The sequence below is a fragment of the Zosterops lateralis genome, assembly GCF_965231275.1.
Source record: "Zosterops lateralis genome assembly, chromosome: 4".
Taxonomy (NCBI): domain Eukaryota; kingdom Metazoa; phylum Chordata; class Aves; order Passeriformes; family Zosteropidae; genus Zosterops; species Zosterops lateralis.
In genome coordinates, this window is record NC_139765.1 from 66,564,209 (window position 1) to 66,676,057 (window position 111,849).

The 111,849-nt window shown below is 42.6% G+C and overlaps 1 protein-coding gene across 1 annotated transcript; it reads right to left on the reverse strand.

Moving 5' to 3' along the window:
* Nucleotides 1-2,168: 2,168 nt before the first annotated feature.
* ELAPOR2 (endosome-lysosome associated apoptosis and autophagy regulator family member 2) lies at nucleotides 2,169-98,028 on the reverse strand. The gene is made up of 22 exons (XM_083860592.1): nucleotides 97,934-98,028; nucleotides 49,861-49,981; nucleotides 35,534-35,729; nucleotides 34,716-34,863; nucleotides 32,056-32,142; nucleotides 29,586-29,691; nucleotides 28,803-28,955; nucleotides 27,451-27,539; nucleotides 24,044-24,224; nucleotides 23,162-23,290; nucleotides 22,129-22,219; nucleotides 21,098-21,200; nucleotides 20,181-20,318; nucleotides 18,401-18,664; nucleotides 17,267-17,440; nucleotides 15,635-15,824; nucleotides 12,208-12,304; nucleotides 10,967-11,068; nucleotides 8,582-8,708; nucleotides 7,655-7,833; nucleotides 6,826-6,991; nucleotides 2,169-4,252 (listed from the first exon to the last, which is right to left on the reverse strand). Exons 3-22 carry the CDS (start codon nucleotides 35,695-35,697, stop codon nucleotides 4,193-4,195), a joined length of 2,748 nt encoding a protein of 915 aa, XP_083716718.1. The 5' UTR covers nucleotides 35,698-35,729; nucleotides 49,861-49,981; nucleotides 97,934-98,028; the 3' UTR covers nucleotides 2,169-4,192.
* Nucleotides 98,029-111,849: the final 13,821 nt, after the last annotated feature.

Sequence of the window (111,849 nt, forward strand, 5' to 3'; positions counted from 1 at the left end):
CTGGGCTGGTTTTGCAAGAGGAAGAGGATGGGGTAGCAAATACACATCACAAAACCCTGCTGTGGCTTTCAGGTGTTATTACAGCAGCCTCACAGTACATGGACCATAGAGAATTCTTCCTGATGAGCTCCTACTCTACAGATCCAGAGGAACAGCCAAAACACAATGGCAGCCTATGATCAACTCTATTCTTGTGTGTCCCTCCTTCCTGCTGCATGACTTCAGTGTGGGCACACCCAGCCAGGGGACTGGGGGTGTCACTGCCCACTGTGACACACACTGCACATTCCAGGATGAGCCTGACTTCCTTTTATTTCTATTCCTCTCCCCTTACACCATACCAAAGCAGCACAGTTCAGAAGCCTTCAACAAGAAATAAAACCAAGGGATTCAGTGAATGTAGCACACAAGGGGAAAGACTAAGAGAGAACACCACCAAAGACAAGCAGAACTTCCCAAGATTTCTCTTGAGGTTATCACTGAGAAAAGAATGCTCTGGAGACACTTCATTCCAGTCTTCCAGGACCTAAGGGAAGTTTCTAAAAAAGTTACTTTTTATATGGGCAGATAGTTATAGAACAAGAGGGAATGGTTTTAAACCAAAACAGGGGATATTTAGCATGCTAGGAGAAAATACTGTGAGGGTGGTGAGGGACTGGAATATGCTTCCCAGAGAAGTTGTGGAATATTACCTAGAATAGCTATTTAAGTCTTCCATGCTTCATGATTGGACCAACCAGCAGCACTCCTTGCTGAGGAGGAAATGGCATCCTCATTGGTGTGTCAGCATGAACTGTAGCTGCTTCTACACTTACATTGAAGCATCTGTGTTGGCCACTGCTGGAGAAGAGTCAACAACCACTGGCTCCTAAATGGTGACACCTGCTGCTATCTAATTATAATAAATACCTTGATTTTACGGGTACTACTGGCTCTGGAAGAACAAAACCTGCAAACTTTCCTCTCTACTATCAAAGAATCCCAAAACCTATTTTTCAAAAGCAAATAATCAAATCCTTCCTTTGAACAAAGATTACAAATCATTGAAGCTACTCAGGAATTTCCCACTGTGGCTCTAAGACACAGTTTTCCCCAAACATTAATCAATTTTATTCTGTATTACAAACACCAACTAACACAATCAGAGCTAAGCCAAAACACATTCTTTGTTCATTTCCCCCCTAGCAAGCAGTGTCAAACCTGAGACAATGATGTTCTGCTAATTTGCCAATAATTTATACAGACACCACTAAAATGTGCTTAATCCTCAAAGAGATTCAGTTGCTTGACTCCAGATTTCAAAGCAAAGCATGCAAATGCAGCAATAAAATGTATTCCGTTTAATCAAGTGAACACATAACAGACTGATTCACATTGTTTTATGGCATCAAATAACAGTTTTCTAATGTGATTCCATGTGGAAGAAAAGGGGGAGATTGCTCTAAGTATATTTTGGCAGAGCACTAGAAGAGGTCACAGACAGATGATTTTTTAGTGAACTGTTAAAGGCTTCCAAAAATTGTCTCTTATGGGAAAATGGAAACTTCCCCTCTCTGCTACATCTTTAATAGAAAAAAAAGAACAGCAGAAGTCAGCTCAAATATTTCAGATTACACTTGCTTAATTGCTGGAAAATGCAGTTTGCTTATTTTAAGGTGAATAATGTCTATGGTATTGGTTTGCATCCCACTATGTCAGCACTGCACCATTAGAATGCCTGGGAGAATGTTCAACAATATAATGATTTGGAAGCAGAGCTCAGAAGAGTCATACAGGAAAGTCTGCCACAGCTGTCAAAAAATTCCATTCCATTTTATTTGGAAAATATAATGGAAAGAGAAGGGAACCAAATGAAACCTGTGTGGTATTAAGTCAAATTAAATATAGTTCATAAAAATTAAGGCATTTCTGCATTACAGGGATATGGGTCCAGGGATGAAAAAAGAAACGGTGTTCTGGAAAATGAATTGGAATTATGGCTGAGAAAACATATGGAGAGAGAACGGAAAAAATTAAAGGAGATGTAGACAAATGCAATTCGATGGCAGTGAAAAGCTCTACTCTTGACTGAAGACCTGCAATGTTCAGAAAAGGCTGCAGTGCCACCAAACATCTCAAGCCCAAAATTTCAAATATATTTTTACTTTATTTTATGAATGTCCATCAGATATATATCTTTGATGCTACAACACACTAGTTGAATAAAAATCAACAACATAAAAACCCTCATCATAAAAGATCCAAGAAGTGAAATCCCAAAACCATAACCATTTACTCTGTGAGCATATCATCTTTGACAACCATATATAAATGACATCATGACAACAAATACAATGTACAATAATAAGTGTGCAATGGTACAAAATATACAAAAAGGAATGTGTATTTAATATACATTCAACATTACCCCATAAAAATCTTTGTTGGGAAAGTGAAGTGCCTTTTCAAGACCAACAGAAAATGTACACCACTTCAAGTTAAGATGCCTGAAGGATCTCCCATCAAAAGAGTAAAGTGTGTGTTCTTTGACTGGAACTATAAAATAAAGGACCTGAATTTTCCCTAATGAAAAAAAAAATCTAACCTTCATAAAAATTTTGTCCACATCTAGAGTATAATAAAATACACTCTAGAAAATTCAGTTTCTGCAGAAAATTCAGTTTAATTTAAATTTTACTTAAAAGTGGGCCCTCTTTTATTGATATACCTAGCTCAGTCATATAAAATCAAAAATCTATATTCCTTGTAGTAAAAAGACTATTTCTGCCCATGTCTCTTTTCTGGTTTTGATGCATTCCACAATTCACATAAATTTGCTGTAATGGAAATACGAGTCTGACCAGAGGTCAATACAAGAATCGTTGCTCATTTTCTCTGGCTCTATACAAGTCTTGCATAATTTCACTCAAATATTTTTTGCCTAAGTTTCAGATTCCTTTGAGTTCGACCTCAGAGGGAATTTCAGGAAATTATTACTGTGGATATTATGAAGATCACATGCTTATAATGTGGCTGATTTTATGGAAAAGTCCACCTAGCCTCCAGTTCCCAAGGCACCACTTTGTGCCTTTCCTCCAGTGCTGGTACTTGCACTGACACAGGATGCATTTAGATGCTGCGCAAGTACATAACGCATGCTCAGCTCTGCTGGACATCCATCCATCCATCCATCCATCCATCCATCCATCCATCCATCCATCCCCCTTCCTCACATGGGCACAGGAATGAAGGAGGCTGAGTGTTTTCAACAAGCCTCCCAACTGACAAAGCTGATCCCTGATTCCCAAAAGAAGAGATTTTTGCTGTACCTCCAGAGTTCAGGCTTTGCTGGTTCCCAGCCCTGGGAAAAGTGACCTTTACACAGCCCAGGGGAGGACACTGAATCTGCCAAAGACCTCTCTTGAAAGAACAAACTTCCACAGAGAGGGACAAGAGCAATTGGCACTGTAGGTACCACTTTACATCTCTTTAAAGAGTTTGAACCTATAGACTGATGGGCCCAGATCTACAATTTACACAACAGCTGTTACCAAGTTTAAATTTAACAGCACTAGGCTTTACTCCAACCCTGATGGCCATGAGTGAGGCACCAGAATGGGCTTAATTTGTGGGTGCAACACAATTCCTCTTGTATTAGAGGTTAATGCAGACCACCCAGACCTTCAAAGCATTAAAATCAAAAGTATTTTCCAAAGTTCAAAACTCACCTGAGGCTCATTCCGAGTACCATTCACAATTTTGATTTCAAGAGAGACTCACAGTTATGCCAGTAAACATGACCACACAACCTCTGCAGGAGGTTGCAGGACTCTCTGAAAATCATTTCTTAGGAATATGAGCAGAAGGAGTGAGAAGGAAACGAAAGGTACCTATAAATCATATGGCATGCCTGAGTGTTGCCCAGGTGAATGCAAAAAATTTATGTTATTTGCAGTATGTATATCTCTTCCTGAGTTGAATTTCATTCCCAGTATGGAATCCAAGCATCTTCTTTCTTTTTTTTTTTTGGCAAGATACTCAATCACATGGTAAGGCAATCCAATTTTCTGGTTTGCTTCCTGTCTTCTTTCCTCCTAAATGGCCAAGCATTTCTCACCAAGATCACCACTACAATGTGTGCCAGAGTATGTTTAAAACATGGTCCTGTAAAAATAGAAATTAGGTTTGTTTCTTTGAAGGCAGCATTAATTCTTCATATATTCTGGGATCTTGAAGATTTCAGCTGAACAGATTCAAAACTATCTTCTTTCTCCTGCAATGAAAAAGACAGGTTCCCATCAACTGGATTTCCTCAAAATCTCTGCAGCAGTCAGCACAATCACCTCTTCTCTCATTATCCTTTGCCAAAAACTTCACTTTATTTTTAATACAGTAATTAAGTGCACAGTTTGACCCTTTAATATTTAATAACACTACTAACTCTGTAAAAATTTGCAAAACCAATAAAATCATGCTAGAGCTATCGTTCATGGTACTTATTTTAGAGGGTACAAGGAAAGTTTGCATTTCATACTCATAGAATAAGGACAGGTAGTCTGAGCTGGGGAATTATGAATAATCATTTCTAGGGTTATTATCACTTTTTAATGTGTTCCCTGCAATATATAAAATGCTTGAAGCATAGCATGTGAGCATGAACACCACTGACTTTCTCCTGGATTCCAATCTCAACACCTCCTCTGAAAGATCTACAGGACAAAACAAGTCTACAAATTATTTGCCATCTTAAAAATCAGGGCTAGAGGGTTGAGTTTTCTCTCTGTTTTCATTTTCTGGATGACAGCCTCAGCCATCTGGCCAGCAGGAATCAGGGTGAAAGAGAAATGGGGACATACACACCCAAATAGTTTGCAAACTGTTGGAAACTACCTTCATAATCTGAAGGTAGTTTCATAATTTTAAAGCCATCTCACACAGATCAGGACAACCTGGTGCAAGGGATTGTCCTACGCTAGTCTAGTGAAAAATATGTGTTCTGAAGAGCTGAGTATTGTGGTGCTGGAGACAACAACCCCCAGTCTGAAACAGGTTTGTAATTGTTTGGCTTCTATCTTCTCATTAAAAATAAGTCATCCCTTTCTGTATTACAGGTCTAACCCTCAATCCCTTGGGTACTCAAATCCACTGATATCTTTGTGACATGCTGGCAGAAATGCCATAGCCTGAAGCTTGAACATAGTTAGGATACTGCAGATCCTCTTTCTCTCTCATTTTAGATTTCTTTCCTTTTTCTCCCCTCCATATATTTTTTTCTGTATTTTACATGCATATGTAGCAGGACATGGATTTCTTCATCTTTTGCATAAATGAAAAGCAATGCCTATAACATTTGTTTTCCATAAATATATATTAAATTTGAGTTATCTGCAGGGATACAGGACACAGAGCTGAGTAAGCTAATGAGGTACTGGAAGTCGAGTTTGCCAGCTATTGTTATCTAGCAGTAAAATAAGGAACAAGCTTAGAAATATCTGGCAAGCTTGTTGAAAAAGGAGAGAACACTCAGGAGGCCTGCCATAGTGGATATAGAAACATCAAAAAACTCCAAGTAGATATTCAAGTTGTCTGAATACTGAAGTACTAAAGCTTACTTCTATTTTTGCAACATCACCAGAAAATTTTATGTGATTTGATTTTTATTTACATTTTCAATATTCTCATTATTGAATTAAGAATTAATATTGAATTTCTGCCCCTTTCCACAAGGAACAAAATTGATTTTGCAGGACAAATAGTCGGGCTGGAGTAAAGGGAAAGTTCTGCACATTATCTGTGCAATGGTAACTTCTCCTATGAGGGATATCTGAGGAGCAGGTAGTGTGGCAAGAGGACACCAGTCAAATAAAAAAAGTAAAAAAATGAAAATAATAGAATATTAAGGGAAAAGACAGGCAGCACACAAGTTTTAATTACATTGCACTCAATCACAGAAAGGAAAAAAAGATACAAGGAAAAAACTCTCAAAATTCAACATTTAGAGGTATTATTTGGACAATAAACTAGAGTACATTGTATTAAAATTGATTTTTATTATTATCTTGTAAGCAACTTTCTAAGAAACTCACTTCAGCAAAACTGCTTGAAAGGGAAAATGTCATTTGCCTTTATCCCAGTCATAACAGATGTCCCACACTGGAATCCCCTAAAGACAACACTACCCTTTCCATAGCCCAGATTTCAAGGCATTTGGAACAAAGACCAAAGAGCTTTTGGGATCTGCAATGACAGCCCTCTGTGGCTCCTCTCAGGAATGTTCAAAGGACACCAAAGACTTTGGTGCTGTCAATTCAGACAAGCAACAATCCACATCACATCTACTGCAGAAAAAAAAAATGCTTTTTTGGTGTTGAAATGGAGGAGGCTGCTGTATTGGGCAACAGGCTGAAGCTGATGCCTCCTCTTCAACTGAATCCTACTCAAAATTATGGTTCTCCAGTCAGCCATGAAGCCAGCCCAGGTGAGCTGCAAGCAGCTGGCTGGTGGCTGTGCTGCCAATGTTCATTTTTTGCATCTCTAATAGCTGTGTTTGCCTCAGCAATGGGAGGATTCTGGGCAAAAAGGTTCTCTCTGCCATGGACTGTCTTTTTCTGGTGTCACCCATGCAATAAAAAAATGCTACTGAGATCTCTCTATGGAGGAAGGAGCATTTACCCAAAACCCTACAACATTTCTTAATTTTATCCAAACTGTAGATTTCAACAGATCACTATGGACTGGATGAGGTGTGTGTGGGAGGCTTGAAATTAGCATCAAAGACTCATCACATCCAGTAATAAATAAAGGTAATAATTACTTTAAACATTAATATTGGTAATTACTACTCACCTTTGTTGCCAAGGATTTGAGCTTCCCCAGCAGTGACTGCTTATTTGAATATACTATTTCTTCTTCATTATCTTCTCCTTCCATTATAGCACAGCTGTCAGCAGCTGGCAGTTCACACTCTTTTGAGTTTGTTGTCATCACTAATTTGGAATATTTATACTCCAGCCTGAAGATATAAAGCCACACATGAATAATTTTTTTTCTCAAACTCAGGGTTTTTGTAATTTAGGTGGTTTGCAGTCCTCCCACATAGTTACTTCTGAGTTAGTGGAAATTAGATACTTTTCAATCATTTAAAATATGTAACCAAAATAGTATTAACAATACAATGAGCTCCTGCTCTCCAACTAGTCCTCTATCCTTATTAAAGAATCATGATTGAGAAAAAGACCACAGGGAGGTCAAGAGGGCTTCCTGCATGAAGAAGTGCTGGTTGGGGCAACAACCAAAACAGCACTAGGAAATATGGCCAAGAACCTAATGCTTTACCAAGCTGAAAAGGACTAATTACACTAAAGATACCCTTCTGGTCTTCAGAGCTTGAGAAAGACATGTTGCTTCAGAACCTAAAATCAACTTCAAACTCTCAAGGGTTAAAGGGACAGTTCCTACTGGGAAATCATGCCATTGCAAATGACTCTGGATGTTCTATACTTTCCTCACCAGAATTTTTTATAGCCACCATTGACAGAAGAAACATTAACTTGGTGTATGAATGGATTGATCCTACAAGGTACTTCTCATCAATGTCATAAAGTCAAATGCAGGAAAAGTCACTCCATCAAGCTTTTAGATAACTTTTATATAGAACACAATTTGCAGTACTCACTTCTGGTTCTTCTTCCAAAAATAGCAAGTCAAGGCTATGAGCAGAACGGCCGTGAAAGCACCAACACCAGCTCCAACTTTAAGCCAAAAATCCACTGTTTCACAAGTGCTGGTCCTTTTTTCTGGCAAGGGAACTCCTTTAATGCAATGCTTTGGCTCATTCCATACGTATAAGGTTTCCTTTCAAACAGAAAACACCAAAAGGTGAGCTGACTGTAGGAAAAGAGAGAACTGTTTAGACTTACAGAAAACAAACTGTTCTGAGGTAGAAAGGTCAGATAATTTTTCAGTGAAAGCAAACCAAAATACATCCTTCAGGTTTTCAGACTTCAGGTTTTTAGTTGTATTGTCTAATCAGTCATCCCCTTGCTTGTGCCTGCAGGTTCAGGCATGGCAAAAGGATTTCCTCCTCTGTATAGCTCTCCATGTGACACAATATGGGCTGTACAGCTTATTGGGAATAAGTTGTGCCTGCCCAGGAGCTGTTGATCAACAGGACAATCTGAACCTGTGGAAGGACTTCCTAAATTTGACTAGAGAAGGCAGCAGCAAAAACATTGCAAGCAAGTAGGATGAATTTATGAACTAACATTTGGAAACCTTCCCTGGCCTGCCCCTGATGTTTATGGCTATGAAAGAACTGAAGTCCTTTGGGCATTCCATCCTTTAGAAATAACTGTCCTGCCTGTATGAATTCATGGAGAGCTCACATCCTTACTCACACAGCTGGTCAGCACACCCCAGCTCTCTCACGGGAATCACACTGCCACTGACACAAACATTCCTGAGTCTCAACACAGCTCCTCCCCCAGCTTGCATCCAAGAGCCTGGGCTGAGATCTTACAGAGCAATTTGCACACCAAATTTCCACAGGAGTCCAAGTTACACCCAAATGAGCCTATTTGACTTTGAGACACGGGTCCTGTACCTGAAATCCTTTTTTGCAGGCTCCCTCAATCTCGTGGTAGTCCTGCTCTGTGCAGAGAGGACAAGCTTCTGCACTTTCCCACAGGAAGTAGAAGGTGCATCCATCGCAGGTGCCCGCGGGGCAGGAGCTATGGGGAGAGCAGAGCTCAGTTACCAGTGAGGGAAGGAACACTCTGGGGTTTGTATCCTCATCCACCTTCTGCTGCTGAAGAGTGGGAATGGGAACTATGAGAAATGGGTAAACATCCATTAAGTCAGGAGATGGAAGAATCTGGGGGAAGAACTCTTCCTGGTTTGTAAAATGCTTTCTCAAGTGAAAACAGGTGTTGACCTGTCAAAGATCTAAAAAGAGGAGAGGAGAGGAGAGGAGAGGAGAGGAGAGGAGAGGAGAGGAGAGGAGAGGAGAGGAGAGGAGAGGAGAGGAGAGGAGAGGAGAGGAGAGGAGAGGAGAGGAGAGGAGAGGAGAGGAGAGGAGAGGAGAGGAGAGGAGAGGAGAGGAGAGGAGAGGAGAGGAGAGCTCCATCACTGTTCTCCTGCACAGGGTGGCTGTTCCATGTGAATGCTGCTATCTGGCTCCTGCCATTGTTCTAATGACATCTGGGTGATTTAGTCCATATGGAATGGACTTGTCCTGTCATGGTTAATTACTAGAAGGATGTTCACCAGTTAATGAAGAGATAACAGCTTCTCTTACTCCAAGAACAACTAATGGCCTGTTTTGTATTCAGCCTGCAGAAGAAAGTTGTACTGGCAGTGGCAGGACAGTCACGTAGATTTTGTTACTGACAATCACATCAGATCTAACAGCAGCAACAGCCAAAAGCCAAGCAAGAAGTTTGGTCATGTAAATATGAAATATATTCAAGCAGAAAAAAATGGATTTAGAGTTGTGCTGTTCTATATCATCTGGAAACCTGATATCCTGATCTGAAGCACTGAAAAATCCCCATCCCTAAAAGCCCTTTCTGGCTTATCCAGATTTGAATACCTGACAACAGGTACATTCCTCTGTGAATGGAATGGAAATGGAGCATTTTTCCAACCAGCATGGCAAGAGCACTGACAGACCCTTCTCCTCAACTGCTTTCATCTTATACTGTAGCTTCATGTGGCACTAAACACCATGCCTGGAGGATCAAGGAGTTACATTATTTGACATGTATGTGATACCTCACTGTGTGCAAACAGCTGACTGCTGAGCTAATCAAAGGGGATAGCAAAGGAGAAGCCAACATGAGCTGAGATAAGGTACATGTGTCAGCTGTGTGCCATTTCTGCCCATGCTCACACTTTCAAAAGCAAGGTACATTGTTCCTCCCTCACTACTGGTGCTGTGTCACAGTTCACATTGTGTTTGGCACTGGAAGAACATCTGAAGAATTTTCACACAGAAGCTGAAAGCGGCTTATTGCCCAGCATAATTTGTAGTGGGACAGGCCCTCAGAAACTGGGCTAAGCATCTCCAAAGGGGTTCAAATATCAGTCACCCACCCATCACCTGTGAAGAAGACTCTACTTTTCTTTCATTCAGGCAAGCACAGTTCATGTGTCCCAAGAGGGACAGGGATCAAAGGATCCCACGCTTCTCACACTGTTAACTTTTGGGAAGAGGACTTAGCTTTTGGGAAGGAGGATGAGCGAGAGAACTACCAGCAGATTTTTAGTAACACCCAGACAGACTAAAATGGGCCTTAATAACCAAAGAAGAGAGTTATTAGAGTTGAAGGAAGCTTCTGAAAAATCACAGTGTGTTGCTAAAGACTAATATAATTGCTTCTTTTACTGTTTTTTCTCTGCAATTTTTCAATCATGCTTATGCCTTAAGTTATGTTTATACAGGCATAAACAGGATTTTGGAAAAAAGAAGCTTTTTAAATTCCCTCAAATCAGACTGAAGGGAAAAAAAAGTCAGGCAAATTAAACACAACTGGCACAAGGCAGCCAGGATACAGTGATGAAACACATAAATAAACACATCCCAAACAAAAAATAGACAGTCAGGGCTCACGTAAGCATTGAAATAGCAGATTTCAAAGTTCCTAGAACAGGTTGGTTTTTTCCACTAGACAATAATTTTGCTGTAAATCAAGGAAGAAAAACTATGTCTCAAAGCCTCAACTGGGCAGTTCTAATCAGGAGGCCAAAGATTAAAACAAGGAACTGAAATAAAGGAGAAGTGAAAACAAGAAAACATCACTGCATTTTCTTTTGCATTTAAGCTCAGAACAACCTGCCACACAGCCTAAACACAGATTGGTCTGCTGGAAGCTGATGGATGCCTAGGAGAAACAAGTTTATTATCATATAAAGTTACTAATGAGTTCTGTAAAGGTTACCTGAGGAGCAAAGGCTTTTTGGCACTAGTAGAACACAAAGACTGAAATACCTGGGCACAGAAAGGTCTCCTTGGTCTGGTTTGTTGGGGTTGCATCTCATTGTCACAACAGTTGCACGGCCATTTTCACACGAGGTTGTCACAGTTGAAGACCTAATGGCAAAAAAGAGGAGAAAAGTAGCATATTTCCACTACTTTAAATGGATATTGCTCTTTCATAGGTCTATAAACACTCATGCAGCTGGAACAATGACAAAATACCCTTAACACACAAAGTGCTTTTGACTTTGCCAGCTGAAAATAAAAATATAAAAAAAAAAAAAAAGAGCAACAGAATCAGGGTAGTCCTCACCAATTCATTTAAATCTCAAAGTGCCCTGAGATGCTGCTCAGGGAACTGCTCTGATTTTCTAGCAAGTTTGGAATCTGCTGCATTAAGGAGTGAACTTTCCCACAAAAGAGAATAGAAGGATTGGAAAGGAGAATCACAGGTGCTGTGTTTGGTTTGTGACACTGCTGGAGAGGTTCTGATGGCTCACTCCCAGCCTAGAAACTTGAGAACCAAACTGTCCTGAAATAGCACAGAGCAAATGGGATTAAAAAAAAAATCTTATTCCAGCATGATAGATATTGTAAACCAAGTTCATAACGTGCTCAAAGGAGGGTCACTGGTGTGGGGTTCAGTTTACAGAATCGGACACATAATTCAAGTATTCACATAAGCATGAAGTGCTGATATCCAAAGTCCTATATTCAATTAAATCCCAGCTTAGAAACACAGCTGATATAAAAACCAGCTTGTAGACATCTGAACTGAGCTTATCTTTGAGCCACTTCCTACCTAAACTGAGGCATCCTTTTTACGGAGAAGAGTAAAGAATGGAAAAAGCATACTAGTAACTCTGCATGTTGAAACATTTACTTTAAATCTTGATTAGTCCTTTCTTGTAGCATCAAAGTAAACACAAGTGGAAGTGAAAGCAAATATGCAACCAGAAGTGGACACTCCAAAGTCATATATGAGAAAATATGGAAAGTAACAGGACACTCAAAATGGCATCTGGATGAATCAAAGCTCTGGTATCAGTTCCTATGGATCAAGTCTAATTTAGATTTGAGTAAAGAGAGTTTGCTGATTTTATAAGATGATCTTCAACATGTCAATCAAAATTAGGCAGATACTGATAAAAGTGGAAAAGATTAAAGGCGGGTTATAGATCCCCCCTCACAGTTTTACTTTCTTTTAAACACATGAAGACACCTGACAGCAGTAAGCAGCATTCTTTACCTACTTGTAAAAGAAATGCACATCTGGTATTTTTCTTGGAGAGGGAGGAAACATATCTGACTTGATGCTGATATTCTCCAGCGTTGTTTCTACAGTAGCTCCTAAAATGTAAGAATAATAATAATAATAATAATAAAAGCAAATTATGAAAGGATTTTTGAGGGATCTACATGCAATATTTTCTCAGTCTAAAAGGTGTGGATCTCACTTAATAGCATTAAATGGCATTACTGTACATTAAAAACACTTTTTTCTAACTAAACTTTGCATATATATATATATTCCTCATACAGTCTGATTTCCTCATGTAGGCATAGCAAAATAAAAAAAATAATAAAACACTGGTGTAAATATTAATTATTCTTTTATATTAATTTAAAGCAATCATTGGATATTAAAGAAACATAAAATAATTTAGGCTGGCGAAGAACTGCTGAAGATACCTGATGCAACCACTCAGAGCATATGCCTTGAGTGTATAACCCTCAAATATCAAAACCATGTAATGACCTGAGTAATTTGCAGTTCTGTGGGAGATGAAACAACAAGACTCAGAAGGATTATGGAATCATAGGGAAGCCTTGATGGCACATTTTGGAACAAATGACAGGCTGGTGTGTGAACTACATGGATTTTGGGCAAAAGCTGAAAAGGGGGAAAACCAAGTAACCAAAGTTCTTAGAGCTCCTTCCAACCCCATGAACCAAAGAAGACAGGAAATATTGGTGCTCCACTGCAACATTTCAGAAGAGGGAGTTGTACAAAGGGGGCTGCATCCCTCTAGGGAGTTAAAAATTGGTAGAACAAGAAGTGGTGGTGGTCAGAAAATTATGAGAAGACCTAAGAAAAGAAGTTTTCCACTTGTTCTTGAAACATTGAACCACAGACTCATAGAGTGGTTTGGGTTGGAAGTGACCTAAAAGATCATCTTGTTCCAAATCCCCTGCCACAGGCAGGGACACCATTCCCTAGACAAGGTTGCTCAAAACCCTCTCCAAGCTGTTCTTGAACCAATCCAGGGATGGAGCAGCCCCAGCTCCTCTGTGCAACTTGTGCCACTGTCTCACCACCCTCACAGGGAAGAATTTCTTCCTACTATCCAATCTAAACCTATTCTCTTTAGGTTTGAAGCCATTCTCCCTTGTCTGTCACTACATGACCCTGTAAAAAAATCCCTCTCCAGCTCTCTTGCAGCCCCTTTAGGTAATGGAAGATGGTCTAAAATCTCCTTGAAGCCTTCTCCTGTCCAGGCTGAACAATCCCAGTTCTCCCAGCATGTCTCCCAGGAGGGGTGATCAGTCCTCTGACCATGTTTTGGCCTGCTCTGGACTCACTTCAGCAGGTCCACATCCTTGTTGTTATGTTAGCAAAGGCAAACTTCAACCATTTTAAAATTTAGCAACTGAGATAAAAAAAGGCACCAGAAGAGCTTGGCTTCTTTTCTTTGTATTAGGGAAAAAATCAGCACTATCTCCTTGTTTTTCAAGACAATGACTGCCCTCATTCCTCCAGTGGCAGCAGACAATATTGGCATTTACTGGCATGAATGTTTGTGAGCTAGAAACCCATATCTAAGAGTGACCTTTAACAGAGCTTTTGATGACAGTGAATTGTCAAAAGACTCATGGAGAGTGGATATGGTGACCTGAATTACAATGTGGCTCTCATGATGAGACAACATAATGGTGATGGAAAATGGGTTTCAGTTCATGGACAGACACACAATGAGAGAAAGTCAACAAGAATTTATGGAGAACCTCTCTTGTTGAACAAATCTGATCTCATTCCTTGAGTACTGATGAACTTGGTTGATAAAGAAAGTGATGTAAATTTATCAAGTATTTCACTAATTACCACATGAGATTCTAATTAAAAAGTTAGCAGTGTACTATCAATTAAGTGCATGCTCCGCATTAAAAACTATTTAGCTAAGTCATTATAAAATTATCTGGCCATGGGAAATTGTCATCAAACGTGGGATGTCTCCAGGCTTCTCTAGGCGTCGATACTGAAGTGTGAAAATGCAAGATTAACATCAGGGATCTGCAAGTAACTGCATAATCCATGCTGGTAAAGTGTGAAGATGAGACAAAGATTAAGAGGATTAAAAATAAAATGCAGAGCAACGTGGTTGCTTGGTTCACTTGGCAAGACAGTCCCAAACAAACTCAATATAAGCAAGAATTGAAGGCCGGTCTTAGGAAAGATTTTCCCTCGGAAACTATAACTTTGAAAAAGTATCCAGGGTGGACATCAGATCCAAGAAGCCATCACGAAATTTCTTAAGTTTGGAGAAAGGAGGACTCAGGGATTCCAAATACAAAAGTGATTTTTATTGCCATCATGGCAAATTAAATACTGGAATACTATTCCATTCTATGCTTTAAGAAAACATAAAAAGTTACAGAAGGTTTAGAAAGAGCCTCAAAAGTTATTCAGGTGCTCAAAATAAATATATGATACCAAGACAATCAGAAGAACTTGGTCTACTTAATTTATCTGAAAGGCGTGATGATTCCAATACACAAAATATTTCTTCAAGAAGAAAAATGTTGGTGTCATCCGGAGAAAGACTAACAAAAAGCAAGAGCTGAAAACTGAAGTCAGGCAAATTTAAATAGGATACAAGCCTGCTTTAAAAACAAACACAGAGATGGTGTTTGACCAGCGGAAAAAAATACCAGTGACTGTGGCAAATTGTTATTTCTGGCAGTCTTAAAAGTCCAGGTTGAATGATCTTCCAAAGATATGCCTTTGTCAAACATAAGTTTCCAGGCTCAGTGCCAGGGAGAAAGTACAAACACTCAGTGTAATGGATAGGTGAGCAGACCAAATGACTTCATTGTCTCATCTCGCCTCAGATTCTGGGAACTTGTGAGCTGGACCAATGTAAAACTTAATGATGTGCACAGCCATGTGCTGCCCTAAGCCTCCTGATTCCTTGTCTAATTATATCCCCACATCAGTTTCTTCTTCTAAAACTGCCCAAGTGGGATCTTGGCACGGGCAGAAACACTTGGACTTAATGTGACTATCACAGTCATTGGTCTTGCCCTGAGTGAAGTAGGTGCAAAACATAAAAGAAAACCAGTGCTTTTTAATTACACTCTCCAGAGTTTTGTGCTGAAATGCTACACACCGTGAGACCCACCAGACCAAGCACAAGGAAGAGTGAATAACACAGAAATGGAAAACTAAAAATGTGCACAGCCCTTACTCTTCTCCTCCAGCCATCAGCTGAACTGAAACATCAGCAAAACACAAAGGCATCTGTGCAGAGCTGCTTCACAGCTCAGGAACCATCTCAGGCTGATCTTGGGCTGCCCCTTCACTCTTCCCTCAAAGTAAGGCAGCTGCTGAGCCAAGAATGATTTATTCTGCAGCCCTAAATACATGAGAATACATTCACAACAACAAGACAAACCATGTACCTAAGAACCTGTCAGCAAGGCTGTTGGACTGCAGAGCCAGGGCTGTTCGGAAGCCCTTGCTGTCTGATGGGATGATGGTGGACTGACAGACAAAAGCTCCCACAAAATTGGAAAAATCTTCTGATTCTGCAACCATGTCCTTCAGTGTAACATCTGTGATATTGTCAATGCAAATTGCCATCTTCTTCCCCTGTGGACAATCAGGAAAAAAGGGAGAAGCTGTTGGTTGTTGGTAAGATGTGAAAAAGTTTGGGAAGAGAGAGATTGCAAACTTCCTGATTGCCAACTGGATGAGATTCATTACCTTATAACAAGTTGATGTCTCTATGTGTCTGTTGTAAGAGGGACAAACTACAACAAACTGTGCCATTGTCAAAGCTCTGATTAAAGCCTTGTACAGAGTCAGAAATACAATGTCACCTCTGGAAGGTGTCTTATCAGAAATCTGTAGTGTGGAGCACTCTTCTTTATCTTGACAGCACAGTGCTTACTTGCAGAGCACAGTAAAATGACTTGCAAAGGAAAACCTTATTTCCCTTGCCTTTAAATGATATACTGTAGAATACCTCTTTATTTGGGATTTAATCCAGATAAAATATTTTCAAAGCACAAATACATAAAATCCCTAAACAGATATATAGCCTTCAAGACTGCTTTAATCTCATATGCCAAGATCAGTGCTAGAATCAGAGCAACAGCAATGAAAGACAAATTACCAGACTCAGTTTTCCTAACAAAATGTATGGCACTCACCACCTAATCATATGGCTGGTTGTACTGTAGTACCATTGATAGCAGTTTGGGAAAGTGAAGACCAAATTCACAGAGGAGAGAGCATATCTGTGTTTGTGGATCTAGCTGTCAGCAGCTCTAATCCAGGTGGTAGTTAAACACACACTGAAGCCTAGAAGTATGCAAAATGCTGTAAAGAAATGTGACTACTCATTTGTCTTAACTCATGCAAATCATTTGGTACATGGCAAAAAGACTTCAGAACTTTACAGGGCTGAGTATTATTGCTAATTACACATGTTGGCTTTCATGGGACAATGCACAACACTGGTACTGCTCTAAAAATCAATTTATGTGTGTGACAACATGCTCAGGTTCAGTCCAAGCCCCAGACAGAGCCTGTTTAACTCACAGACTAAACACATTTTTCTACCACTGTGCAAGGCTGTAAAGTCAGCACTGGGCATCTTGGGCAGTGACAGACAGCAGGGTGACCAGAGGCTCTGCAAACAGTATCTCCAGTGAAGCAATGAGGGACACGGGGAAAGCAGCTGCCAGCTGAAAGACTCAAACTCTTCATTTGAGCTCCTTGGTGGCAGCACACAAAGATCAGGGTTGTGATGCAAGTGACTTAAAGGTACAAGAAACAAAAAGCAGGGATGTGACAGGAATTTTCTTCTGGCCTTTATTTATGGCCTATAACACAGTATCTCTGCTCTGGAAAATCACTTGGCTGCTTGTCTTGCACTGCAAAGCAAGGTCCAAAGGGAAGTGTTTGAACAGTGTTGGTGACAACTCAGCTGAAAGGGAGTCTTTGTCCTGTTTCAGTGTTACCCCAGAGCATCAACACAAGCAACAAATTGGTTCATCCTCCCAACCCTCAAGCCCAGCTGAACTCACCTCATTCCCACACAGGCTGATGTTAAAGAAGTGGAAGAACTTGGTCCCTCTGGAAGTGAAGCTAGGTCCACTCATCAACGAGCCTACCTGGCTGAGGTTGCTAAAATTGTAATTTAGGCTCTGGTTATCCTTGACATAGTTCACCAGGCAATCACTGAAGCAGGCAGAGTGGTCCTGCAAGGCAGAGACATCCATTAAATAGCAGTTATGGAACAGCAGCAAACCATTCACCTCAGAGTTAAAGCATGGGTTCAGACAGGACTTCTTCCCTTGTTACGGATGAAGGGGAACTCCATCCTATTCCTGTAACTGATCTTTCCCTTGGGATAATTCCCATTCCCATTTCAGTCTCTTGCAATCACAGATCAGGACTAAGATGTCCCCTAAGCCTGGTTTTTCTGTTGTCTGCTGCGTTAGCCAAGAGAAAGCAATTTCTTGCTTTGTTTTGTTCTGAGTGCTTTTAGGATCCCAATGTTCCAGCTTAAAGCCCGATGTAAACAGACCAAAATACAGCCTTGGTTACACTTGCATTTTATAAAGGAAACACAAGAAACAGCTCAAGAAACAAGGGCAGGATATGAACAAAGCTGAAGACAGGCAGAATACAAACTGGAGCCATTTTTCCAGTACCTGTGCAGCTCCTTGAACATGATGAATGTTTACTTATGCTTACAGTTTCATGTAAGAGGAACATGTTACAGGTTTCTAAAGGTCTAGAGACATCATCCAGCTGAGGAAGTCCCTGAGTTTAAAAGAGCAGGCAACTGGGATAATTCTGGTGGAAGTAACGTAGATACTTGCCCTGTCTGTACACTGTCCACAGTACATCTTGAAATGAACCTTTTTTTGAGGTGATGTTGTCACTTTTATCTGATTACTTACAAACAGAAATTAGACCAGAAACACCTTCAGTGGCCTATTGCTTGTAACAAAGCAAAGACCACAGAATTAATTAAATAATTAATTGATTGATTTTGGTGACTCAGTGTCCGCTTACCATGTTTCTCTGTAATCTCCAGCATATACAAACAGGCTATAGCTATACTCCACTGCTCACAAGGCACATGGCTGTAGGAAAGCACTAGAAGCAGCCCTCTGAGAGCCCCCAGACCAATAAACACTGAGGTTGGGTACCTTGGTGCTCCTGCTGCCAGGACCACAGGGGATGCAGGCCTCCATGCCGTACACCTGATGGATGGACAGGAATGTGTTGGCTGGACACTCCTTGCACAGGCTGGTCTCTTTCTCGATGTAGTGTCCTGGTGGGCAGGGGACGCAGGACGAGCCCGACTGCTCCGAGCCCAGGGCACACGCCCGGCAGGACGAGGCGACTCCGTCCACGGCGTTGGTCACCGTGATGGAGTAGATCTTGGCCACGTCATTGAGGAACTGTCTGGTCTGGAACGAGAGCCAAGGAAATCACTCCGGGGTCATCACGCTGTGGCACTGGGATGCTGTGCTGGTGTGTTTTCTTTAGGCGTGTTTTTGCAAACCCTTTTGAATGGTTTGTTCCTGTTTCCCCCCGATATGTTTGGTTTTACCCCAAGTTTTCTCCTCCCTTGCGCAGCTGTCATTCACACCCTAGACCCACTTGTTATCTTATTCACATAATGTCAATCTTACCTAAATCCCTGCCCTTAGTTCTAGAGAACTGTCAATCCTTGCTGTCCCTACCCCCCTGCCTAAATCCCTCCATATTTCTCGAAGCCCCATTGGCTGATGTGACCCTTTCCACTCTCATTGCCTTTCCTATAGGTTGTCATATTTTGAGTCCTTCCTCAACCCCTCCCAGTTATATCCCTGATTGGTTGAAGAATTGCATCCTCTCCTTGTTCTTCCCCTGTTTAAAAGACTGTGCAAGCCACAGGCTTTTGGTTTTTCTTGTCACTGCCCCCCTAAGAATTTATTGGGGGAATAAATCCTTTGAGAAGCACACGAGAGACCTCTCCCTGCTACAGTTCTGCCTGCTTTACCTTGGCCAAGGTCAGGATGAAAGATACAGGAAACATAGAGTCACGTTTGGTCTTGGTTGTTTATTATATCTTATTTATTTACAGTATTTACAGCTTGAGATCCAACTGGCCAGTTAAAGAAACGAGACAAAGTGGAGATCTTCTAACCAATGCCAAAGTGACACCTATATTATTGATGCTTTTGGTCCAATAGTGACCATTCAAGGTTCGCAATGCACACATTTTTCACCCAATTAGAGAAAACCACCCAAATCCATGAAGAAGATGGAAGAAGAAGGTGAAGAAGAACTCAGACAACTCCCTGAATCCTCCATCTTGGCCTACACACATTACTATATACCAAAACCCCAAAACTAAGTTTTCACCCTGGGAGATCACACACCACCATTCTAACTACACACCCACAAGCCCTGTGCTATCACACAATCTCAGAAGCCTGTTCCAAGGCATCAAGTCAAATGTGGTGCCTGTCTGTGGGTCAGCACCCCTCAGGCTAGAAAAGCTGAAATTTTCAGCCTCCGGGGTTCCAACACCTCCCTGTTCTTTACTGCAAACCTTGGCACATCAGAGCCCAGAGCTGTTGAGAGCAGCTGTGCTGCTGCAGTATTCAGCAGCTCAGCTCCACCGCTACCCGAGCCAGATTCAGCGCGGGAGTGGCCGCTCTCAGCACAGTCCAGGGAGTGTGAGCCAGCTGGGCTTCCCCAGCATCACGTCAGGACACACCCACACCTCTGTGCACCAATTCAGGGATCAGCTTAGCCATGGCTCTGTCCTTCCCTCATGGATCATTTATGCACAGCTGCCTCCCAGGGGCTGCTTTGTGGTGAGAGCCACTCGCCCCTTATGAGAAACCCGTGAGCTTCAACAGAGGGCAAGAGTTCTGGCAGCGAGTTCCCGAGGAATGCTGTGTTGTAAAGCCCCACACATAAAGAGCTACTTACATCTTGGCCCTCATTTATTCTCTGAAAGGCCCAGGTGAATGTAAAGGAAGCGTTTTTGGAGATGATGTGAGTGTAGGATTGTCTTTCTTTGCTTCTTTCCCATGATTCCACCACATTGGTATTTTTTCGATTAATATCCTACAAAATGGGCATAATTAAAAAAAAAAAGAAAAGGAACAACAAAAAGTGTGGTTATACTACACTAAGCACCAATGTTTTATAATGTAGAGATTAGCATATAAAAAGGACTCCACAATTGCATTTAACATTTAATAAAGCAAACATACTTATTTTGTTGTGCACAACTGAAAATTTTTCAGACTCTTCTAAATTGCCACATAATTTCCACTCAATTCTCTTTAAATTGAGAACAGGTTCCTTTAAAGAGCCACTAAATACAAAAAAGAACTGGCTTCCCCTTTCAATGAAAGGGGCAAGGGAGCTGCTGCAGATCCATTTGCCTTTCTCAGCTTATGGACTTTTGAACAAACATCTGTCTGCTGCCCTACTGATCCTCCAGGTTATTGACAGGATCAGGTCTAAATTTCCAAACTGTCCTCTTCCCACCCCTCTGTCCCAAATCTTGACTTGTCACTCTGTTACCAGATGCTAACTCAACAGCTCAGGAGACATTGATAATTTCATCAGTCAGTTTAACAGGGGGGAAAATTGGCTCCTTAGTGTCCAATGATTACTTTTAGAATAAGCAGATAGCCAGGAATGGTTCACAACTCATGTGATGGAGGAATTTCACTGTTCATAAAATCCTTCCTGCCAGGGCACTGCAGATACTAAACTAAGGTCATGCTTAATCATAACAAACCAAGTGCAACTAATCACACCTAAGCAAAGGTATTGAAGTGACATGTGGAATACCAGGCTCAGTCCTCAGCCATGGAGAAAGAGGTCTCACTTACTGCCATAAAGTACAGCACACAATCTGCTGAACAGATGGTCTCAAAAACAAAAGTAATCCGTCCGAGTTCTGACCCAGTTGCTCCCGTCACTGATGTTGGAGGTCTGTTTAACAGAGAAGGAACAAAATATTTACACAGTGCTCTCCAGACAGGAAGCAGTCAATCCTTCAAATTCCTCTTCGTACAGTGAAGCCATCAAAGTCCTGTCACAGAAAACTTGGCCTTGCAAAGTGTCGGGAGCCTCTGCACTGAGTATCAGGTGCAGCAGGGTCAGTTTCTAAGTGTCTAAGTTCTTTAGTACAGTTTCCTCTTTATAACGAACACCCAAGTTTGACCATATTGGTAGGGAACCTTATTATTAAAACACATTACATACTTCAAGGGATTTTCACCAATGTAATTGCATCCACCTCAGCTGAAAAACAGCAAAGGGAGGGTGAGGTTCATCTTCCACACCTCACTGGTCTCAGCATTTGGCGCCTGGTCTGAGCCACAAGTCTAAGCTCACTCTTTTGACAGAGACACAAAGCACCTCAAGCAGGTATTTCAGCCAGTCTGAGGGTTCAGGAGTGGAGGGATTCCCATTCTCCTGCAGTGCCTGCACCTCCCTGTTGGCTCCAAGGGAAGCATAGACTGTGCAGGCTGCCTCGAGCCACAGAGCAAAGTAATTTGGATTTCACTAAAATACTTTTAGAGCAGGCTCCAGAATCCAGTATCCACCCTATGACAGGTTTAGCTGGTTAATGTGGAATAATCTAGAAACAGAGGGATAGTAACATCTTTTCTCAGTTTCCAGACAGCCAGCTGGCTGTATCTTGGACTGAAGCAAATACTGCTAAAACCCAAGGTCTTGCCCTCTTGCCTGCTTCAATGGATAAACTGGGGACATGGGAATAAAATTCAAGATTCCTCTTGTCTCTTATTCATGACATTATTCCACTTCAGAAAGGAAGACTCAGATCATCCCTGAGATAGTGTAAAAGAGGTATAAGAGATAAAAATAAAAAGATAAAAAATATCCTATTCCTTACTTAAATCCCGAGATGTACAGACTCAAGATAAGATAGTCATTGTCAGAGCCTCCTGCCCCACTCTGGATGTGATCACCAGCCACCTCCCAACCTTCACAGGACAGAAAAAGAAAAAAAATTCAATAAATGGGCAGCAAAAGAAATCTATGTTACCATTATTTTCAAACAATACAGTATTTCAGTGTATTTTAAAGATGCCTGATATAAACTACAGAACAATATCAGAACAATGCTTTTGAATGAAGAATTTTAGCAATTGTATGAACTGCTGATTTTAGAGGCAATTGTCACCTTTCAAATCAGCAAAGCAATTGATATTCCCTGACCTGTGCTGTGCAGCTCAAGGGGGGTGATCCATCTGAGATCTTTCAGCCTTAAAACAGATGAATCAGTGAATCTGTGTGTTAAATGTTAAGCACATACTTCAGTTCCCCTCTGCTCAACACGCATAATTCAAAGCTTGAGTTACATCAGTCTGACAGGGTGGATCAGACTGAGGAAAACCTGTCAGAGAAGGCTGGAGTAGTCCCAAACAGGATCATTTTTACCAGTGAGCTGTGACTGCTCTCTGCTGCAATTTTAGCACATGTGCAGAGAAAAAGCTCTGAGTGCTAAATGAATAAAATCACAGACTGCAATTGAGTTTTTAAAAAGAATTATGTGTGACCTCGATGGGCATAGTTATCACAAAACAGAAAATTAGATAAACTAGGGAGAAGAAAATGCTTTTTTTAATGGGGATATGAATGCATCTGAAGATGCATTAAAGTTAGTGGTGGGATAGGTCTTTGCTGAGGAGACTTCACACAGTCTGCAGCTCCTGCCCTCTTCTAGTGTACAAGAGATTTTTTATTTCTTTGTGATACTGTGACATTGCTTCCCACAGGAAATTTCAAGCCTGGTGCAACTAAAGGAAAGGGAGGAAACTGTTCTGTGAGTCATGCAGCCAAGAGCACATTCATTTTGATGGGTGCTCCACTACAACAGGGATCCATGCAGGAGACAGGCACAGAACACAGGGAGTTTGGCTCACCATTCATTCCATCACACTTCGAGTTGCCAACATTAAAGCAAGATGTCTTCATGTTTCCTGGCAGGATGTTCCACCACTTGTACTCAAACCCAAGAGCTGGTTCAGTCCCAGCAGGGCAGGCTTTGCACTCTAAAGGTGAGAGGGCAGAAAAAGATATCACACAGCCAAAGCACATGCCAAACAGTGTTTTGAAGAACATAAATATTGTGGTTTTTTTACTCTCTGGTGCAAATATTAAGCAAAAAAAATAATTCATTTATTTGCAGTTAAACAGTCAAAGACTTGTCAGGACCAGGAGAGTGGAGGCATGACCAGCAGTTTTTAAATTGTAGATCATAACCTTGTGCTAAGTAATCTGCAACTGGTTCCCCCAAGTCACACTTAACTTTTTAACAGATACAGATGAAGGTTTGATAAACAAGGGTTCCCACAAAATGCTGTAGGGGACCATTGGGCCAATGCATCTCAGAATCAACAAGCCAGAGTTTAGGCTAGACAATGTTGTCAGGGTATTCATCTAACTGGGCTTAAAATTAAGTTTTCACAGAAGAAAATTTGGCATGGACAGGAGAGTGGTTGAGGAGGAATTGATGACTGTAAAAGTTCTGATTCCCTTCCCAGAATCCCTTAAAATAACTCTCATGATGTTTCTATCAGCCAAGAAATGCATCCAGAACACAGCAGGTCAACTTAGAGCAGCAATCCCTGATAAGAAAGGACTCAGGAGAGAAAACAGATACCCACATCCTGCTCTTCAGTGTTATTTGACAAGTATTTAACACAAAAGGAACACTGGCCTATGATGGTGTGTAACTCAACTAAGTCACATGCAGGCAGATGACTGCTTTTGGAGACAGATGAAATTCCATTGCAGATTCCTACCCTGTGTCCCATCTGAAAATGTGCCTGGTGGGCAGGGAGAACAGGAGGATGAGGCGTTGTTGTAAAAGCCAGGATTGCAGGGTGGGCAGTCCTGCCTCTCTCCAGAAGGAGGTAGGGTCAATGCATCGGGGAGATCCTCTCTGCAGATCTTGGGTTCAATCCACTTGTACATGATCTGAGTCTGGAAGGAGGAGACACTGAGCTCACATGATGTACTATGAAGTTTTAGGACTAGATGTACCAATGAAGGTCCTCCTTATAAACTAAATTAGGGTATTCTCATCATTTGAGGCCAAAACCAGACCTTGCACACACAGGACAGTAAAGGGAAGTGTGGGTAAGGGCAACAGAAGTGACTGGGTTCACAGGAGATTCCAAGATATCAGACTTTAGGAACAAGACAAAAATGTGAAGCTTAAAAACAATTACTATTTAATTAGTAAATTTCCTATTTAATGAGTAATTTCTTATTTAATTCGTAAATTTAATTCCTTTTTAATTAGTAAATTTCCCCATGCAAGCTGTTCTGAGGAACATCAGATAAATAATTCTAACTGGATAGGCAATCTCTGCATTTTAACCACAGTAACACAAAACATAACTTCTGCTGTATAAAAGCCCTTTATTGGGAAGGCATCTGATAGCAGAGAGAATCACAAATTCTGCATTTTTAATTCATACTGACCTGTTCTTTGAAAAGTCCCCAGTTTTTCTCCTGCCATTTTTCACTTTTTGAGAAGATGTCAAAACTGTGCGAGAGCTCTCCCCAAACCTCTCCAAACCCTCATAATCACAAAAGGAGCAGTTTATGAACAACAACATGAGTCAGTCCATGGTGTTACTATAAACAACAGTATCACCTCTTCATCATCACCCCCCTTTGAGGACACAAGTTTCTGTCTTCAGGAGAAGGATTAGGTGAGATCCATCATCCACAAAGTTGTGTTTCAAATTTCATCTGACTTTGTGTCTTTCTGTGAAAGGGTTTTTTATCTCAAGATGAAAGTTGGCTGAGTTCCACAGCTGAGAAACCCAACAGGCAAGAGTTTAACCTGTCCTCCCACTCCAGGTACTTCCACCCTTTGGTCCCAGCAATCAGAGATCTTTGAGGCTGGAGGCTCAGATAAGGGAGATTTCACCTTCTGAATTTGATCCAGACCCCCTGTCACCCTGGGCATTCAGCTGCTTGCACTCAGGGTTAGTCCTCAGGTAACACAGAGCGTTTGAAGAAGTATTGATCCTTCTTGAAATTGTTTCAAAAAATGACCTGGAAGAAGCCTGGGTTCAGGCTGGGCCCTGGCACCTCCAATGGAGCTGTGGCTCTCATTCTCCATCCCTGGCTGTGCTTTGCTGCAGCCATGCCTGCGCCAGGTCATGTTCCCTGGCTGACCCACACCCTGACTGACCCATGGACACAATGTCCCAGCTTGACACTGGCTGTGCCTTATCTCCATGCACTTGTCTGGCCACCTTGATTGAATCTGGTCACCAGCACAGGGTCTGCTTTGCCTGCTTTGCTCAAGCACTGAGAGACTGCTCCTGCTGCCAGAGTGGCACCTCCTCCTATGGATCAGCCTGTCCTTGCTGCCCCTGAACATTCCGAGGACTTTCTGGAGAACCACACCAGAAATGCTTCAGCAGCATCAGGGTGCACAGTGTTAAAAACAAAAAGGCTCAGGAGCTGGCAAAGCACCTGTGTGGTTGTCCAGAGCCCAGATACAGTGCATACCACAGGAATCCTACAGCTTCTGAGCAGGGAGAAGAGGGTCAGAGGGTGCCTGTGGCCATGTGGTGAGGGGTTCTGAGATTGAAGCATTCAGCCTGGGATTTTTCAATCAACAGGTAGATGAAAAGTCAAGAGTCAAGTGCCTAAATCTCTAGAGGCTCCTTCTACACATGGAGTGGGACAACAGGAGGGAGACAAAAATCTATTGTTCAGTGAAAATCTGCAGAGTCAGGCCCTCTCACTGAGCTGCATCACAAGGAGAGATGGCTGGGGAGTACAGCAAACCTGGACTGATTTCCAGAGGTGCAGAGCAGTGAAATCAATCCTGAAAACTCAGCCAGTATCTGTGTGCCTGTGACACCTGCTGTTGTCATTGCAATTGGACAGTGAAGGGTGTCTGCAGAAAAATCCACTTTGAATTCTAATGATATCCATCAGTAAAGGGGAAGGCCAGTGAAAAGGCAGGAAAAGGGTCAAATAATAATAGGGACTTATTCAGTGTCAGGGAGACTTGGACCACATAGAGCAGTGACAGAACAATCCACAGGAGGCTGCAATTAAAGTTGTACCTGGGGGTGTAGCCATGAACACTGCTGCTAATTTCTTGAGTCCTTAGAGACAGTTAACAGAGCAGAAATCAGTGAGTCAAGACCAGTTGCAGAGCCTGGCAGCTCTGGGGCTAAACTCACTGATGCTTCATTATCAGAGCATACGAGCTCTCAGCTGCATTTTGGAACTTGCATTTTGGATCAGGAGACTCCAAAATACTCCACCCTGCCAGCAAATATTAGGCCAGCATACAGGTGTTAGGGAATTTGACTATTTGCAGTTCTATCTGAGAGATGTGATTTAAGAGAGATGGTAAAGGAAAGAGCCAAAAGAGGCCTGACCATGTGTCCACAACTCTGTGGGCTTCCTATAGCAGTAAACAGGAGTTTCTTCTCCAAATTCCTCCGAAAATCCCACTTGGCTGCTAGGATAAAGCCAGGCTGCTCCACCTGCAGGTCCCTCTATGAGAGACCAAGTGGATCTAAGGTCTCTGGGTGAAACAATGTCCTGAGAGTCCAGGTGATTTGAGGCATCCCATGGTACAAGAACACTACCAGCAGCTAAGCTGCTGTACATGAACACTCCAGGCTATGTATATACCATTATTTGACCTGACCACAGGCTCCTCTTTGATGCTAAAACCAAGGGACATGACACAAAGCACACCTGCAGCCAAACATTCTTCCAACCTGAAACAGAGATGGTCATATCCAATGCTCCTAGGCCATGGTATCACCTGAATTATGCCTGGGCACTGCTGGGACAATCATCACAAGCCTGAAGTATGCCAGAAAGATTATTAACCACTAAAGAGATGGTTTTATGTTGGGACTTCACTTTCCATGTGTTCCAGCAGCATGGAAGTAGCCCCAGTGATCCCATCAGACCCATCACAAGTACAAGGAGCTTATCTCACCAAAACACATCCCTTAAGCAGACCCATACCTGGTAGATTCTAACAGAGGGATGACAGGCAGGCAAAGGACAAGCCCAAAGCCTCAGATTCAATATTGGAAGCAAAATTGGCAAAGTAATTGGGAAATGGATTCCGAAAAAGAACTACCTTGTTTTCAAATGCAGAGAGAGCAATAAGGTCAGTGAGCTGATAAATAGCATCATGCCTTCTACTTACTTTTCCCTCCTTATCACATGGGGTATGGATCTGGAAAAAGTCTTTGCTTGTACATGGAGGTCGCTCTGTGCACGCACTGGATCCCTCCTCTAAAAGAAAAGGTGAGAAACAGGATATTAAACTATCAAATGGTCCCTGGAAACAAACGTAACAAGCTCAAAATCTGGAGGTTAAAATGAGTCAGCAGAAAATTATACAATGAGAATGAAAAGTCAAACTCTTAATGGAATCTGCATGAACCTTCCCCTGAAATGAAGCAGGAGAACAAGGAAAATACTATCTATGCTTATACTGTCACACTGAAACTCATTGATTCAGTGTATGCTGGGACAATTATTAGGAGAAGTTTTTTACTATGAGGATGATGAGACACTGGAACAAGTCACCCAGAAAAGCTGTGAATATCCCATCCCTGGAAACAATCAAGGCCTGGTTGGATGGGGCTTTGAGCAAACTGGTCTAGTGGAAACTTCCCTGCTCAGGGCACAGGGGTTAGAACAAGATAATCTTTAAGGTCCTTTCATCCCAAACCATTCCATGATTCCCTCAAACCCTCGCTCCTTCAAAAAGAAATTTATATAGTTTACCAAGCATGGAAATACTTTCTCACTTGATAAGGAACAAAACCACTCTAATCCCAGAGAAACTTCCTTACAACACTGGCCCAATTCCTTCTCTTGCCAGATAATTTTGCAGTATTTCCATTCCCACTATGAGCACAGGCACAGGTCCCCAAGCATTTGTAATCACTGGTGATAGCAGGTCCTATGGTCACTAGCTGATTCTTCAAGAACTTTCTAAAACTACTACAAGGAAGAAATCTGAAGACCTTTTGATTATGAAGAATATATTAAAACCATGGGGTTTGAAAATCACCACCTAACCATAGCTGGAAATAGCAGAGGACTTTGGTATTGGGTTTTGCCACTAGATCACCACATTTCCCAACCACACAGGAGGCAGGGGCAAGCCAGGAGCGAGTGTTTGGAAAGGCTGAAAACGTTTTAAGGCTGAAGGTAGTGATGAAGCAAATTCGTGTCATGACCAACCTGTAACACAAATTGCCACGAGAGGGCACAGCACGACTGTTCTATCCTTCAGAAGAACTATCCCCTTCCAGGTCATAAAGGTCTCCATCCCTTCATGTTAACACTGATGATACTAACATTGTTTGACTGTGGCCCATTATGTATCTGTGTGCCCTCTGCATATTTTGGGAAGTCATTCATTTCCCCTTTACGTATCAACTGGAAACTATCACTGCTGGATACAACCACTCTCACATCTGCAACAGCAGTGACTGAACATACTCAGACCTTCCTGGTTTTGCTTATCCCATTTGGTTTATGTACCTGCATAATACATTTCTTCTTTACACTTGGTGCACTCTTTAGCCCCTTTCTCAGAGTAAGTGCCTCGGGGGCACACCTGGCAGCCAGATGCACCTGGTCTGTCACTGAAGGTACCAGGCTTGCAAGCGAAGCATTCGGACGTGTACGCAACTCCTGCAAGAAAAACTCTGGGTAAAGCACTGAAAGAGACACATCTGTAACTGCTGCCCACCTGGGCTGAGAGCAAAACCAGATGTACAAAACAGCATAAAAGTCACACTCAGTTTCACCACTCACTTAAGATACTTTGGCTTTGCTGATTCGTAACTTGGGTCTTTAATCTTTATACCTCAATGAAAGTCTGACCCATCTAAGAACTTTATATGACATTCCCAGTTTGATTACACTTAGACCAGGACCAGCAGAGCAATTCCAGATAAAACAGATCATGTGAATATTAATTCAACTGTCACTGTTTTGATATATATCTATTTATCACTGCTGAGAGACTCACCAATAACCATGGTCTTTCCATACTACAATAAAGAAAACCTGTTTATTCCTTTTCTCTATTTGCTACTCCAGTCTTCTCCAGCAGATGGCAACATTTACCAGATAAACTAATTTTTCAGCTTTCCTCACTGTGAAGTTTCGCTGTTCAGTTTCTACTCTTCAGAGGAAGAAACAGGGGGCAAGGGGATAAAAAAAGCCACTTCAGTGCTGCAGGCTCAGCAGCAGAAATCGTAGTTGGCAAACATTGAGACTAAAGAGTGAGATAAAACCTCAAAGACAAATTCTACTTACCTTCAATTGTGATGTTCTTCACTAAAACTGGTTTTACAACTTTGGAGCCCATGAGAATCCCTGTTGTTCTCCAGTATAATATATTGCTACCTGATTTCAGAGTTACCTGCAACAACACATGTGAGTTAGCAGACATCCCCTTGCCAAGACATTGTTTTATTTCCTACTTCCATTATTCAAATTTCTTGCATCCTAGCAGCTTTTCCTATGTTGTTTAGTGGGTAAAGAGGTAATGGGGAAACAATAGACAGATGCTGTACAGACATATCTGAGGAGTGCCAAATGTGCTTTATAAAAATGTTTCCCAACATCCCAGTTGGAAAACCACCAAGAGCTGCTTCTGACCTTGTTGTAAGCACAATTTGGAAAAAGCTGTTCCTGCCTTTATCCAATTACCCCTGGCACTCAAGAGCTTTTATCTCCAGCCTTATGTTCAGATATAGTCAATCAGTTTGTTTTTAAAGCCTTGAGATACATTTTAATAAAGAAACTAGACATGACCCAGAGTTCGAAAATCCAGTTCACAAGTGAGTTTTGTTTATAGGTTTTACAAATCAAGCTCTGTCTGCATGTAACACCACAGTATCATGACCAGTAAGGCAGGCACAAACCATGGCTGTCGCCAGCAGCAGTCTCATCCCTCCTGCTCACTTCTGACCACAAACAGCAGATGAGATGCAGAAAACAACCTGATTTCTGACTGCCCTGACCCATTTGTTTTCCTGGCATGGTTCAGCAGGTGGCTGTACAACCCCTGTGGAAGGATGGTGGGTCAGTGGCATCACGGCTGAGGTAAGGGGCAGTAGGAAGGCAGGAAAACTCCTCCAGCAGCAGTTTGGTGCTTTCTGCCTTCAACTCACTTGTTTAACTACAGTCACTCTCATCACTAAAAGCAGAAGGCTCATCAAGCCCCTGCCTGGCCTGCAGAGCTATTCTATACCTATTAACCCAGTATAAGATGTTTACTGCCAACAGCAAGATACTGGCCTGAAAGTGCTATCTTTTCACACCAGAAGAGGGGTAAACTCTACCAGCATAAGGGTCCAGGATAATGTGATTTGCTTTAGTGTTGTACAGGCCTGGCAGGACCATAGTTTTAGTTCACCCAAGATAAAGAGTTGAAAAATTTAGCAAAGTGGAAATAGAACATATTGTATCTCCCACACCCAAACATCTCCTACCCACACGGGCAGAGGAGAGCTGAGCTATCACATGTAACAGGGGAACTGGGACCATATTGAAATGGTCCAGGCATCAGGCTGTGTGAGGTGAGGTACCCAACAGCAGCTTCAGTGCACCAGAACTCACCTGAGAGTCAGATGAGAGCAGAGACTGCACCAATTGGAAAACTGTGCTCACAGAAGACACCTTGACAGGATTTGCAGTGCTGAAAATGCCCTTCAGGACAGCCAGAATCATCATCTCATCTAGCTCATATGCCTACATTTCAGTCATCAACTTGCACAGACAAACAAACTTGCAAACACTTGCACACCCCAGATGATGAGCTCAGATGGCACCATCTCCCATGCAGACTGTCTACAACCCTCCGCTCACCCAAGTCAATGCCCTGGCCTTGGATCTACCTCTTAGCTCATGCCACTCATCCCTCCTCAGCCAGCTTTCCAGCCTCCCAGTGAAACTTACACTGGTCTTGCATCTGAGCTGACAGGCACTCCAACCAGAGCTGGCTCAGGAATACAGTTTCTCCTCCAGGACGATAAACAGACCACAGAAAACAGAGAGTGTGCTGCTGCCTATGCCCACAAAAGCCTTTTTCTTCTGGCATAATGTCACCTGTGCTGGGCGTTTGCTGATCTGGCTCTGGGGACAACGGTATGATGATGTACAGAGGCCTCAGCTGATGAGCTGGTCTGCACAGGATCCATCCACAGAGCAAACTCAGCCAGCTGGGTCAGGGGCCAGCCAAAGGCCTCCTACCCCCAGCGTGGACAGGCTCATATCCCTGCTGCAGGGGCCACCCTGGTGCTGCCAGCTGGTTTTTCACACAAGCCCCCGTGGAGCAGAAGCTGGGTGCAGTCCAGCTCTTCTGCACACACTTGAGAATAAAATGCCAGTCCTGCTTGTTTCCACATACACACCCCACTCCCACTGCTCTGCCAAGACACAGAGAACACTCCTGTGTTCTCACGAGCAAACAACTGTTGTACAAGATTTCAACTACAATCATGCAAAGTGATTGTGGCATGCAGATTTGCATAAATCTATTTAACCTCTTAAGACACTTGATTCATAGCCCAGGGAAATCAATACAAAGTCTTGCATCTATATCATATCCTTTGGGATCAGCCCCTTAGGGATCTCCATGGCTTTTCCCCTCAGTACTAGGAAAGCTCTGCTTCTTCAAACACCTTCACAAGAGCTGGCCTGTGTTTTGTGTCTGGACAGAGGAAATTAAAGGAAATAAATGGAAAAAAAAACTTCAGGAAGGAATTTTTCATGGACTTACAGAATGAGAGCTCCATTCCCCGTGGTCTGTGAGCTTCACCCATTTGTCTGCTGTGGACTCCATTTCTTTGCACTGGTCATTTTGTATCTGTTAATAAAAACACAAGATCAGTGAGTGCAATCAGCATAATGACTTCTGGGAATGATAAGATTCAGCTCTGTTCCTCTTGTCTACATATTTAGACAGCTGCCTTACTTGTGGCAAAATATCCCCCCAATTTTCAACATCTGCTACAGCTTAACAGTGCCTCCACTGGCCCCTTCTGACATGGATGGTAAAAAAAGAGCAGGACAAGATGATCTCAGATGTGTCCTCACACTACATGGTCAGACAAGGATGCTGAGAATCTTGTCTTGTTGCTTCCTCCTTCTACTGGTCTATCAAGATTTAATTCTCTAAAATCCAGAGGCTTCTAAGTCATAGAAGAAGCAGGAGTAGATGGGCCAAAGCTGGAAGACAAAGTGTTTTCTCTAGAGCCAACACGTGCTTTGTCTTTGTCCTGCTGCCACCTGACCTAGGGATGAGAGTAATGCTATCAGGGGAAAGGCAACATGCCATGGAGAGTCTGTCCTGGCAGAAGTGTGAGGTTGTTTGTCCCTTGCCCAGGTCCAGCACAGCTCAGAAGAATTTCCTTGCAGCAGGGTTTGGTGCACTTCTTTCTTCTTATACCTGTCTTCTCAGATGAAAATGTATGAAGTCTCTTTAGGGCACGAGATCACACACTCTGCTTTTATTGCACCAGGGAGAAAGGCCACAACAACACTTTCAGCCACTTGACCTGGAGTCAAGGATCCTCCCTAAAGTTGCTCCACATCAAGTCTGAAATGAGTTGTGCAACCTCACATCCTCCAAAGCATCTGTACACTCAATTCCCACCTAGACCAACTGCACTGAGGAAAAGAGGTGTGAAGAAGAACCTGTGTAGAAGGTAGATCCCTAATTATCTTACTGTGTAACCTGAGCTGTAGCACCCTTGTGTCTTGGTTCCCACCTGCAAAGAGGAGGCAAGAATATATAGTCTCTTCTCATTAGGTGTAAAGGGCTTCAATATGTAAATAGAGCCAAGAAGGGGCAGATCAAACACCTCAGCATTTCCCAGTAACCTACCACTGCCACTGAAATGCCACTGTCCAGAGCTAAAGTGTCATTGTTATATATTTATATATATTGCAATATATTTAAGCACAAAGGCATGCTGGAGGAAAAAAAATTACTTTCACAGGAGCATTAAATATGGTTTCCCTGAAACACCGAGGCTGGCTAGGAATTTATGGGCATTTCTACAAAGGACTGCACCACTCATTGCTTCTTGAACAGGGGATGATAAATTCAGAGAAGGCGAGTGAGTGGGATATGGATAAAAGCAATAATCAAGAAGCCATTTTCAAAGCCAGTGCTCGGAGAAACATAATATTTGATCTACTGCAGGAGCAGATTTGCCAGTCAGTCAAGCAACTGGGGCTGGGACTCATACTCTTGGCACATTCACTTGACAGCAGAAAGCATAGTTGCTGCTTTCTTCCCATGAAGAAGGCAGGATAGTCTAATACAGAACAGAAATGGCTAAATCACATTGCCTGCACAGTCTGGTATCAAAGTGCAATAGCAATCTATCACACTGATGTAGCAGCATAAGGTGCCTCCAAACAGGTAATTTTTGTCTTCCTTTCCCAGCTCTACTAAGAATAAGGATACTTTGTACTTTTTTCCAAACTTTAAGAAATATTTACCAACTCCAGCTGAGACTTCTCACTCCTGTGAGGTGCCATGAGCTGTGTTTTTCTGATGAAAAAACAGAGCTCGTCAGACAGATACAGGGGCAGTAACAGAGGAGACTGAAAATTTCCATTCATCTACCTCTCTGATTCATCCTCCCACTTTTTTCTTTCCCAAATAGCAGGTACAACATGACAAGGACTGGGGAACTTTCCAAGCACCTCAGTAATTGTGGGGCATTTACACCCCACTGCAACTCCTGGTGCTGGGAACCCTCCAGCTCACTGGACAGCAACAATTCCATCCAGGTGGGCAGAGCAGGGTTCCCTTCTCCATTCTGGTCACTGCTGACCAGAGTGTTTCATCAATTTGAGTACACCATGGTGCAAGCCCAGCCAGGCTGTTCCCACGTCAGAGCTAATGATCCCAAATCCCTTCATTTCACAGTGCAGACACATCCTCAGAGCCCAATTCCTACTGGAAGTCACCTGAATTTCTCCTCCTTTTCTTTTCATCTCAATTACCGAATTACTAGGACACAAATTGACCTAAAAGTAAAGGTTTCCACATACTTCTGCCTTGGAAAAAATCTTTTTAGATGTCAAGTCTTCAAAGACATCTCCAGTCAGACACCCCTAAATGGGAGCATCTACAACCAATACCTGTCTAGCAAAAGTCTGAACTAACTGGGAAAGTTGTGACCTCTAATGGAAAAATCCCAGTGCATGGCAGACAGGATCAGTTGAGACTGAGTTTTGAAGATGAAATAAATGCACAAGACAGTCTAAGTGATGGAAAGTCAGGCAGATTTTTTTTATCTTGTTCAGCAGTAACAAGTTATGGGCATGCAGGGAGCTTAAAAGGGGGAAAGCTGCTGATGATGATCTTTATCTGGGTTGAATTCTTAAAATATAAGGTTGGATTCACCATATAAAAGGCCTTACAAAAAATTCAAAGAAGATGTTGTTGTCAATGTACTGGTATTCGAAGAAGACAGAGCCGGATTTCTTCAGGTGCACAGCGTAGATGAGAGAAACTGTACAATCATCCCTGTTTGACTCGATGTAATTCCCTCGAGGTGTCCATGAAGAGCTGATGAACATAAACAAAACAAGCCTCAACTGAGATCACAGATACTGAGGAGACTTTTTGTACACTACTAGACAAAAACATGTTACATAATGAAGACCCCAGAATCCCACAACAGCTAACTGCAGTGAATTTTTAAATTTATTACAGGATCTCCATTTATTTTTCATATATAGTAAATATAATAATTCAATTTTATATCTATTTTTATATGTTACGGGAATAATATAAAATGTAATACTTTTCATTAAAACAGCATGGGAAAGGATATGGTATGGAAAATTTAAGACTCAGTCTACATAAGAAAGGTTTATTATCCACAGGTTCAATATACCTTCAATCACACTCAGAAACAGCCTTCTGCAAGTGCCACAGGTCTCTAAACAGGCTGTAAAAGCACCTTTTAGCCACATTTACTATACCATGACCCTTCCATGATCCAGTTACAAATAAGAGCAGCTCCAGGCTGGTCTTAAACTCACTGGCTGCTGATGAGCCCAAGGGGACCATGCTGACAGCAAAGAGATGGGGCTACAGATTTCACCTCCCAGCCACCCTTGTTTGCCATTAGCAGGGCTGGCCACCCTCTGCAGAGCTCAGATGAGTCACTGAGCAGCTTTGTGCTGCTGAACTGTCTCAGGTGCCTAACCCAGGTACAAACAGAAGTTCTTACTTGTTGCAGCTGTCGGCTTTACCCTCAGATGAGCCAACCTCCGTGTCCATGAACGTCGCCACGTTGGAGAATCCTGCTGGCAGCTCATCCCACTCGTCAAACTTGATCCCACTGCCCAGAGAGTAGGTCCCCTCTGCACATTTGCTGCACACCTGGTTCTTCATCTCCAGGTACTCACCAGAGGCACAGGAGAAAGCTGGGGAGATAATTGTTTACAACATAGAAATGGATTCATCAATCCTCTTTTTTTTTTTTTTTTGCCATTTTATTAATTAAGATTGAACTGTCACTAAAGGCAACCAAACAGAATGTCCCAGTCCCAGGAACACAACAGCAGAACCACCAACATCAGCTGCAAAATTGAGATATTGAGATGTTTGAGGTTTTCACTGACGTGGCAGCACTGGAAACCAAACCCCAGAGACAGCTCCTGGTTTGCAGCTTGCCTCCACTGACAAAACATTTTTAGAAACAAAATCTCTATTGATAGATTGTGTCCAAAAGCTGTTTGTGAAAATGAGGATCTGTAATAGAGCTCTCCTATCTGGGAGACCCTTGTTCACCAAACTGTTGCACCCTGAACTCAAGTAAAACCACCAGTGGTTGAGGGCCAGAACAGACTTTTCTCACCTAAGCTAAGAAGGGCATACAGCAGCAGGCTGACAGTCATGTAACACTACAAACCTTGGCTGAGAGTAGTAAACCTAATCCAAAAGTCTCTCTGTGTTTCTCCTCACATGAACTACCTACAAAGCCTCAAACATCTTGCCTGATAGACCATGTGGTCTTGGAAAAGGTCACCCACAGGTTTGTGACTAGAAGATGAGCATCTTTGATTAGGGTGACATTAACATGCTGAGAAAATAACCACTGGTTGTCAGCACAGCAAAGACAGTATTCAAAACCTGTGTAATTAAGGGAAATACAATTAGGAAGCATATTCACAAAGTGCTTTTTTTTTTTTTTTTTTTTTTCTGATGTCTCTACAATTATTTCCTCCAAATAGCTGTATGCTCCTTGTCCCCCTGATCACATCTCTGCCTGCTAAGGGAAGATTATTCCCATTATAAAACAGAAACCTGGAGAGTAGCTGAAGTCCTGTATGCCCACAGAGCCCCATGCCTGTGTCAGGGATCATAACTCCTGCCTGGGCACTGGTTTCAATGGCAGGCCATCCCACTTTCCCTCAGTCCCATGCTGCATCATGTCCTCTTTGAGACTGAACATCCTGAACAGAGAACAAATGAGAACTTTCTGCAGCCCATAGTACTTCCTATGATGTTTGCAGATTTTTTAACTTCACTATGCCAGCCAAGCCAAAGCAGGATCCAGAGCAACGCACACAACTCACAGCCCAAGAAATGATGGGATTTTCTTCTGTTTCACACATGCCACGTTGCACAGTGACAGATATTTCATACACTCTCTTTGACAGACATAAACTCACTAGCCTGAGAAACTGCAGGATGAGACCAGACTGGCAGCCAAAGTGGTGAAACCAGCCCAAAGCAACGATGCCAGCTGAAGTCCCAGAAAATGTGATTCCACAGATGTGCCAGTGTTTATCTAAACTGCAGAAAAGCTTGTTTTATTGTAAGAACTCTGATTAACTCATGGCTCTGTAACACCAATCTCCATCTGAATCCAACTAACACAGCCTCCCATTTCTGTCCCAGTATCAGCAGGATTTCTTTCTGTAATTGTCCTTGATGTGTGCCACTTAAAAGCAGATAAAAGGTACATTTTGATGGAATTATCTCCAAAGGGTCATTTTTCCTTCTTGGTCATATCAGCATACTCTGAATTTGATCCAATGGCCTTCAAGCCAACAGATTCCTAACCCTGTTGCTCATTGGTGATGGACTAAGAAGGAAAGTGGGCAGGATCCAGGCAGAGATGGGTGTTGGGGTGGGAATAAATGAGGAAATCCTGGCATGATGGATTTCTGTGAAAGACCGACTGACAGACAAAAAATCCAATCTCAGTGAGGGCAAGAGGTTCAGTATAAACAGTGGCACACGAGGTAGAGCCAACACCTCACCGGACTGTGTGACCTCAGCCTAAGCCATAGGATTTCCTCTGCACCTGTGGTGGAAAGCAGCTTTCTTCAGAGATTTTGACAAAAGCAGTGAACATGTCCCTGTGTGTCTGAACTGTGACCACACTTCGTACAGCTTTTCACCTTAAATATATAAAGATGTCCTGACTCACCTCTTTAGCATTATTAATAAAGTCTTGCTTTATTTTTTCCTTTTGATGGGTGCAGAGAGAAGCTATCAGGAAGGGAAGTAAAAATGTAAGCTCTCTCACAACATCTTTGAATTCTTTAACAGTTTCAATTTATTTTTTTTTTTTAAAGAAAGCTAAATAGCAAGAAATTGAGAGTGCTGCTTAACCATTCCAGAGTCATGAAATTCAACTAAGGAGTCAAGAACCGTGAGCAATTCACTGCCATAATGAAGATGCTGAGGGCAGCAGAGCCTCCTCTTCCATCACGGTGAGGTCGAGCAGAGATTATTACTTTACTGAACTAATATGTTTTAACCCCTTGCTGATCATTTGAGAGAAAGAAAAGGGTAAAAGAGATCAGGCCAGCTGCCATGCAGGACACGTCATCCATCTCTCACCTTCCAGGAAATAATGAGCCTTTCTCTTATTTAGGTGGAGAATCATCTTCTTTCCTTCTAAGAATTGTATTTCAAAGGCAGCAGCATTTCCCATCCAAACACATCCCCCTGCAAGCAAACTGGCTCTGAGCATGCAGCTGCTTGCCAGGTTCAATTTGGGGCTGAATGTGGCTAATGGCAACATGAACCACTATCAACATTGGAACAGATGCAACATTTGGTCTTGTTCCAGCTGGAGGAGGGTGGGGAGGAAATACACTGTGTGGTGAGCATGAGGATGGTCTCCTCTCCTAGAGTCCACAACTTGGTCATCCATCAAGGGGGAGACCAAAAGCCAGGGCAAACCTTCTTCAATCTAAATTGCATCAGTCTGAGAGTTCATCCCAGCTGGAGACAGGGAGGTCAGAGTCACTTGTAGGACACGGCACAGACAGATGATCCATCCCAGGGCATCCCAGGAGCTCCTCTTTTCTTGTGGCTGCTCCATATCACTAAGGAGGAGCCAAGTACAGATGCAGCACTTCCCAGCTGCCACTATTGCAGCATCACTGTTTTTGTGAGGGTGACACACACAAGATGCTGCCAACAAGAAGGGCTGAATGACAACATAGGAAGTTAAGGAGTGATGCAAAGTTTTGGGAACACAAATCCTGTATTTTAGGTGTGTGCTCTGATTCATCCTCCTCCCTCTTGCTTCAGAATCCAGAGGAAAAATTAGTCTTACATATTGGAGACTCTGTGAACACCCCTGACCCCAGAGTCCATTTATTTAGGTATTTGATACTTAATTTTCAGAGAAAGCATCTCTAATGAATAACTGGATACCACTATTTCCTGCCCCTCTCTAAGTGCAAACTTTACTATTACAGCTTTGAAATATCAGTTTGGTTGCTACACACAAACTTACACAGAGCAACACATACTGTGAAGACTGAATGTGATCTTTCTTTCTGTGAAGAAAACTGTAAAATACATGAAAAGATTTCATGACTTGCCCCACCATGGGCATTTTTAAAATTGGAAGAACATTTGCAGAGGCAGTTAGGAACAGCAGGACACACTGTGGTGCTGGATACACTGCTGCCTTTGGAGCTGGTACAAGTATTGGTGATTCACAGCTGTAGCTGTCTTAAATAACTACAGAAGGAAAAAAAAAAAAAAAAAAAAAAAAGATGTTGTGGTTTGTACAGGTGACTAGTCTTTCTCACAAAGTGAGAGTAAAGTACTGTTTAACTGGACATTGCCACAGGCAGCCACACACATCCATACACACATGCAATGAAGCTGACAGCATATGCACTTAACAAAAAATTGACATGAGATCCAGTACTGATAACCACCACTGTGTAAGTCTTGTCAAACAGACCTCATTTCATTCTTTAAAAGGATTACAAGTCACTTAATAAGGGTGATAAGACTGGATGTCATAGATTTAGGGTTCTTAACACAGTTAGCTTAGTTTTGCATGTCACTCTGATGAAGAAAGAAAGGTAGTGCTCACAACACCAGAGGGGCACATCTTAAAGGGCTTAAGAACTGTCTGAGGAACAGATCTCAAATGGGGCTGTGGATACAAAGCCATCCTTGAGCAGGAAGGAAGGGGGCAGTTCTGTCTGCCCAAGACTGAGTCTGATGGCTGCCCACATTTTTCTCAATGATCTGCAGGCAAAAAGAAAAGAAGTGATATCAAGATTGGCAGGGGAGAGACTGTTGCCAAGCCTGAGCCCACTCTGTGCTTTAGCAGAGTCAGAGGTAAAGACAAGCTGCTGAGGGCAAGGACTGCCAGCCCTGCCTGCAGAGGGCTGAAATCTAACCCAGAGAACAGCAAGCTGAGGATGGGAGCAGACCCACCATTTATCAAGAGCTTCCACTATCAAGGCATCCAAAAAAGGCACTCGTAAGAGCTGGATAAATGCAGAGGTGGAGGTAGAGATATGTAGGATGAAACATGTATTACAGGGAAGAAGATTGTTATAATATATTTATATGGCATTCAGACGTGATTTGGCATTTTTATGAGGTCAGTACAAAACAAAAGGACTTCAAATGGTTTTAAAATTAGAGGTAATGTCTTGCAGTGAGAGATCTGAAATGCTTAATCTATTTAGTTTATCACAAGAAGGTTGAGAGTCAACTTGATTAATATATAAGCATCTCCAGGGAGAGAAAACACAAGATCCTGCTGCACTCTTTAATCAAGCAGAGAAATGCATAAGAAGAGCCACGTTCTGGAAGCTGAACCCAAACAAACTCAAACTGGAAGTAACACACAGATTTTTAATAGGAGGAAAGACTGATTTTTGAAACAATCTGTCATGGCATGTGATGGGCCCTTTTTCTCTCCACTGTCTCATGCCATAACTGGATACCATATGGAAGAAAAGCTCATGCCAAATACCCATTATCAGCCCCACCATCAGCCTAGCTGGGTGTATTTTAATGGTCTGCGAGGTCAGACAAGCAAATCTAATTAAACCTCCTACTCTTACACTCTGGGAGTCAAGATCAGTGGTGTCCCACCTCCCTCCTAGGACACATCATGAGGACTGGGACATCCTGAAGCAGGAGCCTTGCCCACAGTGTGACCACTTCGAAGGAGTGTTTGCAATACATCACTTGGCAGGTCTGATTGCACTTCACAATCACTTTACAGACAGGGCAACAGCTCCCCAGAGGGCAAAACAGACCATAAACAAGCTTTTCTCATTTGCCCTTTGACTGCAAGTCTCCAGGGTCACTTTCTGTCTTTCAGTACAGCAGTGGCCCTCCTGGTGATTTTGGTGGACTAGGATCAATATTAGCTGGCACATTTCTCTTCTATTAACTGACTATAACAGTCTCACATTGCTTAACTCTCTGATGCAGGGGATCAGGACAGGATTATCATGGACAAAAACTGACAGAGTAGATGCTCACATATTTGAGATTTCACCAGAAGAGCTGTCTCAATACCCTGCATCCTCCAACACCAAACTATAATGTATTCATTTGCTTTCCTCCCTCATGTAGCCCTGGCCACTCAGTCTCACCTCTTTCCTCATCCAGCTTCCCATCCCACACCACTCGGACCCACTACTTCTACCTCCACCACTCTTCTCAGAAGACTTTTTCCTCGAGGCATTTCTTACTTAACGATACCTAAAATTATCTTAGGTCTTCTGTTTATTCTGTTGCCATTGAATATGTGCATGTTCATGTGTATTCTTCTGTGTCTCCCTGGCTCTCAATAATTGGGATTTTGAAAACAAAACAAAACAAAACAAAACAAAAACAAAAACAAAAACAAAAACAAAAAAAAAAAAAAAAAACAAAAAAAAAATACACAGGACTGGATTTTACCAGGTTGTAACAACATGAGAAGGGGATAACAACTGAGCAATTCTACACAAACCAATGAAAATACAAAGCAAAAATAATCTCAAACACTGGTTTTCCATCTCTCCCCTCTCCATCCCTGTGTTGTTCATCCGAAGCCTCACCATCTGGGATTCAGGTGAGATGCTGCCATCTCCTGCAGGCAGTCAGGGCTGAATTGTCTCAGCCTCCCATGGGCAGAGGTGGAATTATGAGGTTGGCAGCATCAGGCAGCTGTGTCTCTGAACAGCTGGTGTTTTCAGCAGACACATGGCACAAGCCTGGAGGGGAAGATGCGGCCATGGACAAGCACATGGAGACTTTTCCATGATACCCTGGGGCATCAGGGTCCACCCAACATGGAATCAAGGACCAACCAAAATACAAAATGAGGAGGAAAGAAAAGAGGAAGACGAAGGATGAGAGGAAATCATTGGTTTATTATTAATGTTTCCTATAATCTCGCCAGCTTCAGAATGTCTTCTGTGAATAATTTATATGAGGCTTCTCCAATAGACTGTGAATAATTGATGTTCGTTTTCTTCAGTCATTATTTCCCAATGTGTTACCAGGAACTAGACTGAATCTTAATTAAAAAATAAAAAAAAAGGTCTGTCTAGGCTGTTTAGGCTTGAAATGTGATCACACTGAAACCAGATAGCTAGAACTTGGGGAAGAGTACCTTCTGTGGAAGACTTTCGCATTTCATAGGAATAAACAGTATTTCCTTTTATCCAAAAAATAATGAAATAGAGCAAAGCTTTTTTCAGTTCGCCTGTCTTCCCCAGCTGGCCTGGCACATAGGACATTTTTATTATCACAGTATTGCATCATCTGGACACTGAAAGGTGTGGGTTTGGAATGAAAATAATCAATTCATGACAGAGTGGTGTAGGGAGCAGGAAGACAGTGATCACCAAGAGGTTAGGAAGCACATTTGCTACCAGGGTTTCAGCAGCCATCCCACTGGAGATGGCAGGAAACAGATCTGGAGATGGGTGAGCAGCTCTCCAGCCCCTACTGACTCCATCAGGCATATTCTGATTGCTCATCACCCAAAGTGGCTCTAGTGCTATTTGATGTTCTCTGCGCACACACACACAGTCCTTGCCCCTCATCACTCTACCAAGCCATAACAAATCTCAAGGTCTTGCCAGCTGCTCCTACTGAAAGAGAAATTAGTGACTCAGAGGAATTTGTTTTTAACTTTTTAAATTACATTGCATACATAAACAAGGTGAAGAATTCATCAAAAGACACTAAGGACAACCTTTCCCTTCATAAACTGAGTACACACACATCAACATGCAGCTCCCAGTATCTCTTCTCCAGAGAAGAGAATTAAATTCTGAAGGTTCAGTGCAAACTCTTCAGATTTTTAACTATTTACCTATTTTGTTTCGAATCTGTGCTTCAACACCCCAACAATGTGACTTGTTCTGCAAAGACAGTGTCTTGCTCATGCACAGAGTAAAAATTCTGGGAAAAATACTTGTAAAACTCTTAGGGTATCAATCCACATGGAAAAGCTGTGAAGTTTAGCCTCAAGCTTCAGCCCAGGTGAGAAACATAATACTATCAGTAAAACTCACATACCTGACAGGAGTTAGGAACATGAATTAGCAGGGATGCTCTAAGAGGAATAGGAATAAACATCTGCTCGAGTGCTTTGCTAGATCACAGCCTTTTAGTAGCAACTCTCAAACTGTGCTGTGCACACCCCTGCTAGCTGAACAGCTTTGCTCCATGGCAGCCCTGCATTAATATGCGTGTGCACACAAAATTTGCAGATGCCCACTGACTTCAGGGGAGTTAGAAGCAGAACGAGTTCTTTCTTACCTGTTTGGGATATCCAACTTTACCAAAGACTGAGAGAACATCAAACTCAAAACCTTCATTTAAGTTTTATGTTATGAAAGAAAAACACTAAAACTCCTGCTGATCACTTAAATTACCCTAAAGTGTAATAAAGTGTACAGCCTTAAAAAGGTCATTTTGGTTAATTGAGTCTGCAATTAGCAGGAAGACGAGTATCTCCTCCTGTGGTATCCTGGGAGCAGATTACACAAGTTAGAATACACTCAACAAACACAGCTCTATAGCAATAAATCAGGTCAATTTTTGCTCTCAGACTCCAATAAAGCCCACTGTAATTGAGGACAGTCTATTTTCTGAAGTCGATGGGGCTTTTCACCAATTTCTCATTCACTGCAGGCTCACATAACTGACTTCAAAACTGAAGAACATTTCTGATTTCAAAGAAGTTGCTCCCACCTTAGTGGCACCAGGTAAAGGTGCACTTTGCTAAGCAGAGCCACAGAATGACAGAATCATTAAGGTTGGAAAAGACCTCTAAAAGCATCAAGTCCAACCATTAACCCAACACTGCCAATTCCACCACTAAACCATGTCCCCAAGTGCCACACCTACATGGTTGCTCAACACTTGCAGGGATGGTGATTCCACCACCTTCATGGGCATCCTATTCCAATAATTTGATCAAGTTCCTCTGTATTATCAACATTTCCTTTCTGTCTCTTTTCTTAAGAAATCTTCCTGATACAGCTGGCATTTTGATGCTGACTAGAATAATGACCCTATCAGCACTTTTTCCTCCTTAACATCCAACTCCTTTAAAAATGCTCTAATGTTTTCACTATAGTTTCTTTATTATGCACACACCACTACAAAATGAGGAGATATTTATGAGATAAGGTACAGCCCATTCTTGCCTAGGACAGTAAAAAATAACTAATATGCTGTGGAATAAGAGAGTTAATATTTCAAAATCATATTGATCATATTGAGATCAAAATGTGAAGCCTTTAAGGATTTTTTTTTGGCAAAAATTCTGCTGAGATGAGAATAACAGTGCACCTGAGAACACCCTGAAGGAAGGAAGGAAGGAAGGAAGGAAGGAAGGAAGGAAGGAAGGAAGGAAGGAAGGAAGGAAGGAAGGAAGGCTCCAAATTCAGACTCTGGAGTGAAAACATGCAGCATATGGTCAGGCTGGCAGAAGAGCCTGATGGTGGCCACACAAACAGACTGCAGTGCAGTGTCAGCAGGAGCACCATGCCAAGTGCTGCTCCCACTGCCAAATCCCAAAAAGTCCCCATTAGACACTGCCTACAGCCCCACACCAAAACAAAGGGCTCCCAGAGAGACCAGCCATAAGGGAGTGCAGACAAGGGCTCAGCCCTAAAGCAAGCTGCTCCCTTGGACTGCCATCAGTATTTTCCATTCAAAAAGCCAAGCAACTGCCCTGATGGCAGTGATCCTTATCAGCTAAATTCCCTTCCTGCTATCAGACTCATGAAGGGATCAGAGGGAGATCTGTGGTAATTAAAAATGAAGGAGATCAAATTAGTAAAGCACATTCCCAACTGTCAGGAGTGATTCAGAGGTCTGGATTCTGCTGAAGGAGACTCTGTGTCTGCCACCCCCACCTCCATGTATGTACCTAACCTCCTGAACAGTACTGGGAAGATGCCCAGAGGGGACATCTGAAATGGGAAGCAGAGGAGAGTCAGAGCAGCTCTAGGAGTAATAAATATTACCTTTTCCCTAGCCAAAATCTTTCTGGACTTTTAATGCATCTCTTCAGAGGAACTTTTGCAACCACGATGTGGCAGCATCAAAAATGTGACTCAGCTCTGAACAAACAGAAACCTGAGAGAGGTGTCCAAGCAGTCTGGTGTGGCCATGCCATGGCCTGTCCAGACCTAGCCCAGCCCCACAGGGTGACAACTGAGGTACCACACCACACTGAATGGGAAAACACAGGCTACAGGCTCTGGAAGTGATGATGACTGCAGCCCCATAGAGCAGGGAGAACAGCAAAAAATAGAGGGGAGTGAAATACAGAACAGGGCACATTGTCCCAGTGCCTTGCAACTGCAGAGCTGCCACTGCAGCTTCCCTCACAGATCTGGGTCACTGCATAGCAGGACCTCCTACAGCACCACAAAAATCTCTCATGTGAGCCTCCTCCTCCCTTCCCACCTACCATCTACATGAGAGAAATGGGGAGGGCAGGAGGGGAAGGTGGATCATTGTGCTGCTCTGTGCTCATGGACAGAATAAAAGCATAAAAATCCTTCCTCTTAGTAACCAGGTCATAAAGCAGTCAAAATATGACAGTCCTTTCTACTGTGCATCCCATGACTTTCTCAGAGGACACTGTCTTCTCTGCAGGTAAACTCTGCTGATTAAGTTTCTGAAGACTCAAAACCAGGGTAGAATCCTGTCAGGTTTCGGAGCCTACAGCAGTTTCAGGGAATGTTGAGGCTGTGCTCAGCAGGACAAAGTCAGCTGTGATTTACAGGGTGCTTCTGTGCTTCAAAAGAGAAGCACAGCACAGAGACATCCAACCTAATTTAAATGGTTTCATTCAAATGAAAAGCAGTAAAACACAACATCCTGCAAACGAGCACATCTCAAGACACCAACTGAGCTCTGATGCCACAGTTCAATTGCTCCAGATATGGGAAGCACCTGAGCTAACACATTTTTAGCAATCTCAAGTGTCTTTCCACTCCGCTGGAGGCCACAGTCTAGACGTATTTACAGAGCAGGAGACATTTAACATATTGTTATACTGTCTTTGAAATTTCTAGTTCAGGCACAATTTTAAGAGAACAACTGCTGAGCATTTGGAAGGAGGAGAGGTTGGCACAGTATTCTCAGGACTCAAAATTAATGACAACCTGCACATCACTTCTCTTTTCAGGGAGCAGTGAAGATCAGTGGCAGATATTCTCAAGCGACAGCATTTCTGAGTAGATGAAAACAACTGCAAACATTGTGAAGTCAGCAGTGATGGCAGATGTGTTCCAAAAAAACTCACTTTCTCATACACATTCCCTCATACCACTGTGTCCACTGAGGGCTCTACCAACCTCAAGGAGACAAAAAAAAGCCCTAAGAGCTCATGCTGCTTTACAACTGCAACTGCTATACAAGTGCAACCCTCTCTTAAAAGCAGAGACATAGTTGGCCACAGGGTATCTCAGGACTAATAGATGCTGAACAAAACTTCTAAAGATAACAGACCTCTGGAAGGAGGAAATTGGAAGCTGGAAATTGTCCTACCCAGGGTGATTTTACTGTAGGCCCTGATGCTGCAGGTTGAAGACCAAAGAGAGACCCAAGTGACTTCAGGATTCTGCAAAATGCCAAAACAAGCCCCAGTTCATATGTCCTGGCATAGGATAGGACCTGCAAGATGTAGGAGAGTCTGAATAAATTTAAAGAATGTCCAGAAAGACTCAGCTCAGAGGATATGGGTTAGTTCTGGCATTTCATGATAGACCTTGGGATAAAACAGCACCAGCCTAAGAGAGAAGGAAGGCATCTCAAGGAGCCATTAATGTGAGTTGTATGCAACCCCTGACCAAGCCTGCAGCACAAATCTCACTCTGCACACAATCCACTAAGAACATGAGTTGTAGAAGACTCAGATACAGAACCTTTTCTTTTCCTTAGGCTGCAGAAATTCATGCTTTTAGTGTAAGATGTCCTTGGTACAGCTGCTGTATTGTCAGATGAGACAGAAACCACCAGCTTAGAGAATACAACAAGACAGTAAGGAGATATCTGTCAGCATTTTCAACACAATTCATCATCAACAACAGACTCCCATGTGAAAACTCCAGAGATTTGTAGGGCAGCTACTTTTCAAAATCTGCCTCTCCCAGTTTATCCCACCCATGGAGAATGGACTGTCAGCCAAACTCTATGCTGGTTAAAATATTTTACAGTAAAAACCACCACGTTAATACATTAATAACCAAGCTGAATGTCAAAGGTGTTCCCTACACACTCCTACAGCGACTGGCTGCTGTTGGCAGATTCATGTTTTCAGGCTGAAAGACAGGTGTTTCTTTAAGCAAAAGGTGAAAGACTAAGAGATGAGAAAACCTCAAATTACTTTTGCCATCAGAACATAGCCAGACAGCCCCTGAAGCCAGTTAATTTACTACAGACAGAAAAAAAAAAGATAGAACTCCAAGAGTCCAGGGAGATGAGATCTGAGGGGTTCAGTAAAAAAGTCAAATATCTGATTGCTTCTCAAACCAGCTGAATTGCCATGGGATTTAACAGCAACACTACAACAAGGAGATGAGTTTTCCAGTGTATTTAACAGAATCCTGTATTTTGGTGTATAATATCAGAGCCCATCCACTGGGAAAAGTTTTCACCTTGTCCAGCAGGGGCCAGATATTGAGAAGACAGACTCATCTATTGTTATAAACCAACTGAATTCTCATTGGAATTGTTTTAAGACCAGAAACAGGCACAAACAATAGAAGATGAAGAGGGAAAGGAACCATTTTTCAAAATCTATAGAAAGTAGAGGATAGTGTAATGTTGCTGGACTTAAACCATTTATCACAAGATTTAAGAAGAGATAACGTACAACAGAAAAAATGAGTTGTACCTATGTCCTCCAGGGTACACCAAAAGTGGTTGTGCAGCAGAAGAAATAAGACTATCTGCTCCTTTATAGTGCAGGCAGCAAAAAATGATAGGCTTGAAGTATAACAAGGGAGATTCAACAGCAGAAAAATCTTTAACAGGAGGGAAAATGAAAAGAACTAAATATATGAACAAATATCTGGAGAGCTTGTGGGCTCTTCATCACAAGACGTGCCTGAAAACAGTCCAGCCAAACATCAGCCATGAATAACAGTAATTTCCACTATAGCTATTTGGGCTGGAGGATGAATTATGGGATCACCTGAGGTGCTTCTCAGGTCTGTATTTCTGTAATTGAAAAAGCACATCCTAAGGATACACAGAGATTCCCCATCTAAAACCTTGGAAACTAAATCCAAATACCAGGAATGACACATTCTCAAATGATACTTGCAAGCAGTTAGAAACCTTCCAGTGATCAACACTGCTACAGAAAACATTTATGTACCTCACACTGGAACATAAAGAAATGAAAATAAACCTTTAGAGGAGGAGAGTCAGAAGGGAGTAAATCTGACATCTGCTGCAATAGAACTGAAAAGATGTTGCCACTGTTCATCCTGTTTGTCAGATACAATAATTTATACCCCCTGGTATAAATTACTGCGAGGATCTTTTGTGGAGAGAAGTGCTAGAGCAAGGAAGTGTAATGGGAAAGAGCTTTCAGACTGGGAAGCTACAAAACAGTGAGGGATGTGTTTGCAGAGCAGCAGTTTGTTTATATCCCCAGATGCAAAGAACTGTTTCAACATTTAAAAAAACGCAGAACGAAGTGATATGAAAACACTCCAAGTTGTAAAAAAATAAACGCATAAATAAATAAAATGCAGGAGCTCCATCACAAAAATAACTCAGGCAAATAAGACATTTACCATTCCCTATGCATTCAGCTTATGAATTAGCTAAATAATGAACATAATGAGAATGTGGACACTATGCAAATACAGTTTGACCACTGCTGGTCACCATTTTGGCCAATACAGCTATAAATGGACTGGAGAGCTGCAGAACTGGAGAGCAGGGCAGCTCAAGACAAGCAACTCCATCTCTTCAGGGGGTGCTGTCATAGAGGTGCCTCGTCTGTGAATCAGCATAAAAGGGTACCTGTAGCAGACAGTGACTTGCAGGGATACACTGCAAAGACAATCCAATCCCTGCTCCACATCTCCAGGAGACAGAAAGCTGAGTTGGAGGGTGTCCTAGGTTACAATATAAGATGTGCCCAAAGTATGCATTCTATCACCATCTTCATGAGCTGTTGAAACCAGGTGGGGCAGTGTTTCCCTTGCCCCCTCCCTCCAAACTATCTTCTGTAAATGGCCCATCAATGCCTTAATGCATGACTCACAGGTAACTCCCTCCAGGATCTATCTCTGTTTAATGGGCCATCAAGGACCATGACTCACAGAATGATATCATTCCATTGTGAGATGCTCTGCCCAGGGGGAGGAGCCAAGTAGTCCCACCTGGATATAATCTGGGATTTGAGACAGCACAGGAAGCCCTTACCCACTGGATTCCCAGAGGACAAGAGTTACCAGCCTTTCTATGGGATCATTCTTCAATAAGACCACTTCATCTGGACTGCTACCACTACCCTAACTAACAGGGTTATCAGGTTGTGTTCTGATTCTGTCAGGGGTCTTTTGTACTATTGCTTTTTATTTATTTTATTTCACTTTTTTTCCCCCTCCTAATTAACTGTATTTCTGACTTGGGGTCTCTCACTGCTTTTGCTTCCAAACCAGTACAGAGGGGAAGGACAACTCAGGGAAACTCAGGACATCAGTGACAGACCTAGGAAGGCCCACAAATGCAAACAGCACAAAAAGCCAGTAACAGTCTGTAAAATGAAGAGTCACAACGTACTGCATTCCTTCCCTCTCACGGGGTCAGGTAGTCCAGAGCACTCCACTGACGGATTCGGGACAGCCACCCTCCACCTGGAGCCGCTGCTGTCGCACTCCGTGTACTCGAAGTGATAATCTGTCTGCAAGCAATTACAAAGAGTTTCAGTTTCATCATAACATTTGCATATTAAGCTCATTAATCAAGACTGGGATTAGCAAGCTCAGTTGTAATTAAACCAGAGGGGAAGTGGCTGGCGTGAAACATGCCGTGCAGCTTTGATGATTGCCGTGGATCATCACAGAGCAAGCACAGCTCTCATCAGATGCTGTGCAGTACAAATGTTAGGGCAGAAGGTGGGATTTGCAAAAGCACTTGATAGACAGGACGCAGATTCCACTAGAAAATTTTTTCCCAGTCTCTAAGAGCAAGATTGATCAAAATTTTCTGTCCATCAGAGTATCTGATCTGCAGCAGCCAAAGAGGCTTCCTCTTTGATCAGTGGAATAAGCCATACTCAGAATACAAGTCATCCCATGATAGGCTGGATGTGTAAAATGGATGGAATGAATCCTTCTGCAAGTGCCTTTCCCTCTTTGTCAGTTTCAGAGGCAAATTAGGGCAGACAAAGCCAGTATTGGAATACCTCTGAAAATGTCATCCAAGGTCAGCTCTGAGGAGTACCTCAAGGCAGAATGATGATGTGAGGGGGAGATCAGTCCCATGGTCTCTGTGGCTGAGATAAGCCCTGGGCAGACTCAGTAAAAGAGTAGTCTCAGTAAAAGAGTTTCTTACTCTCAGAAAAAGAGTAAGAAACTTCCTAGCATTAGCTAGGAAAGAATATTCGCTATTTGTCAAATTAATAGTATTGATTCAGATCCCATATAAAATCTAGACTCACATTTAATTACATTTTTAATTTTGTGTTTATAGCTCTGTTTTCAAATTCATAGCCCAGAAGTTCGTGATTAAAATAAACCTCAGCAACATCTAATTTTTCAACCAGTTTGGGTGGAGCTGGGAGAAATGGTGAATAACCTTCAGAGGGAACAGACCCATGCTCAAATGACATGCCCTGGGGCAAGCTCCACAAGATGGTTCCATATGGGCAAAGCCACTTCTGTCTCACTCTCTAGTTAATCAAGATAAAACACTGGTCATGTTCCTATTTAAACACACGGATATGTTATCTCCTTGACCCCCTGTTACAGAGGGGTCAAGGAGATAACACATCCTAGAAAGATTTCTTTCTCCCCACTGGCTACAGAGGGAAACAAGCCACTGAATTTGGATGGGGTTTTCTCCATTTCCTCAGGAGAACCCCACTGCACATCCCTTCCTGGACCATAAAAGTACCACGAAAAAGCATGGTACCACGGAAAATTTAGCCACAGCTCAATGTTTGAGAAGCTTTGGGGCAGCCTGGTGTGCTGATCCATAAAGTCTGGTGGGCTCCTTTCAATTTGTCTTCTCCAGCCAGGACTGGCCATGAGCCAAGGAGGGAAGGCAGTGGCCGTGTCTGCAGCCCAAGGCAGGAGCACAAGAGCTATTCAGCTGGTGCAGCTCATCCTCACCACAGCAAACCTTAGCCAAGAGGCAGCAGAAACCTGCCATAACTGCAGGCCCTAATTCCACTGCCCTAGAAGGAGCTGCTCTGTGCACACAGGGATTATTTGGGGGCAATCTTCTGTTTTTTTCCTGGCAATTGACATTGTATGAGATGGTGTAGAAGAAGGAGGCTCAGGTGGATAAGAGTTGATCCATGCTGGCTCTGATATAGATTAGTTAATTCCTGCAAATATTCCGTTGACTCACACAGAGAAGACTTGCAATTCTCCTCATTTATTTGCAGAAAAACAAACAATAGTGAGTTTAATACTTCTACTGTTACCATAGCTCTCCAGGGGTATTCAGATGTTAATATAGTTCTACCTAAACATCATTAAAGCCTTTGCTATTTTGCATCCAGGTGCAAATAATAATCTGATTTCCCTGGAATTAATATTTTCATGGCTGAATATTTATCTTTGTAGCTCAATCAATGGTTTAGAAACCTAACTCACAGCACAGTGGAAAGGAAAACTATTTGTCTTAAAAAAACCAAACCCAGATCCACACATAAAATATGATATAACACACTGGCAACTCTACAAATATACTCAATTATAACATGTATTTTTTCCCTTTCATCTCATTATGCAATCTTTCAGGAATACTTTAAAAAAATACTCCTGAATCATCTCAATATGAAATATGCCTATAAGGCAACCAGAATACACAAATGTAATAGATTCATCTCCTAGTTTATATGACATAAGAAAAATTTATCTATTAAATTAAATATGCAAGACTGGAGTGAGGCAAAGAAAAGGATATTGAAGTGCTCTGAGTCACTTTCAGATCCATTTTCTATTTAATATCAGATTAAAAAAAAATACAGAGAGCAGTTTGGTGTCAACAATCCAGGTTGCTGCCATACCCATCCTCCCAAAGCACACTTCAGTGATGTTGAGCCAGCAATAAAATCCCTCTGCAGCCAAAGCGGGTCCCAAAAGTGGGGCAGCTGTGAGGGACACACCATGCTGGCCAGAAATATTCCCTTAAATGGCCAAATAACTGTCAACTATCAACAGGAATTCAAAATTTAGGACACTAACAAAAATTATAAAGAATAAAAGGCTTCTGCTCTCCTTCCATGTTCAGGCAAATGAGTCAGGTTTCCATCCCTCCATGGAAACATCTCCAGCTTTAACCAGTCAGGTGAGGTTTCTAGAGAGATAGACCTGACACAAGTCATTCCCTCTGATCACCCCATCCCTGTGTGCAGCTGTGTCCACAGAGGAGTCACAAGACTCAAAAAGTTTGTACAGCAGAACAAGAGTTCTCTGTGGTTTCTTTCCATTACTTTCCCTTGTACTATGCACAGTTCCCTTGTGGAACAGTGGTTGGGGTGGGGTTTTTTTGTTCATTTGTTTTCTATCTGACTTTCAACTCAGTTTTATGTCTGAAAACACCTCTATGGACATGCCTGTTTATCTGATTAGTGACTGTATTGAGGACTCTTCAAATTAACTTTTGCCTTTGGTCACACACACATACATAGCTCCAAAAACTTCTGCCTGCTACTCTCTTAGAATCAGAGAACCACAGAATCACAGAATGGTCTAGGTTGGAACATTAAAGATCATCAAGTTCCAACATCTCTGCAAAGAATCTGCAAAAAGAATTGTCCTGAGAAACTACAGACACCTAATCCATGGAAGTGTTTGAGGGCAGGTTGGATGGGGCTTTGAACAATCTGGGATAGTGGGAGATGTCCCTGCCCATAGCACAGGGTTTGTCATTAGACCTTCAAGTTCCCTTTTCAACACAAACCATTCTGTGGTTCAATGACTCTATGAAACAAACACTGGGGGCCCAGCTGTATCCATCTTTTATAACCACAATACATTTGTGCTGCATCACAGGCAGGGCAGCAGCTCACAACTTCAGCTTTAAATTAACCAATGGCTACTTATGGTGGGTGAATGCAACTGCAGGAACCTGTGGCTCAGCTCCATGATCCATCAGACTGGTTTAGCAGCCATGGTGATTTCCTCAGCCCCCAGCACAGCTCAGGTCCATCCCTGGGGGCTGGAAGCACACCTTGGCTGCAGCACCCACACCTTCCATCACACACAATGTTTGCAGGAATGTTTACTGGAAATTGCCCATTAATGCTGCTTACCTGGCTCAGAGCTTCTAATCTGCCTCAGGAATTTGAACTTCCAAATATAGAAAGCTGCCCATGGAGCCACCTCAGCACCATGGGGCACTTACACCTTTGTTCCTCATGGAAAAATGCCATTATGTTGGGATTTCCTCACAGAATCGTAAAATGATTTATATTGAAAGGAACATTAAAGATTGTCTACTTCCAGCCCCATGACAGAAAAACTTCTTCACCCACCAGTTCTCTGAAGTGAATTTCATGTCAAATCCATTGCCAGATGTTATCTATTGCCAGCTACTACTCTGGCTTTGCTTTCAATGTTTTTTCCCACTTTCATCCACTCATGCCATATCTTTACATTTGGCCACAGGCCTGTTTTTAACTGTAATTCTGACTCTGTTTTATTACTTTTCTGCACTTGGCCTTCATCTTCAAAATATGTCTCTCCCCTAGTTCAGCTATAATTTCCTATAGCATTTCCTGTTTTATTGATCATTAATTCCTAGGGTTTGGCAAAACCAATTTGAATTTCACACCCAAAGAGGAAGCTTCCACTGGAAAGTTTCTCTCAGAAAAAAAATTAACAACATCCCACATAGGGTTAAACTTGGAAAAAAATGCAATTTTCTAAATGGAAAGTTGATGCTGTTCCAAGAAACTGCTCAGGATCAATGTGTAGTCCTCAGCATTAAATTTCAAATGAAAGGTTAATAGTAACCTAAAAAACGCTACCAAAAATAGGCATCTGCGTTTGCTTTACTCTGTGCTGAATTTTGCTTTATTGTTCTTGGAGAATTAGTGAAATCACATCAGCAGTACCATGCAAAGCTGTAATAAGAAACTCTCTGACCTACAGAGAGTGTCCTTTTTGAAGGACACCCTGCACAAAAAAGAAGCCCTTGTGCACACACACAACATCAAAGAGATGGAGCACTGGTCACAGCTCTGCTGGGGGAGGGAAACACGACACAATTTTTCCAGCATCCCATGCCCAAAACCCATCAATATGGGATCGATGGTGTGGGCCTGGCACCCTGGCATGGATCCTGTGCAAAGCTCCAGCAGACATCTCCTGCCTCCCTGGGGCACCCACACCTCCTGCTCTGCAGCCCTTCCCCAGCTGATGCCTTGGGAAGGCTGACCTTAAACTGAGACTGGACAGAGCCAGTGAATAAAGTAGATATTTATTGAAAGGTCTCCAGGATACACCTTGGGCAGGACAGGAGTCTGGCCAGGGCTACACCCACGGTGGACAAAGAATGGTCACAAAATGCCCCACCTGTCACGAGGTCTCACACTTTTATAAGTTTTGGTCCATTTGCATATTGGGGTTTAATTGTCCAATTACAGCTTCAGGTCGTGAGGTCTCATCCTTCTTGTTCCTCCCTTCAGTTCACCATTGTTTGTGCTTTTGGGCCTGAAAGTTGTCCTTGGTCTTCTGCAGGAAAAGGATTTGTTTTGTCTACCTACTCTGCAAAGAGAGCTGACTAGCACTTAATACGAGGCTCAGAGCTGCACCCCTGGGCAGCACAGAATCTGAAAAATATGAATGCTTAAACTTTAGGCATCACAGCTCCCAGCCCACCCGGAGCTGGCTGAGCAACATCGCAGCAAGGTGTGTCCCACCCCACGTCTCCTGCAGCTCCACTGCCCCATCTCATACAATTCTTGTCCTCACTTTAAGTGGTACCAAGTGGCCGAGCTCCCCAGGCCCAGTGCATGCAATGTTGGATGTTTCCAGACCTCTACATCTGAGCTAGACATCTCACAGTCCTCCACAACAGCTGACTGACACAGGTATTTGCAGGGCACAGATAAAGTAAATGCCTATTTCAGGGCGCTTCTGAAACTCTACAAGTATTGTTTTCTTCTCCACTGACTTCTTCCAGACAACCCCTGTGGCAATGAGCTTTCTCTATGACAAAGAGCAACACCCTCCTCAGTGCCTTTCCTATTTTTCTGCACCAATTTCTTCATTCCTGCCTTCACATAGATGGGAGATGCTTTGCACCCCTTCCACTTAATTAGAACTGAAGAGCAGAGAAGGCACAAGTCCTTACAACCAGTTCCCAATGCACTGAACAGAGTCTGGGCAGAAAACACTGGATGAAGCCCAGGAGCATTTACCAAATCTGTTATGAAATGCAATAGTAAAAGGCTCCTGCAATTTAACAGCTTGCTCTACTCATGTTGTTTTCCAACCACAGACATCACCGAGCCAACTAAAAACCAAAAATTTAAAAAAAAAAAAAAAAATCTTCTATGCTACCTGGCCAATATTACTAACCAACAACTCTCAAGAGGTCTGACACTTACTCCTTCCCTTCTTGTTCCACTGATACTTTGCTGAACCCGATTAGCTGCACACAACGCTATTAAAAGATACTGCTTGCCAAAAGGGGCATCCATAATCTTTACAGACCTCTGTGCTGTCTATATTTACACATACAATGAGGATTAGCTGCGTATTTATTAAAAACCCCCTCAACTTTCCTCACAAATAAAAGCCTCTTTTAAGGAAAGAATGATTACAGACAGAGGTAAGAAGGGAACCCAAGCTCACTGAGCACTACTGTGATTTTCCCCTGACTAATCTCAATGAAAATGAGTCAACATTTTCACTTCCCTGCTACACCAAGAAATGTCACCCCAAAAGACAGCAGATGCAGAGACATGGCATTCTCCCTGCGTGGCTGTTTCCCATGTCTGGCATCCACAGCATTAGCACACTCAGGGACTATGCTTTCAACACTTTGAGACTGCTCCAGAGCTTTCAAGGGCTGCTTATCAGTCTCTTCTAATTCAGGCTCTTTGAAAAAGAGAAACAAGTTCCCATTCCTTGTTAGTTTTGAGCTTCTAGCCCTTCCTCCTCTTTTACCTTGCTCATTATTTGTAGTTATATCCCAAATATCCCTGCTGCCCCTCGGTGCTCCTATCACCCCAGACCATAAGGATGCTGCAGACCCTTGTGTCAGCAGGGCTGTCACATCACTCCTCCAGACCTAATGCCCAGCTCTACACTTCTCTCCAACATGAGCACATTCCTCTTTCATCTCCTTTGAAATTACTTATATCAGTGATTTTCAGCTGAAATTTTGAGCCAGGCTTTCAATTATTCCTAAATCCCCAAATTCCTAAAGACATTTATGTGTATTCTGCCACATTTCTCTTTTCTGGACCCCTAATTCATTTGAGGCTGTTTTGGCAGTAAGAATCCCAGTCCTAATTGCATTACTTAGAACTTCACAAAGCAGCTGCATATATTCAGACTTTCTCAAAATCAGCCTATTTGCATCCTGAATCTAATTCAAGCACCAGGTTTCAACCACCAGAAGCTGAGGTTGGAACACTGCCAAAGCCATCTGCAAATTAAAGATGAACTAAAGAGGTTTACTGAATGAAAGCCAGAATTCAGCAAAAATATATCATCAATATTTGCAAGGATTCAGAATAAATGACATTTTACTAAGTTTTTATATAACCTATTTAAATGTAAACCAGAATTCTAACCCAAATGTGTTAAAATAAATGTCCAGCCCTAGGCCAGTGAGTAGAGTGACCTACAGTGGACAGATGTCTGGAGAATGGTGGCTGAAGTTCAGAGAGCCATGAGCAGCTCCCACAGCAGGAGGAAGACAGAGACAACCCTTAGCAATGTTTACAAACAACAAGAGATAAAAAAGTGTTTGGATGAATACTGTGTCCCACTGGGAATGAAAAAGGCATTGAGCTCTCACACTAACCAGGTCAAAGGACTTTCTTTGCTCTTGGTGAAGCTGCTGCAGCACGGGATGATGATCACCAGAGAGAGAACCTGGAGGTGGTTCCAGCATATCCCAGATGTTCAGAGTAGGACACATGAACTGCATCTCCCTCCACAGCTGCAGAGTTTGTACAGACTCCTTTGCACACAAGTATCTGAGGTTAGGTGGGCCTTGCTGTTTCTTCCTGCTGGACCCAGCTGTCACCTGCTGGACTGCCATGGACACTTTGAATGGGTTGGTGCAGCCTCCAGTCCACCTCTCAACTAAGCCTCTCAGATATGCTTGTCACAGAAATCATGTACTATTACTATAGCAGGGTTTTAAATTAAGAGATTGCAGGGTTAGAAGGGCATTTCAGAAGCCATTTAGTCCATGTTCTTGCCCCCCACACCTAAACCATTCCTGACAGAAGTTTGCCTAACCTTTTAGAAACCTCTCAGTGCTGGATATTGCACAGCTCTGCAGGGTGAAGCTCATAGTTATTGGCTCAATAAAATGATGCTAATGTACTCAGACTATTCATCAGGCAGCTAATGAAGCAGATATCATCAGCAAAGGAGCTGAGCAGAAGGGCTGGGAGAAATACGTGGGGGTGAAGGGTTTATTTGTTGAAAAGCACAGCCCAAAAGACACAATTTCAGCATATAAAGACATCAGAGAGCATGGCTGGCCCCAAAGGCTGCCTACTTCCCTCCAAGAAATTGCATTTACTATGTTATACATTTATATATATTTATTACATGATTTGTTGAGGATAGTTTCTTAAGGACAGTACATTCCTATGTAACACAGCATCAACTGCAAGAAACTACAGATCTGTGTTTTGAACAGTTCTGCTCTTGGCTGTCAGGCACCCTCACTCTGGCTGGAATCAGTGGAGATTTCTCCACCCTCACAGGGCACCAGCCAGGTCAGAGACTGTCATCTTCCAGCAGAGATGGTGTTTTTTCACTCTGACACTTCTCCAGTCTTTGCCAATCCCTTCTAGCAGCAGTCTAGTAATGGCTAGGTGAGTTTTTATTATCATTACCTTATTTTTCCTTTCAGGGACCATTTTCAGTTTGAAAAGGTCAGGTCAGCCAGCAGCCCTTTGACTATGAGAAATTTATTTTTCTTTTAAATAAAACTTCACAAAAAAAGCTATGTGCAGCCAAAGCTCAGTCATCTTTGAAAGTGTCTGGGCTTATTTATTTTTGCAACCTGCAGAAACAAGCAGCCTCTAGTAAAACACTATCTCTTTCATCCAGTGCCTTATCTCTTGCCCAATTAAGTCAATAGAAGATATCCATCTACTTCAAAGGACAACAGGATGAGCCACAGTTAACCAGCTCGTGTACTCATCACTCTGATGTTGTTTAAATAACAGGTAATGGTCATTGTCATCCCTGCAAGTGAAGCTCCAGAGAAGGCAAAACCCTTTCTCCCTTTTAAAATAATCCCATTGAATTTCATGGAAGGTGATACCAAAGAGAAAATTCTACAGGAAGGCACAAAATGGCCCTCAAAAAGATTATTTTCAGCCAAACTGTATTTGCAGAGCCATCTCCAGTGATGGCTTAATAAGCTAATAAGAAGTATTGAGCACTTTGCCTGCCTCAAACTACATTTTTCTTTTCCCTTGTGTCAGCACTACATCTAAAAAGAACCTGATCCATCATAAAGTCATTTTTTCCCCTACTTTTCAGCAGAACAGCTCCCTGCACACTGTGTCAGCACTGCTGTGGACACAGGAAGGAGTGGCAATGGCTGGCCAAGGCAGAAAGATGGGACAGAGGAAAAATAGCATTTTCAGTCAGGAGCAGGATTGACCTATTGGTCACACAGACTTAGACTGGATTAAAGTGATGGAAAAAGTACTCCTTGATTCTGATGTCTCCTTTCCCAGCGTCCACAGCTGTATTATTCAAGGGTTTGGGTCTCTCAGGCACCACAGAACATTTTAATGAATATGGAAATTAACACAGTCTCTAGGGATACACATCTCCAAAGCCACTCAATAGAATTTCCAAATGCATATTCTGGTTCTTAGCAACAAAGCCTTACAAATCTTCATCAAAGAGAGACTTTTTAATGCCAGTCAGACCATAGAAAATTGAGAGTTAAGAGAATAAGCTTTGTGCTTTAACTGCATCTTTGGTGAAATGCTGATTCCTGTTTCAAAACCACCTATCTCTGCTTTACAAAAAGCAACTTGCAGGAAAGCCATCAGGAAGAAATTCAGACATGATGATACACGTTTGCATTGTATCTTAACACCTAAAATATCCTTTTCCTAAAGGAGAAAGGAGGAGTTAAACCTCCCACCCTGCTCCATTGTCCCTCCATAGGTTGACTTGGGTGATTTGGAGATGGGGGAGTGAGGGCTGTAACTCATCTCAGATAAGGCATGAGATGGATGTAGCAAATGGCACCTTGTAAAAACAGCAGGAGACATTAAATCCTTTGGCAAACAGAGTTGGGTCTCTTTTACAATACACAGGCAGATTATCATGGTATAAGTCCTCCTTCACCAACTGCTGGCTTGCTTGTGGAGCCTCAGAGAAGTCTTCACTCCCCTGCCTTGCAAGTATAATCTCATTTAGCACACCTGGAGATGACACATTTCTCTGCAAGTTATTCTGGGAACCAGATCACCTTTTATTGTCTTACCTAATGCCAAATACTGAGACAGGTCAGGAATGGAATGCAGAAGCTGAGTCCTTAAACAGATAACTCTGTCTTATCCACAGGCAAAGGGCAAAACCACAAAACATTGAATTTACTAACACAATTCCACAGTATTTTGCCTACTGTCTGCATGGCTTCAGGGAAATGGAAAGCTTGAAGCACTTATTTTCTTTACATTTAAGACTCTGTAATAGCCCAGTTACAAGTGCAACAAGGACACTTCTGCCAAGAGAGAGCTTGTAAAACCAGCAGGTTAATAACCTGTTTTCTGTGTCTGGCAGGTCATTCCATATATAAGAGCCACCAAAAGCACCTACCAGAAAGAGGGATAAGACATGAAATAGTTTGGCACAGAAAACAACACTCACTTGGGTTCTACTGCTCAGGACTATGAGAAACAGTGCTGGTTAATATCTTTGAAGCATGTTTAGTTTAGAATAGGATGCCAGTCAAATAAGAGCAGTTCAAGCATCAGGAAAAACATTTCAACTCAGCTCTCAGGCGGGACCTGCTGCCAGGACTGGATTGAGGAGTTCCACCTCATCAGAAAACTTTTTATAATATCCATCTCTGTATCTCCGAAAATACCACCCAACTTCTTAGCTGAAAGTTAAAAAGTTAACTGTCTCAAGGGCAACACAACTTTCTCAGGTCACAAATAAATTTAAATGATGGTATAAAACTGTCTGGCGTGTTTCCAACAGAGGGGATAGAAGAGAAATGAGAGAGACATGTCCAATATCCAGCGATTCCGCTGGGAGGAAAATCTGCTAGACGTGATCAATTAATTCATTGTAATGAAGAGCACTGTAACCTGCCATCAATCATTTTTGTCCTGTCCTTTGTATCACATGGATTTCTAATATAGGCACATGCCAGGGGACCTGGAGGAATATTACTCAGAGTGTCTTTCAACTGGCTTTTTTAACTACAAATCATGCGATTATTTGTTAACAAGTCGGGGACGTGTTAACGATCTGATGACATTTCATTTATGACTCTTGTCTAGGTAAAGCCTCCAAGGTGCACTAAATATAAACAAATAAAAAAACCAGTCACCTTTAACGAGTGTGTGGGCACGTACACACCTGCTTGTGCATTTTTGTATGCACACACAGCAACTCACACAAGGATAATTCTGTCATCATTTAACCCACAGGTTCCATCTCCCCTTGGCTGGTAAAATTTGGTACAGCTCTGCTGCCTGCAGAGCCACACTGATTTACACCCACAGAGATTCTGGCTTCTTGTTTATCTTTCAACAGGACGACAAAAGGTTGTTAAAGTAACTCACAGGACTTGGGTGAAGTCTGGGGTACCTGACCACTGCTCCATGAGACCCCCTGATGGTGCAGCCAAGAACCAAAACATTTTGTTGCTGCTCTCCAACCCTTCCAGCAATGACAGCTAATTAGGGGCTGCAGAATTAACTTTCATCTTCCACCTGTGTGCTGGTGGTGACTAATTGCACTCACAGAATGAATCAGTTCACAGTTCCAACTATGCCAGTAAATCCCACTATGGACAAGTATGAGAAGATGCTACAAGGATGGGATTGACCTCACCAGGACACGGATGGCAAGGATGACAGAGCAGGGGCTTGATGTCTTTCCTCATGTTTGAATCAAAAATTGCTTTGAGAAAGAGCTCCTTTCATGACACAACATCTTGCTGCAGGTGGAGCTTTGGGCACAAATGCTGCTCCCTTCCAGAGTCCCACCACAGCTCCTCAGGGTCTGTGGCATGGGCATATCCCTGCAATGCCTACAGTGCTCTAAAGGAAGATTGTAGCTAAGTTCTGCCTTCTCTGCTTGCTAACACCCACTGAAACCTTGTGGCTAAATCCACGGCTGGATTTCCTCATGGGATTCGAAAAACCTATTTCTTTCATCCCCTCCCTCCCCAGATGCTTTTAAGTTGTGTTACACATCACTGAAGTGCTACTGCTCTGGGAGGAATATTAACATCAAATATAAATATAGGCACTACAACCAAAGCCATCTGTTCCTTTCTGTTGATTATAAATCTATTCTCCTCACCCAGAGCTACTCCAGCCTCATGATCTCTCCTGCAGCCTCTGTCTCTGCAGCACCCCCACAAACAATGCACAAACTCCAATTAACCTCTACAGAGGTTCAGACCAGCCACAAAGGATTGTCAGGAGCAAGGAAACGAGCATCCAGAGCTGGACAGAAATATTCCTATGGACGCTGAGAGGGAAACACATCATGGGGGCAATGCAACCACCCATTCACAGCACCATGAGCACTTCAGTGCTTTACCTCAGCTGCTGGAGACAAACCTGTGGCTCTGGTAAGATAAAAATCACACTTCAGGAAAAGCACATGTGGCTCTGAATCAGAGCAGTTGCCAGCAGAACACCTTAACCTGACCTGAGACAAGAGCAGGTCTTTGCAGAGTGGTTGGGATATTTCTGGGATGTCCCAGAAATACAGGAGCAATAATATATAACCTGAGACAAAGCATAAAGGCATTCAGACCCACATGACAAACCAGGAACAACCAAAGGCTCTTCCCTTTCCTTTAGGGACTGTGACCTAAAGCTCCAGCTAAAACAGCTGCAGTAATATTTCCCCACAAACTCCACATAATCGCTTTCTCCCCTTTCATTATTTCTTTTTCCTATTTCTATGCAAAACTCCCATGGGAAGAGGTCACAAAAGATTTGGATGGAAATACCCTTCAGCAAGCGGAGCAGGAAATACAATTTACAACCTTTTTCCTGGGGCAATGACAACCCTCTTCCCTCTCTCGTGACATCAGAGATTCCAATGAGAATTTTCCTTGTGTCCTTGCCAAGCCAGCTCAGCCTGATCCTTCCAGCAAGGAGCAGATGCCAGACTCCCCTCTTGTCCCAGTCCCCTTGGCCAGCCCTCAGGATGGTTGGACCTGCCCCAGGCAGTAACAATGGCTCAGGAAAGCTGTTTGCTCCCTCAGTTCCTTCTCAGGTAGCGTGGGGAAACGGAGCCAAAACCCAGCAAACAGAAGTTCAATCAATTGAGGCTCAGAATAGAAACAAGACTGTGCTGACTGCCACAGCAAAGCACAGAAAGGTCTGCCCGGGCTTGAGTGCACACAGAGCTAAAGGAGGTGTCATATTTGTTCTGGGGCTGCAGGATTTGCATATGACTCCCTCTGAGTTTATCAGCAGTTTCATTGTGTAAGGAAGTAAAGGATCAGAGATTTACAGAAGAGAAGGCTCAGGCTCACTGCACTGCTCCAAGACAGATCCACAGTCAGGCTCCACATCCCTGCCATGAAGCTGGGGAGGCAACAGCATGCCCTAACATCAAAATCTACAAGAATCAACCAAAAGCACCAAAGGCAAAATTTAAAGCAAGTCTGAAATTGTAAGACTAGAACAAATCTATGCCTCTCCCCAAAGCTGGCACATCACCTGGGCCAGTGTATGAAGGAAGATTTCTCCCTACTCAAGTCAGTCTCCATTAAGCAAAGTTTTCTCAGCATGCTGCAAGTTCAGCACATGAGCTCTGAACCAGCTGATATTCACGAAGCTTGCTGCAAATTCATGTCCAAAGCAGGATCTGTCTGCAGGGGTTCATACTCCTACCCTAACTGGAAAACTTGAAATTCTGAGGTAGTGGTGACACCCAGTGAAATGAGTGAGAACAGCCCTGCTATCCACACTTGCTCTGTAGTGCTCTTATCAGCTCTAGATCTAAGATGCGAAATCAGAGTCTATAAATAATCCTCCAGTGTTTAGCTTACATCTGCTTCCTTGTAACACAGAACATTGAAGCACAGCTTGAGCGCTCTGGTGACTTTATCCTCAGAGCATCTTTCTAACACAGAATCACAAAATTGTTTGGATTGGAAACAACCTTAAAAATCATCTAGTTCCAACCTCCCTGGCACGGGGCAGGGATGCCACACACTAGACCAGGTTGCTCAAAGCCCCACCCCACCTGGCCTTGAACACTTTCAGTGAAGACAAGTGTTCTTACCCCAGATGCAGTTCTGCCCAGGAGCTAAGAGCCAGGACATTTAGGTCCTTATTTGTAAAAGGTACAAAAGAGCTTTGCTCCCATCCAGGCACCTGTGACAACAGCAGCTGGGCTCTTCACCAGCTTGGAATCATGCCCCAAGTGCTGTGGCAAGCTGCACACAAGAAAAATTAAATGCAGCCGGTCTCCTGAGGGTCAAAAGACTGGATCAAACTCTTCGTTAAGAGCTTTCTAAATCTGTAGTGTTGATCCTGCCTAAGGGACTGCTGGAAGGGAGTTGCTCTCGCCATGGGAGGAGATCTTGCAGCAGCCCTTGCCATGGCAATTTCAGACAGCAGTTCTGCAGAGCTTCAAAAAGCAACAAAATAGGAACATTTAGCCCCACTTTTATCATTTTATCTGCAAAGCTTTCCTGATAATCCATCTGTTTAGTTGCCAAGGAAAGCTCATCACGTGAAGTCAGGGGCACAGGGTTCTGCAGCCAATTAGGCAGTAGTGCTGCTCAACGTGCCTTTACTGAGCCAACAGGCTTCCCCTCTGCAGGCACAGGCATCATCTGGGCTCTTGTGCCAGGCCACCACCATCATCCATCTTGTGTCAGCCAGCCCCATGTGCCAGCACAAGGTTAATGCAGTCAAGGTGCAAAAATAAATTAAAAAAAAAAAAAAAAGAATAATGATATACTGAAAGGCAATGTGCATATAAAGCAGTTGATTTCCAAATAGTGTCAACTCTGCATTTCTCAGGCTAGTGCTGGCACAGGTTCCCACAGCGTCCTGCCACCACTGACCACAGTGTACTTTGTAAGCTCTGAAGTTTTAAGCAAGGCTCAACATTGAAGGAAAATAGAGTGGAAATCAGGAGATGTTATATGGGCATGACATGCTTATATATTGAAGTGACAACCAAACATATTTTTAATTTCCTTTGAAAATCAGAATTAATCACAGCTGTAGCATGATGACATTTTCATTTTTTCCTACGATTTTCTCCACAAACTGTACCTATTTCAACAGTATCAAATCTGCCCTGAGTTGAGAGTATGAAAGTTTGCTATCCTCATTTACAATAGTCTAAATGTCTCTTTTGACTGTCCAAGGAGAGAGGTGGGGTCTCCAGAGGATGGTACATGTCATCTCAGAGGAGCCCCTGCCACCTGAGAGTCTTTAAGCTGAAACCACTTGGGATGCCAAAGTCATTGGTTCTGAGGGCTGGAAGGAAGGAGGAGAGGAGGGAGGAGTGTTGGAGTGGTGGGGTTTGCTCAGTTGAACAGCAAAGGATATTTCATTCTGAAATACCCATACAACAGGACATGGTCGGCTTTCCAGCTAAAACTGTGCTTGTCAAAATGCATTAGAAAACATTCCCTTTAATATGGAAGACTGCAAATTCCACTCAGAATAACGTTTGCTTCTAAGGAAAAAAAAAAAAAAAAAAAAAAAAAAAAAAGGCACAAAACAAAACAAACCCAGTGGACATTTTCCCTCATTTGAAATACTGCAGACATCAAATTTTGTCAGGACTCAGAATACAACCACAGCACAACCCACAGAACCCAGCCAAAGCTTTATCACATCAGATAGAGACCCTCAACACTAATTCACTGTAACACCCAAGGCAGAGATAACCCCAATCAACATGAATTAAGGGTCTCCTGCAGCACTCAGGGAGACTCTAGTGATGGAGCAGCCCTGACAAAGCCACTCCATGCCTTCCCAAAATAGTGTGTTCCACGTGCCTATATCCCTGCAATGTCCTATCATATTTATTCACAACCTGTCACACACCAAACAACTGGCTGCCTAATGCCATAATTCAATGTTCATAATGAAACATGGTAATTATCTGCTCATCTCAACTACAGCAAATCAATATACAACTCTGCACCACCAGGCACACAGACAGAGGAATAATTATGAATCTTCCACCACTGGCTGAGTATTTCACACTTATACAGACAGGCACAGAACCAAAGGCAGCAAATCTCAGTTACAGCCTTTCTACACACCTGACACCTCCAACAGGACTGGAAAATCCAACACAAGAGATGGCAAAGTCAATGAGGTATTCTGGGGGTTATAATAAAATAATAAAATAACCGGGTGGGGGGGTCTGCAGGAAACCCCCAGTGAAGGATCCTGGGGATTTCCTGCAGAAGTATCACAGTTGCATTCATGGAATCCATAAAGAGAAGGAATTAACTGCTTAATCAAATCCCCAGTGAGCAACACCAGACTCCCTAACTCATATGTCAGTCTCTTGTGAAGATCTGTGACCATTTTAAGCTGGTTTTTGCCTCTGTAGGCTTTTACCTCCAGCCTCTACAAAAGCTTTCCAATTTAAAGGCTGAAACATATTTTTAAAAATACATCAACACATAAGTGGTAAGCAAAAAGTTGGCAGGTTAGCTCAACAGGAATAAGGCTGCTTCCCTTTCCAAAAAAGTCATTCCCCCTCCTGTGTTGTCTTTTTCTTTTTTGTGAGAGATGCCTGAGCGAAGCAAACCGCTACAGCCAAGTTTCATATCCCAGGAAAACTGTTCTCTCTGATGGAAAACCCTGAGAAGCAGTGAGCCACAGCTGCTCTGTCAGGAGCCATTATGATGAAGGATTACCAGCACAGGCCATCTGCCCAAGCTTGGGGGTTTGCTTTTTTTTTTTTTTTTTTTTTTTTTTTTTTTTTTTTTTTTTGCTATATGATGCTGCAGAAAATCAGGACAAAATTAAACCCAGGAGTGGCTGATCCCTTTGGGACTGAGTCGCCCCTGGAGCACCACTATCACCACTCCACCAATCCAAGGATATTAAAATAAAAAAACACCCCTGAACAATGATTCAGCACAGTATGAACTGATTGGCCAGCATTCCTTTGTTAAAAACACATTGCCAAACTGGAAGGGGGACTAAATCAATAGCCACAATTCAGGCTACATTAATTCCAAATCCCTTTCACTGTGCAAATACATTACAGTAATTCATAGAGACAGCCTCAAAGAAACAAGTGACTCTGACTTACTACATAGCAAAATATGAGATTCTTGGGAGTCATGTGGGCAGACAACTGCTGGTATTAGTGATTTAATTGGCCCTTACAGATAAAAATACATATGAGGAAGTGCAGGGCTGTCAGAAAGCAGCAGAAGCCAGGCCAGAGGAGAAGCTCTGAGATGCTTTCCCCATGCTGGCAGAGCAACAGGGCTGCTGGCTGTATGGGAAAGCCATGGTCAGGAAGCAGAACCACTGAGGGGTGCAGGGGTCATATCCTCCTTGTGGAGATCAAAGGGCCATAGGATAGCAATGGTGGGTGATGGGTGCCCTGTAGAGGGAAGGAGAAGGTCTAATCCCAGGATTATCTTCGTGTTTAAAGCCAGGAAGGACTTTAACTTACCTGGGGAAGAGGCACAACCTGACAGGGCAAATCACAGAGCTGCAACCAAAAAAAACCTCTCTTGTGGGTTTGGGAGGTGCCTCACCAAACCTTAGGAAGATGTCCTCATCCCACTCACAGAGAGGACAGAGAAAATGTTTTTCATTGCCTGAGTCCAGTGATAAATGCACACTGGAGGATAATGGTCCTCATCCTGATGCCTTTTCCTTTCTGCCATTCACTACAACTGTGCAACTGTGAAACACAGCACACTGCAGACACACAGACAATTCCCATCCTCATCATCTGCTGCCCAAAAGCAGTTTATAAGCACCAGTGGTTTGTCCTGCCTGCAGCCCCCAGTTGCCAGGAGCTGCACACCAGCTCTCACTGCAAGTGATCCCATACAGAGAAACACTCTGAAAAGCCAGGACCTATATTTTGTAGACAGAAGTGAGTGTAACTGGACCATTAAACACCATTCTCACATCCTGCACAGAGAATAATTCTCAGTATTTTGGAACAGTAATGATTTGGCCACCACCAGCTGTTTGCACGGGGCCATTGCACTTACACAAGAGTAGCTTTTAAAGAAGGAAAAATGCTGCAGATGATGCTACCAGGCATATAATCGAGTTCCAATTACCTTTTTCTTCTACAACCACATGCTACCCAAATCATGACCTGTATCATGTTAGATGATGGTAAACAGAGGTGGGAAAGCAGCTTTTTAAGGTCTTTTTTTGCACATGGGAAACTCTTTGCCAAACAAGGTCCCACCTCTGGGTTAGTAGTGAAAACCTGCAGCATTTTTACCTAAGAGGATCTCATACATAGTTCTTTTTTTAAAAAAATTGTCTCATTATTCAATATTGCAGTTCCCATAGCCATTTCACTTTCATACTAAATCCTAAAGGAAAAAAAAGCTCTTTTATAATCACATTCAGTCATAGGCTGCCCCTAAAGTCCTGATGAACCAGTGAGTTCATGGAAATGAATGTGAGTCCAAACAGCTAGAAAATCATTTTTCATGTGCAGAATTTAGAAATGGAACAAAGGGAGGCACAGATTTATTGGCATCTCAAATCCTACTAAAATCACAGAACACACAATAGTTCTTAACCCCTGGAGCTCAGGTTGGTGCTGCTGCAGGAAGTTTGGGCAGGGGAATCTGTGCTCACTGGCTCAGAGAAAGAAACAAATCTCCAGCATTTAAACAATTTACTTGTCCAAAGTTAAAGTAGAGATTAGTCTAAATTAAGATTATGATACATGAGGAAAATTTTAAAGAGCACACCTTTGGTGGTCTCTTCCTCAGGTGAATAATGTGTTTTCCTCAGCAAAGGCCATGAGTTTCTGAAGAAAACTGCCCTGGATTTACACCAAGCTTTCATGAATACCCACACATGTGAGGGAGAAAAGGCTTGTCTTAGAAAGGATTAACTCCTCAGGCCAAGCAAGCTTTAACACATGACTAAGGATTCTCTGAAGATTTAGGTAGCCAGGAAAGAGGAATTAATAATAAATAAATAAATAAATAAATAATCAGAAAAACAAACAAAATCCAAACACAAACTGGCTTTCGCAGGCCAATAAATACCACAGCTGAATTAGATCTGCCTAATGCTTGGTTAAGATCTGTAGCCTCAGGCAATCATTCTCTATTAAACAGATTATATTCAGCACAAACACAGGACATTTGTAAGCTTAAATCTAAGAGGCTACACATGAAAAGACAGAAAATAAATTGTTCTGGGAATAGGAGCAGGAGGAAACCTAGTGGTAAAAAACCCCTGTTTTTAAACTTAGGAAAGGAGGTGCTTAGTGTTTACCAGAGGAATGATCACCCCCAAAGAACATCTTCTTACCCCATAAATACATCCAGGATATACAGATCCCCTCCTGTCCTACTGAAGCAGGGAATACAATGATGGCAGGTCTCTGGAAGATGCTTTCCCAGGATCCCCCAAAGCTGCTGCTGCTGCCAAACTGCTCCAGACCACAGCAGGGCAAATTTCTCATCCAGGAGGACCTCATCTGGCCTTACACCATGGCAGAGGCTCTGGCTCAGTAAGATCAGCACTTATGGACAGGAACTAGCTGGGAATTTCTGGTTTAAAAATTGCTCTTTGGAAAAACATCAGTTTCCTGAGAAATTTTGTGGGAAGTGACCACATTATTGTCAACTTTTCAAATGGAACCATTTTAGAAAATTTTTATGGCCCACATATCCTCACTAGTCATTTTATGTATAGAAGATCCACTTTTCCACTCAAATGATATAACCTCCAAGTAGAAAAGCTCTTAACATGTAGCCTTGTCTTTTTCAGATTTCTTTTTCGATTTTTGTTTTAAAAATGAAGCTTGACTTCCATATTGCACTGGAATGTGCTCGTTCTGAGTTTTGCTAAGCAGAGAAACAGCTGGTTCCAGAGAAATTCAGCTTTTAACTGACTCAGAAAAGGGCCACCATCCAAATCCACCATCCAAATCCACCAAATCAGTAACTATCTTTCAACTAGTTTCAAGTAGGAAAACAAAAAAGTCTTACCCAGGACCAAACCATACAATACATAAAACTGTCTTCACTTCCACAGAGTAATAAAGCTGCAGCCTTTAAAGAATGAAGCTCTGAAAAGACACCTGGGATTTGATCCACAAAGTCCTCCTGCCACTGGGGATTTGGTACTCCCATCAACTGGTAAGAAAAGAAATGTAATATGATCTGTCAGCAGAGAAACTTTGTGATAAAACATGTGTTGTTTCTGAAGTGGCTGGAAGAGTCCCCTCCTTTGCTGGAGAAACAGCTCATGCTTTGGGGTTTTTTTCTGTCTAACTGCATTTGCCATATTTCTGGAGTCCCAAGTAAGCCAAACTGAGCAGAGCAAAGCTTGACAGCAGGACCCTCACTCTGTGAACCAATAAATCTAGTGTGGATAAAGAAAATAAATGAGAGATGGAAAAATCTCCACTTAGAAAAAACTACTTGAAAAGGGACCACTGAGACACACTTGTCCCCACCTCACCCCAGAAGAAATCCCTCTGGGGCAGGAAGGAGCTCCAAGGGTAATCACACAACTGGAACAAGAGAAGGAGAGAAAGCTCCATTGCCATTCACCATTTCTGAAATGTTCTAGTGAAAAGGTTTAATAACAACGTGGCCTTCACTGATCTCACCATATTTTTACGTTATCCAAATTATAAAAATCTTAAGGTCTATCACCCAAGCTCACTCCTTTAGCCATGTGTGTATTTATACACAGCATGACTAGACATCAAGGACAGACTGAGGATGAGGTTCAATAAATTCAATATATACATCCTCATATCTTTAATGTATTTCAGACTTACAGCATCCTATGACACTGTTGCCAAGCCAACTATAAAAGGAGCAGCTCTGTGTTTTCATTGTGAAGAAGCTAAAACACAGAAGCAAAAGCACAGCTCTAAGTGAGAAATGGATGGGAGAGAAGGACAAAGAGCAGTTAAAGAAAACCCTGAATTCAGAGGAAAAACTTCCCCTGCCTTCAGCACACTTTGAATCCATCCTCCTCCAGGAGAAGCTGAGGGAGATTTGCATTTCAGACTTTTTAAAATAAAAACCCAACAATATTTGCTTCAGAACTAAAAATTGTCCTGGAGTTCAGCTGAGGAGAGAAGCTTTCTCATCTCTTACTGACTTCAAGGACAACTTCAATGCTTTTCAGGATTGCCACACTGCTATTTGCAGATATCTATGAATTTCCAGACTCCTTTGCCAACTTGGCTTCACTGGAGGTTCCTTATCAGTTTCCTGTTAGTAGTAAGAGCTTCCTTCCTTGAATTTCCCTAATATGATCTCTTTTTAACTCCAAAGTATGATTCAATAACCAAATGATAATTCTTTTCCTTTAGCTTGAAATTAATAAAGTCTTGTAAAAGTTAGATAGAAAATTATAAATTCAGTACAATTCCCAACTTGCAGCATGTCAGACATGAGATCTTATTTAGACTGGTGAGAAGTGTTCTCTAAACCAGGAGTCACTTGTTTATTGAAATCAAGGGTATCTATATATAGCACATTTGTATATTAAAATAAAAAATCAAGTCAGTGCTCTGTGAATGTAATGCTCCAAGAAAGCCATGAGAGATTCCAATGTATTTCATACCTTCAATATAAATATAAAGGTTTCACCCCATATATAGAAGCCACTTTTCATTTAAATCTTTGGTATTATCACCAAGTTATCCTTCAGCATGACAGAACTGGTTGCCAACACTTGTCTTTATCTCTGCTGCCTATGTTCTCTTTCTTTAAACAAACAACTTGCTCTATTTTGATAACTCCTATCTACACTAATGCTCTGTAAAATGACCCCTCGTGCATCCAACTTTACAGAACTGAGTTTCTGCTCCAGAGAGCAAGTTGTGAAAAATGTAAATTGCAAAGATTTCTACAACTCTCTTGATTAAAAGAAATTTCTTTGGTCCAAAGTCCCCCTGTTATATCTTTACTGAAGTTACAACTTGTCTTGGTGCTTTTTTCCTAGAACATGCATTCTTCAAAGGAAACTACTGAGACAAACTAAGTATCAAAATGCAATTTCATTTGCACCATTGAAGTCAATGGAGTTTCTTTACAGCTTGACCCAATGGCACATTTCAAAGAGAAGAGGGAAAAGAAAAAGCACCATAGGCTTATGAATAGCAGAAATCTTCCCCAGCTTCCTCCAGGATTGATTCTGAAGGTTAATTGGTCTTTTATGCACACATGACTTGCACGAGCTGGCTCTTCATCTCTGTAAATTCAGTTCACAAAACCACTTCTAAACCTGTGCTAAAGCAGGGGAAGAAGCCCAAGCCTAGCTGGGAAAGGAGATAAATTAAAGGTTTATAAGGAGAAGGAAGAAATAAAACTAAGATGGAGGCAGTAGGCAAGGTCATTGCTGCCAAATAGGAAGTAGGGGGTTGTTTTAACTGTAAGGGATACATTAGAAAGAAATATATCAGGTATCATTCACAGAGTAAACTAGGTACATGCAGATAATATTGCAGCATGGTTACATGAAGTCAGTAGAACATCCCACGTTCAGGGCTATTTTCATCTTACAATACTGAACGTTAAGCTGGTTCTTTCTCCAACAAGGTATTTTTTTCTTTTTCTCAGCTTTTCTGGCTGTTTCTGGGCAGTGAACAAAGGCAGCAGGTAGAACACAGTCCCATCAGCTGCAAAACACAACATCCTCACAGGAACCAGGCTGCATTTTCCTGATTAATTTAATGATCCTGAAACCCAAACACCACCTGTAATTGGCCCTCGGTCTCAGCTATTGTGAGAGGCAGGCTCATTAAAGTCCCTCTGGCTTCAGGCACTGCCGGGAGCTGGAATTCAGGAAGAGACAAAGCTTTCAGCCCTGGAGCAGCCTGAGCAACATGGGGTGCCATGAGACCTGCTCCCAAATGGATGCACTGCTCACACCAGCCAGGACAGGCTCACACTGGGAAAGGGGCAGGAGCTGTGTCAAGATTGTCTTGGTAACCATCTTACCTGCAAATGTGCATTTGCAAGGGTTTTTAAAGCTAGCAGTTCTATCAGTGCTGTCCCTCAGGATACCTGTGTTTGATTTTAAAAGGCTGAATCCACCTCAGTTTCCCAGGAAAGTATTTTTATACCACACCTTTGCTCCCTAGTGAAAAAGAAGCACCTTGGAAAGCCTCCACTGCTGCCAGCACAGGATGCAGAGATGGATCCAGGAGTCCAGGAGCCACCCCCAGCAACCCCAGACATCCCAAATCGTTCACCCTGCCAGCAGTGACATGTCCTCATCTCATGCTGTTGGTATTCCAGACAGCTCAGCTTCAACTCAGTGCTCAGGGACCGTAAACAGGAGAATAAAACTGATGCCACATTTTCCCTCCCCATTACAACCATTTACAGTCTATTTGAATTTGAATTGAACTTTGAATTTAATTTGAATTGAGTTTGAATAAAATTTGAATTTTAATTGAATTTTTCCATAAGCTGTTTATTTACACCCTTCATCACTGGTATCTTCTATTATTTCTTCAGGGAAAGCCACCACAAGACAGATTAGCACTTTTTGTCACCAAACTGATCCTTCTCACTACGCTGAATTTCATCTGTTATGCTGACACCCTTTATCCCTGTGTCTGTTTAGAATTTCCTATTTACAGGTTTCTACTTTCCATTGATCACATCTTTTAGATTATTTTTATCGCAGACACTTTAATTATTCACTGGAAGTAATTTTTACTGGTTAATCTAATTCTCCTCCAAAGAGTCATTAGAAAGTAATTTTTTTAATTATTGCTAGATATTAGCTATCATACAGACACTGAATCATCTGGGAGAGCATCTCCACCTGCAGTTACACAGTAGAGCATTCCAGCATGTGGATCCATCACTTAAACCCAAAATATTGAGGATTTTCCTATCCAGCCCAACCTCAGAACTAAGCATGTACCTGTAGAGGGCTGATAGATCAGGGGCCAGGATCTATATTCTCTCTTATGAGTTGCATGCCCTGCTTTGTGTTGCATTTGATAATTTATGGGAAAGATAGAACTTTTAAAATTAAAATTAACAAGTATGCATGCAGACAAAAAGCTGCCTGCATGTCCAGGAACAGCCCTGAAAGGAGATGTAAGACAGAATTGGATTACCATTGCAAATCTGGGCAAATTTGGCTCAGACTCCTTCTGTGCAAAGCACTGCAAGTCTGCTCTTGAGTGGATTCACTGCATATGGCCAACCCTTTCCCTTGCCTAGAAACCAGGGAGAGCTTCATGTCATCTTTTTTTTTTTTTTTTTTTTTTTTATTTTTTTTTTTTTTTTTTTTTTTGTGTGTGTGTGTGTGTACACTTAAAATACTGAAGAAAAAATAAAGCTAACACCGAGGATGTAAAAATAATTTATTGGATGCTTTGTCACTAAGTTACACGTGTAGCAACCAAATATCTCCATGACATGAATTATTCCTTCTTCCTCAGTGTTTCCTATGCCTGCCAGTTTAGTACTATCTACACAGTTGCTGAGGGTAGTTAAAAACTGACCATATCAAAGGAAGTGCTAAATAAAACTGCTTTTTGCTGTGTGGATAAATTACCTGCTATGAATCTCTGTCTGGACATGTCACTGCTTTGTTTTCAGTTCTTCACTCACTTATCAATGTGATGGGGTTCAAAGCACAGGCTGAATTTCTTTTATGAGGATATTTCAATGCAATACCATAGCTAGTGCAAAAACGCAATGATATTTGTCTGACATTATTTGTCACAGTGAAATCCATGATTTTTCTATTTGCAAGATAATGATTTTCTCCCCCCTGTTATTTGTTGCACTCAGGTTTATGGGCCAGTGGTAGCCGAGGCTGTCTTTTTTATAGAGTAATGCTAAGCATTATTTTTTTATAATTCTCAGAATTTTCTGTTACTCATTATCACACCAAACTCTTCATATACATTTATTGAGTATTTGTTCTCTAGATTCAAATCACCCTTCCAGTTATTGTACAAGCTCTTTACTACTAATTATTCTCCATAAAAGTATTTCATGAGGCAGTATCCTTTCATCATAAAACACTTGAGATATTATCAGTAATGGAGTTAATGTAAACATTATTCTCTCTTCTCTAGGAGTCTGAAATCTCTCTCCATTTCTTTGATATATTTTGGCCCAACATCACCTATTTTATGTAACACGTATAAGCCTTCATTTTTGTTTGCTATTTTTCCTATATTAGACAAAAATGTCTCTTTTTATCTTCACCTGGTTGTTTCCCTTTCTCAGAGCAGGCACCTTTATCCCCACAGTTTTTTATAGTACCATCACTTTCATCATGACGAGGATGATTAGTGAATCAGGTTCTGAAGTCTAGTTTGGTAGTTGTTACCTGTTCAAGCTTTTGGGTTTTTTTTTAGTTTGGGTTTTTGTTTGGGTTGGTTTTGGGTTTTTTTGGTAATAATAATAATATTAATAATTTTCAAGTCTTGCAGCATACCTAGCTTGTTGGGTAGCAGCTTTTTGGTGTTATGAGCTGCAAAAAACCCCCACTAAATTATAAAAGCAGCACAACTCAGGCTGCAAACTTTTCCTGCCATTCCCACCCTATACCACACCATGGGTAATGCATGGCAACTTGAAGAACCTTCATATGCAGCTGTCTGGGAAAATCTAGAAACATTAATATTACTTGAACTGAGTGGTTTTCTCAGTCAGGGTTTTCCTTTTAAACACCTGTAGGTAACAGTTTCACAATATCCCAGTCTATCTGCATTCTTTTAACCAGATGAAGAAATTGTGACTACTGAAGTAATCCAAGTTAGGCCATCAAATCTATCAAAGCCCTCATCACTGGCTTACAAATGATCACAGCAGAGACTGTTATTTGTGGCAAGAATGTACACAGCTTCTGGGCTAGTGGAGACTCTCCTTCTGCTGACCCAGTGGCATCTAACCTAATCTGACTAAAAACACAATGAGAATTGTTGAAGGAAACTATTTCTTTAGTCATGCTTCCTAAAGTGATGAAACTACAGAGCAGGGATGATTGCCTACATCATCTACTCAGTGAGGCTGGATCTGTGCCTTCCTCTGAGAAGCAGCATCCTTCCTTTAGTGGCACACACTTCATTAGGGCTGTGCACACTGTGACTAATGGCTTCTGCTCAAGCAAGTCATCCCACTGACTCCAGAGAAAATGCCCACGTAAGCCAGAGTTACCAAAAACCACCATTTATCATCGACTGATGCTTTCAAACACATTAATCTTCCTGCAGCTGCTCCTTTTTAAAAATGGTCAGAAGATTTACTGCTGATGAAGCTGGGTTATTCAGCAAAGTGCGGCAAGCCAAAGGCTGTGGACTCCCCTTTGGCCACACTGAAAAATGGGAAGGCACTGGAAAGGTCTGTCTGTAGCATGGTGGGACTGAGCATGCCCAGGTTAATCTGAATGGGCAGATCTTTCCATGAGTGATTTGGTCCCCAGGTGGCAGAACACTAAAAACAGCATCCCCTTTGTCAGCACCCTGCTCCAGTACTTCTGTCATGGACCTGAAATTACAACATCCACAACACCCACCCTGCCAGAGCCACACTCTCTGGAGAAAGGGAATGGAAACCATATCCAAAAAACACAGAGGCCTTTTCCATTATTTCAAGAGTTTTTATTAAGGTATGTTGGACTGGCAGGACTAATCCTCAACTTCACTGTACTCCCCTCCTCAGCTCCTCCTGCTGCAGACAGCTTTTGCATGTGCTGCCTTGCTTTTCTCTGCACCACCCCAGAAGACACAGGAGGAACACGTTCACTGCCACAGCTGCCCAGAAATTGAATTTGCTGCTGAGAATTTAATTACAGAGAGCAATCAAGGCAGCAGACTGAGAAGTGACCAAATGTGAAATGGGGTAAGTGCAGAGCAGAGGTGTGGCACAGCAGTGCCTCTCATCCTACATGTTACACTTCAAGTGCATCCACTAGCAAAAGGCTTTGTAATATATGTAATATATGTATTATAATTAACCATATAGAAAGTATGGTTAACCAATAATAATGGGGCATTTTATCAAATTTCATCATCTTCTCCAAAACACTGTTTCTACAAAGCTCAGTGCAGTACAGTAGCTTTAACATGATATTCACTAAATTGATATGTATTAACATTTTCCAAGCACACATTACCCTTTATGTACAAGAGCCATTTCTAGTCCCAGAAAAGATCATTTTACTTTGACATTTCTAATTAAAAGAAAAACATTGCTCACAGATAAATAATAAATGAGAGTGCAGATGCTCTTATCTGCATGGCAGAAGGGAACAGAGAATTACTCATGAGTATGTATCCAAATGAAACTACCAGACCTGTCCATAACATGCACATCTGGGTACCACAACAACTACAGTCACTGACTCATTTTCCACCCACTTTTTTCCATCTAATTAATTATATGGCTTTCTCTTTCTTCCTGAGGACGCCTGTGATGACTAAATACAATGAAAACGTACATGCAAGAATGAATACTGTGGCTCTTTGGGCTGTGGGTAGTTTTCATAGTTACCCTAAGTTGGACACTAGCTGCATGTTTTTTTTCCTGAACCTGAGAAACTGTTATAAATAACTGTAATCAGAGATTAATATAATTTTACCACCTTGATTACTCATAATGGTTTAGAAGAGTGAGTCAGGACTGTGACTGCATTAAATGCCTGGGAGGGTTGAAGATAACTGGCTTATAAGCATCCTAAGTTTCATTCTCCTGGATATTTCACAACACAGACTTTAGGCTTTGGCTCTGCATTAAGAAAAGTGTTCATTAGTGTTTAGAGCAAACACTGGGAATAAGGCTTATAGCTCCTGATCCTCCTTCTGCCACCAGCTTGAGCTGTTCTGTGGCTTTGAGAGTACCACTGGGCCACCCACTTAAATCTCTGCATCTCTAATACCTTAAAAGCATATTCTGACAAAGCCCTTCTCCAAAAGAAACGGGTACTACCAGACATAAGCATGAGTGCACACACAGGCTTGTTAATGCCCCTCTGTGCCAATGGCCAAGGCCTGCAGCATTCTGGGTTTGCCTCACTGCTGGGAACATGGAAAACTCAGCAGCAAAGCACAGTCATGGGCTGTTTAACTTCCAGGCAGCAAAGCAGGTCTCATCCTCATCCCTGACCCTATACAGTCAGAGAAGACAAATAGCTGCAAAACCTAAACCATGCACTGATAACAAAAAAATTCAGATGCAGATCCCACTTTTCCTGACGGCAGTGGGACCTTGGGTTCCCATGGACACCTGATGGTCTGAAATGACCCCACTGCTCTTGGAATGGTGACAGCAGCTTGTGCCCACCACAGCTGCCCATGGCACAATCAGCTCCCATTCCCATGGGCAAGCACCTTCCTGATGGCATCAGAGGGAGCTGGGGCAGAGCAAAAAATGGCTCAGAGTGCTTCCCATGGAAAATTAGCAGAGTGGCCTTGCTCCTAAGAAATGTTAGTGGCGAAACAGTAACATTATTTAACACCATTTCATCCAGCCTTACTGATTGGAAAGTTGTTAAGGCAGCAATTTAGGCTTAGTCACAAAAGGACATAATTAAAACTTCACTACGGATTCACCTAAGCATCCAAAGCATTTGTCATCCGAATGTTCATTCTTGCTCGGATTATGGAGCCGAGTGCTCCTATCAGCAATTCCACCTCCTTCTTAATTTACTCAGACAGGGTCAGGATTTATATCCGACTTTGTGTAAGTCCTTTCCCTCTTTAAAGGCTGTGCCAGCATGGGGGAAGGGAGGCAACACTTACACACCCTCATATGTCCTCAAAATAATTAGTTCAAAGACCTAGAGACTGATTCAAAAGGCAACATCCAGCAATGGAGAGAGAATGAGCCATCGTTAAGTCTCCAGTTTCAGCAGCACATTATTCAATCCCCAAACAACATAGCAACAAACAAAAAACCACCAATTTCCTCTATAATTTTATTTTTATTACTTCTCCAGTAACAGAGAACAGGAGCAGATTTTACCACTGTTAACTAACTCTGTTACTCTGGGAATAAAAGGCAAACACTGTGTTACCCTGCGTAGGAGGCTGAGAAACTGAGATGTCAATTTTTTCTCTTTTGTAGAATTAGAGCAAGAAATTTTATCAGGCCATAGCACTGAGTGAAAATAACAGCTTTGACAGTCAAATTGCCCAAAGGCAGGAAAATGCTGCCCAATTCTAGAGGTGAAACACTTGAGACAAAACTGATCATAATAATTAGACACAAAGACCTCAGGACTGTCGACATATCTTGAAAAGCACACCTAATTAATCCCCTAATGAGGAGGTGAGAGGTACAAAGTTACTACCTATCCTCTTACAGGGCCCAGGGAATACAAGCGCTATTTTATAGTAAATATTCCAAGAACTGGTGTCTGAGGAGACCTTCCAGCACCTTCCACTACCTAAAGGAGATCTACAGGTGATCTAATTTCATAAGGACATGTAATGACAGGATGAAGGGGCAATGGTTTTAACTGAAAGAGGGCAGGTTTAGCTTAGATATTAAGAAGAAAATCTTCACTGTGAGGGTGGTGAGATACTGGAACTGGTTGTCCAGAGAAGATGTGGATGCTCCTTCACGGGAAGTGTTCAAGGGTGGGTTGGATGGGGCTTGGAGCAACCTGGTCTAGTGAAAAACCGAAGTTGGGACTGGATAAGCATTAAAGGTCCTTTCCAACACAAACCATCCTATAATTCTATGATCTTCCCATGCAAGTGAGGTTTTTCAATAGCCCCCAAACACACAAAACCACCTATGCTTTCCTTAACCCCTGCCATGCAGGGATGGGGCTGCCCAAACCTCAAGGACCAAGGGGTACTGGCACAAAACTTGTTTATGGCTCAGAGGTGGAGTATTGCGCCAGTGGGGCACAACACATCTCTGCACAGGCAAAAACCTTGGCACAGCACCCACAGTGGGGAGAGATGCCCCTTCCAGCCACTACAGCTGCAGCCTAAAGCCTCAAGCTTGTCAGGACTCTTCCCACAATAAACCAGTATCTTGTAATCCAGCAGCATTTATTGGATTAACACAGAGAAACTTTAGGAGCAGGAAAACAATAAGAAGCTGCCCAGTTAGGAGACTATATAATATAGAACCTAATTTAGTTTGTAATAGAGATTTATGTAATTGTGGTGCAAAAAACAGCCCAGACAATATCCAGCCCAGACAATTCCCACGATGAGGGAGCCATTCCCACCATCCATCCCCATCTCCTCCTTCTCTACAGCTCCTGCCAGGACACCATGTATGTCACGCAGTTCTCACTTGTTAGTGTTTCACCACACATTCAACAATTGTTCTTTCCAGTCCCTGGGATACATCATGTTTTGCTAGGCCATGTGTTGATTTGCCTTTCAGGATTCTCAGCAGCAACCCTCTGTTTTTCTGATAAGCACTCATCCAGTTATAATGCCTAAACCACCCAGAGTCTTGCACTTTCTGATCCAGAGGACCTTTCTCAAAGGATTTTGCAGTCTAAATACCACCTTGGACTTGATCATAAGGCCAGATTTTACCATTTCTGCCCTCAAATAACAACTGCTTTGGAGGAGGTCAGCTACTTTAATGCCAGCATTGTCTTTGGTGTGGAGAAAATAAATTGCCACAATCATTTTCTCACAGTCTTTCCTCGAAATTCTTTAAAACACTATACCCTTTGTAAAAAGATGTTGAATGCAATAAGCTCCAGTCAGACTTCACTGGTAATAGACTTGTCAGAGGCACATTGGCTTTCTGCAGGGTAGCAGTGTGCCATCTGTGGTCTCTGTGAACTGTAACACTGAGCACTCACAGCCTTTCATGCTCACAAAGCTCTACAAATATCAAAAGAGACCAAAGGATAGTTCAGAGCCTTCCCTCTTGAAAATTGACCTTTATGAAGATGAATTCTCTGTGTCTATGTGACCCCCTCACTTCTCCATTTCCTTCTCTAGGAGTGTGCTGGTAAAAGCCCCTTGTATCTGTAAAGGAAATACTAAATTCCAAATACTAAATTCTTCCGTGGTCATAAGCACACGTGGAGGGTGGACTGGTACAGGCAGGACAGGGTGGGATGCAGGTTGAAGAGGGCAGTGCTGCCCACTGGAGGAGCATCACTCAGAGAGATGAATTCCACGCCATTTCATACACTGAGAGAAGCCAAACTCAATAAAATAAAAACCACCAAGCTGCTGTTGCACATGTGAATTCAAACTGGGGGTTTATTTAACAGAGAACTTGACCATTACCTTCTGAACAGGCAGAAGGGGTTGACCCTTTCAAATACGCTTTTGAATGCTTGCTTCACACCCTAATTGCCCCATAAACATTGAGGTTTCATCCCAGTTGACCAGACTTTCTTCCCAGGGAGTTCTTCATTGTCATTTACACAGGATGGAGTTAACACCACAACCAAAGCAAAAATCCCAATGATTCCTTTTATGCCATCAGGTTTTGGGTTATGGGGTTTTTAACCCTTCAGTGCTGAAACCTAACAAATTTACCTGCAAATCTCTATTGCTTCTCAAACACGTTTTAGACAAGACTGATTGGAAAATCAGAATTTTTCATTGAGCTTCTAAATTTTCTAAAACGAAAGCAGGCTAAAGAGAAAAACAAAGTGAAGAACATGGTGTTAAAGGATGTTGATACGTAAGTTTATCTTCATTGTTCTGATGTTATTGTGTTTACTAGTTTTTTAGTCACCCTGCAGTAATATTTGGATAGGTTTATTCCAGTTCCACAAATGAGTATTTTTCCATTAACTGCAACAAGCTTTCTATGAGTTCTTGTAATTTCCTCAGATTCTTACAACCAAATAAATGTAGTTTGTGAAACAGAGAATTACTTTTATTATCACCAATCTATGCATGACACTCTTCTTTAATATTCATGACATGAAAATCTTATAATTTAAAATTCATACACCATGGGGGTTGTTTGGTGGCTTTTATTTTCTTTTTATTACATACATTTAAATGCACATGTAATCATATTTAAAGTTTAATAAATGCACACAATTTGTTACGTGGCCAAACTTTTTCAGTGATACTTTCACTATACATGGTGATTTTACACAACCCTACAGATATTCACCCCCCTGCCTTGTGTCACTTTGCTTTCACACAGCAAGAATCAGCATTTTCAGGAGGTCCAGGCTTTTCAATGATTTTCCTGAGGTTCTCACTTCCAAAGCAGGAATCCCTATTTCAATACTCAACAAATACCTTTAAAAATAACACTTTTTTCACTTGTTCTTGTTTATGACAAGAGGTTTTCAGGTCACTGCAAGTGCAGGTTTCTGGTGGAGAACAGGGTCCCAATGGTACAGTGCACACCTTGATCACAATCCCAAAAGACCAATCCCTAAAACACCTTGCTGAAGTAGGTTCTCAGGGGTTAACTCTGTAATTATTTACATCAACTAGATTGAAAGACCATGCATTAACACAAATGTTAGGCTTAAGGAAAAAATTCAGGTTTAATGCTAATATTCACAATCTCATGACGGCCCATCAAAGTAGCATTTATGGGCTACAGCTTTTTAACTCAGTATTTAGGCATCTGATGCATGGCTTAGGTAGTTGCCTTGTTAACCACTGGAAATCTATCTAATACACTCTTTCATAGCAATAAAAAGAAAAGGTAAAAAGAGGTGTGTGGCTCACACTTGATTTCATAGTATTCTCCCTCCCTCACTGCCATAAATTTCTACCTGCAAAACTGTAAAGGAGGAAATGCTGGAACCCTGGAGGCTGAAAATTTCAGCCTTTCTGTGCTAAAAGGCACTGACCCTCAAGCAAGCACTGCATTTGACCTGAGGCCATGGAACAGGCTTCTGAAGTTGAGTGATGGCACTGGGGTTGTGGGTGTGTAGTTTGAATAGTATTGTGTGATCTCACAGGGTGAGAAAATAGAATGTAAGGTTTTAGTGTATAGTAATATATATGGGGCAATATGGAGGATTTAAGGCATTGTTTAAATCCTTCTTCTTCACCTTCTTCTTCTTGGTCTCAGGTGGTTTTTTTTCTAATTGAGTGAAGAAGGTCCACATTGCAGGCCTTGAGTGGTCAATTATTGGGTTAAAAGTATAAATAATATAGGTGTCATCTCATTATTGGATAGTTTATGCTTAAATAACCTTGGAAAGAGTTAGAGACACCTCCATTTTCTACCTTGTTAGTTAGAGCTCACAGCTTGTGAAACCATAATATAGATAAGAATTAATAAACAATGAATCCGAACAAAAAACTGCATCCTGCGCATTAATCCTGGCTCTAAGACAAAGAAAAGAGGATAAGAAATCCACAGAGAAAGCTCACTAAATCCTGTTTTGTCACTTGGTATTCACCAGTTCAGAGCACAAAGCAAACAAGTGTTCTGCAGAGGGGACAATGACACATTGATTCCATGTGCCACCAAAGTGTTGGGGCTGAGTGTGGCTGTGCCCGAGGGATGGACAGTCCCCAGGGCTGGGTGTCCCTCTCCAGGGTTGGGTGTCCTTCCCCAGGGTTGGGTGTCCCTCCCCAGGGCTGGGTGTCCCTTCCCAGGGCTGGGTGTCCCTCCCCTGCCCCCTGCCACACGAACAGAGCAGCGTCCAGACAGGCTGGCAGAGATCTGTTTGCACAAGGTCACTTCCACACACATAAGCCCAGCTCTTCTCTCCAGGAAAGTAAATATTAGTGCCTATTATCCACAAGCAGCCAGTATACAGCATGCCTTATGCAAACGCTGCGTGCATATGGACACCAGATAAGCCACCCACATGCTGTATCTCAGATCCACACACCCTGGCACTCTGCAATCAGCCAAAATGTTCTCCTAGAACAAGATTCATGTTTCACTACCAATACGGTGAAGCTTTTTTATTCAGAGCTACTCCGTTATTACAGTCGAACAGGCCTGACAGTATCAAAGTTGATCACAGTTCTAATTATAACTTTTAATATGCTGGATTTTATTCATTCCTCCTCCTTTTCAACCTTGATGTTTTATTCCCAGCTATTCAGGGCTTAAGACTCATAAATGGAAAAGAGAAGCTTATGGGTTTTTTTGAGTATGGATGTTGCTGACTGTTGCCTATTCAGAAGGCAATCTGCACAGAAAGGGTTCAGGGTATAACTATTTAATAGCTCAGAAGCAAATCTCAAGAAGGCAATTACCCAAGGTACCTGCAGCATCCCAAGTGGCTCTAATTAAACCACTGCAAAAAATTGCTGAGCTTTGGTTTGTGAAGGATTCAAGGCCATCAAGGCCAGGTTGGGAGGGAGCCTGAGCAACCTGGTCTAATGAAAGGTGACCCTGCTCATGGCAGAGCTGGAACCAGATGATCTTTAAGGCTTCTTCCAACTCAAATCACTTTGTGACTCAATGATCAGGAGATCCCAGACCTGAGATGGACAGCAAGCAGATGAGCCACTGCTCCAAGGTGAGTAAGCAGACCCAGGCAGGCTCCACTCAATAGATGTATAAGCTTTCACCAGGTTTCCCTTTGGCACTGAGTTTTCCATCTCCCAAGACAAGTTCTTCCTTTTTATTTCTGTTCCTTGTTCTCCTTCTGAACACCAACATCAATGCAGTGCCAATTCACTGCTTCCTGAAGCACCAGCCAAATGTATTAATTTCTTTTCATGCCTTGTCATGACTTTTCTTTACCAAATGCAAGACAAGATGATAAATTTGGGTCACTTTTTATAATCTCAAAATAAAGGACACAGGCAAACCCTGACTTTGGGTGCTCCTGAGATGTGTAGAATTCACAAACTAGAACTACAGCAGATATAAAAAAGCTGAGTAGAACAAAAAAATTTACCTCAGATGAGGACATGAGCTGATAACTTCAGTGAGGAAATTATATCCATGTACTTGAGAAAAATGAGCCAGATGGAGCAAATGTTAGGGCAAATACTATAACATATGTATCTACAAGTTTCCTCTAATGTGAGTGAACAACTTAGCTCAACATTAATAATTTTGGGCATGTGCAAGTGCACCCAAGAGCTTGTGCCTCTCCATTTGTGAGGCTGCTTCCTCACTGAGCCACTGCTCTGAACCAGGTTTAACTTCTGCAATTACAGTGTCCATAGGGAAAATGCAATTTCAATAGTGCAGTTCACTATTGCCAAACTGTCTCATCTTCACAGGGCTCCCAGGGGGTTCGTGTAGAGGATGATAAAGGTAACAAGTTGCCAAGTAAAATCCTGTGAGGACCTGAACTATGCCCAGATTTAATCATCTGAAGAATCAATGTGGCCCATTTCACTGCAGTTGCCCTCCAGTAGCAGTCCCACAGCATCATCCTGTCCAATCTGCTACACAAATTCCATTTGTAAAAGCATATGAGGACATCATTAGTTAGTATTAAAACATCTGCAGAATGTATAGAGAAGAAATATTTCTATGAAAACCCAAAAAGGACACCAAACTGACTTAACATTTAAATATCCTTAACACAAATCAGTATGATTTTTTTCAACACTGCACCTAAAGCAACATCCTCAACTTACCAGAGGCAAAAGATTTAAATGCAATAATATGTCTCAGTTGTGTCAGAGCATTGACTCTGTGATACACAGAATTCCCTGACTTTAATCCAGGATGGTATTTAACTTCAACTTTATCTTAAATAAGACATTCATTTTCAAACTTCAGAGGAATTATTCATGTGCTTAAAAGCAGGCACATGCATGAGCATTTTGCAAAGCTTCCCTCTGCTGTTGGTTATCACTTTCCATTAGGTGTAAGAACTTTTCATAGCAGGCACCAGAAAAATATTACAAAAGGAACAACACAGTTATTAGAGGGAAGACTGGGTGATGCTCACTTATCTCATCTTGTATAATTTTTCTGCCCTGTCACCTCTTCTACAATTTCCTACCAAATGCATTTGCTCCACATTTCCCTTCCTCTTGAGAGATGTTGCTGTATGAAAAAATACCCATTAGGTACTTGGCCTGCACAGGGCAGGGGGTAACAAACCCATCCCCCATTCTCTCATCACTGATGACCTATGTCCGTGTCCTCCTGGAGTGTTCCTCCCTCTCTCCATGGGGATGGATAAGTCTGGCTTCACTTCTGGGCTCAGCTTGTCCCCTTCAGACTTTGACTTCCTCAGGGGATGAATTTTTAGTACAGACAGGGAGAGAATCAATGAGATAAACCTTCAGTGTGGAAGGCAATGTTACCCCAACCCAAAGTCTCCTCTACCAACACACACAGCCCCAAAGGAAGAGCTACAAGTATTGGTCAGTTTTGTGTCAAAACAAGTGATTTGCACTCGAACTTGAACTCACATAATTTTAACCAAAGCAGTCACATTGACAGAAAACATGTTTATAGAGAGGATTTTGTTACACTTCTATGCAGTATTAATTATACTACCCTAATATATAACATTGTATGTATACAGAATACTACCACGTAAGCATTTTGAAAATGAAGAAAAGGTGTGCTTCCTTTGCCAAACCTAATTAATTCTTGTGGGGAAGCAAAAACAAGAATAACTTTATTGGCTTTAGGCTTTGCCAAAGGTGCATTTGCTTCTGTGAAGATTATTACCAGGTTCTGTATTTTATAAGCACAAATTTTACCCAGGAGTCTTCTCTGTGAAAAAAAAAATTGCAAAACCAAAACCCACCATCTACAGAAAGACTGTGAACTGTTTCCTTCTCCAATTCATTGTTTTTCAGTGGATGTTTTGCTGCCAATATCATTTCACTTGTTTGCTGACCAGATGGCTGAGTATTTTCAAACAGGGAAAAAAAAACAACCCCATAGCAAATAAGACTTTTTTTTCTTTACAAATTTTAGTTGAATCTTTATCAATATTCAAGTTTGGAAATGCTATATGTTTTTATGAATATTCTATTTTGAGGAGGGAAAAAAAAAAAAGACAAAATAGAGACTGATGAGACCTGTAACACTAGAGGGACATCATGCTTGGGAGGTTTAGCTTGGGAACTTCTGCCTGACTTGTAACCACTTGTCCCAGGATAGGAGCAGATCTTTTTGAGCATTTAACTGCCTTATGTGAAATAACTCTGCTCATTGAACAAAGCAGTATCTTAAATCACAGCCTGACAAGAAAAATATGTAATACTGTACATTTATGAGCAAGCCTCATGCAGCATTGCCCTCCTGGGTTGTCTCCAAGCCCACTGGAGTCCATTTCCACTGCAAGAATAACTAATAAATAAAACCAAGGAGAAACTATCAGCCCAAGGCAACCTGAGCTAACTAAACAGTGGAGAAAACACATCCTAGATTTAACTTGGCCATCAGCTACATTCAGCTTCTGGACTCTTTTCTGTGTCTGTGCTGCTAACTCCAGTTAAAATGATCCCCAGTAAGAAGGTCGAGCCAAGCCTTGCTCAGTGCACAATTCCCCTGAAGTTCAGATTTATCCACAGGGCTAAGGAAGCTTCTTTAGGTAGCTACAAATCCAAATCTGTTAGCATTTCTAGCAGCTGCAGAGTGCCTGGAGCTGCAAGATTCCCTCCTGCACCCAACCAAGGCCTGGTGAGGGATGAGCCTGGCGTGACAGCAGCAGGCAGAGCTTTGTCCATATCCCCATTAAACCCTGTTCCAGGGGCAGGGTAATGTGTTATCACAGGGGCTGCATCAGTCAAATCAATCAGCAGTGACTCATCAGCCCTGGACTGGGGAAAAGGCAGCAGGGAGAGATCAGAGTTTTGCTCAGGCACAGCTCCTCAGCTGTCCCTGGCTGCTGATTATGCCCATGAGATATGACCCAGTGTGGGACACAAAGAAAGAAATGAATTCACAGCTGGTTCATCTGCCTGGGCAATGCACCAGCCTGTAACCACACACATGGGAAGCCAGAAAAAAATCATGCAGCTGACTTTTTTTGCAGTGGGAAATTAAACACAGATAAAAAGTCTAGCTCATTTGACAAATTACAAGCTGATGGTTACATGCAAGCTTAAATGTGTGTGTCTAGAGACAGATGGACAGACAGACAGATAGACAGACATAGGTATATCCTGCAGATAGAATACAGAAATCCACCCTGGCATTAGCCTAATGTTAATTATTCCCTGAGCAGGAAGGGGCTCTGCTGTGTGATAATGCACCTTTGGTAGGAAGCTGCTACAAGGCAAAGCAATAAAAACTCTTGGCTCACAAACAGCTCTCCAGAACTAAGGACCAAGGCTGTGCTCCTGCTGCGTTTCCCTTCTAATTCAGCAGTTCAGAGGCAAAGATTTAGATCCCTTCCCCAGTATAATTAGGTCACTGCAGAGATGTCCCAGCCTTATCAAAACACCCTCACCCCTGCAGCTTACAGAGTGCTGCACAGTGACCTTGTAGCTTGTGTAACAGCTAATGTAACTCACAGTGGAGACAGATCCCACTGACAGGTCCTTATTTTACTTCAGGTAACTAAAAGCTGAGCATCTACCTGGCAAAAGCCAGCATCCCTCTGTAGCCAGTGGAAGAAAATGGGCACATTCAGCAGAAGAAACACTTTCAGGATGATAGTATTAACCTTGAGTGGTGATTGTCTCTGCTAGATACTTAGGTCAAGCTAGGTGTCTAACTTGTACAACTAAAAGCAAGGTAAGTTATTTTTATGCTAGAAATGCTGGTTCTGTCTTATGTTACTTCCACACCATCAGGATCTCATGATTGGACTATGCATGGATCACTGGAGCAAGGTCTCTTCACACTGAATTTCTGCTGTCCTGAACAACCACCAGGGTGTTATGTGCTTTCCTGACATACAATAAGCACCCAGTTATCATCATCCCATGACACAAATGCCTCTACTCATCTTTACTGCCTAACTGCAGGATTCCTGTGGGGTTCATCCAGAGCTTCTACTGCACTGTCCTATACTGTGCCAGCTGCCATGGGCAAATCCATGTGAGGGAGCACACCCTGAGACAGCTCAGGGACCAGAACTCTTTGGGTCTGTTCAGCAGGTTAGAGATTGCCTATGAGAGCAAGTCATCGCCCCAATCATTTATTTTTATTTCTGGCATGTGTGGTGCCCAATGAGGCACTACTGGGTCTTCCCATCAGACTACCTACAGTGAAAATGCTAAATTTAAATAATGTCAAAGTTTGTTAATCAAATTGTACTTTCAGTAACAGCCACATAAAGCCTCCCAAAACCTTGAGTCAGGCATCATTGCTTCCACCCCATCAAATTCATATAACCTATTTAAGTGCCACAGGACCTTAAAATACTATGCAACTTAGTTCCATTTCATTTAACTTTACAGATTTTCAAAGTTCACATTTTCAACTCTTCGATATAGAGGAGCCAATTTAACTTTTCTTTTCTCCTACCTTTTCCAGTGAAAGCTGTGATTCCTGCACTAGCACATGATGAGGCTTTAAGGAAATCTTTTCCCCTTGTTTAGCAAAGCAGTTCAAGAGATTTGCAGGTCAGTATCACAATGGGCAATGCAGCAAACCAGCTGGTTTGTTTGGGATTTTTTTTTAATTTAAAAGCTGGAACTGCAAAGCAATGATTTTTCAGAAGAGCCAGCAAACATTTAAGTAGAGTTGGTTTTAAGTGGTGTTAGAAATACTGCAAAACAAAAAGATACAGGAATTGATTGGTTTGGACATTATGCCTCCTCTCAGCTGGGGTGAATGGGAGTGTGGTCATTGATCACAACTATTTCAGCAGCAGTTCAGGGCTCAGTGTTGAACTATTTGTGACGTCTGGTCAGTGCATCCCTGAAAGGATGGCTTGGCTCTAACAGGATGTGTTCCTTTGGTGCAGGATAGAGCAACCCCTCTGGATCTACTGCCTCACTGTGCAGAGGCTAATACAGAGAACAGTGGGCTTCCAGCTGAAAAAATGAGAATTCAAAGCCCTGGTGTATCCTATATTCAGCATCAAAAACCAGGCATTAATTGACAGTCATCCTGCCAGATCTTCTGGAAGAGGAGGGAGTTGGCCTGGGTTCAGCTGTTACTGGAGCAGCTCTAGGGGAGAGCCACTCTCCTGCTAATCAGGACACTTGACATTCATCACAAGGCAAGACAAGCTCATCAGCAGGTCTGCAGGGCAGGTGCTTGTGAGGAAGGTGCAGCATGATAAGCTGAATCATTTCCCACTCCAATTCTATCGTGCAGCCTTTCCCCAGCATCCCTGAGATGAACATCAGGTCACAGTCCCTCCATGCAAGCATGAATCCTGCCATAGAGAAGTCTGGTTACAGCCCCTCGTTCTTTCCTTCCAATAGAAGCCTGAATTTTTTAAAAATTGGATTAAATAAGAACAAACAAAAGAGAGAAGAAAAGAACTGTCTTGGGAAATCTTTCTTTTCTTCATTTCCTTCAGGGAACCACAGAGCTGGAGATGAAAAGCAGCTTACCAGAAACAAGCAGCATTTGATCAGCACTGTTGACCTGCCAGCAGGAGGGAGCCACGGATATAAAAGCCGGGAAAAATCAGCAGTCATCCATTTCTGCTGTAAGTCTCTCCAAAGACACAGCACCACCCCTTGTGTGCACACAACATGACTGGCCTGTGTGAAGGTGTTCCCTTCAGAAACTTCAGAGAGCAAGTACAAAACCAGAAGGATTTCATCCACCACAGGAAACACTGTGGGAAATTAACACCTTAAGAGTCAACAGCTCAGGTCTGAATCACCTTTACCCCTCAGTTTGCTGCTGGCAGACACCACCTTGTGCACTTCAGTTTTCTGTGGCAGTACAATCAATTCAGACACTGATTTCTCTGCTATTAAATGTGTACTGTATTTTATCAAGCCAGCAGCAATTATGTTAATGGCATCTTCAGGTTTTGCACTTCCCATCGCTCCTCCCTCTGACTTGGTTATCTCATTCATTTGAATTTTCTGACCATATTCATGACATTAAAAATGCTTCTAAACATGTTCAGGTCAGCTCCTTCAGAGGGAAAGTTCACCCTCTCCCTAAAGCAGGGGTTTTTCATCAAATTGGATTATAAGATTAGCCCTAGTAACCCACATTGGTAATTATAATATAGAAAATAGGTCTGCCCTGCTAACTAGAAGAGGGCCAGGGATCTGCCCATACTCATGGACTGCCTCATCTTGTTTACAGGAATATCTTCTCCTGTTCTTGGCAGGGTGGGCATAGCCTTTTAACCAATCCCAAACATCCTAAGCCACTTTCCTGTGGATTATCCCTGGAAAATATTTGTACCTCTAAGGTGGAACAAAATCTAACCAAATGAAAATTGAGCTACCCAGCATTTTCACCACCAGGTAACAGCTCCTATCTGTTTTTATAGGTACTTTCCAACAGTCTTCAAGTATCACCATAAATCTCCTCTGTTGTGTGTTGTATTTCCTGACTGCAAAATACTAACAGGTAAGAGAGGTTAATCCCATATCAATGTGATGAGTGATTTGTCTTCTCTTTGTAGCAGTAAAAACTCAATGTCAAAGAAAATTTCTATTTGGGAATACACCATCATCTGGAATGGTTATTTTCTTTCATTGAAGATACGTCCTGCAGCCAGCAAATACCTTTCCTCACAGGGACAGCACTTGTATCTCCTAAGTCAGAGCACAACAGAGAGCAACAATCCACTTCTTTCACACCTTTAACACGCAGCTCTCATTTTCTTCTTCCTACATCAGGAAATACAATCCCCTTGCCATTATCTCAGTGTAAATCCAGGCTAGTTCTAACCCACCAAAATTTTATTCTAGAAATAAAAGAAGAGCAGACTTGTGCCCTTGAGTAGGTCCCAAAGCCACCTGTACCACTTCCATCACCCCAGAACCTAAACACTGACTGAGTCATCTCTGCCACTCTCCCAGCTAAACCCTCACCCTCCTCTTTTGTTTAGAGGTTTTTTTGGTTGTTTTTTTCCTTTGGTCAGGTGAGTTTGCAGCCGAATCAGCGTCAGTTCTGACTCAGCACAGTGACAGGATCATCAGCACCAACACAGCACAGCCAGTGCCTCAGCTGCACACGTTGTCCTAGATCATCTTAAATCAGCTCTGAGCCCATGTCCCAAGTGCACAGTGATTACTGTCTGGCACTATTTATCACAGAGAGTATCACAATGCTTGTGGAACAAGGTCATTATGAGATTTAGATAATGTTTTGTAATTGAATGGGGCTTGTTTGTTTGTTTGCTTTAAAAGATGGTTGTTAAAATAAAAAAAAAAAAGGGGGGGGGGGGGTTATCTATGCTTCTCCTTCAAAACCAAAGGGTTTTTGTTTCCAAAAGATTTAAAAACAAATTTTTCCAGTACCAGCAATCAAAATCCAAACACATTTTCAAGTCCAGGGTAAGACCTAAGGTATTACTAAGGGGTAGTGAGTGGGACCCTCTTTTCCACATGGGTGTAAGAGTTAGGAAAGATATCCAGGCCATGCTGGGTAACAACATGGGCCCTTCACAGCAGCAGTTTGGGAAGATATGGCCCTGCTGGGTAACAACATGGGACCTCCACAGCAGCAGCCCCTAGAAAAACCTTGGCACCATCTGAGAGACATGTGGGACCCGTTCCCAAACACTGTTTCTTTCCTATCTCAAGTATGAGGCATTCAAGGCTACTTTTCTTTTTACCAACCTTCATCTGTTCCTCTCTAATTTTATTTTTTTTTTCTACTTAATTGATGCTTACTGCTTCCTTCAGCAGGTGTTGACAGCAATGTAGCAGATGACACAGGGAAGCCTGAAGTGATGGCACCTCCCTGCTGCCCACAGCCTGAGCCCTGCAGGTCTGAGAGCCCCTGGCTCTGCCCCACAGTCATTGCAGTCAGTGGGAGCCCTGTCAACACCTCCACTGAGCACAGGGTCAGGCTCAGGGAAAAGGTTCCCTTCAAGTGATTCCAGCATTTCTGACCCAGGTCATCACCTGCCATAAAGCAATACACAGGAATGCCAAAGCCTTCCCAACCAACTCCTGGTGGAAAACATGGCCTGGATGAGGCAGCTGACAGCCCAAATCCCTGCAAAAACCCACCCTGGCCCCTGCCTGGCTGGTAGTCCTGACTCCATGATGCATGGATGTGTCAGTAATCCCAGCACAGCTCCCATTCTCATTCAACCTCAATCTATTAAAAAAAAAGAGAAAATAAAATCATGGCCTTCTTTATAAATGATAAAACTCACCCTGAATGAGCCAGTGATGTTTGATGGTGGGAGAAATGCAATCTTGTGTTGGTTTAATGGCTACTACTCTTTTGAGTTTATGGTCTGTTACAGCAGTTTCCACTAAGACTAATTCTCTTATCCTTGAATCATTACAACCATGGCTCACTATCCAGTTTTTATGCCAACATCTGTCTTCCTTGCCAGGTTTTCATTTCTGACACCTCATCAGTCTCTCCTGTGCCTCCCCCACCTTGGTCTGCTCATGTGCTTTCTGCTGTGGTACCTGTGTTTTAGCATCTGTCCCCTCACCTTTTGTGCATGTGTTTCCACTCCATCAACTTCACTGTCAGCAGTTTTGTAGCCTGTTCTTTGCTCCTCTTTTCTCATCTTTATGACCCCTCATCACCACGGAAAATGGAAGCTGTACATTTCTCCTTCCCCCTCAAAGACAAACTCCGTGTGGCAAGACGTGAAAGAAATAAAATGGTCTGTGTAGGAACCTTTCCACAGCCTCTTCTGCTGCCTATGAATCGTTCATGGATTAAGTGTCTAATACCTTTCAAGGTAGTTAGAAATCAAGGAATACAACATTGGATCATCCCAGCAGCTGGTACAGGTAGTACTTGCCCTGTTGCAAAATAACAAATGCAGAAGCTTCAGAGAAAGGGACAGCAAGGAAACCAACTTAGAAGGAGAATTACTTTCTAAATGAGCTAATCCCTTCAGAGATTTTAAAACCAACCAAGACTAAATGAATTTCAGAAATCAAATAGTTCTATTTGATCAACCCAAAGATTATGGTTACATAAAAATAAAAAATTATTATCTTTTAACAATAAAAACATTCAGCCTTTCAAGCACATAAAAATCCTTTTTATTTCTACCTTATCCTACAGACTGGCATCTCATTAATTTTCTCTATGTATTAATGCATGTTCTCCTTCTTCTTGCTCTGTCAAGTTACTCCCTCCTTACCTAGACAGCCCCACCCTTCTGTGATCACCGTGTGCTCATTAACCACGTGTAGAACAAACACAGCGTTCACGGTTCCTGAGTACTAATGATAGGGCACAAAACCACTCTGACAGGTTTTATTCTTTTCTTTTTCTTTTAATCACCCACCCAAATTGTTTCACCGTCAGCACATTCACTGCCTCTACAGAGCCTTCTGCCACGACTGCAAACCTCTTCCCAAGCAGGTACAGTTCACTTACAGCACAAGAGTGTTTCAGACACTCAGATTGCTGCCAGCAGACATCCCTGTTACTCCTGCCATGTGCACTGGGTGACAGGAGTGCTGCCTTACATAACACCTTCCCAAGACTGACACGTCTCCTCTCCATCCTTCACATGCAAAGACTGAATTTCACCTTGCTTCCCACGCTGCTCAGCTTGGTACATAGTATCCTGATTTAACATACTAATATACTTAAAATACTTCACACTTATCTTAGATGTACTCGATTTTTTAACCTTTTCTCATTATGATCACTGTTGGCACTATTTCAACACACGAAATCCATCTCACTTGACCTAAGTTCAAGTTCATGCTTCCCCTTTAGTCTTAAGACTTCTTTGCCTTTGCCTTACAAGTGATTTTATAAAACTTTCCTTTTCCAAGAACATTTCTCATATTGTTTTTGTCTTTTCCATAAGCATTCAAGCAGACTAGAGCAAGAATACATTCCCTTAAAGAATACATTCCCCTAAAGAAAGCATTTAGCATTACCCTTTAATTTACCTGTCTACTGAGACAGCAGGTAAGCCATGCAATGTATCAGAATCACATTTATTATCAATGTCAAAGGCATGTCTCAATCTGCATAATAACTGAGTGGAACAGGAGTATGAAAGAAAACATCTTTGCCAGCAGGATACTCTGTATGTCTCTTTGAAAGCAATTTGGCTGAATGGGAATTAAGAGAAGAGTCGCTCAGTGAGTTCAATTTTTTATTATTATTATTGCAAAAAAACAACACAAGGAAAGGAAAGATGAAATGAAGAAGACCAATTTAGGCTGAGTATCAAATGGCCTAAAAGCAAAATCTCCTCAGATTTGGATGAATCTCTCAGGGGAAGCTGAAAAAGACTCATTCAGTTGAAAAGTTTAGAAAAGAAAAAGTACCAAACACTGGAACATAAGATGTAACAACCATTGTCCCTGCAGCAGCAGGAGGACTGGCATGAATATCTCATTATTTCCAACATAACAGCTTAATGTGTATTTAATGGCAGTGAAAAGCATAGGTGTCATCAATTCCACTCAAAGTCATAATTTATGCAACACATGAAACATTTGCATGAGTACCCAGATCATCATTGGCACAGCAGAAAGAATTCACCAGGCACTTATTCTTCTACCACTGTCCTAATTCAAGCTGCCAAGTCACCAGAGACACAGGGTACAGTAATGGGTCTCCCCAGGCTCTGTACCCCAGCCATCCAGGCTGAGCCTCCATCTCTCAGAGATGAACAAATCACCTCTAAATTTGCTGCTGGCATTGGGGAGCTCAGGGAGGGCTCAGTGTGAATGACCATCACAGCCTGGACTGAACATTATTGTGCCAGAAGCTTATGGCTGTACCAGTTTACGCCAAAAACCCACAGCAACATTCATTCAACTGCTTGTCCCTTTGGTTTGCAGCACAAACACACACCCCTCCTAAATCCAGGGTGCTGAATTACTACAGTCCCTGACGAATCAAGTCAATGACAAAAAGGTTTCTGGAAAGTGACATTGCTAGACATTATTATTTTACTATCTATGTAATCAGAGCACCAAGGAGCCTCAGGCACAGCCAGAGATCCCACTGCTCCAAATGTTGTGCCAGCACAGAAATCTCACAGACCAGCAGACATCTGCATTTGTTTTAAGTGAGGGAACAAAAGAAAACAAGTTGTCAAGGAAGGAGTGGGTAAAGTGCTGCTAAGGAAGGATCCCTTATAGATTGAAAATTAACTACCTGTCAGTACATTAAGCCTTGTGCTTCTCAGACCTCTTGGGTATAAAACAAAAGACCAAGTCTTTAAAGGACTGCAATACCCTCTGACAGGCTGTGCTTCCTTATGGCACAACTTCACCCCTGTCTGAGTCTGCCCAAATCAGTCAATCTCATCGGAAGCTGATTGTTTTTAATGGTAATACACTCAGGTCACTCAAATAGGACTGAATTAGGGTAAATGGCAAAGTTTTGGGATGAAACTATTAACTTCTGTTCTTCCCTTTTGTAAAGCAGTTCATCTGCTATCCTGGTTCTTTTTAAGTGCCTTTTTTTTCCCTCTATCTCCATCCAGACTTGTTTGTAATCACATTTCCTGGGACACACATTTCAGCTTTTTAACCATGTGAGTGAGGGCTATCTGTTTCAAAGAGCATTCAAGTCAAGTAAAACAACATTGTTAGCCTCTCTAAAAGAAAGCAAAAGCACACAGGTCCAGATCCAAAGGGGTACAGGAGCAGGGTTCCAGAGAGAATTTGTATACCTAAAGCCCAATGCAAGATACTCAAAATACCAGCTCTGCACTTTTGATACCACTGCACAGGTTCATCTCTCAGCTTTAACCACCTGCAGAGGTTCATTTTTTTGAAGCAAAGACTTCAGGATGAAAACAGCTCTAGAAGTACCTGTTTCCCTCACTAGCTGAAAAGGGAGATAGGTAATTTAAAGCTGCATAAATTCCTCTCTCTGAGAATGACTAACATTTAGGAAAAACATGCCCTGAGAACGATCAACATTTAGGAGAAACATGCCCAAAACAGACACTGATTTGCCAGACATCACCGCTCCCTACTGCAACATTTCCCACGCTAGACTAGCACTGAACTCCGCTACTTGGAAAACAACAAGGAAATTTTCTAGGCAAAGAGAGAATATTCCCCAGGTCACAAATGCTGTTTCATCACAGAAAGGAGACGTGGTGTTCTGCACCCCCAGCCGAGGAGGTCCCACACTGCAATAGCCTCCAAGCATGGATCAGGACCCTTCACCAGGGCTCCCACCTGGCTGCAGTCACCCACCTCCAACCCACTCTGGGAATGTACAAATTCGTTCTTGCTGAATGGTGCAGCTGCAGGAGGTAAAGTGGGGAAGTTCTGGTCCCAGAGCATCCTCGGATAGGAGGGGATTAGAAGGAAGGCGACTGACCGCTGTTAACCCACTTACAGTCTCTGCTCGCCTGAGCAGAGCTCCGGCCACCCAGACCTGGCTGGGATGGTGATACCCACCCTCCTCTCCTCTACTGCTGGTTTAGAACACAGAAAAGACCCACTTGCTCTTTAACAGCAGCAGAGAGGGTTTCCCTGCATGTAGGAGTAAGGCTGGAAACCTTGGAAAACAGCTTCACGAAGCCCAGGCTCCTTTCCCGGAAAACCTCGGGGGGCACCCGGGGCTGCGCATCCCTGTCCGGCCGCCTCAGCCCCGCATCCCGCAGAGCTGCGCGGAGCGTCCCTGCTCCCAACCCACCGACTCCCTCCAGGTTCGGGTTCCTACAGCAGCAGAGAGCCAGAAAGTTTCTCTCTGTCCCCCATGTCACAGGCACGGCTCAGCCCCGGACACACGGAGCCGACACCGGGAGGGCGAGACAGCTTCACACACCGTCCCTCCCTCGCTCTCTCCACCTTTGCGCTGATTCAACACGGTAATTAGAAAAAAAAACAGCGAGGCCGGTCGAGCCCCCTTCCTTCGGAGGGGACTCCACTATTTCCATGCACAGAAGGGAGCAGCGCCCAGCACGGCCAGGGGGAGCGGGGAGTGCTGTTCTAGGGGAGCCGCTCTCTCTCTCTCTACAGTGATGCTCGGCCGCCCCAGAGCCCCCCCAGCACGGCGGGTCCTTCCCCTCGGGTCTGACCCCTCTGCCACCCCACGGACAGCTCCGGTGGAGCCACAACACCCCCTTGCTGGGATGTCACCCTCCTCCCGAGCCGGTGCGCACCCCCCACCCGCTCTTAGGGATGGGGAAAACCCCAAAGAGAAGGAGAAAGAAGCTCACCTCCTCGCAGGGCGGCAGCTGTAGGGCGGCCGCCTGCCATCCCAGCAGCCAGCAGCAGCACAGCCAGGCGCTGCCCGGGTACCCCCGCTCCGCCCCGGCCCGCCGCATCCTCAGCATCCTCATCGGCAGCAGCATCTCCCTCCTCCCCCGCCGCGGAGCGCCCGCGCACCCCTTCCCGGGGCCGGGGGGGAGCTGGTGGGGATCACCGGCCCCCGCTCCTGCCGGACACCTCCGAGCCCCGGCCGCGGGCTGCCCCTGGCCCTGCGCCCCGCCTGCAGCCGGGCATAACCCCGCGGCTGTCGGACACCCGGCCCCGCCGCCCGCCCCGGCACCGCCAGAGCCGGGAGGAGGGGCCGGCAGCGGGGGGAGAGGAGGAGGAGCGGCAGGGGAGGAAGGCTGGCAGCGCAGGCGCACGCTGCCGAGCCTGGTCCAGCCCCGGCGTGGCGATAAGAGCGCGGAGCATCCTCCGCCTGCGGCTCGCCAGCCCCAAAAGCTCCGAAACCCGCAGGCACCGGCGGCAGCTGCCGGGGAGCAGGGCAGCACCCCCAGACTGGAACCTCTGGTTTCGTTGGGCACCGGGACGGGAGCGGCGCTGCGGCATGGAATCCCTCCTTCCCCAGCCCTGCCGTGGGGTGCTGGCCTGCATCCCCCGCCTGGCTCCCCATCCCTGTCCGGGGCAGCGCCGGGCGGCGCGGGGAGCCCGGAGCCATCTCCCTGCTCCTCGGGCCCTGAGGATGCCCCGTGTCCCCCCATCAGGGCGGGATCCCGGCAGGCGGGATGTGCCCTGCACCGCTCAGCTCCCGGCCAGAGCAGGGCAGCGACCTGCTCGGTGAGATGGGAAAGCGCCTTATTTGCGGCCTGACCCAAATTACTCTTATCCCGCAGAATTATGCAGATTTCTCCCTCGGTGGTTGCCTTTCAGTCCGAATTTTGTCTCCTGTTCCCCAGCAATGTCCAGCTACTCATTCCTAATACAGTGTGTGACTGCCTCAGGCACCGATCGTCCTCTGCCTCTGGCATCTCTGGGGTTGCAGTTCACTTTCCTGATCCCTCCTGGGTCTTTTTTTTTTGCCTCCTCCTATCTAGCAAACCCCAGCATGGGCTTCCCATGGCTGGCACAAGATGTTCCTGTGCTTGATCCACTTTTCAGACTCCAGTACATAGCCACATAGCCCTTTTTAAGTTTTTTTCCTTTTCTTTCAATTCATGGAGTGGCTCTCTTTTTGGTAATTATACTGCAGTTCCTGCTCACCGTGATTGAGGTTTGACTCGGCTTTTATTCACCTCATGAAAAGAGATGTGGGGTATAAGGGCAGAGTCAGATCTTCTCGTCATGCAAGCCCTCTGTCCATCCCTGGCTGGTGTCATTGCTGTGATCATACACTAACACGAAAATGGTTCAGTTTGCTCATTTTATGTCATTTGAGACCCTTGCTGGAGCAGTCAGGAAGGGAGCTCTGTGATGCTCTGCTAACAGAGACAAGTTTGCAATTTCCCTTTGTTCTTGTAGAGAGCCTTGCTCTGATTTTAGCTCCGGCTGGAGGAAGGAAAGTGGGTTATGGTGCTTCCATCAAAGGCCCCATTGCTCACCAGGGTGCCAAACAAAGCACCTTGTGTAATCAGTTACATGAAAAAAATAAAATTATCTTTCCAGAAAAAGCGGAAAACAGGATAGAAACCCTGCTGCTGCTGCTGCTTTATGTTTTGTGTTTTCTGCACTGGGTAGGTCACAAGCTTGGTTCCAAGGATTTGTTGCCCACCTTAACTGCAAGATAAAATCCAGTGTCTCAGGAGCACTGATTTCAGCTGGAAAAGTTGAAATAAAATAAAACAAAACACACAAAACTGCAGGCACTCTCAGGCATGCAGCAAGGGACACTCTGGAAGTAAATGGGAAAAAATATACTGGTGGGATACAATGTGCCTTTCATGCAAGGAAAATGGGTACAAGGCCAGCTTGCAGAAAAGTGCACTTCTTGCTGCAGGTGCTGACCTCAAGTAAGAATTCAGAGTGGGAAGCAGATCTGGGGGGCTGCTGGCAGAATTGCTCTCTGCAGTGTGGGGTTACTGCTGCTGATTCCCAGGGACCCTACAGGAGGCAACAGGGCCAGCAGGAGTCATTTCAGGTGAGCAGAACTTCCATACAGCCCAGGGAGGGGTGAGAAAATGGAGTACCAGAGTGTGCTTCGTCAGCTGCTCTGTCACCCTTCTGCATCACTAAATTATTTAACCTTGAAACTCAGAGAGGGGTGCCGTCAATTTACAAATAAAAGGCTACATACTCTTCAGGACTGTATGATACTGTTTTTTACTTTCCTCTGTGGGACTTGCTGTCTTCCTAGCAAGAAAAATCACTAGGATCTGTGATTTTTTTTTTTTTTTTTTTTTTGTCTTAATGTTTCTAAATGACACCAGGTCCAGAAATTACTCAATCTTTAAAAGCAATATCATCACTTTGGTTGTTGTGCTATTTGAAGAGGATCTGAAATGCCCATGTTATTAAATCCTGAAGATCTTTCCTGAAAGCAGGATGGCAAAAATTCTGCAGTGCATAGTAAGCATGTAGCCAGCAGAAAATAAAAAGTATACTGTTTAAAAAATTAATGAGCTTAGATAGACATTAACAAAGGAAGTAGAGAAAAGCAGTGTGGGATTTGAGACATATTGTGTAACTTTAATGTAAAAAAAAGTAGCACCTATATATAAGGCAGCAGAGATAAAGGAGTTTTAAATCTAGTAAGAACAGATAGCAGGGCATGAAACAGGGTTTCGAGATCTGTATCTGAAATCTTGACCTAATATTTTGAGTCAAGTGAGGAGATACAGAAGTAATTCAGAAGATTTATGCAATCTCACTTATGAACAATTGTCCAGCTCAACTACATTAAAGTAAAAAAAGGGGAAAAAGCAAAGTAATGAGTAATAATTTATACTGTAGTGTGTTTCAAGCTACATCTCCCCTATTGCCTGAATTTTATTGTGCATCAGCCTGATATAAGTTAAAGATGTAAAAGTGTACCTTTATACTGCTATTCTAAGTTGTGCCCAGAAAAAAAAAAAAAAAAAAAAAAAAAAAAAAAAAAAAAAAAAACAACCCAGCTTGCAGGCATTTAGGATCCAGATCCATAAACAGTTCTTCCTGACACTATCAAGATGCTGAAAGTTAATCATGGACTTTTATGTTTGCAAAGCTCAAGCCACGGGTTTCCCCAGTAGCCACTGAGCTGGGGCAGGGAAAGAGCCATATGTCACCAGTGTTAATGACACCAAGTGAAAGGGAAAATTAAATGGCTGCCAGCTACTGTTTGGATGGCAGCAATTAGTAACTGCATTTGGGATTAGTCAGGTCTGTAGGCTGACAGTGGCTTTTGTGGGAATACATCACACAGTAAATGAAGCTATTAACCCTTTCCTGCTCTGCCTGTTCCTGGTGAAATCGCCTTCAAAACCTTGTCTGCACATACATTTCACTGCAGCTTTTGGAAAAGCTAACCAACATAAAGCAATTTCATGGAGTTTCTTTGCTGAAACTAATTTCCTAACACTGCTGACTATCCATGGTTAAATTTTGTGATTGCTCTACAACAGTAACTGCTTTCCCACAGGAGGTAACATTCTTTTAGCTTGCTAATAGGTCCATCTGTGGGCTCTACTGCAGTATGTACTGCTCAGACTTCTTTTTCTTGTGAACCATATATTTTTCCCATATAACCTGGTCATCTGTGTACTTTCCATGAGGGAATACTTCATCTGAGACAAAAATTAACACCCTTTCAAAACATTGTGTCATCCTGGTGCTTTACTGAGTGCAGTTCAAGAAAGCCTTAAAATACGTGTTTGCTCCTAGAAACGTTCTTACTCTTGGAGTGCCAAACTTTTCAAGTTCTTTGGAAATTCAAGATACATAGCAATACTAAAAGAATGTTTATACCCAGGCCTCTGGTTCAGCTCTGACCTACTTAGACATCACTTATACTTTCAAGTCATTCAAGGACCATTGTGACTCCTTCCTAGGATAATCTGGACAACCCAGCAGAGAAAGCTGATGTGATGGCCAAGCAGTCACTGTGAAAAATGGGTGGCATTTGCAGTGACATCTCTCTCAGGTTCTCCTGTAGCCTGTGGAAGAGCCCAATTCTGGGATTCACCTCACTTTACTTTGTCACCCACAGCTGGTAGAGCTTTGGGAGTGCTATTCACCCTCCCCTAAAAAATAAGTTACAAACATATCAGAAGCCTTTTTCTAAAGGGTATTTGACACCATCCAGAGCTGAAAGTAAGGTAGCCTTCATGAGACATTGTTTTTATCATCTATTTGAAGAGTCAAATGTCTTTTCTCTCTATTAATTGTACAGGTAGTTCTGATATAGATACCTATATATGGTGCAATGCAAACTAAATAATTTTCTGCTGTCTAGTGAGTGTCCTCTTTAAACAATGTTCACCTCCTCCAGCTTTGGGGTTGTATTAACTGGTACCTGTCTGACTGGCTTATACTCTACCCTCAGTCCCACCTGCATCCAAACCAGAGCCCAGCACAGGGAAAGTGATGTGGCCCAGGGGTTGCTGGGCTGTGTGATGCAATTGTGAAGCTTCATCACATAGCTGTGGCCTCCTGATGTAAACCCACACCTGGAAAACAAGGAAACAAAGCTTTCTGGATAGAGAAAAGCCAGGATCAGCTTGTACTGCCTTTTCATAATTCCCACTCCTGTGTGTAACATTCAGGATTTACTCCTTTCCTTCCTTTACTCCTCAATGCTGTATTTTTGTCTCTCCTCCCTAGAGAGGTTTAGAGTGCCTGTATTTTGCTTTTCTAGCAAACCTCATCTTCTGAATCCACTTTAAACCTCTTGGAGCCTTCCATTTGTGATTTCTTTGTTCATCCTTTCTCTCATTGTGACTTTAGTTGAATTTTCCTGTAAATCTTGCTCTCAGCTTGGCACTAGAACAGCTCCTTGAATACAATTTAATATGAGCTGTGCAAAGGTTAGACATAAAAGACCCAAAGCACTTCTGCACCATTTCTATCTAGAGGCCTGGAGAAGAGATATGTTAGAGACATAATCTGCCTTGCTTGAATCTGAATCAGAAGAATTCAGCTGTAAGAAAGGAATTTCTCTTCTTTTGAGATAGCCACATGATTTGATAGCTTTCTTTGCTTTCTAAACTAAGAGGAAAATATTAATTTTCAGTTTTATATGTATAGACCATCTGATTCTCCTCCCTATCATATATAGGATAAAAACAGATGATCACTGCATTAAAAATCAGTTAGCATGCTTGTTTTGACTAAGAAGGAATAGCAAGGGTAAATATTTCCAAGACAACTGGGGACAGGCAGCAGGATCAGCATCCAAAACCTTTTACTGCTGCTATTAGGGTTTCTTAGCCATTCATCCACAGGCATCTTTTCCCAGCAGACTTATTTGTCTGCTGTCAGGGAGCAAGAGGGTTTAGAGTAATGATGATTCTCCTGACTCTGTGTGCAAAATCAAGCCTTGTTAGAGGAACTCTCAGGGACCTATGGTGACATGGTTATGCCCAAAGAGAACATGCCATATGGGGGGTGGGAGTTGGGGCTGGGTGAGCAATCTGAAAAGTAATGCAGTGTAAACTATTAGAAAGCAAAAATCTGTGTGTTCTGCCTGTGTTGATTTGGTGTGTGAACTCGGTCAGGAGGAATGACACGGACTGAATTGCTTTCTGCAGAGGAAAACAGTTGCTTGGTGTAACTTTGTCTTCATCTCAAGAGTGATGCCAGGTATATTAAGGCTAATCATGTCCACTCTAGGCTGGCAAGGACTTTGCAGATGCACTCTTGGCTCTAGGAAAGAGCAGAAGGCAGAGCAGCCCCACTCAGTGCTGCATTTCTGAGCAAGGAGTCCCTGTGTTGGCCAGCTTCTCCAATCACCATTTGTACCTCGTAGCAAAGTGTCAGGGGCCACTGTCCCACAGCGTAGTGAGGAAAACTCCCTCTCCCACTTACCCTATCAGAAACATCTTACTTTTCAAGGAGAAGAAAAATCAAAACATCACAACTGGCTTTCACACAGTATGAACAGACGACCTTTAAAGGTCCCTTCCAACCCAAACCATTTTATGGTTTTATGATACTCTTCTCTAGAAGGAAACAGGGCTCATATTTTCTATTGACCTGTCTGATCTTGATGGAAGTCTTGTGAGTAAAACCTTAAAACTTTAACACTGCATTTTCGATGGTCTCTCAAAGGTCTTTCTGCTTCCCCTGAATCAATGACAATATCTCCTCTCTCTTCAAAAGCTTCAAAGAAAACAATACCAGGCATTTTCAGGGACATTGATGGGAGCCATCCTGAGCCAACATTAAAATGCTTTGAAAGTCCCACCTGTTTGATAAACGGGGATTTTTGTAGCTGGGACATATTTTATCACCTTATTATTGCTGTGGTTGGTAGCAAAAATGAATTGAGCTGACACTGCTGATAGCACTGACACGTGCAATGGCAGCAAATTACTGCAATGCAATATTAACAACAGTATGGATTTTCTGCTCCCAAGAGAGCCTTTGTAAACTTCCAAAACCCACTTTTTCCAAACAAAAAAGCACACAACTAAATGTCAGAGATTGTAACAAAGTCATTTTAGTAGAAGCCAGAGGTGCAATTCATCATGTGACAAGACTGACTCCGATGTCACATATCTGGGTGTTACATTGTGCTGGCCCTATGCAGGCACGTGATAGAAATATGACTTTTCAAGGTGACTTCAAGGAGATGCTGTGAGTAGCTGTAAGGAGGCTGAAGGAGCAACACACAAAATTCACTCAATTCCTAATCACAGAATCATGGAATGGTTTGGGTTGGAAAGATCACCCCCAGTTCCAGCCCCCTGCCATGGGCAGGGATCTCACCCACTAGATTGAGCTGCTCCTGTGGGTAAGGATTGATGTAAGGCAAAGCAGGGCATGTGCTGTTAGATGATTTTGCAGCTATAACAGGGAAAGCTTAAAATGCTCAGTGCTCTTAGCAACTTTCTTGCCATCTGGGAGCCTTTTGTGTCCATCCTCAGCAGCCCTGGAAGCAATAAACATCCTCAAATGTGTGTGCTAATGCAAAAACCTTCGTAACAAGCTCCTCTTCTCTGTGCTGCTTATTGCAATTAGATGAGCACATCCAACTGTCACATGCATCATCTGTTTGAGAAGTTATTTTATCCTGACACGGTGACAGTCACTGTTCAGGCTGTGGCTCAGCTCTGGATGAGTCACGGTGCATTTACCCAGTGCATCAGGCTGGATTATGATTAATTTCTGAAAACAATTTCTGCAGCCGTTCAGGTGCCGCAGGCAGATGCCTGTGTGCTCGGAAATAAACACTGCGTAAACTCTTTGCCTGTCTTGCTGAGTTTACAGCCTCCCTCTCCTAAAACTCCCACGTGTTTTCATTCATTAGACCCTTTAGCTCACTCTGTTGATCTTCATGGAAAAAGAACAAGGTTTGGGGACAAGCCCACCAGAGAAGCAACACCCTCCATCCTGAGGGCTTTTACCCCTTGCCTAGAGGGAGGACCACTTGTGTGGGGAAAAGGATGCACAGATCTGGAGGACAGCTGGGTTTGCATGGTTTTCTGCAGGAGGAGAGAGCAGAACATTTCAGATAGCCCTGTCCCTGCTCCAAGAGATGCCTCAGAATTAGCCTTGCTCGCTCCCTGCATGATTTCAGGGTGAATTGTCTCTTAAAGCAGGTGCTCTGAGTCCTATAAAGAGTATTATAGCCTCTTTAGGAGTATAGCCTGTTTCCCTCACAAGGAATATTCACAAGGAACATGGCAGTATTTGAACAGGAAATATATACCTTTCTCTGCACGTTTGCTTCTCCAACTCCCTCAGGATGATGTTGTTTTGACACAAAGTCTCAGTTTGATTTGCTCCACAAAATTACTGATTGCTCTGTCAGCACCTTTAAATTTGGTAACACACCGCAGCCTTCAAAATCCACAAAGGAAAATTTGCAATTTAAGGGGTGAGGTGATTTGTTATAAATAGCTCACTGCATTAACATCCTAGTGTTCAAGTGGCACTAAGCTAAGTAGAATACTTGTACATGTAGTTTTTATGCTTTATTAATTGTTCCCTCATGAATTTGCTTTCCTTGCTGGGATTATGCTGGTGTCTGAATTTCTCCCCCTCTTTAAAACTATTGCTTAACTTACGACCTTACCCAAAGCTAGTAAATAATTCCATTTTCCCCAACATCTTTCCCAATGCCCCCTTTCCCTACAAACTCACCTGAAAGAAAATGTTTTGAATTAAAAGCACATCTCACATCTATGAGGCACTCTGGTTCATCTTAAACCCAGCTCTCTGAACAGAGATTCCACTCATGTGCCAACCCACTGCTTATGAAGATGCAGAACAGCACAGCAGGGGTGAGTCCCTGAGAGAGAGCTGAGTGTGGTGGTAAAACAAGAGCTCCAGGGATGTGTTCCCACTCATATCTCTGCCACTGACTCATCCCAGACAAAATTTATCCTTTTGCAGGACATCACCTCAAAACTTACACCTTAGTTAAAGGCTTACTCTGCCTTCTGTTGTCTCAGGGAAGCCACTTTTTATTTCTTTATTTCAATGACTTGCTCTATAAATTAGTATTTATTCAGCCTTTGAGATGTTTGGATGAAAAGGACTTACAGCAGGACAGGAGGAGTTTCTCTGCCAGCTGATTATGGCAAAAAAGTGGCAAGTGGAATGCAAATCTCCTTGATCCAAGCTTCTATAGAACTATGGATGCTCATGCTGGAACATTTGTCTGCTTGTCCTTGGCACATGGATGCTCATTGCAGCCTAGACCTGCCCAAGAAGAGGTAGAGGATGATCCATGAGGAGCCTGATCTTGGCACAATTAATTAAAGGGGGTTTAGCCAGGCCTCCAGGACCATGAGGAGGATCAGACATCTCAGGATGGGACCAAAACAGCCCATCCAAGACCAAAAAGATGACAGATCTCTTCTCCTGCTGAAGGATGGAAAGATTTGTTTAAACACCTCATGAAACTATGTATTAACTCATCCCTAGATATTACTGAGAAATAGTGAAGGTGAGGGCAAGGTGAATCTCTAGTACCTCTGGCTGTAAAAAAATACAAACACCAACGTCATTAGAAACCCACAGACCTGCAAGAGATCAGAGGGAGCGAATTTGAAATTAACTCTGCAAACAGAGTAGTGTGTTTGAATAAACCTCTAAAAATGGGCTTTACCATGGAGGTAAGGTAGAATGTCAGCCTGAGGTTAAAAGCTTTGTCAAAGCAATCTCTGCTTTAAGACTTAAAGTGACCCTTGATATTTATCAGAGTAATGAAATTACAGCCCTTTTCAAAAGGCTGATGAGAGGCTGTACTCAGCCCACCCGTCATAACAACTGGCTGGCTTTGCTGCAGCTGAACAATTTGCTTCTTTATCACTTTTCCACATGCAGAAACAAATCCTGCAGACTAAATATTCTTGTTTCAGGCAGATTTCTGCCAAACTTCAGAGTTAATTAAATACGGACATATATTTAGGCAGATATAGATATCAATACTGATATATAGATATAGGTATAGATATGGATATTTATTTTATATTCTTATTTGATTTTTATATATCTAGTATCTAATGTAATACCTAGATAGATAGAGATGGAGATAGAGATAGATAGATGTAGATATAGATATAGATGTAGATATAGATTATATAGATATAGATATAGATATAGATATAGATATAGATATAGATATAGATATAGATATTTCTGGTGACTGAAGTGGCCAAACAGGACACCCAGCTGAGCCCCAAATGCTCCAGATGACCTGACAGGCAAAGATGCTGCAGGGACACACACAGCTGGACAGAGGCAGATGTCACTCCACAGGCACAGCAATGCACTGCCCAGCTGGATGTGCAGGCTGCTGCCCTGCTGGTTATCCATGGATGCCTGAGGCTGATGGAAAACAGGGCTTTAATTTGCTGGACACAAGACAAACACAGAGAGAAAAACTCCCCTGTGAAGCCAAGACACAAATGAGTCCTATGTCACAAACATCACATGAGTAAACTATAATTTCTTTCCAGATGCAAACTTCCCTGTCTAGTCAATGAAGATATCTTATACTGCCAAGTACCTTCCCTTTTCTTTCCAGAAAATCACTGCAAAACATTCAAAATTTGGAAGAAAAGGAGAACCAACAACATACCTTTGTCCCTGAGAGTGAGGTAAAATTTAGACATTTTGTGAGCACTTGTGTAAGATGAATTGGGTCCTTCATCCTGTTCCAGTTGCAGCTGACCTCTCTACATAGGTGCCAACATGAGCTGGTTTTTTTTCCAAAAAGCTGCTTCCCATGGGTACCCCTTTGTGTGTCTCCAGCAAACATAGGCAAATGGGATTCCATGAATAAAACATCAACCAAAATCAAGTTTTCTGAAGGCAGTGGAAGCACACAGGGTCAAGAATCGTTCAAATCCTGAAGGTTTAAAAGTAGCACAGCCATTGTGAAGTCTGATTCCACTTTTTGTCACCCAACATGCTCAGGGTTTTGTGCTGATGGACTGCAAGCCTGGCTCAGGCCAGCTGACCAGGACCTTCTCCACCTGTAATACATTCACCTTTTCAAACATCCCATTGCCAGCACAGAGGAAACTGTAAGGTATCACTTTAAAACTAATAACTGATTTAATATTTTTTATTTCATTAAGTGATGCTCATTTTACTCTTACCTTAAAGCTTTCTTACTCATTTCAGAGATTTAAAAACTTCTTGGCAGAGTGACAGCCAAGGAAGAGCAACAATAAAACAGTCAGCCTGCTGTGCCAAACATCCTGAAGTGGTGTCAGGAATTCCCAAAGCTGACAATTGAGTTTGTGGAGAAGGGATTCTCACTTGCAAACATCAACCAAAGCTGCTGTAATATCCAACAAGACTGTGTGGGGAGAGGTTGTGAGGTCTCCACACAATTGTAGCGCTGAGTTTATAGCATATATTTAGTAAGTGAGCTAAGAATAAGTGTGTTTTGTACCAACTGCAGTTTTGATGGAAAAAGATTGTGGGATGATTGTTATCTATTGAATTATTGAAGGATTTTGTCCTGTTACATTGATTTGCTAAAAATAGCCTAAAGCTCTCTCTGATTTTTAAGGTGGAGCTGTTGGAGTATCAAACATTTCAGAGCCATCTGCTGTGCATTTGGATTTACATGGCTTATTTCAGACAGCTACACTAAAATAGGATGAATGACATCCAACAGACACCTATTTCTTTGTGGCTAGGATAGTCCTGGGAGCTTGCTGAAATCCAGATATCTGTGCTGTAGACACACCTTTGCTCAGGGCATCCCAAACCAGCTGCCTTCAGAGAATAGTTAAGAATCACTGACATCGCTAAGAATATTTCCACTTGTTCCAATGAGGATTAAAAGTGACCCTACGAAGCTCCTACAAGGCATTTAAATGATCCAAGCCCATATCAAGTCTGTTGTTTTCACCAAGACTGTATCCAAACATGAGGATATTTCTCCATGCACAAGGGTGCACAAGTAACAGCAGGGATTGATTATTCACAGTTGGTAAAGCTCAACTGCCCTGGTTGGAATTCCTTATTCTCAAAAACTATAAAACCCCACAGTTGTCTCCACAAGGAAATTTTAAGTGCTTTACATCTTTCACTGTGCTTTGATTTTTGGACAAGAAAAAGGGCATTTCTTTATTTTTTTTTTTTTTTCTTTTTTTTTTGCAGGGTGGGTGCAGAATCATGCAGTTATAATGTACAATTTCTATTAAAATAACATGCCCTGATTGGCATGATACCATTATGCAGGATAACTGAAAGCCCTTCCTAATCTTAGAAAGACAGGTCTGGAATCAATGTCCAGGGAAGGAACCTCATCCACATTCCAGGCACTGAAACTCGTGGCCTCGTGCAGCAGTTCTGGGAGCTGCTTTTATGAAGGTCATTATCTTTCTTAACCTCTATGCAAAATTCATAGTGCTGAGAGCCAGGATTCACTTTCCATCAGTCATGGTAATAGTCTGACACTCCTGAAGTCCTTATTATCCCATACAGCAAAGTTTATATATATATTTGTATTCACTTTTCTTTTTGATTTAGACCAGACAGGACAAATTCTGGCTTATAGAACGAGTTCTGCCTGCTTAATTCATAAAATCATCCCCTGAAAATCCACTTTTGCCACCCAAAGAAGATCTGCTTTTAATCACATCATTAGGAGAATCACCTCTCAGATCTGCTGTAATGCAGAACTGCCCTGGATTGCCTCAGAGAGTAGCTTGGGACAGAAAATAGCATAAACTGCTCTCTTAGTCTTCACTTGGAGCCTAATAACAACATTTCTTCATCAAATAGAGTCAAACCTGCAGATTTACAGAGTAAATTACTTGTAATTTTGGGGCAAGGAATAAATAGACAAAGAAGCAGCAAAGTTGATGGACAGGGAGCAATGTCCCGCTTGTGTTTGTTTGATAAGTGACTGTTTTTCAGGAGGAAAATACAGGAATATTTATCTGAGACCCGTTCACAGCTGATTACATGGGCAGAGCTTTAAATTTGGGTGGAGCCCCACCACTGTTTTCATGGGAGTTTTCAGATGTTATTACAGGTTATTATTACAATTATAAGAGAAAGGACTACAGTGTGACCTGACACCTGGGATTTGCTTCCAAGCTAATCCCTATCAATAGTGATGCTTAAGGACTTTCATCATTTCCTGTTCAAATTTTATTGCCAGAGGAACATTGCTGCACAAAAAGATATAAATAATGTTTACATGCTTAAGTTTTATTCATGGAGGATCTGGGGCTTCCAAATCCTCTTTTGGAAAGTGCAATAAGGAGCGATATAGGGATGGAGAATTTACCTCATTAGGAAAAGTTGCATGTATCATGCTAGCTTTTTATGTATATGGGCTTTTTGGTTTTGAGAATTACATAAGAATTCACATGAATAGTATTCCCCTTGGATAAAACTGAGAGAAAGGAAGTTTCAATGCTGTCATACAGTAAAATACCATCTGCTTCTATTTAAGAAATCCACGATAATGGAACCCAAAACACTTTGATCAGATGTTTAATGTGAGTTTTGAATTAGTATTCCAGATCAGCCTCGTAAAAAGTTGGCAGCTCCAAAATTGCTTCTCAGCTCTTTTCCATGACGACCAAGAAAGAAAAAACAATATTTCATTCTCTGAGAACAATAAAAACAGACTTCCCCACAAATCTGATGCGTTTGTTACAGCACAGAAGAAAACCCTGACGTGTACTCAGACTGTGTGCAGTTAGAAACAGCAGATTTGGGTCAGACTGAATGAAATGGCTCTTACTCTGAATTGTCTAATTACAGAGCACTTAAGAGCCTTTTTCTGTATATGTAAATGGGACTTTAATATTCCAACATACTAAGATTGCAGAGTGAATACCTCACAAAATGAAGATTGAGTAGAACAGTAAAATGGCAGAAAGATGCCTCTCCTACTCCCAAAGGTTAGGAACCTCAGAAACAATTTCATGCATGTCAAAAAAAATATCTATGCCTGACTACAGAGACATCACATGACCTTGTAGGAATCTCTTTAATCATGGTAGGGAATGGAACAAGAGGCTGAGGGGAGACCTCATAATGGTCTTCAACATCTTCATGCAGAGAAGCAGAGAGGCAGGCACTGATCTCTTCTCTGGTGACCAGTGGCAGGTCCTGAGGCAATCACCTTAAGTTGTGTCAGGGGAGGCTTAGGCTGGATATCAGGAAAAGTTTCTTCACCCAGAGGGTGGTTGGGCACTGGAACAGGCTCCTCAGGGAAGTGATCACAGCACTGAGCCTGGCAGAGTTCAAGAAGCATTTGGACAACAGGGCCAGGCATCTCAGGCACAGGGTGTGATTCTTGGGG

Excerpts from the sequence above, each read along its gene's own strand:
- ELAPOR2 (XM_083860592.1), bottom strand. The coding sequence starts at position 35,697 with ATGAAGAACCAGGTGTGCAGCAAATGTGCAGAGGGGACCTACTCTCTG. Across the intron at positions 12,305-15,634 it reads CCTTGCTGACAGGTTCTTAG|GAGCTACTGTAGAAACAACG; the intron begins GTACATGGTTTG and ends CTTACATTTTAG. Across the intron at positions 4,253-6,825 it reads TCAAATCCTTGGCAACAAAG|GAGAAAGAAGATAGTTTTGA; the intron begins GTGAGTAGTAAT and ends TTTTCATTGCAG.